Source organism: Mus musculus, chromosome 11 (genome assembly GCF_000001635.26).
Source record: "Mus musculus strain C57BL/6J chromosome 11, GRCm38.p6 C57BL/6J".
In the NCBI taxonomy this organism is placed as follows: domain Eukaryota; kingdom Metazoa; phylum Chordata; class Mammalia; order Rodentia; family Muridae; genus Mus; species Mus musculus.
The window spans coordinates 40,633,912-40,766,620 of NC_000077.6; the positions used below are offsets into that span (position 1 = coordinate 40,633,912).

A 132,709-nucleotide genomic window follows, 5' to 3' on the forward strand; every position below is an offset into this window, starting at 1 on the left:
TTGGTCCGGGACCCGCCGAACTTAGGAAATTAGTCTGAACAGGTGAGAGGGTGCGCCAGAGAACCTGACAGCTTCTGGAACAGGCAGAAGCACAGAGGCGCTGAGGCAGCACCCTGTGTGGGCCGGGGACAGCCGGCCACCTTCCGGACCAGAGGACAGGTGCCCACCCAGCTGGGGAGGCGGCCTAAGCCACAGCAGCAGCGGTCGCCATCTTGGTCCGGGACCCGCCGAACTTAGGAAATTAGTCTGAACAGGTGAGAGGGTGCGCCAGAGAACCTGACAGCCTCTGGAACAGGCAGAAGCACAGAGGGGCTGAGGCAGCACCCTGTGTGGGCCGGGGACAGCCAGCCACCTTCCGGACCGGAGGACAGGTGCCCGCCCGGCTGGGGAGGCGGCCTAAGCCACAGCAGCAGCGGTCGCCATCTTGGTCCCGGGACTCCAAGGAACTTAGGAATTTAGTCTGCTTAGGTGAGAGTCTGTACCACCTGGGAACTGCCAAAGCAACACAGTGTCTGAGAAAGGTCCTGTTTTGGGCCTTCTTCTTCGGCCAGGAGGAGGTCCAAATACAAGATATCTGCGCACCTTCCCTGTAAGAGAGCTTGCCAGCAGAGAGTGCTCTGAGCACTGAAACTCAGAGGAGAGAATCTGTCTCCCAGGTCTGCTGATAGACGGTAACAGAATCACCAGAAGAACAATCTCCAAACAGAGTCAACTATAACTACTAACTCCAGAGATTACCAGATGGCGAAAGGTAAACGGAGGAATCTTACTAACAGGAACCAAGACCACTCACCATCACCAGAACCCAGCACACCCACTTCGCCCAGTCCAGGGAACCCCAACACACCTGAGAACCTAGACCTAGATTTAAAAGCATATCTCATGATGATGGTAGAGGACATCAAGAAGGACTTTAATAAATCACTTAAAGAAATACAGGAGAACACTGCTAAAGAGTTACAAGTCCTTAAAGAAAAACAGGAAAACACAATCAAACAGGTAGAAGTCCTTACAGAAAAAGAGGAAAAAACATACAAACAGGTGATGGAAATGAACAAAACCATACTAGACCTAAAAAGGGAAGTAGACACAATAAAGAAAACTCAAAGCGAGGCAACACTAGAGATAGAAACCCTAGGAAAGAAATCTGGAACCATAGATTTGAGCATCAGCAACAGAATACAAGAGATGGAAGAGAGAATCTCAGGTGCAGAAGATTCCATAGAGAACATTGGCACAACAATCAAAGAAAATGGAAAATGCAAAAAGATCCTAACTCAAAATATCCAGGAAATCCAGGACACAATAAGAAGACCAAACGTACGGATAATAGGAGTGGATGAGAATGAAGATTTTCAACTCAAAGGTCCAGCAAACATCTTCAACAAAATTATTGAAGAAAACTTCCCAAATCTAAAGAATGAGATGCATATGAACATACAAGAAGCCTACAGAACTCCAAATAGACTGGACCAGAAAAGAAATTCCTCCCGACACATAATAATCAGAACATCAAATGCACTAAATAAAGATAGAATACTAAAAGCAGTAAGGGAAAAAGGTCAAGTAACATATAAAGGCAAGCCTATCAGAATTACACCAGATTTTTCACCAGAGACTATGAAAGCCAGAAGAGCCTGGACAGATGTTATACAGACACTAAGAGAACACAAACTGCAGCCCAGGCTACTATACCCAGCCAAACTCTCAATTATCATAGAGGGAGAAACCAAAGTATTCCACGACAAAACCAAATTCACGCATTATCTCTCCACGAATCCAGCCCTTCAAAGGATAATAACAGAAAAAAACCAATACAAGAACGGGAACAACGCCCTAGAAAAAACAAGAAGGTAATCCCTCAACAAACCTAAAAGAAGACAGCCACAAGAACAGAATGCCACCTTTAACAACTAAAATAACAGGAAGCAACAATTACTTTTCCTTAATATCTCTTAACATCAATGGTCTCAACTCGCCAATAAAAAGACATAGACTAACAAACTGGCTACACAAACAAGACCCAACATTTTGCTGCTTACAGGAAACTCATCTCAGAGAAAAAGATAGACACCACCTCAGAATGAAAGGCTGGAAAACAATTTTCCAAGCAAATGGTATGAAGAAACAAGCAGGAGTAGCCATCCTAATATCTGATAAGATTGACTTCCAACCCAAAGTCATCAAAAAAGACAAGGAGGGACACTTCATTCTCATCAAAGGTAAAATCCTCCAAGAGGAACTCTCAATTCTGAATATCTATGCTCCAAATACAAGAGCAGCCACATTCACTAAAGAAACTTTAGTAAAGCTCAAAGCACACATTGCACCTCACACAATAATAGTGGGAGACTTCAACACACCACTTTCACCAATGGACAGATCATGGAAACAGAAACTAAACAGGGACACACTGAAACTAACAGAAGTGATGAAACAAATGGATCTGACAGATATCTACAGAACATTTTATCCTAAAACAAAAGGATATACCTTCTTCTCAGCACCTCATGGTACCTTCTCCAAAATTGACCACATAATAGGTCACAAATCAGGCCTCAACAGATTCAAAAATATTGAAATTGTCCCATGTATCCTATCAGATCACCATGCACTAAGGCTGATCTTCAATAACAAAATAAATAACAGAAAGCCAACATTCACATGGAAACTGAACAACACTCTTCTCAATGATACCTTGGTCAAGGAAGGAATAAAGAAAGAAATTAAAGACTTTTTAGAGTTTAATGACAATGAAGCCACAACGTACCCAAACCTTTGGGACACAATGAAAGCATTTCTAAGAGGGAAACTCATAGCTATGAGTGCCTTCAAGAAAAAACGGGAGAGAGCACATACTAGCAGCTTGACAACACATCTAAAAGCTCTAGAAAAAAAGGAAGCAAATTCACCCAAGAGGAGTAGACGGCAGGAAATAATCAAACTCAGGGGTGAAATCAACCAAGTGGAAACAAGAAGAACTATTCAAAGAATTAACCAAACGAGGAGTTGGTTCTTTGAGAAAATCAACAAGATAGATAAACCCTTAGCTAGACTCACTAAAGGGCACAGGGACAAAATCCTAATTAACAAAATCAGAAATGAAAAGGGAGACATAACAACAGATCCTGAAGAAATCCAAAACACCATCAGATCCTTCTACAAAAGGCTATACTCAACAAAACTGGAAAACCTGGACGAAATGGACAAATTTCTGGACAGATACCAGGTACCAAAGTTGAATCAGGATCAAGTTGACCTTCTAAACAGTCCCATATCCCCTAAAGAAATAGAAGCAGTTATTAATAGTCTCCCAGCCAAAAAAAGCCCAGGACCAGACGGGTTTAGTGCAGAGTTCTATCAGACCTTCAAAGAAGATCTAACTCCAGTTCTGCACAAACTTTTTCACAAGATAGAAGTAGAAGGTATTCTACCCAACTCATTTTATGAAGCCACTATTACTCTGATACCTAAACCACAGAAAGATCCAACAAAGATAGAGAACTTCAGACCAATTTCTCTTATGAACATCGATGCAAAAATTCTTAATAAAATTCTCGCTAACCGAATCCAAGAACACATTAAAGCAATCATCCATCCTGACCAAGTAGGTTTTATTCCAGGGATGCAGGGATGGTTTAATATACGAAAATCCATCAATGTAATCCATTATATAAACAAACTCAAAGACAAAAACCACATGATCATCTCGTTAGATGCAGAAAAAGCATTTGACAAGATCCAACACCCATTCATGATAAAAGTTCTGGAAAGATCAGGAATTCAAGGCCAATACCTAAACATGATAAAAGCAATCTACAGCAAACCAGTAGCCAACATCAAAGTAAATGGAGAGAAGCTGGAAGCAATCCCACTAAAATCAGGGACTAGACAAGGCTGCCCACTTTCTCCCTACCTTTTCAACATAGTACTTGAAGTATTAGCTAGAGCAATTCGACAACAAAAGGAGATCAAGGGGATACAAATTGGAAAAGAGGAAGTCAAAATATCACTTTTTGCAGATGATATGATAGTATATATAAGTGACCCTAAAAATTCCAACAGAGAACTCCTAAACCTGATAAACAGCTTCGGTGAAGTAGCTGGATATAAAATTAACTCAAACAAGTCAATGGCCTTTCTCTACACAAAGAATAAACAGGCTGAGAAAGAAATTAGGGAAACAACACCCTTCTCAATAGCCACAAATAATATAAAATATCTCGGCGTGACTCTAACGAAGGAAGTGAAAGATCTGTATGATAAAAACTTCAAGTCCCTGAAGAAAGAAATTAAAGAAGATCTCAGAAGATGGAAAGATCTCCCATGCTCATGGATTGGCAGGACCAACATTGTAAAAATGGCTATCTTGCCAAAAGCAATCTACAGATTCAATGCAATCCCCATTAAAATTCCAACTCAATTCTTCAACGAATTAGAAGGAGCAATTTGCAAATTCATCTGGAATAACAAAAAACCGAGGATAGCAAAAACTCTTCTCAAGGATAAAAGAACCTCTGGTGGAATCACCATGCCTGACCTAAAGCTTTACTACAGAGCAATTGTGATAAAAACTGCATGGTACTGGTATAGAGACAGACAAGTGGACCAATGGAATAGAATTGAAGACCCAGAAATGAACCCACACACCTATGGTCACTTGATCTTCGACAAGGGAGCCAAAACCATCCAGTGGAAGAAAGACAGCATTTTCAACAATTGGTGCTGGCACAACTGGTTGTTATCATGTAGAAGAATGCGAATCGATCCATACTTATCTCCTTGTACTAAGGTCAAATCTAAGTGGATCAAGGAACTTCACATAAAACCAGAGACACTGAAACTTATAGAGGAGAAAGTGGGGAAAAGCCTTGAAGATATGGGCACAGGGGAAAAATTCCTGAACAGAACAGCAATGGCTTGTACTGTAAGATCGAGAATTGACAAATGGGACCTAATGAAACTCCAAAGTTTCTGCAAGGCAAAAGACACTGTCTATAAGACAAAAAGACCACCAACAGACTGGGAAAGGATCTTTACCTATCCTAAATCAGATAGGGGACTAATATCCAACATATATAAAGAACTCAAGAAGGTGGACCTCAGAAAATCAAATAACCCCCTTAAAAAATGGGGCTCAGAACTGAACAAAGAATTCTCACCTGAGGAATACCGAATGGCAGAGAAGCACCTGAAAAAATGTTCAACATCCTTAATCATCAGGGAAATGCAAATCAAAACAACCCTGAGATTCCACCTCACACCAGTCAGAATGGCTAAGATCAAAAATTCAGGTGACAGCAGATGCTGGCGTGGATGTGGAGAAAGAGGAACACTCCTCCATTGTTGGTGGGATTGCAGGCTTGTACAACCACTCTGGAAATCAGTCTGGCGGTTCCTCAGAAAATTGGACATAGTACTACCGGAGGATCCAGCAATACCTCTCCTGGGCATATATCCAGAAGAGGCCCCAACTGGTAAGAAGGACACATGCTCCACTATGTTCATAGCAGCCTTATTTATAATAGCCAGAAACTGGAAAGAACCCAGATGCCCCTCAACAGAGGAATGGATACAGAAAATGTGGTACATCTACACAATGGAGTACTACTCAGCTATTAAAAAGAATGAATTTATGAAATTCCTAGCCAAATGGATGGACCTGGAGAGCATCATCCTGAGTGAGGTAACACAATCACAAAGGAACTCACACAATATGTACTCACTGATAAGTGGATACTAGCCCAAAACCTAGGATACCCACGATATAAGATACAATTTCCTAAACACATGAAACTCAAGAAAAATGAAGACTGAAGTGTGGACACTATGCCCCTCCTTAGAAGTGGGAACAAAACACCCATGGAAGGAGTTACAGAAACAAAGTATGGAGCTGAGATGAAAGGATGGACCATGTAGAGACTGCCATATCCAGGGATCCACCCCATAATCATCTTCCAAATGCTGACACCATTGCATACACTAGCAAGATTTTACTGAAAGGACCCAGATGTAGCTGTCTCTTGTGAGACTATGCCGGGGCCTAGCAAACACAGAAGTGGATGCTCACAGTCAGCTAATGGATGGATCACAGGGCTCCCAATGGAGGAGCTAGAGAAAGTACCCAAGGAGCTAAAGGGATCTTCAACCCTATAGGTGGAACAACATTATGAACTAACCAGTACCCCTGAGCTCTTGACTCTAGCTGCATATGTATCAAAAGATGGCCTAGTCGGCCATCACTGGAAAGAGAGGCCCATTGGACACGCAGACTTTGTGTGCCCCGGTACAGGGGAACGCCAGGGCCAAAGGGGGGGAGTGGGTGGGTAGGGGAGTGGGGGTGGGTGGGTAAGGGGGACTTTTGGTATAGCATTGGAAATGTAAATGAGCTAAATACCTAATAAAAAATGGAAAAAAAAAAAACATTAAAAAAAAAAAAAAAAAAAAAAAAAAAAAAAAAAAAAAAAAGAAGGAACTTTTAGTGGAAGATGCTAAGCTTGTCTTGGATTCCTCATGGAACAGAAATGTATATTCTTGTTGAGAGTGCTACATAAACTATGCCTCTTTCTTTTTTTATTAAATAGAAATATTTATTTCATGTATATAATTACATTATAGCTGTATTCAGACACACCAGAAGAGGGCATCTGATCCCATTACAGATGGTTGTGAGCCACCATGTGGTTGCTGGGAATTGAACTCAGGACCTCTGGAAGAACAGTCAGTGTTCTGAACTGCTGAGCCACCTCTCCAGCCCCACTATGTCTCTTTCTTATCTCATCATTTCAAGAGGTGTGTGTCAGTATGTCTCATGACTGGTCACGCTAACTCTGATCTACTTAGAAAGATGCCACCGTAAGGCTTCTTCACTGCAGGGTTACTCTTTTTCCTGGTGTAAATATTGATTGTTTTTGATGAGTGACAACTACATATGATATAAATATGTGATTTCACCCACTACTTCTAGTATCCTCAGTGATGACTCCCTGCAGCAAGCGTTACTGTGGTTAGCACAAAAGCAAGCTTCTGTTCCCTCCTCTGCAATTGCTACTTCTGTGTTGGAATTCTGGAGGAAGTAGGATCTGTCCCATGATCTCAAGATTCACTTATAATTCTATGAGCTAAAAGTATCATTACTTTTTACTAAAATTGCCCTAAGGTTTGGCCCTTGGGGGATTTTTTTTTTTCAAATTAGTTCCTGAGTCCTCTTGATATTATGTTTTCCAAGCATACCTTTCTTGTATCAATTTAGTCTATGTTTATTTTTTATTTCTGTCCCTGAAATGAGCCATTTCCCTAAAAGAATTGGTGTCATTGGAAGTTCTGGATGACATTGCTGGCTTCAAAACACAACCAAGGCAAAGAGTTTAAGAGACATCACTAAATGTTCAAATCTTTCCCCCTTAATTCTGTTTTAATTTATTTAAAAATTTTTTATTATTTGATCATATTTCCTCTTCTCATTACTCCTCTCAGATCCGTCCTACCCACTGAGCCTTCTCTCTCTTCAAAAAAGATACAACAATAAATAAATAAATAAATAAATATCACAAAAACGGGGGGGGGGGCTGGGTATGGTAGTGTACACCTTTGATTCCAGTACTCTGAAGGCAGAAGCCTTCAGATGACTGAATTCCAGGCTAACCTGGTCTACAGAGTTAGTGCCAGAACAACAGGGGATACAGAGAAAAACACTGTCTCTAAAAACCTAAAAACAAAACAAAAATAAAAACAAATAAACAAAAAACAAGACACACACACCCCCAAAAAAACCCCACAAAACAAAAAGAAGACAAAATTAAACAAAAATCCACCCCACCCCACCCCCGACACACACAATTATGGAGCTCCTGTAGTGAGAGCACAGGCCTGCCTGGAATATGGTTGATGCATCCAGTGTCTCTCCACTGTGAAAACTAATTTTCCCTTTGCGATGAAGTGTCAGTTGCCAAACGTCTTGGTTAAGAGTGGAACGTTGTGTCTACTTCTGCCTATCAGTGCTGGGACCCAGGCTGGTTTGAACCTGTGCAGCTCTCCTATCTCTGCCTCCCATGTCCCTGAGGGAGTACCATGGTACAGTAGCATTAGCTACTGTGTCTAGCTTCTATGGGAGTTCTGGGAGATAGTGCCCTTGACCCACTGAGCCATCTCCCCAGCTCAAGAGTAGAGTTTTAAAAATTAATTATTTATTTACATCCCAAATATTGCCTCCTTCCAGGTTCCCCCTTGCAGAGTCCCCTATCTTGGGGCATCAAGTCTCTACAGTATTAGGTGCATCCTCTCCCACAAAGACCAAACACGGCAGCCCTCTGCTATGTATGGGAGTAGGAAGAGGGATCCAATTAGTCTCTACATGCTCTTTAGTTGTTGGCTTAGTCTCTGCAACTTCCCAGGAGACCACCTTAGTTGCCACTATTGGTCTTCCAATAGGATTGCCATCCCCTTCCTTTTTATTTTTTATTAGATATTTTCTTTATTTACATTTCAAATGTTATCCCCTTTCCTAGTTTCTATGCCGAAAATCCCTATCCCCTCCCTCCTCCCTCTGCCCACCAACCCACCCACTCCAGCTTCCTGTCCCTGGCATTTCCCTACACTGGGACATAGAACCTTCACAGGACCTCTTCTCCCATTGATGACCAACAAGGCCACCTCTGCTACATTTGCAGCTGGGGCCATGAGTCCCACCATATATACTCTTTGGTTGGTGGTTTAGTACCTATGAGCTCTAGGGGTCCTGGTTAGTTTATATTGTTGTTCCTCCTATGGGGCTGCAAACCCCTTCAGCTCCTTGGGTCCAGTACTGGCTAGTTTTGTGTCAACTTGACACAGCTGGAGTTATCACAGAGAAAGGAGCTTCAGTTGAGGAAATGCCTCCATGAGATCCAACTGTAAGGCATTTTCTCAATTAGTGATCAAGGGGGAAAGGCCCCTTGTGGGTGGGACCATCTCTGGGCTGGTAGTCTTGGGTTCTATAAGAGAGCAGGCTGAGCAAGCCAGGGGAGGCAAGCCAGTAAAGAACATCCCTCTACGGCCTCTGCATCAGCTCCTGCTCCCTGACCTGCTTGAGTTCCAGTCCTGACTTCCTTTGGTGATGAACAGCAGTATGGAAGTGTAAGCCAAATAAACCCTTTCCTCCCCAACTTGCTTCTTGGTCATGATGTTTGTGCAGGAATAGAAACCCTGACTAAGACAGGTCCTTTCTCTAGCTCTTCCTTTTTCTTGAATTTCATGTGGTCTGGAATTGTATCTTGGGTATTCCGAGCTTCTGGGCTAATAACCACATATCAGTGAGTGTATACCATGTGTTTTCTTTTGTGATTGGGTTACTTCACTCAGGATGATACGCTCCAGTTCCATCCATACATCCATCCTCCAGATCTGCATGATAAGAACTTTAAGCCTCTGAAAAAAGAAATCAAAGAAGAACTCAGAAGATGGAAAGATCTCCCATGCTCATAGATTGGCAGCATTAATATAGTAAAAATGGCCATCTTGCCAAAAGCAATCTACAGATTCAGTGTAATCCCCATCAAAATTCCACCTCAATTCTTCACTGAGTTAGAAAGAGCAATTTGCAAATTCATCTGGAATGACAAAAAAAACCTAGGATAGCGAAAACTATTCTCAACAATAAAAGAACTTCTGGTGGAATCCCTGGCCTCAAGCTGTACTACAGAGCAATTGTGCCATCCCCTTCATTTCCTTCAGTCCTTCCCCTAACTCTTCCATGCAGCTCCTCAACCTCCATCCAGTCTTGGCTGTGAGTATCTTATCTGTCTCAGTCAGTTGCTGGGTAAAGACTCTGAGGACTTGCAGACTCCTGCAAGTACAACGTAGCCTCAATAATAGTGTCAGACACCACCATGGAATGGATCCCAAGTTGGGCCAGTCACTTGTTGGCCATTCCTTCATTCTCTGATCTACTTTTGTCCCTGCATTTCTTTTAGATAAGAGCAATTTTGGGTCAAAAGTTTTGTAGGTGGTTGGTGTCCCCACTCCTCCACTGGGGGTTGGGGTGGGGATCCTGTCAGACTACTGGGGTAGTCTCTTCAGGTTCCACATTCCCGCTGTTGGGCTTTTTGACTAAGGTCACCAATGTTGAGTCCTTGGAGCCTCCTGCATCCCAGGTCTCTGGAACTTCCTAGAGGTTTCCCCCAACACCCACCCCAGCAGCTGCATATTTCTATTCATTTTCCTGGCCCTCTGGAACTCTCTCCCATCTCTACCCATATTTGATCTTTCCATCTTCTGAATTCTTTCTTCAAGGACTTGAAATTCTTGTCATACAGATCTTTCACTTGCTTGCTTAGACTTATACCAAGATATTTTGTATTATTTGTGGCAATTGTGAAAGGTGTTATTTCCCTAATTTCTTTCTGAGCCTATATAGCATTTGTATAAAATAGGGCTAATTATTTCCTTGAGTTAATTTTATATTCAGCCACTTTGTTGAAATTGTTTATCAGCTGTAAGATTTCTCTAGTAGAACTTGGGGGGTCACTTATGTGTACTATCATGTCATGAATAATGATATTTGACTTTTTTCTTTCCAATTTATATTCCCTTGATCTCCTTTTGTTGTTTTATTGCTCTAGCTAGGACTTGAAGTACTATATGGAATAGATAGGGAGAGAGTGGGCAGCCTCCTCTTGTTTGTGATTTTAGTGGGTTTGCTTTGTTTTTCTCTCCATTTAGTTTGATGCTGGCTATGAGTTTGTTGCATATTACTTTTGTTATGGTTATGTATGTGAGTTTCTGATCTTTCCAAGTCTTTTAACATGAAGGGGTGTTGTATTTTGTCAAAGGCTTTTCCAGCATATAATAAGATGATCATGTGAATTTTTTCTCTGAGTTTGTTTATACAGTGGATAATGCTCATGGATTATCATATAATGAATCATCCCTGCAACCCTGGGATGAAGCCTACTTGATCATGGTGAATGATGTTTTTGATGTGTTCTTGGATTTGGTTGGTTGAATTTTATTGAGCAATTTTTCATTGATGTTCATAAGCAAAATTGGTCTGAGGTTCTCTTTCTTTGATGGATCTTTGTGTGGTTTAAGTATCAGGGTAACTGTAGCTTCATAGAATGAATAAGTTAGGGTTCTTTCTGTTTCTAATTTGTAGAATAGTTTGAAGAGTATTGGTATTAGCCCTTCTTCTTTGATGGTCTGGTAGAATTCTGCACTAAAACAATTTGATCCTGGGGTTTTGGTTTTAGTTTTGGTTTTTTGTTTCTTTGTTTCTTTGTTTGTTTGTTTGTTTGTTGTTTTGGGGGTTTTATTTTTGGGGTTTTTGTTTGGTGTTTTATTTTTTGTTTGAGAGTTTTTTTTAATGAGTGCTTCTTTCTCCTTAGGGGTTATGGGACTGTTTAGATAAATTACCTGATCTTGATTTAACTTTGGTTTGTGGTTATCTGTCTATAAAATTATCCATTTCATTCAGATTTTCCAGGTGTCTAGTATAGACTTTTGTAGTAAGACCTGGTGATTTTTAAAATTTCTTCAGTTTCTGTTGCAATGTCTCCCTTTTCATTCCTGATTTTGTTAATTTGGATACTGTCTCTGGGCCTTTTAGTTAGTTTGGCAAAGGATTAATTTATCTTATTGCTTTTCTCAAAGAACCAGCTTTGGTGATTCTTTATATTGTTCTGTTTCTAACTGGTTGATTTCAGCCCTGAGTCTGACTATTTTCTGCCTTCTACTCTTCTTGAATATGTTTGCTTCTTTTTGTTCTAGAGCTTTCACGTGGGCTGTTAAGTTGCTAGTATGGGATCTCTCTAATTTCTTTATGAAGGCACTTAGCTCTATGAATTTTCCTCTTAACACTGCTTTCATTGTGTCCCATAAGTTTGGGTATGCTGTGTCTTCATTTTCATTAAATACTAGAAAGTCTCTAATTTCTTTATTTCTTTCCTGACCAAGTTATCATTGAGTAGAGAGTTTTTCAGTTTTCAGGAGTATGTGGGCTTTTTGTTGTTCATTTCCTTCACCTATCTGATTGTGTTTTCCTGTATTTTGTTAAGAGATTTGTTTCTTCTTTAAGGTTTCTCCTTGTTTATGCTTTCCTTTTTTTCTTTAAGGGAATTATTTATATCTTCTTTAAAGGCCTCTATCATCTTCATGAGATGAGATTTAAGGTCAGAATCTTGCTGTTCAGGTGTGTTAGGGGATCCAGGGCTTGCTGTGGTAGAAAAACTAGGTTCTGTTGGTGCCAAATTTCATTGCTTTCTGTTGATTATGTTCTTGTACTTGCCTTTCATCATCTAGTTGTCTCTGGTGTTAACTGGCCTGTGTGTGTCCCAGATTGGAGCAGGCCTCTTGGGGAGCAGGAAGTACTGTGTCTCTGATTAGAGCAGGTCTCCTGGGAGACAGGCAGGGCTATGGGGTGAGGGTTGGGCACTCTGGTCTGTCACTGATGCAGGTGAAGGTTCGGACTGGAAGATGAGGAGCAATTTTAATAAATTAAAAGTTATTTAAATTTTATGCTGATAAGTTAAATGAGTTTAATGTGCTAGGATAGAGTTGAAACAATAAGGCAAATCAAAAGAGGAGACTTATATCTGCAATCCTAACACTCAGGAGGTGGAGGGAGAGGAAAACAGTAAGTAGTTCATAGTCATCTTTGCCCACATATCAACTTCAAGGTTGAGTTACATGAGACCCTGTCTCAAAAAACAATATGGCAGTAAAAAAGAAACTAACTAGTTTCTATTTAATAAGATGCCAGAAACATACTAAAAAATACCAGAACAAAGTATATATGTAGCTAAGAAATGATAAAAATCATAGTGTCCAATGAAATAAGTCAAAGAACACAAACCATGCCCTACCCTTCCTACCCTTGCTTTAAAAGGATATATATCATTTAACGTCTACACAAACCATCTCTGGGTGTTTAGCTAAATAATTCATAGTTTATTGTTCAAAGATTTTATATATATATATGTATATATATATATCTGCTTATGATATATATATATATATATATATATATATATATAATGCGCACACATTTTCAATATTTACCTATTTGTACTAAAGTTAAGATACTGAGAACAAGAGAATTTTGTTTCTCTTGATAGTGTTATGCCCACAGAAAATTGCACACAGTAAATACTTATTAGATGTCTGTGAATTGACATCCCCAGATCAACAGATGTTGAAGTAATGGGGCTATAGAATATAATGTGAGTGTCCAACTTGACAAACCAAATCCTTCTTATCACACACAGAGAAGCTCAGCTGAGATCTGATGAGAGCCTGCCAGTGTAGTTGCTACTGTGCTTAGTGTAACTGAGATGATCAAACAGTCCTTTGCCCCTTAGAAAATATGTAACTCATCATGTCTACCCTACTACCCATCCCTTCACAATGTTATCTGCAGTTATATTTGACACTGTAAAATTAATAGACCAAGTGGCTCTCAGAAAAGATCCAGCCTGAAAAGGGAGCTTCCCACTATATGGTGCACAGTTAGAAACAGCTGGTCTGTAGGCAGGGAGGGATGCTGACTGCTTCCGAAGCATTTGCTGTGTCCTGTTGCCCATCCTGGAGCACTAGCCCAGCTCACCCACTCTTCCTGGAGTGACACATATGCATAGCATGTGCCTATGGCTGTACTTGGTTATTCAAAACATATCTGAAGCCCACAATAACGAGCTTGTGAATATGGAACAGAAAAGTTCCAGTCAAAAATGAATATGATGGAAAAAAGTGTGCCTTTGTGATGTGTCAAAAAAGATGGAGCCCTTGACTTGGTGACTTAGAGCACTGGGAAGTCCATCATTCCAAAAAGCCAAGATTCCTGAACTGAACACTGGCCAAGCAACATAATAAACTGCCTTTCTCACCAACATACAAACCCTCTGCTTTCATATAAAATTACAGTTAGGTGACAACACTGAAGGTGAGTTTTTGGTGGCTAATATCTTAACCTTCATCAAAAATCTACTATAGATCATGTTAGTTGGTTTTCTGTGACTATAACAAATGGCACCACTACATTACGGCGGGTCTTCCCTCCCAGGTAAGCTTCCTTGGACTCACCCTAACGGACATGCCCAAAGGTTGTTTCCTGAATAATTCTAAACCATGTCAAGTTCACAATCAAGACAGACAACACAACACCACCCAATGTTTTAATTTCCCTCTGAATGACTCAAATACCTCCCAATCATACTCCAGATTGGGAAGCAAACCTTTGATACACATGTTTAAAAGACATTGTATGTCTAGACAATTTAAATGACAGCAGTGTTTATGGCCTTATTCCATTCTTTTCTTCACAGATATACCACTTGTTCATAGCTGAGGAAATTAAATCACTGAGAAGTTACTCACCTTGCTTAAAATCAGATATTCATGCTGCTTATATGTCAGCACCTGCACTGAAAACCAAGTCCCTCGGACCCCAAAACTAGCATTATGGCCAGCAAGATGGCTCAGTAAGTAAAAGGCACTTGCTGATGACCCCTGAGACACGAGTTCGTAACCTAGTTTTCACACAGTGGAGGGAGAGAAGCAGCTCCCACAAGCTGTCTTCTGACCTACACATGAGCACCACAGTACCTTCACCACACCCATACACACACACAAATAAATAAATGTAATTAAATAAAAAAAAACTGAAGGTGTCACTACAGAGCTAGCACTAGCAACAGATGTCAGGTGGCTAGGTCACGTGGGATGAGCATTTACTCTACCATTTATCAGCTGTTGCTGAGACCGTAGGGTCTTTATTTTTTTAGATTCCCTCACCTATAAAATGGTCACAATCATAGTAACTACTCAGTAGGCTATATTAAGCAAAATGCAAACTATACACATACTATATACTTAGAACGGTACTTTGTAAGCAATAGTATTGTGTCAAGAAGAGACAGCTCAAAGATCAAAAAGAAATAAGGGGTGGGAGTGGCTCAGGGTTTCAGAGTACGGGCGCACCCAAGAAGAGAAGGTGAAGCTTGTCAGGAAAGAATATGGGCAAGGAAGGTGGAATAGAACCATAATGAAGGCAACCTTAGACATTGTTTGTTCTGTTAAAAATGACTATCCAGAACTTTGCTCTTCTTGGCTCTGTTGGTGGCTGTTTCCTAGTCTTTAAAGAAGAAAGGCATTCACTCTGTTGGATCGTTTCAAAGGGAATTGTGTAGATGATGAAGTCTACCCACTCTGCAGTCCTGAGTGGGATTTATTCCACTTGCTCAGCTCAGGCAGAGGTTTCAGGAAGCAAAACAGTGACTTTGATTCCAAACAGAGCATCATTCCCTGTGGCTCAACTTCTCAATGCTTCCTGCAGCGGGTCTAATAGTTTGAGCTGCACAGCTGGGCTCTGAGCCTGGGGCTCCCGATGACTTTTCAGAGAGCTTCATGATTGGTTTGTTTCCATGGGATTTGGATCAAGATGAAAAATGAACCCAAGGTTATTTGGAAGCCGTTCGCATTTAAGAGACCTTCAAACACCACAAATAAAAAGCGATCTAGAAGTACTGCGTAATAACCCTGTAGTACTCCCTACTTGTTAATGCTCATCAGGGGGGTGAAAATCAGTGACAGGGATACCCATGCTTCAAAAGTTAGAAAATCGACTTCAAATCCAAGTTATTTGGAAGAGTTGTAATTACCATTTTACTCCGAGGGGAAACAGCATCGCGTAAAGGAAGAAGTCACATTTGAATGTCCCAGCATTGTGATAAAGAGCACTCTTCAGAGATGACAGTGCTTCAGAAGCCACCCCAGTCTCCAATACCCTCTCCAGTTCCTGCCCCCACAGGCTCATTTTCCACAATCCATGCAGTTCTATAGCTACCAAAATGGGGTTATGCAGACAGAAAGAGCACATCTATCTTTAATGCATAAAGGAGAGAACCCAATACGGCCATCTCAGGGGCACCTAACTACTAAAATGCCTTTCCAATTGCCATTCATCACCATCTTTTTTTTTGGTGGCATTTGTGTTAACCCTGACCCTGCATTCTGGCCTGGAGCGGCCCTTCTGGACATGCTGTGCCGTCACCAGCCAAATCAGCCATTTTTCATTGTAGACCTGCTGACCGAACAATCACCATTTACAAGGCTGCTTGTGATGCCATGGAGCTTCCAGACAGAAATGTAATAAACAATGTTTGAATTACAGTTTGGACGTTTAAAAAATGCTCTGGGCTCCATTTCATAAGACATTTGCATTTGTAATGAAAGAGAGAAAGATCCATGACTGTTTCCAGGCACAGGTTAACAGGCCCTTTTATGTTGTAAGGGTTTTTTTTTTTTTTCAGGAGCAATTACAAATTGTACACAGATTCATTATTTCTTGAGCACTTTGTCAGGACATTTCCCCATACGTCTAATTTGTCCTGTCTGAAATGTAACTTGACATAAGTGATTTTCTTAATTGCTTTTGAAACACTTCCAAGATAATCACTGCTTTTTGGAGCATGGTAAAAGACAGTAGACAATATTGCCAGTCCGTCTCAGGATCATGCGCTAAAGTTCCAGGGTAAAAGATAGCAATACATAAATAAATAAATAAATAAATAAATAGAAAAATGTCGCGTCCGCTCTCGACCAGCAAGAACGACACGACCACCCGTCCTTCTAACAGCAGTTTATTCAGCAAACTTCTGTCTTCATCTCTCTCGCTTCAACTTTTTCTCTCTCAACTTTATCTCTCTCTCTAACCCGGGCCTCTCACTCTTATATATTCTCAGCCCTCATCCACTCACGGCAGGCCACATCACCTCACCAGGCACACAGCTTCAGATAATCAGGGCAGCAGGGGCATGTCTCCACCAAAATGGATTCGCCAGTATCCCGGTGTATCTGCGCAGCTCTCACAATGGTTGTGGCTTATTTTCAGGTGTATGAGGAAGTCAGGTGCAAGTCATAAGACTTAGCTGCAGTCCCTGGCGCCTTCTTGGGACTGCTGCCACACCCGCTCCTCACATCTCCCCCTTTTTTCTTTTTTGGCAGAGAGAATGTCTGTCTTAGATTGCCCCCTGCAGCAATGCCCCTTACCCGTCCTTGGGAGATAACAGCATTGGTTTGATCCCTGTCTTAGGTTGGTGACATGCCCAGGGAGTCTTATCCGTCACTGACTACTTCTCTATCATGCCAAGCCACACTTGGGGAGATTGTCCTGTTTGCATGCGGCAGGTGCATCAGAAGGCCAGGATGCTGATTAATCTATGGCCAGATCTTGATTGCTGCAAGCAAGCCTCATGGGTGAAGGTAGAGGTCTGATCCCCAGTGTGCAAGCATAGGGGCCCTACACAAAACCATCCCTTAGGCTCATCACCCAGAGAGGTCTTGGCCAGCTCCTGTGTCGTTTTTCCTGGGGGAAGGGAACTAGGACACTGAACCTTCATGCAATCAGATGTGCCTTCCACAGGATGCCAACAGAAAGCTATCCTCTGTGCAGTGCTTAGCCTCACAACCCATGGCATAACGCAGCATTATTTCTTTAGAGCAGCAAACCGAATCTGAGGAGATTGTCCCGCCTCCACTGCGGCAAAAGACTGCGCTACCATGGTGAAAATGCGGGCCTGCACACGCTGCACCTGACACATGCGCCAAACACACAACACACACACTATTACAAGCATACATCCCAGGGCCCCCATCCCCTCTCATCAGCCCTGAAGCAAGGGATAGATAGCCAGAAAGCCATGATTAAAACCAGGTTCATCAAACCAAGTTGCAGACCGATTATAAAGCTGAACACAATCACTACTTTCCTTATTCTGATTAACTATTAAAAAACAAAAAAACAAAATACCCTTTAACTTAATACTAACATTGCCTTCTATAGGGGCTATCTCTTTAAGGGGTATTCAGGGATCTAACAAAAAAGTGTGGGAAAACTTGAACATCATGTCGAACTGGCATCGGCTTCTGGAACACTGAAAGGATCTCCCTCCCATCTCGGCTCCATCGTTTGTGCTTGTGGGATCATCCACCACATTCTCAGGGGCAACTGGATCAGGAGCCTCATTCTTGCAGCGTCTCACCAACCTCTCCAGCACCCAAAGAGGTTCCGTCTGGTCCTGTGGAAACACACAAACAGACTCTCTCGCCCACGTCAACACCGGTGGGCAAGATTTCCACGCCCTTATGGCAATCTGATTCACCTGCTCAAACACCTGCACTGGATATCCTGTCTGTTGTTGTGCAAAGCAACCTTGACCAAGCAGCATATCTCTATCCCATGCTGGATTTCCTGCAGCAGAGTTAGCAGCTGCCTGTTCATTTGCAAATTCAATAAGGAAAGCTTTCCAATCTAAATACTGCCCAGGTGAAAGGCATGCCTTCACCAAGCCTGCCCAATCAGACGGTGTCATGCAGTGTCTATTCAAGGCCTCTACTTGAGCCACAGTATAGGAGGCACTTAGGCCGTATGTCCGCACGGACTCAGCCAAATTCCTGATTACTTTGAAATCTAGAGGCTCATGATATCTCTGCCCTGCTTGGTCGGTGAAAATAGGACATCCCAGCAAGGAGAGTCTAACCTCTCTCCAAACCTCCGGACAGAAGGTCCGCCCATAGGCGGCTGTTGAAGAGGCATAGGGAGGAGGCACAGAAGCTAATTCGCCTTCCTCCTCTGCCTCAACTCTTTTGTTTTGTCCTTTCTGTCCACCTGATGACACTGTGTCTCCTTTCTCATTCTGATTTCCCTCTTCCTTCGACTTCTCCCCTTTTTGCCTAGCCAAGTCAGGGTACAATTTGTTTTCTTCCACTCTCTTTGCCTGCCAATCGCTCTAATTCCTCTTCTGTTTCACTTTCTGAGCTGCTCGACGATGTCTCGGCCTTCTCAGATTGTAACAATCTCTCCTTTTTTAACTGCTCCAGAATTTGCTGACTACCTTCTAGTGCCCTGCAACAGTGTTCATCATCCAAACAGCTCCTTACTATCCTCCACACTGCCTTCATGCCTCCCTTCAAAATCCCCTGCTCCCAGGCAACATCTAAGTCCCTACCTAGCTTCTCCCAGCAAGCAACTGTGAGGTTGCCTGAGACGGCGAACCAAGGCGTGACGGTATCACACCCATCAAGAAACTTTTCTATGGTTTTTCTTTGAATTTTTAAACCTTTAGACTTAAGGAGCTCCTGAAGAGCTGAAGAAATCGGATGCGATGAGGACGCTCCCATGTTTTCACTTTTACTTTGTGCCTGCTTCCTGGCAACTTTATATTCGCCTCTATTTTATCCGAGGTCCTTCCCAAAACTCCTGGGTTACTTTGTGCCTGCTTCCTGGCAACTTTATATTCGCCTCTATTTTATCCGAGGTTCTTCCCAAACTCCTGGGGTCGCAAGTTTCACTCACCGTGAACTTACCCTGCCAGCAAACACTGACTGCTGAAAGTTCTGAACTCGTTGGTGGGGGAGTCGGTTTTCCGTACGGGCCATCAATTGTCATGTCCGCTCTCAACCAGCAAGAACGACACGACCACCCGTCCTTCTAACAGCAGTTTATTCAGCAAACTTCCATCTTCATCTCTCTCGCTTCAACTTTTTCTCTCTCAACTTTATCTCTCTCTCTAACCCGGGCCTCTCACTCTTATATATTCTCAGCCCTCATCCACTCACGGCAGGCCATGTCACCTCACCAGGCATGCAGCTTCAGCTAATCAGGGCAGCAGGGGCATGTCTCCACCAAAATGGATTCGCCAGTATCCTGGTGTACCTGCGCAGCTCTCACAATGGTTGTGGCTTATTTTCAGGTGTATGAGGAAGTCAGGTGCAAGTCATAGAATCCTGGCGCCTTCTTGGGACTGCTGCCACACCCGCTTCTCACAGAAATTAAATAAATTCCATGATGTTGGCCTTAGTGTCTGTGTTTTAATTTCCTTTCAATTTAAACACCATTGTCACATACAAAAATGTCAAAAAGAAGTTGCCCCATTTTTGTCTGCCCTGCTGAAATGACAATTTTCAGGATGTACATTGTTAATAATTACATATATATATACATATATATATATATATATATAATATTTTGTTTTGAGACAGGGTTTCTCTGTGTAGCCCTAACTGCCCCGGAACTCTCTATGTAGATGAAGCTGACCTGAAATCACAGAGAACCACTTGCCTCAACATCTCAAGTGCTGGAATTAAAGGAGTGTGCTCCCATGCATGGCCTTGCTTTGTTTGTTTGTTTGTTTGTTTTTAAGTATTTCCTGTTTTTTTTCTTTTCTTTTATTGGATATTTTCTTTATTTACATTTCAAGTGTTATCTTGTTTCAAACTTGTAAGGTAATAAATTAGGATTGTTCAAGACTACGCATCTCTGGTAATTCTTTGATGCCACATAGAAAGCTAAAACAGTTTGGTAACATCCTGTCATCATATCCTGATTATCCAGGTCACTAAAATCAAATTCAACCACATTTTATAAATGGAAAAGATAGCCTAGTCTCATATGAGAAAGTAGAAATTATTAAGAAACTAATTGGAACATTGGGTAAAAGGTGAAAGCTAATCATTCTCAGATCAAGAATGTTAATATGGATCCTGACCCTTAGTCATATTCCAGTTGCTCTTGGAAGGAATCAGAGCATCCGTCGTTTGCTAGTTTGAAGCTTAACCGTGATACTCTATAGTAAGAAGGCCACCAAAGTTAAAAAACAGTCATGTCTTTGTGACTATAGAAACCAGAAAATAATAGGAATCATGACTAATATTAGCATCCGTTTTGTAGGTGAAGGCAGTCAGTATTAATGGGCAGAAATAAAATGGTTAGCTTCGTGCTTCCTCTGAGTTAAATGATGACCTTACTAACGTTCAGAATGTTCCAGTTGTAGATAATTAACTTTCCCAAAGGCATAATGACAAAGACATACAATTCAAGTAAACCCAAGGTTCACAAACTATTCTGTAAGGTATTGAGCTAAAGAAAGCCGAGACTTTCATCCCATAAGGCAGGTCAGAGGCACACAGCATCCAAGCCCACCATAATCAATAATGGCATACAACTGCTCCATATTAAGAAGCTGAGTGGAAAAACAGATCAAACTTTATTTTAAAAAAAAAAAATCCTCCTTGGGCAAAAGAAATAAGACATAAAGTAATAAGGACAGAAAGAACAGGAAAGGAGAGAGCCATAACAAAAATTTACATACTAGAAAGCAGAGACTAAGTTCAGGGACTTAGCTCCCCATTGTCCATCTGCCCATTCTCCACCACTGAGAAAGCTGGCTTTGAGGCAGCAGTGTGACAGGTAAGGAAGAAATTAAATGAATCTGAAACCTCTTCAAAGCATAGATCTGAATCTTGGAAAAAGGAGGATGAAATAAAAAGGGAACAAATCAATGTCCTCCCCACTGCCTCCAGTTTATTAGACTTTCTTCTATGACACGACCTGGATGAGTTCTGGATTGATGAGATATAGATGGAGAGGCTGAGGATAGAGGGACCTGTAGGAAAATGATCTGAACATAGGAAGGTAGAATGTCAACTTCTGTCTCTTCAAACTCTGTGTGTGTGTGTGTGTGTGTGTGTGTGTGTGTGTGTGTGTGTAATGTCAACATGTTCTAGCAAGATCACAATTGTTTGTCCTACCTTATGAAGCTAGGCCTCCACTAGATTTACTGCAGATTCTTAAGAAATACAGACTATCATATAAAATGCAAATGGTTCAGGCACTGGCCCTCTACGTTACTAATTATGGACTCTCTGAGATGTGATCAGCAGAATAGGAAGGGGTTGGCTTGAGAGAAGACCCCAAGCTGTCTGTCTCCTGCTTCTCTAGGGAGCTTAAAGGCAAGATGGTGAAGCAGTGATGTGCTCAGCCCTGGCCTCTTCTAACTTCTCTGATAAACTTTATCTTTGTGCACTTTCACTGAAAAAGGCTTCCCAATGCAGCTCTGAGACTGTTTCTTACACGCCACAGCCAGAGAATGGACAGTCATACCTTCACTGTTCAGGACCAGTGATGGTGCCACCCACAATGGGTTGGCCTTTCTATCTCAAAAGGCAATCATGGAAATACAGACATGCCCACAGGTCAACTTAATGGATGCAAAATTTTAATTAAAGTTTCCTCTTGCCAAGGGACTCACGGTTATGCTAAGTTCACAGCTGGGGCTAACTATGAGAGTGACCTAGCAAAGCTGGGCTAGGACCTGACACCAGGCACTTAGTCAAGATTAACATTGTTCTCTTATGCATCATTTCTCAGAAAGCTACCGAAAGATGTGCGGTGAAATCTGGAAAGCATGGTACAATACAAGAAATGGACGATCAGGTGTGGGTGACCCAACATAGAGCAGAAGGGACATTTTAGGATGATGGTCAAGAGACTGAATGAAAAAAAGAAATAAAAAGGAAAGGACAAGATTATTCCCAAATATGGGCAGGGGCGGATTTTGTTGTATATAAAAGGAACAGCATAGCCAGAATCAGAGACATCTGGAAGAGTCCAGCATGGACATGACCCTGAGCCATGTGAGGAGAGGGTAGAGGGGAAGGAAGAGAGGAGAGAGGGGAACCAGGTGCAGCACCCAAGAGGGCAAAAGTACAAAAGGGGGGAGGTAATCAAAGTGGCTGGAATTTTTAGAGAAGAGCTTTTGCAGAAAGGCAGCCTGACCCCTGGGCTGGAGGGTTTGGGGTAGAGGGCCTGGTATGCCAGCCATACCCTGAAATGGATAGGGACTGAGGAATAATGGGAGAACCTGGCAAACAGGTCTGCTTTGATGTGTTAAATAGGCACCTCAGCCATTTGTCCTAGGTTTTGAGACTTAATAGAGAGAGATCAGAAATGAAAGGCTATATACATATATGAAGCCAAAGGGTTAGAGACCAAACTTGAGACTTTGGTAATTGGGCCACATTCTGTTGTTCTTGCTTGGCCAGTTTTTATTGATTATTTTTATACTTAATTATTTTATTTTATGTGTATGAGTGTGTTGCTCAAATAAAGGCTGGCACATCATGTATGTACCTCACACCTGTAGAGGTTATAATTGGGAACTGGATTCCCTGCAACTGGAGTTATGGGTGCTCTGCAAGAGCATCAAGTACTCTTAACCACTGAGCCATCTCACCAATTCTGGCTAATTTTTAATCCTAAGTATCTAAGAAAAGCTTAGACCAGCCTGGTATTGTTCACACTCCACTTTTCATGCAAGGATATATAGAATAACCAAGCAGCCTGATTTTACCCTTGAAGAATAGACTTAGAATGTAGAGGGGACAATGACTACCTTAAAACCATCCACTTTTGAGCAGACTAGTCCAACCCAGTCCCTCTTAACAATATTCATCCTGGCCACCTGGTCCCTTCACAAAGTACTGTCTTGAAGACGGTCCAATTTCCCCAAGGTTCATTTGCGTTCTTACCCACTTGACAATTACTAGCTTTGGCATCCATGTGGTGGGTAAACTGGGGCAGACTGGCAGTGGGAGCCAGTGCTTACAGCCCCTGACAGGGTTGAAAAGACATGTGATGAAGGATTCTTCCCTAATGACATGCATGTATTGGTCTGCCTTATATTTCATAGTTGAGCTCCATTTGCCTGGATTCCATAGAGAGAGCCACACTAAAAAAATCTTCTGATGATGTGCTGTGGCTTTTTCGCTGCTTCAGCAGACTTGGGCTGATTGGCAGAGTGATGTCAGCTGAGACATACACATGTGCTGAGGCAAGACCCATGGAGGACATGTGATGGTTGAAGAGTATAAATAGATGGAGGCTGAGCTAGGCTTGCTTATAGAGCTAGCTGTGCAATGCTTGTGGGTCTCATGTCTTCACTGATCTTTACTTTGCTGAGAGAGGCACAGCCAAGAACTCCAGGAGTTCCTCCTGGTCCCTCCTGCTATCAGAGCTGAGGCTGAGGCCTGGCTATCTCTGCTAGGTAGTGCCACCACTGCTGACTAGCTATCCCGACTCTATCCATGAAGTGTTTGTGAATGGATTGAACTGTAACTACTAAGTTAGAATTCTAAACAGCTCCGCTTCCCCCATATCCTTTTTCCCCCCAGTACTTCTGATGGTTGGTGGGCTAAAGGGAGGTTAAAGGGTTTAAGAGTCATCATTAAAAATAGGTTTTGACTGCCCAGTTGGAGACCCAGGGACCTTTTGGTTCCCACCTGAGCCCACCGGGAGCAGAGACCTGATCTGACACAGCACACACAGCGGTGGCAGCTCTACTCCCCAGGTATTCAGACACAGCCATCTTCACAGTTGTAGCTCGACTCCCCAGGATCACAGGAAGGACAGGCTCTGGTCGGAGACAGAGAGACCAGATAGCACCAGAGATAACCAGATGTCCAGAGGCAAGAGTAAGAATATAAGCAACAGAAACCAATTTGACTTGGCAATATCAGAACCCAGTTCTCCAACCATAGTAAGTCCTGGATATCCCAACACACCCTTAAAACAAGATTCAGATTCATGAAGATAATAGAGGACTTTAAGAAGGACATAAAGAACTCCCTAAAGAAATACAGGAGAAGCTGTGCGTGGTGGCGCACACCTTTAATCCCAGCACTCTGGAGGCAGAGGCAGGCGGATTTCTGAGTTCTACAAAGTGAGTTCCAGGACAGCCAGGGCTATACAGAGTAACCCTGTCTCAAAAAAACAAAACAAGCAAACAAAAACAATAAATAAATAAACAAACAAACAAATACAGGAGAACACAAGTAAACAAATGGAAGCCCTTAAAGAGGAAACACACAAATCTCTTTTTTTTAATTAATTTTTTTATTAGGTATTTTCCTCGTTTACATTTTCAATGCTATCGAAGAACGCAACCAAACAGGTGAAGAAATTGAACAAAACCATCCAGGATCTAAAAATGGAAGTAGAATCATTAAAGAAACCTCAAAGGGAAACAGCCCTGGAGATGGAAAACCTAGGAAAGAGAATAGGGGTCACAGATGCAAGCATCAGCAACAGACTACAAGAGATAGAAGAGAGAATCTCAGCAGCAGAAGATACAACACAAGACATAGACACAACAGTCAAGGAAAATACAAAAAGCAAAAAGCTCCTTTCTCAAAACATTCAAGAAATCCAGGACACAATGAAAAGACCCAACCAGCAAATAATAGATATAGAAGAGTGAAGATCCCCAACTCAAAGGGCCAGCAAAATCTTCAACAAAATTATAGAAGAAAACTTTCCTAACTGTGATGGTTTGTATATTCTTGGACCAGAGAGTGGCACCATTTGGAGGAGTGGCCTTGTTGGAAAAAGTGTGACCTGGTTGGAGTAGGTGTGTCACTGTGGGTGTGGGCTTAATACTCTCACCCTAGGTGCCTGGAAGTCAGTCTTCCACTAGCAGCCTTTGCATGAAGATGTAGAACTCTCAGTTCTGCCTGCGCCATGCCTGCCTGGATACTGCCATGCTCTCACCTTGATGATAATGAACTGAACCTCTGAGCCTGTAAGCCAGCCCCAATTAAATGTTTTTTTATAAGCCTTGTTCATGATCATAGGGTTCACAGCAATAAAACCCTAACTAAGACACTAACCTAAAGAAAGAAATGCCCATAAACATACAAGAAGCCTACAGAACACCAAACAGATGGGACCAGAAAAAAATTCCTCTCCTCATATAATAATTAAAACACCAAATGCACAAAACAAAGAAAGAATATTGAAAGCAATAAGCAAAAAATGTCAATTAACATATAAAGGTAGACCTATCAGAGTTACACCAGACTTCTCACCAGAGACTAGAAAAGCCAGAAGAACCTGGGAAGATGTCATACAGACCCTAGGAGAACACAAATGCCAGCCCAGGCTACTATGTCCAGCAAAACTTGCAATTACCACAGATGGAGAAACAAAAAATTTCCAAGACAAAACCAAGTTTAAACAGTATTTTTCTACTAATCCAGTCATACAAGGATAATAGAAGGAAAAGTCCAACACAAGAAAGAAAACTACAACCCCCAAAAAGCAAGAAATTAATCTGTTCACAACAAACCCAAAAGAAGAGAAACACACAAACATTAATCCCAACTTTAACAACAAAAATAACAGGAAGCAATGATCATTGGTCCCTAATATCTCTCAACCTCAATGGACTCAATTCCCAAATAGAAAGACATAGGCTAACAGACTAGAGACAGAATCCAGCATTTTGCTGCATACAGGAAACACACCTCAGAGTCAAAGTAAAAGGAAGGGGCATTTTTTCCAAGCAAATGGTCCCAAGAATCAAGCTGGAGTAGCCGTCCTAATATCCAACAAAATAGACTTTCAACCAAAAGTTATCAGGAAAGATGGGGAATGTCACTATATACTTATCAAAGGAAAAATCCACCGGGATGAACTCTCAATTCTGAATATCTATGCCCCAAATTCAAGGGCACCCACATTTGTGAAATAAATGCTACTAAATCTCAAAACACACATTGAGCCCCACACAATAATAGTAGGAGATTTCAACACCCCACTCTCACCAATGGACAGATCATAGAAACAGAAATTAAACAGAGACACAGTGAAACTAAAAGAAGTTATGAACCAAATGGATTTAATACATATTTAGAGAACATTTCACCCTAAAACCAAAGAATATACCTTCTTCTCAGCACCTCATAGTACCTTCTTAAAAATCGAATATACTTGGACACAAAACAAACCTCAACAGATACAAGAACACAGAAATAACCCCATGTGTTCTATCCTATCTGACCACCACTGACTAAGGCTAATCTTCAATAGCAACAAAAACCCACATACATGCCGGGCGTGGTGGCGCATGCCTTTAATCCCAGCACTTGGAAGGCAGAGGCAGGAGGATTTCTGAGTTCGAAGCCAGCCTGGTCTACAAAGTGAGTTCCAGGACAGCCGGGGCTATACAGAGAAACCCTGTCTCGAAAAAACAAACAAACAAACAAACAAGAAACCCCACATACATGTGGAAGCTAAGCAACTATCTACTCAATGATAACTTGGTCAGGGAAGAAATAAGAAAGAAATTAAAGACTTTTTAGAATTCAATGAAAATGAAGGCACAACATACCCAAACATATGGGACACAATGAGAGCAGTGCTAAGAGGAAAACTCATGGCTCTGAGTGCCTCCATAAAGAAATTGGAGGGGGTTGGAGAGATGGCTCAGTGGTTAAGAGTGGTTAAGTGGACCCCGCCGAATTTGGGAAATTAGGCTGAACAGGTGAGAGGGTGCGCCACAGAACCGGACAGCTTCTGGGACAGGCGGAGGCACAGAGCCACTGGGGCAGCACCCTTTCCAGGCCGCAGACAGCAGGCCACCGTCCGGACCAGAGGACAGGTGGCCACCTGGCTCGGAAGGCCTCAGCCTCGGGAGCAGCAGTCGCCATCTTGGTTCCCGGACTCCACCGAACTTAGGAACTTAGTCTGCACAGGTGAGAGTCTGCACCACAGAAGCTGATAGCTTCTGGGACCTGCCAAAGCAACACAGCTTCTGAGAAAGGTCCTGTTTTGGGCCTTCTTCTTTTGCCAGGAGGAGGTCCAAACACAAGATATCTGCGCACCTTCCCTGTAAGAGCTTGCCAGCAGAGAGTGATCTGAGCACTGAAACTCAGAGGAGAAAATCTGTCTCCCAGGTCTGCTGATAGACGGTAACAGAATCACCAGAAGAACAATGTCTAAACAGAGTCAACTATAACAACTAACTCCAGAGATTACCAGATGGCGAAAGGTAAACGTAGGAATCTTACTAACAGGAACCAAGACCACTCACCATCATCAGAACCCAGCACTCCCACTTCGCCCAGTCCAGGGCACCCCAATACACCCGAATACCTAGACCCAGATTTAAAAGCATATCTCATGATGATGGTAGAGGACATCAAGAAGGACTTTAATAACTCACTTAAAGAAATACAGGAGAACACTGCTAAAGAGTTACAAGTCCTTAAAGAAAAACAGGAAAACACAATCAAACAGGTAGAAGTCCTTACAGAAAAAGAAGAAAAAACAAACAGGAGATGGAAATGAACAAAACCATACTAGACCTAAAAAGGGAAGTAGACACAATAAAGAAAACTCAAAGTGAGGCAACACTGGAGATAGAAACCCTAGGAAAGAAATCTGGAACCATAGATTCGAGCATCAGCAACAGAATACAAGAGATGGAAGAGAGAATCTCAGGTGCAGAAGATTCCATAGAGAACATCGGCACAACAATCAAAGAAAATGGAAAATGCAAAAAGATCCTAACTCAAAATATCCAGGAAATCCAGGACACAATAAGAAGACCAAACCTACGGATAATAGGAGTGGATGAGAATGAAGATTTTCAACTCAAAGGACCAGCAAACATCTTCAACAAAATTATTGAAGAAAACTTCCCAAATCTAAAGAAAGAGATGCCTATGAACATACAAGAAGCCTACAGAACTCCAAATAGACTGGACCAGAAAAGAAATTCCTCCCGACACATAATAATCAGAACAACAAATGCACTAAATAAGGATAGAATACTAAAAGCAGTAAGGGAAAAAGGTCAAGTAACATATAAAGGCAAGCCTATCAAAATTACACCAGATTTTTCACCAGAGACTATGAAAGCCAGAAGAGCCTCGACAGATATTATACAGACACTAAGAGAACACAAATTCCAGCCCAGGCTACTATACCCAGCCAAACTCTCAATTACCATAGATGGAGAAACCAAAGTATTCCACGACAAAACCAAATTCACACATTATCTCTCCACGAATCCAGCCCTTCAAAGGATAATAACAGAAAAAAACCAATACAAGAACGGGAACAACGCCCTAGAAAAAACAAGAAGGTAATCCCTCAACAAACCTAAAAGAAGACAGCCACAAGAACAGAATGCCAACTTAACAACAAAAATAACAGGAAGCAACAATTACTTTTCCTTAATATCTCTTAACATCAATGGTCTCAACTCCCCAATAAAAAGACATAGACTAACAAACTGGCTACACAAACAAGACCCAACATTTTGCTGCTTACAGGAAACTCATCTCAGAGAAAAAGATAGACACTACCTCAGAATGAAAGGCTGGAAAACAATTTTCCAAGCAAATGGTATGAAGAAACAAGCTGGAGTAGCCATCCTAATATCTGATAAGATTGATTTCCAACCCAAAGTCATCAAAAAAGACAAGGAGGGGCACTTCATTCTCATCAAAGGTAAAATCCTCCAAGAGGAACTATCAATTCTGAATATCTATGCTCCAAATACAAGGGCAGCCACATTCATTAAAGGAACTTTAATAAATCTCAAAGCACACATTGCATCTCACACAATAATAGTGGGAGACTTCAACACACCACTTTCACCAATGGACAGATCATGGAAACAGAAACTAAACAGGGACACACTGAAACTAACAGAAGTGATGAAACAAATGGATCTGACAGATATCTACAGAACATTTTATCCTAAAACAAAAGGATATACCTTCTTCTCAGCACCTCATGGTACCTTCTCCAAAATTGACCACATAATAGGTCACAAAACAGGCCTCAACAGATTCAAAAATATTGAAATCGTCCCACGCATCCTATCAGACCACCATGGACTAAGGCTGATCTTCAATAACAACATAAATGTTGGAAAGCCAACATTCACGTGGAAACTGAACAACACTCTTCTCAATGATACCTTGGTCAAGGAAGGAATAAAGAAAGAAATTAAGGACTTCTTAGAGTTCAATGAAAATGAAGCCACTTCATACCCAAACTTATGGGACACAATGAAAGCATTTCTAAGAGGAAAACTCATAGCTCTGAGTGCCTCCAAAAAAAAAAAAAAAACTAGAGAGAGCATACATTAGCAGCTTGACAACACACCTAAAAGCTCTAGAACAAAAGGAAGCAAATTCACCCAAGAGGAGTAGACGGCAGGAAATAATCAAACTCAGGGGCGAAATCAACCAAGTGGAAACAAGAAGAACTATTCAGAGAATCAACCAATCGAGGAGCTGGTTCTTTGAGAAAATCAACAAGATAGACAAACCCTTAGCCAGACTCACTAGAGGGCACAGGGAAAGCATTCTAATTAACAAAATCAGAAATGAAAACGGAGACATAACAACAGATCCTGAAGAAATCCAAAACACCATCAGATCCTTCTACAAAAGGCTATACTCAACAAAACTGGAGAACCTGGATGAAATGGAGAAGTTTCTAGACAGATACCAGGTACCAAAGTTGAATCAAGATCAGGTTAATGATCTAAACAGCCCGATATCCCACAAAGAAATAGAAGCAGTCATTAATAGTCTCCCAACCAAAAAAAGCCCAGGACCAGATGGGTTTAGTGCAGAGTTCTATCAGACCTTCGAAGAAGATCTAATCCCAGTTCTTCACAAACTATTCCACAAAATAGAAACAGAAGGTACTCTACCCAACTCATTCTATGAAGCCACAATTACTCTGATACCTAAACCACAAAAAGACCCCACAAAGATAGAGAACTTTAGACCAATATCCCTTATGAATATTGATGCAAAAATCCTCAATAAAGTTCTTGCTAACCGAATCCAGAACACATCAAAACAATCATCCATCCTGACCAAGTAAGTTTCATCCCAGGGATGCAGGGATGGTTCAATATACGGAAATCCATCAACGTAACCCAGTATATAAACAAACTCAAAGACAAAAACCACATTATCATCTCGTTAGATGCCGAGAAAGCATTTGACAAAATCCAACACCCATTCATGATAAAAGTCTTGGAAAGATCAGGAATTCAAGGCCCATACCTAAACATGATAAAAGCAATCTACAGCAAACCAGTAGCCAGCGTCAAAGTAAATGGTGAGAAGCTTGAAGCAATCCCACTAAAATCAGGGACTAGACAAGGCTGTCCACTCTCTCCCTACCTATTCAACATTGTACTTGAAGTCCTAGCCAGAGCAATTAGACAACAAAAGGAGATCAAGGGGATATAAATTGGAAAGGAAGAAGTCAAAATATCACTTTTTGCAGATGATATGATAGTATATATACGTGACCCTAAAAATTCCACCAGAGAACTCCTAAGCCTGATAAACAGCTTCAGTGAAGTAGCTGGATATAAAATTAACTGAAACAAGTCAATGGCCTTTCTCTACACAAAGGATAAACAGACTGAGAAAGAAATTAGGGAAACAACACCCTTCTCAATAGCCACAAATAATATAAAATACCTAGGCATGACTCTAACTAAGGAAGTGAAAGATCTGTATGACAAGAACTTCAAGTCTCTGAAGAAAGAAATTAAAGAAGATCTCAGAAGATGGAAAGATCTTCCATGCTCATGGATCGGCAGGATCAATATAGTAAAAATGGCTATCTTGCCAAAAGCAATCTACAGATTCAATGCAATCCCCATCAAAATTCCAACTCAATTCTTCAACGAATTAGAAAGGGCAATCGGCAGATTCATCTGGAATAACAAAAAACCTAGGATAGCAAAAACTCTTCTCAAGGATAAAAGAACCTCTGGTCGAATCACCATGCCCGACCTAAAGATGTACTACAGAGCAATTGTGATAAAAACTGCATGGTACTGGTATAGCGACAGACAAGTAGACCAATGGAACAGAATTGAAGACCCAGTGATGAACCCACACACCTATGGTCACTTGATCTTTGACAAGGGAGCTAAAACCATCCAGTGGCAAAAAGACAGCATTTTCAACAAATGGTGCTGGCACAACTGGCTGTTATCATGTAGAAGATTTCGAATTGATCCAGTACTATCTCCTTGTACTAAGGTCAAATCTAAGTGGATTAAGGATCTCCACACAAAACCAGAGACACTGAAACTTATAGAGGAGAAAGTAGGGAAAAGCCTCGAAGATATGGGTACAGGGGAAAAATTCCTGAATAGAACAGCAATGGCTTGTGCTGTAAGATCAAGAATCGATAAACGCGACCTCATAAAATTGCAAAGCTTCTGCAAGGCAAAAGGCACCGTCAATAAGACAAAAAGACCACCAACAGATTGGGAAAGGATCTTTACCTATCCCAAATAGGACAGGGGACTAATATCCAATATATATAAAGAACTCAAGAAGGTAGACTCCATAAAATCAAATAACCCCATTAAAAAATGGGGCTCAGAGCTGAACAAAGATTTCTCACCCGAGGAATACCGAATGGCAGAGAAGCACCTGAAAAAATGTTCAACATCCTTAATCATCAGGGAAATGCAAATCAAAACAACCCTGAGATTCCACCTCACACCAGTCAGAATGGCTAAGATCAAAAATTCAGGTGACAGCAGATGCTGGCGAGGATGTGGAGAAAGAGGAACACTCCTCCATTGTTGGTGAGATTGCAAGCTTGTACAACCACTCTGGAAATCAGTCTGGCGGTTCCTCAGAAAATTGGACATAGTACTACCGGAGGATCCCGCAATACCTCTCCTGGGCATATATCCAGAAGATGTCCCAATGGGTAAGAAGGACACATGCTCCACTATGTTCATAGCAGCCTTATTTATAATAGCCAGAAGCTGGAAAGAACCCAGATGCCCCTCAACAGAGGAATGGATACAGAAAATGTGGTACATTTACACAATTGAGTACTACTCAGCTATTAAAAAGAATAAATTTATGAAATTCCTAGCCAAATGGATGGACCTGGAGGGCATCATCCTGAGTGAGGTAACCCAATCACAAAGGATCTCTCACAATATGTACTCACTGATAAGTGGATATTAGCCCAGAAACTTAGGATACCCAAGATATAAGATATAATTTGCTAAACACATTAAACTCAAGAGAACGAAGACCAAAGAGTGGACACTTTGCTCATTCTTAGAATAGGAAACAAAACACCCATGGAAGGAGTTACAGAGACAAAATTTGGAAGTGTGACGAAAGGATGGACCATCTTGTGATTGCCATATCCAGAGATCCATCCCATGATCTGCTTCCAAACGCTGACACCATTGCATACACTAGCAAGATTTTGCTGAAAGGACCCAGATATAGCTGTCTCTTGTGAGACTATGCCAGGGCCTAGCAAACACAGAAGTGGATGCTCACAGTCAGCTATTGAATGGACCACAGGGCCCCCAATGGAGGAACTAGAGAAAGCACCCAAGGAACTAAAGGGATCTGCAACCCTATAGGTGGAACAACAATATGAACTAAGCAGTACCCCGGAGCTCTTGTCTCTAGCTGCATATGTATCAAAAGATGGCCTAGTCGGCCATCACTGCAAAGAGAGGCCCATTTGGACTTGCAAACTTTATATGCCCCAGTACAGGGGAACGCCAGGGCCAAAAAGGGGGAGTGGGTGGGTAGGGGAGTGGGTGGGTGGGTATGGGGGACTTTTGGTATAGCATTGGAAATGTAAATGAGCTAAATACCTAATAAAAAATGGAAAAAAAAAAAAAAGAGTGGTTAAGTGTTCTTCCAGAGGTCCTGAGTTCAATTCCCAGAAACCACACGATGACTCACAACCATCTGTAACGGTATCTGATGCTCTCTTCTGGTTTGTCTGAAGAGAGTGATAGTAAACTCACATACATTAAATAAATAAATAAATAAATAAATAAATAAATAAATAAATACATCTTTAAAAAATTTGGAGAGATCATACACTAGCAGCTTAACAGCTCACCTGAAAGCTCTAGAACAAAAAGAAGCAATTATACTCACGAGAAAAAGAAGGCAGGAAATAATCAAACTCAGGGCTAAAATCAAGCAAGTAGAAACAAAAAGAACTATACAAAGAATCAACCAAACTAGGAGCTGGTTCTTTGAGAAAATCAACAAGATAGATAAACCCTTAGCCAGACTAACCAAAGGGCACAAAGACAGTATCCACATTAACAAAATTAGGAATAAAAAGGGAGACATAACAACAGAAACCAAAGAAATTAAAAAAATAATGAGATCCTATTACACAAGTCTATACTAAACAAAACAGGAAAATCTGGATGAAATGGATTATTTTCTAGACAGATACCAGATACCAAAGTTACATCAGAGCCAGGCAGTGGTGGCACACACTTTTAATCCCAGCACTTGGGAGGCAGAGGCAGGTGGATTTCTGAGTTCAAGGCCAGCCTGGTCTACGGAGTGAGTTCTAGGACAGCTATGGCTACACAGAGAAACCCTGTCTCGAAAACAAACAAAAAACAAAAAACAAACAACAACAACAACAAACACCAAAAAACAAACAAACAAACAAAAAACCCAAAAACAAAAACAAAGTTATATCAGGATCAGATAAATCATCTAAACAGCCCGATAGTCCCCAAGGAAATAGATGCATTCATTAAAAGTCTCCCAACCAAAAAAAGCTCAGAACCAGATGGTTTTAGTGCAGAATTCTATCAGCCCTTCAAAGAAGATCTAATTCCAATACTCCTCAAACTATTCCATAAAATAGGAACAGAAGGAACACTACCCAATTCTTTCTATGAAACCTCAGTTACACTGATATCTAAACCACAAAAAGACCCAACAATTAAATAAAACTACATACCAATTTCCCTTATGAATATTGATGCAAAAATATTCAATAAATTCTCCCAAACCAAATCCAAGAACACATCAAAAGGATCATTCACCATGATCAAGTAGGCTTCATGCCAGGGATGCAGGGATGGATCAACATACAGATATCCATCAATGTAATCCACTATATAAACAAACTGAAAGGAAAAAAAAAAACCCACATGATCATCTCATTAGATGATGAGAAAGCCTTTGACAAAATCCAACACCCCTTCATAACAAAAGTATTGGAAAGATCAGGAATTCAAGGTGCATGCCTAAACATAGTAAAAGCAATATACAACAAACCAGTAGCCAACATCAAACTAAATGGAGAGAAACACAAATCAATCCCACTAAAATCAGGGACTGGAGAAGGCTACCCACTCTCTCTCTACCTATTCAATATAGTACTTGAAGTTCTAGCCAGAGCAATTAGACAACAAAAAGAGATCAAAGGGATACAAATTGGGAAGGAGGAAGTCAATATATCACTATTAGCAGATGATATGATAATATATTTAAATGACCCCAAAAATTCCACCAGAGAACTCCTACAGCTGATAAACAACTTCACCAAAGTGGCTGGATATAAAATTAACTCAAACAAATCATTAGCCTTCCTCTATTCAAAGGATAAAAGGGATGAGAAAGAAATTAGGGGAACAACACCCTTCACAATAGTCACAAATTATATAAAATATCTTGGTGTGACCCTAACCAAGCAAGTAAAAGATCTGTATAACAAGAACTTCAAGTCCCTGAAGAAAGAAATTGAAGAAGACCTTAGAAGATGGAAAGATCTCCCATGCTCATGGATTTGGCAGGGTTAATATAGTCAAAATGGCCATCTTACCACAAGCATGGTGATCTTACCACAAGCAATCTACAGATTCAATGTAATCCACATTAAAATCCCAACTCAACTCTTCATAGACTTAGAAAGAGCAATTCTCAAATTCATTTGGAATGGCAAAACAAAACAAAACAAAACAAAAAAAAAAAACCTAGGATAGCAAAAACTATTCTCAACAATAAAATAACTTCTGGGGGGAAATCACCATCCCAGACCTCAAGCTGTACTACAGAGCAATAGTGATAAGAACTGTGTGGTACTGGTACAGAGACAGGCAGAAAGATCAATGAAATAGAATTATAGACCCAGAAATGAACCCACACACCTGGTCACTTGATCTTTGACAAAGGAGCTAAAACCACCCAGTGGAAAAAGACAGCATTTTCAACAAATGGTGCTGTTTCAACTGGTAGTTAGGATGTAGAAGAATGCAAATAGATCCATACCTATCTCCTTGCACAAAGCTCAAGTCCAATTGAATCAGGACCTCCACATAAAACCAGATACACTGAATCCAATAAAAGAGAAAGCAGAGAAGAGGCTCGAATACTTGGGCACAGGGAATAACTTCCTGAACAGAACACCAATGGCTTATGCTTTAAGAGCAACAATTGACAAATGGGACTTCATAAAATTGAAAATCTTCTGTAAAGCAAGAGACACTATCAATAGGACAAAACGGCAACCCACATATTGAGAAAAGATATTTACCAACCCTACATCCGATAGAAGGCTAATATGCAAAATGTACAAAGAACTCAAGAAGGCAGACTCCAGAGAACCAAATAACTCTATTAAAAAGTGGAGTACAGAGCTAAATAGAGAATTCTCAACTGAGGAGTCTCGAATGGCTGAGAAACACTTACAGAAATGTTCAACATCCTTAGTCATCAGGGAAATGCAAATCAAATGACCCTGAGATTCCACCTCACACCAGTCATAATGGCTAAGATAAAAAAACGCAGGTGACATCAGATATTGTCTAGAATGTGGAGAAAGAGGAACACTCCTCCATTGCTGGTGGGACTGCAGGCTAGTAAAACCACTGTGGAAATCAGTATGGTGGTTCCTGAGAAAACTGGATAAAGTTCTACCTGAAGATTCAGCTATACTGCTCATGGGCATATACCCAAAAGATGCCCCATCATATAACAAGGACACATGCCCCACTATGCTCATAGCAGCCTTATTTATAATAGCCAGAAGCTGGAAAGAACCCGGATGTCCTTCAAAAGAATAGATACAGAAAATGTGGTACATTACACAATGGAATACTTTGTAGTGATTAAAAAACAATGACTTCATAAAATTCACAGGCAAATGGATAGAACTAGAAAACATCATCCCGAGTGAGGTGACCCAGACACATAAGAACATGGTATGTACTCACTAATAAATGGATACTAATCCAAAACCTCACAATGCCTATGATACAACCTACAGACCATATGGAGAGCAGAGGGAAGGAAGACCAGGAGGTGGATGCTTCAGTCTTGCATTGAGTGGGGAACAAGATGACTGCGGGAGATGGAAGGAAAGGGAGACAAGGGAGGGAGAAAGGAGGAGGAGGAAATAAGGGTGGCAGTATCAGAATCTGGAGATATGAGAGAGGTACAGAGGGTCAGGAAATCAAAGAAAAGGAGGTAGCAGAGGGGATGAGGAACTGGGGATAGCCACTGGAGGATCCCAGACACCAGAGAAAGATGAGGCTCCCAGGACCCAATGGATTGACCTTAGCCATAATGGGCAGTGAAGGGGTAGATAGTACCTGTGGAGAACATCTCCAGCAGATAGATAGGTAAGGGCCCCTGGGCGAGGAAAGTTTTTTAACCCAGAAATGTTTCTGTCCAAAGGAAGAACAGGGACAAAAATTGGAACAGAGACTGAAGGAATGGCCAAATGGGAAACAGCCCCACCTGGGGATATATCCTGTCTATAAACACTAAACCCAACACTGTTGCTGTGGTCAAGAGGCACTTGCAGACAAGAACCAAGTGTGGCAGTTCCTGGGGAGGTCTGACCAGCAACTGCCCAATGCAGATGCAGATGCTTGGAGCCAACCATCAGACTGAACTCAGGGAACCTGGTGGGGGAGCTGGACTGGAGGAGCAGAGGGGGATTGCAACCCCATTGGAAAAATAACATAGGCTGGCCTGACCACCCAGTTCTCCCAACCAAGGAATGTACCTAGAGAGATGTATGGCTCCAGATATATATGTAGCAGAGGATGGCCTTGCCTGACAGCATTGGAAGGGGAAGCCCTTGGTCCTGGGTAAGTTTGATGTCCCAGAGTAGGGGATGCTGGAGCAGTAGGGTGGGGGAGTGTGGGTAGGTGGGGGAGCACTCTCATACAGGCAAAAGGGAGGGCAAATGTGGGATGGTGGGGTGGCAGAAGGGTAACCAGAAAGTGGGATATCATGAGATGGGGGGTTTGGTGGAGGGGGTAACAGGAAAGTGGGATATCATTTGAGAGGTAAACGAATAGAATGATTAATAATAATAAAAAAGGAAAAAATAGGTTTTGAAAAAGTAAAGTTACAGACAGACATATACATATTCACACATAGAATGGTTAAAGAAAAGCTCCAGCAAGCAGACTCCAAGCTTTTCACATACACATATATGTATATGTATATATATACACACACACACACACACACACACACACACACACACACAATTGATGGATGGAGCAAGCTCCAACATACACACACATATATGTACATATATATGTGTGTGTATATATATATGTGTGTGTGTGTGTGTATGTGTATATATATATATATGTACACATACATACATATATACATACACATATGTTCCAACCCCAAGTCATACAAACCTTACACATATACATACATACATACATACATACACACACACATAGTTGATGGATGGAAGGAACAATGTTCCGTCCCCCACCCCTTATTCTTTTTTCCATTGTTTATGTATCCCAGCAAAATCTTTCAAGCAGTATAAAATTACAATGTGATAAAGTTTAAGTTTTCCTCTAGTGAATGATTGTGAAAAACAGTGTGTTCCCCAAAACCTTTACAAGAAATAACATTACATAGTATGGGTAGAGAAAACAAATTAGTCCCAAAAACCCATGTACATTCGTAACTAAGCAACTTGTTATAGACTAACAAAGTGTAAGCAAGCAAGATAGCAAGTCAGTTTCTCTTACTGCAGGCAGCAATTTGTGGTTACAAAGAAAGGAATAATTGTCGTATTATTTACTTTTAAAGGTAATGTAAGCATCTTAAAAGAATGACAAATCTAAACTTTTATATATAAAATCAATTATATCTACCTTAAATCCTCAGAATGCATATCTACTCATCAGCATTTCTTTTTTTTTTTTCACAAAAGTTTTTATTTGAGGCAAGGAGAAGTCTGACCCAAAGGATTACAGTTCTAAGCACTCACATTTAAGTGTTAGTGGCACGGCTTGGACTCTAAAGCTTGCTTCTCTTTGGTTGGAAAGGGTACTTGTGTTAAAGTCCTCCAGGTGGGTAAGAAGAAAGACCAAGGAAGGCTGGAAGAAACACCTTGGCTACTGGTACTGCCCTCCAGACTCTATGTCAAACTAACTAACTCTCACCATCTGGTTTGCAAGGTGCCACCTAGTGCAGAGACACAGGACACTTGCAAGGGCAGATGAGGCAGAAAGAACAGGTGCAAGCCACTTGAGGAGGAGCAGGGATCCGCTCGCCACAGCTTCAGACTTCGGCGTGGAAGGGGTAATCCTTGTGTTTGGCACAGCTCATCAAGGCGCACACCCTCCAGTTCCTGTTGTAGCTGAGTAGAGTGGCCATGTCCTCGCTGCTCAGCTCAAAGTCAAAGACCTTCAAGTTCTCAGCAATGCGCACTGGTGTCACAGACTTGGGGATCACTACCAAGTTCCTCTGAATGGGGAACCGGATCAGCACCTGGGCTGTAGTTTTATTGTACTTGGCTGCAATTGCTTTGATCCTGGGATCCTCCAGGAGAGACGGATCTTCAGGCTTGGCCCAGGGCCTGTCAGGAGAACCAAGGGGACTGTATGCTGTCACCACGATGCCTTTGCTGTGGCAGTACTCAATCAGCTTCTCCTGAGTTAGGTACGGGTGGCACTCGATCTGGTTCACCGCAGGCTTATATTTTAAGCCAGGTTTGTTCAAGATCCTCTCAATCTGAAGAGGGTTGAAGTTGGAGACACCGATTGTTTTCACCAAACCTTCATCCACTAGTTGTTCCATAGCCGTCCAAGTGTCCACAAAATCGGTGTCACTAGGTATCACGTTCCCTGAGGCATCCAGTGGGAAATAGTCGGGCCCAGGCTTGAACCCCGTTGTCCAGTGAATAAGGTAGAGATCCAGGTAGTCCAGCTGCAGGTCGCTCAGTGTCTTCTGGAAGGCTCCTTTCACCATGCTCTTGTCATGGAACGTGCACCACAGCTTGCTGACGATGAAGAGATCCTGGCGCTTCACAACCTGCTCCTTGAGCTTCTCCTGGAGGGCCACTCCCACCTCCTTCTCATTCTGGTAGACCTGGGCGCAGTCAATGTGGCGGTACCCCAAGTCAATAGCAACCTTCACGGCCTCAGTCACCTGGCCAGGAGGGGACTTCCAGGTGCCCAGGCCCAGGGTGGGCATCTTGGTGCCGTTGTTGAGTTCCAGATGGCTGGCCATGATCGCTGCACGTTACAAACCCGGACCGGCAAATGTGCCTCATCAGCATTTCTTAACAAATCATATCAGGAAGCTGAGGGCAAAAATGGGTATATATAAAAAAAAAAGTCAACTACCACCAGTCCAGCATCAGTGAGAGTCATGTCAGCCAGCACTGTCATTGTTCTAGTTCCCTGACCATAAAAAGTCCTTAACTTAATTACTAAGAGTGTGCCTTTCTGGACTTCAAGTTGTTTCCTAAGATTTTGTAATTCAAAGGTAGTAGTAATAAAACCATGTCAACCTAGCTTCACTAACAACTTCATTTTTCCGAAGGTTTTCTAAGGGTGGGGGTGACTGCTGACGATTTGCATCTCTGAGTTCCTTCCTAGGATGGAAACTGAGTCATTAATCTGCTCCAGCAGCAGTGCCTGAAAGAGATCAAGCATTAGTATTGTGAGTGCCAGTGATTCTGTCCAGTGACGGCCTGGAAGCCCCCTTAAAGTTTTCATATAATTCTTTCATTAAGAGGGATGTGAGGGCAGCAAGCAGAGTAGAACTCCTCAGGACATGTGTTCCTTGGGGTAGTGCCACACCGAGACTCACCCAGGTGGCTGTGATAACCAGTGGACCACATTCTATGAGTGCTAATGCCCTCTAGTCTGTAGCACCCACTGCACCCAAGGAACTCCAAAAATTCTCAGGGAAGTTAAGAGTTAAGAGGTATCGATACAGTTAATCTGCTGAGAACTGCGACATAGTAGGAGTATCATGTTTTTCTTTGCTGGCTGTGTGCTCGAAATACACTTCAAAACGTTAACATATCAGAACAGACCTGGCCACCAGGTTGTCCTAGCATTCCTAAGTCCCTACCTGTTGCAGGGTCCTCCTGGCTTGCAAACCCCAGCTGCTACCCTGAACTCTCCAGCCCCAACAGCTGGGCTGCTCTTCTCTATAATCTAGTCATTTTAGTTATCTGCCTCTCTTGTACCTTTGTTTTCCTGGCTGCTACACCTGGTTCCTTCTTCTTTCCCCTCCTCCTCTCTGCCCAAGGCCCAGGGTCATAATCACATTGGACTCTCACAGATGTCTCTAACTCGATGCTCTACTGCATAAATCTATAATGGGATCTGATGCCCTATTCTGATGTTTCTGCAGACAGCAACAGTATACTCATGTACAATAAATAAATCTTTTTAAAAAGTATCTATAGTAAACTTTCTCCTCCACCATACCTGGGATCAACCATGTTCTTTCCTTTGTATTTCTTTTTTTCATTCACATAAAAGGGGCTGAGAGAAGAATTCATAATTAAGGGAGTGTATTGCTCTTGCAAATTTCAGTTCTCAGAGCCTACTTCTGGTGACTCACAACAGCCTGTTACTTCAGCTGTAGAGGATCCAAGAGCCTCTTCTGGATGCATACAACAGCACACAGACATATAATTTTTTTAAAAAAATCCATCTTTAAAATTAACTAAAAAGGTAGATAGTTGGAAATACACGGGTTATAAATATTTCTATAGATGCTAAATATACTGATAAGAAAATCAGAACATCATCATGTATGCACCGGGTTGTTCACTGTCAGGGACAGGGGGAAGGTAGCAAAATAACATTAAGGAAGTAGAGAAATTGGGACTCTGTGTTCTCCCAGGGAGAATGTAAAGTGTGCAGCTACTATAAAAAGCAATCCAATAGTCCTCCCAAGACTAAAATTAGAATTACCACACAGTCGATCCAGCAACTCAACTTCTGAATATTTATATAAGTGAATCGAAAGCAAGGTCTCAGAGGAATAGCTGACATGCAGGTTTGCTACAACACTATTCACAATAGCCAAGAGGTAGAAGCAACCCAAATGTCCATCAGCAGGGTAATAAAATGTGGTACATACAGAGACCAGGGCATGATTTAGCATTTGGAAAGAAAGTGTGGCAAATACTATGAGGATGACCCTTTGGGGACATTATGATGCTAATAAAACAAACCAAATTCAAGCACTGTATGATTTTCCTTATGTGTGAATTGAACTCAGAAATTGAAGAATGGCTATGGGTACGGACAGGAGTGACTGGGAGAGCTGTCATGAGTACAAAGGTTCAAGTTCTGGAAAGAAATGTGTGAATATACTTAACTGTACCATAATGTTCACCTTAAAGTGATAAAGGTTATATTAGATATTTTTCCCATAATTTTTTAAAGGTTGAACGTCTAGGGATGCTGGCACTATTTTGTTGTTTTGTTTGTTTTTTTGAGACAGGGTTTCTCTTTAGCACTGGCTGCACTGGGACTCACACTAGAATAGGCTGGCCTGAAACTCAGAAATCCACCTGCCTCTGCCTCCCAAGTGCTGGGATTAAAGGTGTGCAACACCACTGCCCAGCGGCACTATGATTCTTAATTACATTTTGTCTCACAACTTGGTTGGGGCCAAGGGGCATCCAGATATTTGGCCAAACATTACTCTGGGTGTTTTCATGTAGTGTTTTGCATTACAGTAGACTGAGAGTCAAGCATGTATCCCTGAATAATATGAGAGGGTTGAAGACTTGGGTAGAATGGGAAGAATGGATTTCTCCAGGCAATAGAAGTCTCTCTTTTATGAAAGCATATTGTAGTGGTTTGAATGAGAGTGGCCTTCATGGCACACCTGTGAATGCTTAGTTCCCAATTGGTACAACTGTTCCTGAAGGTCTAGGTGTGGCCTTGTTGTAGGTGACTAGAGGCGGGCTTGGAAGGTTCAAAAGTCCATAGCATTCCAACAATTTCTCCCCGTCTCATACTTGGGGATCAGCTCCAGCACCGTACCTGTCTGCCATGAAGCTTCTGCCATAACGTTAGGTCATGGACTCATCTTCTCAAAGTGTTAAAGAAGCCCCCAATTAAATATGTTTTCTTTGATGAGTTGCCTTGATCATTGTGTCTCCACAGCAACAGAGAAGGCACACACAAAGTACCAGGGTAACTTTAAGTACTGAACTATTATCCCCAGCCCTCCAACACTGCAGTGTCTATCACTCATCAAGCTTTAGCATCTCAAACCCAAACATTCTGAAACCCTGTTGTCAAATTCACATTTTAAAAATGGCAGCCTTAGCGATCTATAACACACTGAGGGAAAACTGAAATTGCTCAGTGACATGTAGTTATGTATGTATGCTATAAAATAGAATCAAGTAAGGGATAGCAGAAAACAGCTGTTTGGAGGACTAAGCAACTTCATGGACATCTTTTGATATAATCTGTTGTAAGTAAATACATAAACTTTAATGGCTCAGCTTCCAGGGATAACCATATGTTCCCCGGGACTTGTGAAAATAGGTGGTATTTCCTTAAATCCTATTATGTTGACATTTATGAGGCTAAAATACAGAAACAAGCTTTCAGAAGTCATTTGACAAAACAACAAAGTAATTTCCCTTTAAAATCTATTGAAATATATTTCCAGAGCAATATAAATATGCTCATGGCAGAAAATCAGGGAGATCATGTGCACATGTGTGTGGTTATGTGCATGAGCGCAGGTTCCTGTGGGGCCAGAAGAGGGCACCAAAGCCTGTGGAACAGGAGCTCCAAAGGGACACCTTCCCAAATATCCAGATGCTTCAAGTCTCTGTCCAGAGGGTGACATTTATTCTGTAATGGAATTTCTAGAAGTAGGGGGTTCTTGAGTCACTGGGACAATACTTTCTCAAGTGCCATGACAGCAGGTGAGACATGAAGCAGGAGGCATGAAGCCGAGACAGAGGATCTTAAGTTTGAAGCCAGCGAGGAAAACTCAAGAAATTTAAAAATACTTAACATTCAGCATAACTGATACAAAACTCGAAGTCAAAAAAATGTGTGCTGTGCCGTTGGTTAAACAGAGAACAAGAGTGTGAGCTTGTGCACGGTGGTGGTTTGAAGATGTTTGGTCCAGAGAGTGGCACTGTTAGGAGATGTGGTCTTCTTGGAGTAGGTGTGGCCTTGTTGGAGGAAGTATGTCATTCTGGGGGTGGGCATTGAGACCCTCCTCCTAGCTGCCTGGAAGACAGTCTCTTCTGGTTGCCTTTGGGTCAAGATGTTGAACTCTTTTTTTTTTTTTTTTTTTTTTTTTGGTTTTTCGAGACAGGGTTTCTCTGTATAGCCCTGGCTGTCCTGGAACTCACTTTGTAGACCAGGGTGGCCTCGAACTCAGAAATCCACTTGCCTCTGCCTCCCGGGATTAAAGGAGTGCGCCACCATGCCCGGCTAAGATGTTGAACTCTTAGCTCCTTATCCAGCACCACGTCTGGACATTGCCATATTTGCTGCCAAACTAATGAACTGAACCACCTCTGAACCTGTAAACCAGCCCCGATTAAATGTCCTTATAAGGGTTACCTTGGTCATGGGTGTCTCTTTGCAACAATGAAAACCCAAACTTAGACATGCATGTGATATTAACATACTCTCAATATACAAAGTCCTAGATACACAGTGGGGATTTGCTCCAAAAGAATGGCAGTCCACACAAACTTACATTTTGCACTGTGTGAAAAACAACAATTAGGGGGATGGAGAGAGATAGCTCAGCAGTGAAGAACACTGGTTGCTCTTGCAAAGGACCCAGGTTCTATTCCCAGCACCCATAGGGTGCCTCCCAAATCTTTTAACTCTAGGTTCCAGAGGACCTTATCTGGCAGCAGGCATCCATGCAGTATACTTACATTGCAGGTAAAACACTCTCTCACACACACATATTTTAAAAACTGGACAACTTGAAGAAAATTCCCAAATTCTCAATTCCACTTTTTAGCTTTTGCTATGTAATGGAGGCTGGCCTTAAACTCATGGTAATCCTGCCTCAATCTCCCGAGGCTGAGAACACAGGAAATATACCATCATGCCCAGCTAGCATGCCACAATTTATATATTCTATAACAGTGCATCAGTCCACGGTATCAGAAATTACATAGTTAATTTCAAAACATAATGCAGTCTGGGGACTGCTGCTGTAACCAAATGGTCTAAGTAGGATCTACTCTAGTTCCCAAACTCCAGGTAAACTTTTAAAAAATAGTTAAGACAGTGTTGAGGCCAAAGTCATCTGACAGTCCAGATGAGACACGTAAGACACTGTCATCCTCCTGACAGCACTTCCTACGTGGAAGATGTGACAAGATCATGGCGTTGTTTCTAATTCATCGGTGCAGAGATACTTCTAGATCCAGTGTTAAGTTCATCAGCGTCCACTTCTACCTCACCGGTGTTACAAGTATGTAATCTACAAACTAAACCTGGAGAGTGATTGGTTGACAGTTAGCCCTCACATTTACTTATTTTCTTGAAACAAGATCCCAGTAGGTAGCCCTGTCTGGCCTGATAGTTGATATTTAAACCAGGCTGGACTCAAAGGCAGAGGTCTACCTGCTTCTGGTGGGACTGAAGACACGTACTACCATATCCAGTAGTCCTTATGTTAAAAAGGAAGCAAATACAAAATAAAGCCAAAGTGTTACATGCTAGCAAGTATTTATTATTATTTAGAAGTGGTCAAAAGACTTACAAGGCTCATTATTATAACCACATGTATGAAACATCACTTAGTAAGATAGAAGGAAAGAGACATATATATGTATTTATATTAAAAAAATACACACACGTGCACTCTCTCAAGTGTTTGCCACACAGTGCTATGAAGTAGGCATCAGGCTATACAGGTTCTGATATACATAACACATTAAAGAATCAAGCGTTTAAAAACCATACTTACAGTTGCAAAAATAAAGTTTTCTTTTCTCCAAGCATTTTGATCTGGGCTCAAGCAAAGCAAGTAATGAACACCGATGATTATCATGAGATTCTACACACACTGAAGCTATCAATATACAAGAGCCAACAAACAAAACAACAGCAAGAAAGGAAGCTGTAGGAATGAACAATGCATTTCATCCAAAGTCTAACAGTCTGTTTCATCCCGCCCTCGGACATTACAGATCATAATTTACATTACTTGTATAGCGAGGTAAGCCAGACAAAACAAAACAATCCACAGAAAGTCATGACCGCTCTCAGCCGGTCCAACATTCCCCTAGTGCAACAGCATTGTTTACCTGAAGGATCATGTGTCACAATTAAGGAGTACTCATACAAAACTATTTCCTTTATTCTTGAAAAAGTGCCACATACTATACTTTTCATTTAAAAAAATACACAACACATGAGCTAATGAAAGACAGTCTGTCTCCATCTCTTGTCGATGAGGAAAGGCCAGAGAGATTCTTTGATTCCAGTTCGAAATGGTGTCCTCTGGCCAATGCCCAACGTCTCCAATTTGGAGCAATCGAGCTGAGCATTTTTGGGGCGCTGTGCTCCTATGACAGGACTGTCAGTAATCTTTAAAGAAAAACAAAACAGAGCATGAGTAAAGGAAGCAGCATCTTGAAAGCTTAATAACTTTATTTCAGTTTTCTTCTAGTGCCAGAAAACTGGTTATTATCAGAGCTATAAAAAAAAGAGGCATGCTGCCATTAAGGCAGCACACAGTGTGCACCTGCAGATTATCAGAAGCCAGCCAGTGGGCGTCACCTGCCACCATGTAGATGGCGTCAGTTGTCAGGCTTTGGAGCAGGTAACCCCCTCCACCTCCCAGCCACCTCACCAGCCCCACCTAGTCTCTAGACTTCATCACTATGCTCAGACTTCTCTAGGGATAACTTTCCACCAGATACTGACATGCTCCAAGCAAAGTTCATTGTGACTAGCTATCCAAAAAAGAAAAGCAATATCAACCAACACAACAGCCTTAAGAAGTCAGGAGGGGGCGGGCTGGCGGGCGGGCGGTTGTCGAGACTTACAGGTCTTAAGTGGCTGCTGGGGAGGTTGAAGGCATCTGCAATTGCACACGCCATTTCATACTTGGTCATCTGCTCATTGCCAGACCAGTGAAAGGTTCCCTTAATGGATGGATCCTGACAACAATTACAAGGAAAAAAAAAAAAAAATCAACACAGTTTCAATTTTCTGCTTCCATATAGTAAGGTTTGACAGAGAAAGTTATTTTGAAAGGTCCAAGAATGTAAACCTACTTTTATGAAATATTATCTTCGAAAGACCTAAAATCAATGTCCATAAATATTCTGACACTAAAAGTAATTTATAGAAATAAGAACGTTTTGAAAAATACAAATTGCTTCAATTTTAGACAGTGACTAATTTTAATGACCTTTTTAAATTATTCTAAGGTAGAATTAAAATTTAACATAGTTTTGAGACAGGATGGGCAAGCACTCTGCCATCTGAACCACATTCCCGGTGCCACGTTTTTCTGTTTTAGGCAGTTTTGCGATGTAACCTTGGCTGGTCTGAATTCAGTATACAGGGATAGCAGGCCTAGGATTCACAGGGTCCTCTTTCCTTTGCCTCAAATGCTGATATTACAAATTCGCACCACTAAGCTCAGTCAGAAAATAATTTTGAAACGAACCTGATAAACACAGTAACACACAGCAGTAACCCTAGCATTTGGGAAAGCTGAGGCAGAACAACAGCCTTGAATGGGAGGCCACCCTGAGCAATAAAAACCCTGTCTCAAGAAACCAGAAGAGATGAACTAACTAGTTAAGTACTACTATTCCATCTATTTTAAGAAAGGGCCAGTTTATGCTCTATATATACTCACATAATTTTCATACATCAAAAACTGTAGTCATGCTGCAGCCAGCATTATTAGTACTCTAAATTAAGCTGTGCCCAATCTTTTACTAATACTGTATTTAGTGCCAATTTCCCCAAATGCTTAAAATTCATTCCTACCCTGGGTTGGAAGATGGCTGAGTGCATATGAGTGCTTACTGGTCTTTGCAGAGGACCTGGCTTCTCTGGACACTTGCACACATGTGGTATACACAAATTCATGAAGATATACACATGCATAATACAACAAACAAACAAATAAAAACAAGAACTTGAACTGTGTGTAGTTAATCTGCTAGGTCTTTAATCTTAGCATTAGGAAGACAGAGACAAGATTTCTGTGTTTGAATTTATTTCCTGCATACAAACCTCACGAATACAGCCTCTACAATGTATAACTTGCTTTTGTTCCATTTTCCACTTTTAAGTAGCACATTCAGGGGCTGGAGAGATGGCTCAGCAATTAGAACACTGGCTGCTCTTCCAGAGGACTCAAGTTCAATTCCCCCCAACCACACGGCAGCTCACAATTGTCTATAACTCCATTTCCATGGGATCTGACACCCTCACAGACATACATTCAGGCAAAACACCAATGCACATAAAATAAAATTAAATAAAGTATTTAAAAAATAAAGCAAAACAAAACAAAGACAAAAACACATGTTCTGGGGCTGGAGAGATGGCTCAGTGGTTAGGAACACTGACTGTTCATCCAGAGGTCCTGAGTTCAATTCCCAGAAACCACATGGTGGCTCACAATCATCTGTAATGGGATCTGATGCCTTCTCTGCGATGTGTGAAGACAGCTACAGTGTACTCACATACATAAACTAAATAAATCTTTTAAAATAACAAAACCATGTTCAACTTTCAGTCTGTGATAATCCATGTACACACAAGTTGAAGCATGGAAGAAAAGCAGACCTTTTACTAAGACAGAAGTCAGGCCCCATCCTTCAGGACTCACCAGCATCCTCTTCTCTGCCAGCTGCCGGCACACACTGGCTACGTCTTTCACATGTGTGGGGAACCTCTGCTGCCAATGGTCCATGTTTGCTGACTTGTTGCTGAACTGCACCTTGTCGAACATAACAGTCACAGCACTTTCTTCAAGCTTTTCAACTTCCCCATACAGAACAGGAATTCTCAACACAGCAGCCCCTAGGGACAATACATGAATATTTTTTATGGCTGACTCATACATTTCCAAGTTTTGGCAGAAAGAGAAATTGTGTGGATGTAAACAGTAGAAAAGTAGAAACTTTGCCTTTTAATAAAAATACACTAGGATGGTAAGTAGTAGCTCATACTGGATGAACTTAAGGAAAATCAGGAATATTTTAAGTATCTACTGGCATATACAGAATTTCATCTAGTTTGTTATTATGGTCATGATAAATAAAGCCTATCTGGACAACCAAATGAAATGAATACTCATGACTGATGAACAAAACAGGATAATAGCACTGAAGTACAATTTAGGATCAAGAACAGGTGGGAAGCCATCTTTACAAGCTACATATTTGATAGAAGGAGTATAAAAGTTTTCCTAACTGTGTAAGCATGCTGTTGATTATGGTAATATCGTGGCTGTCCCTAGAAGATACACAACCAAGTGTTTGAGGACTGATACACCACTGAATATGGCCAAGTATACGCGCACAAAAAAGCATCAAACAGAAACTGATCAATCTGAGTGTAGGGTTGATTGCTCATACTCTTACAACCTTGGATGAAGAATTATTCAGAATTAGACTTTATACTGGTCCCAGGTGAGAGGTTTGATAGTCTTTGGATGACTAGCACTTTAAGTAGTATTTCCTTTTATAATTACTGAGCAAGTAAACAAAGGTCTTGTTATGGTCTGAATGTTGTACCAGAAACTATATACTGAAATTTAATTCCTAGTCCAACAGTGTCTGGGTGAGGGGGATGGCAGGAGGGGCATGTTGGTGTGTGGGAGTGGATGTTGCTGTGGGGAGGTGCACTGGGGTAATGGTTAGGTCATGAAGACAGCACTACAAAAGAGCTTAATGGGGAGCCATCTGGTTAGGGTCTTTGAGGCCAAGCATAAACGAGGCCTTTACCACCTGCGGGCTGTTGGATTTCACAGCCTCCACAATTGTGAGAAGTACATTCCAGTTCTCTATAAATAATCCGTTCTCCTCATTGTTAAGAAGCAAAGCAAGAGGAGACTTCTGCAGGATTGCTGGCTCATTTATAATGTACCTTGTCTGCCATACTGCAGATTTAACTCTGGGCCCCGTGCACGCCCAGCAAGTTCTCTACCACCGAGTCAGAATATTACAAAAGCAAAAGCCCTGACAAGTTAAATGCCTGTAACAAGGGCATCACAAGCTGGTGGTAGGCTGTCAGGGGTACTCTATGATATAAAGCATCAGTTTCCACAGGGGTCATGACGTTGAACATGATGCTGCCACAGACAGAAATTAAGTTGACCAGGGTACTTCCACAGACAGGAAGAAGCCATGGCAGAACTGGTACCACATATAATGAGAAGCAAGTCAGAGTATGGATCAAAACAGAAACACCTGAAAAAATATTATACAAAAATTCCTGTCTTAAGAACCTTCATTTTGTGCTTGTCTTCCTGAGGAATCAGCACATGAGAGAGATTTCATGCTCCCAGTTTTAAAGTCCTTATTGTTTTTAAATAAGTTATTTTTACATATACATGTGTAAACATAAACAAGGGGAAAAAAGAAAAAGATGGTATAGAATACCTTGAAAGATGTTATTATACTTATTTATGTGTATGTGTGTGTGTGTGTGTGGTGTGTGGTGTGTGTGTGTGGTATGTGTGTACATGTGTGAAGGTCAGAGGACAACTGCAGGGAGCTGGTTCTCTCTGCCCACCACATGGACCTTGACAATCACCTTTGCTTACTGACCTCTCACCTGCCCATACTGTCTAATTTCTATTAACCTATAGACCCTGGTTTCCCTTTTCTTTCTTTAATTAGAAGAGATGCCAGGAGCTCACTATATAGCCCAGTATATCCTGATCCTCCTGCCTCAGCTTCCAAGGGCTGGGGTTCAGGAATGTAAAACTTAACCTCCCAACATATACACCAATTCTGTATATTTTTAATAAATTAAGAACATGTCTACTCATGAACAACAGTCTTAAAAAAATGATCAGAGTCAAGGACCCTGGATCTTACCTAAATTATTCTCCAGGACTGCTTTTTCTCCATCTAATTTTGTTTTTCCATATAGATTCAGGGGACTTGGTATATCTTCTTCTGTGTAAGGGGGATTTGTGCCATCAAACACATAATCTGAGCTAATGTAGATGAGAAATGCTCCAATCGCAGCTACAGAAAGAGAAGATAAATCCACTGCATTACTTTTGTGGAATTTGGAGTGTTTTGTGTGTCTCATGTTTTGCTTTGTTTTCCTTGAGATAAACAAAAACATATGTAAGACAGCTATGAAAATTTCATCTTAAAAAAAAAAAAAAAAAAAAAAAAAAAAACCCAGTGAAGGAGGCTCTGGAGATGGCTCAGCACCTACAGGCACTGGCTGCGCTTCCAGAGGCCCTGCCTGGGTTTGGCTCCAAGGACCCACATGAATGTTCAGAACCACCTGCAACCCCAATCCCAGGGGATCTGAGGCCCTCTCTTCTGGGCCCCAAGGATACCAGGCATGCATATGGAGCACAGACACCACGTCTTGAAAGCACAGTCCAGTGGCAATGTAGCCTTACCTGCCTCCTTTGCCAAGTTCCCAGAGGCACCCACATTCAGCTGGGAAGCAGCATCTGGCTGACTCTCAACAACATCAGGTCTTCTCTCTGCAGCACAATGCACTATGACATGAGGCTGAAACAAACAGAGTTTTAACCCAAAATGGAGAGAACAGAGAACCATGGCTTCCTTAGGGTAACTTCAGGGGAAGAAAAGGCTCCTTAAGTCAACATGCCTTCAATTAAGAATAAATTGGTTTAACTTGTTTTCCTTTTATTTCACTTACCTTTTTTTTGTTTGTTTTTTGTTTTTCAAGACAGAGATTTTGTATAACCCTAGCTGTTCTGGAACTCAAATATTCACCTGCCTCTGTCTAAAGAACTGGGATTAAAGCTGCGTGCTACCACCATTTCTCTTACTTTTTTCTTAAAACAATAAAGAAACATAGAAAACACACACATATTCTGCAAAGGAAAGAACAATTTATTTTGTTGAATGTTTATTAGGCAGTGCTAGAGATCCCAGAACTTAACACTGTACCTTAGCCAGGTGCGTGAACCCCTGAGCTATATTCCTAGCCAAGGTAAAAACAACTTAGCAATCCTTAGACAAAAACGCAGAAAAAAGCTATTAGTAACTCCCTATAACTAAAATAAACCTCTGTCCCATGTAGTGGGAAAGTAACCTTGGACATGACAACTGTGACTGTACTCACCAAACCCCAGGCCCCACAGACAGCCAAGTGCTCTGCCAAGATGCGATGCCCCAACCCTAACAGTTACCAAACTCATGACAAACGGCAAGTAGTATCAGTTGCGAGTTAAATTCATAAATTCAAGCTTTTTTGACCACTCATTTAACAAGAATCAGCTATTTACAGAAATCACATGTCCACTTGACTATAAAAGCAGTAAGCCCCCATGTCTTAGCTATTTTTCTATTACTGTGGATCCAAAGCAACTTGAGGAAGAAATGGCTTATCACTTACAGCCCAAAGTCCATCACCAAAGAAAGTCAAAGAAGGGACTGGTAACTGGTAGCAAGGAAATGGATGAACTCTGCTCACAGGCTTGCTCCCCATAGCATGTTCAACCTATTTTCATAAGCAACTCAGGCTCAGCCACAGTCATATTAATCACAAAACCCCCACGGACCACACTGTTAGAGGCATTTCCCAATTGAAATTCCCTTTGCAGATGACAACTAACCACCACACACCAGTAAGGCCACAGACAAGGTCTTCACATCTGGGTGAAAGAGATACACATCAAAACAAGGATGCAGATCTTCTAAAGAAAAGGCTTTTTTAATGCAAGAACAGAGCAAGAACTAAGATTGGTGTTCAATGTCTGTGTGCTGGAGGCTGGAACGCACATGGCTAACAACCATTTATAGCTCCAGTTTCAGAGGCTGGAGAGAGATCTCAGTGGTTAAAAGCACAGGCTGCTCTTCCAGAGGATCCAGGTTCAGTTCCCAACACCCACAAGGCAGCTCAGAACTCACTGGAATTGCAGGGGATCTGACACTCACAGAGACATACGCACAGACAAACACCAATGCATACAAAACAAGAATAAATAGATCAGGAGATCAGGCACCCTTTTCTGACTTCCACAGGTACTACATGTATGTGTTATATAGACATACATGCAGGCAAAACACCCGTACACAGAAAACAAATAAAAATAAACGAGAGACAGACAGATAGACTGTCCACACACCCATTTTCTCAAAAATTGCTCAAGGATTGCTAAGAATTGTTTTCAAACTTGAATGTGGGGAATCTGGGATGTTTCAAATACAATATCCTAGGCCCGCCCCAGACTTAAAACATCACACTCTGGGCATGCAGTCTGCAATCAGGCTTCTGTGTGTTTCTAATACTCATGCTTCCAGAATCACACTTAGAGAGAACCAAAGCTGAAATCGGATGGCAAGGAGAACAAAGTCTTCATTTTCCTCTAACTTTTGTCAGGTTACAGCAAACAGGTTACTGAAGTTCCCCTGATCATACTTTCTTAACATTAAAGCAGAAATATTTCCACCCCCCCCCAACCCCCACCCCGTTCCCAGACAGCACCCTAACACTTCACGGCAAGCATCACAAGGAAAGTACTGCATCAACACAAGCCATGCCTCCCCACATGCTGTGGAGGACAGGGAAGAGGATCCAGCTCTGGGACAGAACACCTGCCAGCACGCTCGGGAACCTCTTGCCTCAACACCAAGCACCACTCCACAGCATGCCACACAAGGACACTCTGCATTGTGGTGGCTCAACGGGTCACAACTTTCAAGCACAACTTCCCGCAACCAAACCAAGCACACACTTTCTGTATAAGCCAGGCAAGTCCTAAGAGAACACATAACAACTGCAGACATACAAGCCCATACCTGGAAATCATGAATGAGGTGATGAACAGCTTCAGAATCCAACAGGTTCACTTGTTCGAATTTTGGTCTTGCTCTTCGAAAGCCACAGCCAACGGTGTGCCAGTTGCTCTGCTGAAACTCTTTGTAAACTGCTCTGCCAAGAAGCCCAGTGGCACCAGTAATGAGAACCCGCCGGCTAGGGATGTTCACTTCCTCCTAGAAGAATAAAGGGGTTAAAGCCATAATTCTCTTAAAGGCATTATTGTGTACCACATACCTGAAATGTTAACTATTTTTTTAAATTAATTCCACTACCTAAAAGTCAGTTTTAAAGTTAGATTAATCAATCCACCTGCATCAACAACTGCAAGACTTAATGAGTTTGTGTTTATTTTATTTGCTCTGTCTGAGTGTTTTTGCTCTGTATGCATATGTGTGTACTACCTGCATTGCCTGGGGAGATCAGAAGACGGTATAAAATCATCTGGAACTGGAGTTACAGTGAGCCTGGGTCCTCTGCAAATCCACACAGAACTCTTAACCACAGCCATCTTTCCAGTCCCCACTGACAATCAGCCTCCTCGAGACAAGGAAGACTTGTTTATGAGCACACCGTTTTTGTAGAAGACAAACATTGGATGGCTTACAATTATCCATTACTGCAGATCTGATTGCCCTCTTCTGGTCATACGTGTGTGTGTGTGTGTGTGTGTGTGTGTGTGTGTGAGAGAGAGAGGGGGGGGGAGGGAGGGAGGGAGAGGGAGAGAGGGAGAGAGGGAGAGAGAGAGAGAGAGAGAGAGAGAGAGAGAATGAATGGGTAGAAGAGATGGCAGACCTGGGTTTGATTCCCAGCATTCAAATGGCAGCTAACATCTGTCCTTAGCTCCCGTTTCAGAGGATCTGATGCCCTCTTCTGGCTTCTGTGGGTACCAGGCGTGCACATGGTTATGGTACACATACATACACTCATGTACATAAAGTAAGTTTACTTTTTTTAGATGAGTAAGAATAAAGTTTTAGTAATCAAGAAAAAGAACCTGAGATCACTAACAACTTCCCCATTTGATTTAGATTTCATATTAACAATGGAAGTTACTTTCTTTATGATGGATGAAGTGATCATATCACCCCATAATTAGTCAACAGGCGTTTCACATCTTCTAAGATATTCTGAAAATGCACAAGGCTCAGATGAGTCACATTTTGACAGGACTGAAAATCGGTCAGGGCTGGAGAAATGGCTCAGCTGCTAAGAGCACTGACTACTCTTCCAAAGGTCCTGAGTTCAATTCCCAGCAAACACATGGTGGCTCACAACCATCTGTAATGGGTTCTGACACCCTCTTCTGGTTTGTCTGAAGTCAGCTATAATTGTACTCATACATAAAATAAATAAATAAATCTTTAAAAAAAAGAAAATTGGTCGACATTTCATAGGAGTTTATTTGGAATAAAGTCAACTAATATGTCCCTCGGTCAGCACTAAATTTACTTACACAAAATACTTATGACTAACAGATACAGATAGAAAAAAAAACTGAAAAAACATTTGTGTTCACAGTAAAAATTTAAAATTACTGCTTAAAGAATATTTTGATTTTTGTATACTCAAGGCAAAGTTCCAAAAATTGAGTAACACTTTCCTGCCAAATTCTTAAGTAAAGCCAACTTTTCCTTTTTAAAAATAATGTTTTCAGCCAGCAGAGAGTCACACACCTGTAGCCAAAGCATGAGCTCTGGGGCTCAAACTTTCATTAGATTTTATCACAAGGTCCTATTTCTGTTAAAGTCACATAATTCTGAGTTGGAAAAAAAAAGTGTGCACACACACATATATACAGGCAATATCCAAAGACATTTTCGGGTAAATGATTTAGTAAACATACATACTTTAATTAAGGACCCCCAAATCAGCTGTTTCTAGCATTTAACAAAAGCTGAAATCCAAAGGGCAGGGATGGGGGAGGGCAGCATAGAAAAAAAAATCTATTAAGGATTTTAATTCAATGAATTTCAAAACATTTTTAAAAAAACATTAATGAGACTTCATGTGGTGTCCTTTATAACACTTGGCTCTAAGCCAGGCAATTTATGAAAATGAAGACTTGATCCGGCAAAATGTTTTCTTCGAACTTTGGCAAGAAAATAACTCTCCAAAGGCTTAACTCTAAACCAGGTGCAGTGATGACCTCAGTGAACAGGAGGGTGCCAGCAGCCTGAGCATAGCCTGCTCTACGGAGGGGATTCCAGGCCAGTGCGGCCCACTAGGCAAGACCCTGTCTCAAAAACTATACTTGTACACGTACACACACACACACACACACACACACCACACACACAGCTGAAATAAACGGGGTCAAAGCATGCTAAGTCTAGTATAGATTCACAACACTGTACATGTAACAAATACCATGAAGAGGTCTGGGAAAACACCATAAAGGAAAACAGATGGGGCTGGAGAGCGTGGTTTGAGTCCCAACACCTACACGGCAGGTATCAACAATATGTGTGACTCCAGTTCCTTGGGGAGCCAACATCCTCTGTGGACCTCAAAGGGTACTGCATGCATGTGGTGAACAAACATACAGGCCAAACACCCACACACATAACATTTAAAAACCTAAAAAAAAAAAAAAAAAAAAAAAAGTTGCTCTTGCAGAGGACTGGCATTGGGTCCTCAGAGTCCATCCTGGGCAGCTCACACCTCCCTGTAACTCCAGCTCTACTGGAATGGACACCTTCTATTGGCCCTAGTAGGTATCAGACACATGGTACACGGCTATACACTTAGCAATCATGCATAATTGAAAAAAAAAATCATCTGATGCAGGAGGGTCTCAATGAATTCAAGACCAGCCCTGATCTGTCTGGGAAAACAAATACAAAACAACCAGAAAGTTTCACATTCACTTTCAACACTTTCAAGTTTTCACATTCACTCTCTACCTCTCTAACATCCTTGGACACCCTTGGGATTTAAGAAACAAGATATCTAGATTGCTTAATAGGAATGGAATTCAGAGGGGAACAGCTCAACTCCCTGTACGTACACACAGGCAGTGTTCTTAACAGGAATTGGTATCAGGCTGCCTCACTAACATTAACTATGCCAAGTCTCAGCTGGCAACAAGAGTGAATGTCAGTTGCACAGGTTGAGAGAGCAACACCAGCATGCAGATTCCAGCTGTCTGCACCTTCTGCCTGTTATCTGCTTTTATGAAACAGGGTCTCACTATGTAACCTTGGCTTGCCTGATAATCATTCCTGCCTCAGCTTTTAGAGTGATGGGACTGAAGTATAAGCCGCCACGCTCAGCTACTGTACCATTTTTTTTTTTAATGAAAAAGGTTGCTGGGTGTGGTGGCATCATCAATCCCAGCCCACTGGAGGTGGAGCCACGCAGATCTCCGGGGATTTGAGGACAGCCATGAATACACAGTGAGACTGTTTAAAACAAACAAACAAATGCAACAACAGAAAGAAAAAACAAACAAACAAACAAAAAACCACCCTAAAAAGCAATCACATCTCCTCACCACTACAAACTTCCTGAGTACTGAGATTACAGACATGAGTTAGCACACTCAGTTTACCACTCTCTACTTTTCTTTTACTGAACTGGGGAAATGCATTAAGCCTACACGAATACATGCTCATACGCACACACCTTTGGTCACATGCCGTCACCAGTCTGGAACTGCAAATACATTCGAACTTTGGCTAAGGCCCAGCCATTTGGAGATAATATTGAATGTGCATCACGCAAATGTAAAAATTTCCCATTATCAACTGGTTGTGGTGGCTCAGATCTTCAATCCCAGCACTCCTCGAGGCAGAAGCATCTGAGTCCAAGGCCAGCCTGGACAACACATACTGAGTTCTAGTTTGGGTTTCTATTGCTGTGTGAAAACATCAAAGCATTGTTTGGCAGGAGGTACTTAGCTTACCATTTCCACATCACTGTTCGCCCCTGAAGGAAGTTAGGACAAGACCCTGGAGGCAGGAGCTCACACAGGCCTTGTGAAAACTGCTTAATTCCTCAGCCAGCTTTCCTAAACAACTCAGGACTATAACAGCCCAGGGGCTCCGTCCTCCCAAGTCAATCGCCAATTAAGAAAAGGCGCTACAGGTTCACCTAATAATAGCCTAATCTTATGGCGGTATACTCTTAACAAGAATCCCTCATCTCAATAGGGACTCCCTTATCTCTAGTAACTCTAGCAAGCACAGGACCCTCCCCCAAATTAAAAGTTTGCATTAAAAAAAAAAAAAAAACTGGCCACATCCTAGGCGTTTTTATATCAGCAAGACACATTAGTTCATCGACTGTGCTGGATACATTCTGTAGGTCAGTAAGTACTTAACGGGCTTGAAACACGGGACCGTGGACCAGACTTGGAAACATGCTGGGGGAAGTTTACCAGACATGCAATTTCTTTCAGCAGTCTTCCACCACGCAAAATACAGCGGTTCAGAAAACGTAGAAGCTAAAAGCCCAACACTGGAATTCCTGCTCAAACCTTCCTGAATAAACTCGAGGCGGTGCCCGTCTGCCTACCAGGGAGCCTGAGCGTTCACAGCACCGCACAGTCGGAAATCCTGACAGCCTTAAAAGTGCCTCAAGGAACCCGCCCCGTGCAAACTATGAATTCACCAAGTTGACCCCGCCGACACCGCCATTTATGGAAAGTCACTCTCCCCCTGTCCTTAAAGATCCAGGAACACAAAACAAAGATGATGACTACTGAAACGGGAGCCAGCCCGCGGGAGGCGGCGGGAGGCACCGGGAGTCTCCACCTCCGCGCTCCCCGGGCTGCAGCGGGCGTGAGCGCAGCCCTACAGGGAGAGAGGTAAACAAACTCAAAGGCGCCACCCCGGCTCCATGCCCCGAAGCTCACCTCCACCAGCTGGCAGCAGCCGGGGACGAAGTGGATGGAGAGCTCCTTCTCCCGGCCCACCATGCCCGCAGTCTTTGCGCCGCTTCAGTCGCGACCGCAAGCTCCACTAGCGCAGCACTGCCAGGGGCCGCAGCGCCCGCGCCCTTGGCCCTCCTCCCCTAGGCCCAGGCCGACCCCGGCTGCCGCTTCCGGCTTCCGCCGCCCTGGCCGCGCCTGTTGATTGGCCGCCTCTCGCCACGCGTTCAAAAAGGGGCGGAACCTCAAGGGACGCTGTCAGCCCATGTGCCAGTTCTTAAGGAGATAGAGCGTTAGAACGCAGGCACTGGTGCCAAGCGATGGATGCAGGCTTCCTTGGGTTTAAGAGTGTTGGCTTTTTTGTTTGTTTTTTTAAAATCTCTCCTACTTATTCCTTCTTAGTGAAGGGTAAGGAATCGATTCGCCTAGGTTTGCAGACTGCGAAATGCCTAGGAGTCAACCAAGCATGTATTATAGAAAATAGACTAAAACATCTGTAAAGTTAGGAGGCAAGAAGGTAAGGGTTGTCCCGTGAACACAGAGCTAAGGCTGGACTGAGTTGGTTTTAGGCAGTCCGAACCTCAGGCTGGCCTTGGGCTCAGAGAAAGACCTGCAATTTCTGATCCTCTCTAGTTTCCTTGTCCAAAGGCATCAAAGGGTTACAGGAGTGAACAACCAACCTAGGCAAGGTGCGGTTCGTCCTTTAAGGCAAGAAGAAAGAATAAAAATAGGACTGTGCTCAGAGTCATTAACATCCCTGAAAGCTATGTTTTTCTGGAATGCTAAAAAAAAAATGCTGTGAAGTTTGAAAACTGTTTATTTTTAGCTAATTAAAAATAAAAAGGTGTGGGAGAGAATGTTACTTTCTAAAAGGCAGGTTCTTCGTATTTCCCCCCCCGCAGAACCACAGGAGAAACTCAACTGTGCTAACAAGCCCAGTCAACTTTTAAGTAGATTTAACAGGCGTCCTGGCTGCCCTTTGGAGGCTTCACTTAGGGGACGACGACGCCCGGGGCTGCTGGAGCCAAGCCAAGGAGGAGCTGCTAAGACTTAAAATGAGGGAGCCAAGGAAGGGCGGAATGCCAGGCGCTCCTTCCAGCCCTGTGTGGTTGTTCAAAAGTTAATCAGAAACAACAGCTCGCAGGGTCTGACTCAGCTCTCAACTGTAACCTGCAGGTTACAAGCTCCGAAGCACAGCAACAGGCAAGCCAGTGAAATTTACCCTGAAAAAAAGCCCGGGCACACTTTTTCTCCGCCCACTCTCTACCCAACAATCTATTCCCATCCAGACACCCACGATAAGGGATTTCAAAACTCGCCCCAAAACGTGACCACTGCCTGAATTACCCCCAAAGGCCTCATTTTCAGAATCCTTTTGGTTTATTTTTAGACTAAGGATTAAGCTGCCCCTTGGGAAAAGTTTTCCTCAGTCAGGTGATAGTTTTTCTCCCACCCCCCCACCCCACCCCCCCCCACTAAAGAATTTATTCCCTCACTCTTTGGAAGAGCAAACAAAGGCAGCCTAAGGCTCCCTACTTTTCGAATTTTTTTTTTATAATCCGGGTCTTATGGTTATTAAAAGGGCTAGCTATCCCAACACTAAATTATAATAATAATTAGAAGTCCGAGGGAGGGACAAATCCAAGATCCCTCATCCTAATTAAAAGTGAGAATATTTCAAGTTTCTGGTTGATGTGTGTGTAGTTTGCTTCCTAGAGGGGATCATAAAATGTACTCAATAGGAAGACTCAAAATTTTCCACAATTAGTGTGATTCTCAGAGCAACCTTGTGAAGAGAGTGAGAAAATGTTTGCTTGCCTATATATAAGAGTACGGTTTGACACAAGTCAGGCAAAAGTTGGGTATAGCTTATTTAATAAGAAAAGGCTCTGTTTACAGCCAATGTCTGACTTCCGATGGGGGTTGGGGAGTCACGTCTCAAAGAGTGCAAACTGGAACTGAAAGTCCCATTAGCAGATTCAAGCTCCACAAGACAAAAGACAAAAGACAAAAAACCTGGGCATGCACCACGGGTTAAATCTTGCACTACACAGAGCCTTCACTACAGTTGCACTCAATGTGGAGAATGAAATTATCGTTCTGCTTCACGTCTTATTTATTAAACTGGGCTTGATTTCCTGGGTCAGAAACCCTAGATAGTTTATTCTGTGTACCAAGCTTACGTTTCTTAAGGAAATAAATGGTACCGGCTAGCATTTTATTTACACCCTTTCTGCTCGTAGCAGCGGTTTGGAATCGATTTTAGCGCATCGCCGAGCCGCCACCGAGTCTTGAATTGCTAGCTCTTACCTGTTCCATGGCCTCCGGCATTTCAGGCATGATTCCAGAACTATTTTGGGGAAACGCAGCGAGAGGGATCTGGGCGTCTGGCTCCTCTGGCCCGGTCTTTGTTCGCTCCGCCCGCACGGAGCACACGGACGCCAAAAACGTGAGGCGCAGCTCCGCTTGACCTTTTAAATTAGCATTTCCATTCCAACCCTGGAATCTCGTGCAGCTTTCCACAGTGCAGTAAGCTAGCAGCTGATTCCTCCTGCTAGTTTTGAAACTACCCAATGAGAAGTTTCATGCTTAACTGCAAGTCAAGGGAGGACCCATTACTGAAATCCATATGGCAGAACTAAAAACAAACAAGCAAGCAAACAAACAAACCCCTGCAATTCCCTGGTAGAACTTGTTGACTTTGTCTCTTGTAGAAAGACAAGAATGAGCCAACGGTTGGGAAGTACAAGCAATTGATTCCTGTTGTGAAATATTCCACACGTTTCACACATTACGGTAACGGAAACTTGAGTTAAAAACTCCCCCCCCCCATTCCTTTTTTTTAACTTAATGATTCCAAATGCCAATTTAAAAACTCTAGGGGTGGCCCAGCGTGGTGGCGCACGCCTTTAATCCCAGCACTCGGGAGGCAGAGGCAGGCAGATTTCTGAGTTCGAGGCCAGCCTGGTCTACAAAGTGAGCTCCAGGACAGCCAGGGCTATACAGAGAAACCCTGTCTTGAAAAACCAAAAAAAAAAAAAAAAAATCCAAAAAAACAAACAAACAAACAAATAAAGTACATATTTTAACAATTAGTCAAGCCGGGAGTGGTGGCGCACGCCTTTAATCCCAGCACTTGGGAGGCAGAGGCAGGCGGATTTCTGGGTTGGAGGCCAGCCTAGCCTGGTCTACAAAGTGAGTTCCAGGACAGCCAGGGCTATCCAGAAAAACCCTGTCTCAAAAAAAATAAAAATAAAAAAATAAAATAAATAAATAAATAAAATACAGACTGAAAAAATAATTTGAATACATATACCTAAAGAGAACATACTCAGAATATTTAAAGAACTGTAGGTCAGTAATTTGAATGGTAATAAGCTTTGCTTCTAGGGAAGAAAGTGCCTCTACAGCCACTTGCTCTCCTACCTTCAAGAAATGAAGCAAGCTCAGACTCACGTCTTTTGCACCTGGTTTTTAAGTGTCTTTAGGTCAAAACAGTGACTGTGTTACTGTGGCTCATTCATTCTTTTTTCGTTTGGTTGGGTTTTTTTGCTTTTTGTTTTTTTGGTTTTTTGAGACAGGGTTTCTCTATGTAGCCCTGGCTGTCCTGACACTCACTTTGTAGACCAGGCTGGCCTCGAACTCAGAAATCCACCTGCCTCTGCCTCCCGAGTGCTGAGATTAAAGGCGTGCGCTACCACACCCAGAGGCTCATTCATTCTTAATGCCTTTACTTGCAAACATTTTCAACAATCAGACCCCTTAATTTGAAATGGCCCAAAATTTAGATAAACCAAACAGCTGTCAACAGATGGATGGAGAAACAAATGAACATGGAACTCTACGACAGCGGGAGTATGGAAATAATGAAACCATTTGAGAAAACTTGTTGGATGTATTCATGAAGAATGAAAGCATAGACCCCATTCAAGAAGACTTCTACATGAGTATCCGTAGCTGCCTAAGTGCACTTTTTGACATGTATTCTTTCTGTGCCTGTTGCTGAGGGGAAATGGAGAATGAGTGACATAGTGTGTGTGCATACGTGCGCTTGTAGGAAGGAGCTGCTTTGCTCCTGTCTGGACCTAGGTGATTGAATGCATGTTCTCAGGCTTGACGGACAGCAGGAAACTTGAAACCAACCTATCAGTCATCAACAGATAAATGGATAAACAAATTCTGGTTCATCCGTACTGGGAATATTACTTAGGGATATAAAGAAAAGAAGCTACAGAAATGAATCTAAATCATTTCTCTGGGTGAATGAAGCTAGGCACAGAGAATGTGATTCCAAAGCTGGTGAAAATTCTATCTTTGTGAAAGGCATAATCTTGTCTTGGTAGAAGAGTAGGGACTGAAGCCTACGTGAACTTTCTGGGGAATGAGCCTTATCAGTATCTGTAGAGAGCGTATTGCAAGCATATAGCCACTTACCAGAACTCCTGTTAAAATATATAAGATGTTTATTTTACTCTGTTGCTATGTAGTTTGTATCCAAGTTATTATTTTATAAGACAGGGTCTCCCTACAAAGCCAGGCTGGCCTTGAATTTACATCTTCCTGCCTCAGACTCTCAAGTGCTGGAATTACAGGTGTGCACAACCACACATGGTGATATCTGCATTGAAAAATAATGGTATAATTATATTTTGGATGCTTTAAGTCACAACTTTAGACTCAGCCAACATTTTCTAGGATATGAGCCATTGCACTGATAATCAAGTAATAAAATAAATGGACAATCAATTTCTAAATTCATTTTGACCTAAAATCAATGTCAAAATATGCTTTCCTTTATAGAGTGTGTACATATTTTGCAAGTTTTAAAGGTATCTTTAAGTTATTATGAGAGTCTAAGGCTAAATTTTCCTTTTTTCTTTTCACAAGTTTTGCACCTCCACAAAAAAGTAGAAATGAAATGAGTGCAATCTAAGAATTTCTCTTTTGAATTTCCATGCAGCATTCCCCATTTAAAATCAAAACAAGGGCTAATCAGGTGGGCTCCGGTAGTAACGGTGCCACCAGTGTGATGTGAGTTTAACCCTGGAGAACCAACTCTTACAAATTATCCCCTGGTTTCCACAAGTGTGCCATGGCACAAGTGTAAGAACATCCACACATGTGCACACTCACACACACACAAACACACACACACACACACACACACACACACACACACACACACACACACATAATTAGTAAAGCTGCTGTAGTGATCTTGCTACCACTATGCTGAGTAGAAGCATTCACTCTATTCGAATATGAATCATGTTGAATGCTGCTACAGTGCTGACAATTTGAGGTGTGTGTCCAAGGAGGGGGCTAATAAACCTAGAAGCTTAACCAAAAACACAGGGTTCTAGGATTTCATTTTGAAGGCTTATCATTCTGTGTTTTAACCACCAGCAGCCCTGGTCCTTGGCACATTCTATAAATGGCTTCTGTCAGCAATGGGGCTTTGGCAGCAGAGAGCAACAGGCTATGGCACCTTCTGCTGTTACAAGCTTCATAGTTATGGATGTTGAGATTCTTAACCCTAGAGTGCAGTGTTACAGTTCTGGCATCAATTCCTTAACCCATAAGTCTTGGTAGCTTTCTGGGACTCTTTTGGCCATAACAGCTCACATGTCTGCTTGTTCTTTGTTTTAACTTTGTAGGTATGGGTATTTGGTCTGCATCTTTGTATGCCCCATGTGTACAGTGTCTGTGAAAGGCAGAAGGGTCTATAAGATCACTTAGAACTGGAGCTAGACAGTTGTTAGCTGCCATGTAGGTGATGGACTTGAACTCAGGTCCTCTGGGAGACCAGCTGGTGCTCTTAACCACAGAGGTACCTTTCTGGTTGTTCTCAGCTCTTTACAACCCCCTTCTTGTCACTTCTGATCTGTCCTTTCTATCTTGGCTGTTTGGATTCTTCTATCCTGACAATATTGCCAAAGAGGTCACCACTCTTGCCATTGCCTTTACCACCATCCTCTTTCTTTTTATTACTAGCACAGTCCACTCTAAGGTTTAGAAGTAGGCAAGGAAGTGCCATTCAAGAGAAGCCTAAGCTTCAAGACAGAGGCAACAACCACAAGTTTCTCCTCTGCATAAGGAACTGTGTCTTGCATGGTATAAATGTAACTTTCCAGACAAGTGTGGAAGCAAGCATTCAGATTTACTTTGTGGGCCAGTCAGGAGAACACTAGGATACTGGGGATAGCAAGGGCTTTTCTGTAGTGGGTTGGTTTGGTACTGGTATAGATTCAAGTGCTAAATATTGGCCCCCAAGATCTGGCTGCCCCTGACAAGATCCTAACATATACCAAATGCTGCTATGTAACTTTGCTCCTCAAGCTTATTGGTAATAAAAGGCTATAGCCTGTGATTGGACAATAGGTAGAGGTAGGTGAGTTTTTAGTTACCTGAATGGGAGTTGCAGGTAGAAAGTGGGAGGAAGATATGAATGGAGGTGGAGGAGGCTGCCATTGAGAGGAGAAGGACCATGAGCATGTAGCCAGTAGCAACAGCAAGTAACAAGACATTATGGCTGGGAAATAAGTTAGAATAGCACCAAACCTCCCATTCTAGGATTATGGTTTATAAATAAAATTGTATTGTTTGTCTTTTATATGGGCTTGCTGGAATGCAGAATTCTTTATGCACATTTGAATCCTCAAAGTCTAGTGATACAAATCCTTCCACAAAGCCTTCCCTCACAGTGGTGACCAAGCATTTAAATACATGTGTTTATGGGGGCCATTCTCATTCAAACCACCACAAATGGTATGCCCCCAGGGTCTTCATTTATTTCCAGTTATCCAACATCAAAGAATTCCATGGGAGTAACAACCACAAGATGGAAGGGCCCAAGGATTAAAAAAAAAAAAAAAGTGTCAAAGAACAATCAGAAAAGTATGAAAGCACCGTGAGACCCCGACTTAAAGCGTTTCTCTCTGAAAGGTAAAGCCCCTAAAACATTTTCCCAAGCTTGTTTTCCCTGATCTCTAAAAATACAGCCAGAAAGAAGCTCTTTGTTCTCTATAGCCAGCAAAAAGCCGTTTTGTTTCTGTGCTTTACAGCCAGAGATGTGATGATTGTGGGGAGACCTAGCCAGGCGCTTGCTTGGCTTCCTGTGCCAAGGACAGGGAGATCGATTTCACAGAGATGAGCTGTAGCCAAACTCCTCCCAATTCCTCAGCTAGCTGCTAAAAGCCCCCTACTGTTACCGCTTGGGGTCGAACTCCCCTAACTCCCCTGCCCTGCGTGGTGGAAGTTCATCCTAGCTGACAACAAAGCCTCTTGCAGTTTACATCAGGTGTGGTTTTCTCTCGAGTCATTGGGGTGCCGGCCAGCTCATCCCGGGACTTGAGCGGAGGCCCAGCTTCGGGGGTCTTACAGCATAAACCCACATATGCTTAGGATATTGGATACGATTTGCTCATGAGTCAAAGATAGGAGTCTTACTTAACCTAGTAAGGTCTACTAAGCCTAATAGTTTTATTGTCATGTGTGTCGAGTGTGCAATAGGAAGTGGCTCTCTATCCCTAGCCACTCGTTCCTCTGACATAGGATCTCTTCCTGAACCTGAAGCTTGCTGTCTTTGTGGCTAGGCTGTGAGTCCTAGTGATTCTATTACAGGTCTCAGACCTGGGTTTCAGGTGAGCACCAGATGCCTGGCTTGTTGACTGGGTGGATCCTAAGACTCAAACTCTGGTCCTCCTGATTGTGCTGTAAGCACTCAATCATTGAAGCGAATCTTCAGTTCCACAGATGCTACCTGGTAAGATAGTCATTACAAAACCAGTAGTCCACAAAAGAGCTGACTATCCTGTTTTTCCTGTGTATAGTTACTATGACTAAAGGCTATATGTTTCTACAAAATACTAAAAGAAGAATGACTAACATAAATTTTCAATGTAAAAATAAATATGTAGTCAGAAGTGGCAATTTCTTTCTTTGGAGACCATTTATTTTGTCATGTGATGTTTTTCTGGAAACATCGTATGAGAGGATGTTTTTGCTAAAGCAGACACGTGGGAGGGATGTTTTGCTGAAGCAGTCTGTTGTTTTTCTGGAAGCTGCTTGGAAAAAGGGCATGTGATGTCTTGGTGGAGCAGACACTCGGCAGAACATGTGATGTTGGGATAGGGTATAAGTGTAACCCAACAAACAGACAGTGAACTATGCTAGTTGGTATTGGTTCACCTTGCCACTCTTTGGTGGTCTTGTTTGACAATGCTGTGGCATTGGTTTGGCTTGCCTTCCTTGCTGATCACTGTTGTGACTTCTTTAAAGTATAGAATATAGTTTATTTAGGGGAGGGGTGTTAAGAGTAGTAGAGACAGAGAGAAGATAAGTGGAGACCGGCCATGACCATGTGGACAGAGGGAGGAAGGGAGTGAGGAGAGAGCGAGCACAAGGAGGCAAAAGAGCAAGAGTGTAAGAGCTGTTGTGACTTTGTAGAGAGAAATGCGCCATTTGTATAGATGTTTCAAGTGGATCAAACTACTGCTGCTGATTCTGTGAGCTGAACTGCTGATATCCTGACAAAGCAGATTGGATTCACCAAAGAATTGTTTCTGAACAGGGCCACATCCTCCTTTGACCTTTTATGATGAGTGGAAGGCTAGAAAGGAGTTTAAAGCATTTTAGTACACGTATTAACGTAGGTTTAGAAAAAAGGGCCTACAATAGTCTTGGCTGGCCTGGGACTTGCTATGTAGTCCGATCTTATCCGTCTGCCTCTACCTCCAGAATGCTAGGATAAAAGGTGTGTTACACTACCCCTGGCATATATTGGGAAAGGTATCATTTATTATTCTGGGGGAAAATTAGGAGGAAAGATAGACACAATTAAATCTTAACCAGAAGCAATATTGAAATTCATTAAATAAAAATTAATCACTGATTGGGTGTATGAGTTTTTATATTACTTTATTTTATATTACACACACATTCAGAGGATATGCAGATGATAAATTCTCTAAAAATCATACATGTAAAGTTTTTCAGATTTGCTTGAGAGCCTGGCCATGTGATGCTTGCCTTAAATCCTAGTAATTGGGAGACATAAGCAAGGAGATCTGAGTAAAAGGCCTGCCTAGTCATAGGAGGGAAGTGTTTTCTGAGAGCACAAAGAGGCTGTGTTCCAGAGATAGACAAGGTTCTACCTTAGCTGCAGCTGGACTTGGTTATGTTTAAGAGTCATACTGGTTTTGAAGACATAAAGAGCAGCTGAGGCTTGGCATGTGAGAGGCCATGGAAGGCCACTGGTAAAGGTGCAGCCTCAGTAGCAGTTGATGGCCCAGGACTGAAGGGGTCATGCAAAGGATTTGAGGCTTGGCACCATGAAGAGAGCCTATGAGAGGCTATTGGTGAAGCCTAGTTACAGCAAAGACAACAGTGTTTTGGAGATGCCAGTACCATAAATGACTACCAAGAACAGCAGCAGCAGTGGAGTACAGGCATCTGGAGCCTAGAAGACAAGTTGTGTGCTACAAAGGGCAGAGCTAGAGAAGTGACCCAAGCCCTTGGAGGGTCCCAGACGTTTGAGGTTGTAGTTTGATTTTGCTTTTAATTGTTTGTGACTGTGCCCTGATATTTTTCCCTCTTGAAGGAAGAAAGTATTTTAGTGGAGACCACAGTTAAGAGACTTTTTAATTGTAAAAAGACTTTGAATTTTAAAAGAGATTGGATATTTTAAAGGGATTGAAATTTTAAGAATTTTCAAAGACTGTGGGACTTTTAAAGTTATTTTGATCATGGGGATTAATAAGAAAGTAAGGGTTGAGGCTTAATAGTAATGTGTTTGTGTGTCAACTTGACACCACCTGGAGTTATCACAGAGAAAGGAGCTTCAGGTGAGAAAATGCCTTCATGAGATCCAACTGTAAGGCATTTTTCTCAATTATTGATCAAGGGTGGGAGGGCCCCTTGTGGTTGGTGCTGTCTCTAGGCTGGTAGACTTGGGTTCTGTAAGAAAGCAAGCTGAGCAAGCCAGGGGAAGCAAGCCAGTAAGGAATGTCCCTCCATGGCCTCTGCATCAGCTCCTACTTCCTGACCTGCTTGAGTTCCAGTCCTGACTTCCTTTGGTGATGAACAGCAGTATGGAAGTGTAAGCTGAATAAACCCTTTCCTCCCCAGCTTGTTTCTTGGTCTGATGTTTATGCAGGAACAGAAACCCTGACTAAGACAGAGAACAAATGCTGAATTACCGTTTCATATACCTAAGACTAGGCAGTAGAAATTAAATACATTATATAATATATACTATAAACATAATATCAAGAACAATGAAGAAAATAATCTTCAACAAGTATTTCAGACGTATACTTCCATGATTCTTGAAGTTGCATCTGAACTCAGCAGCAGTTTGGGTTGCCTGAAAAAGAGTATGACAAGGAGCTTTAAGTCTTTTATATTAAAACTACTAACAGATGAGCCAGGCTATCGATGTAGCTCAGGTACAACTTGCCTAGTATGTTCATGGGCCTGGAAATAAATCCTTGAAAATCAAACCAAACCAAATTCCTAAGCCATTATAAACTAAAACTAATCTAGTTTTAGATATGGTACTATAGAAGTACCATAATTATATGTATAATATATCATAGTATAATATACATATATATTACACACATATAGTACAGTACATATATACATATAATATATATTTGGTATTTCAAACAGTTAGGACTCAATATACAAAGTTTCTGTTAAGAAAAAAGCCTCTCGGGCTGGTGAGATGGCTCAGTGGGTAAGAGCACCTGACTGCTCTTCCGATGGTCCAGAGTTCAAATCCCAGCAACCACATGGTGGCTCACAACCATCCATAACAGGATCTGACTCCCTCTTCTGGAGTGTCTGAAGACAACTACAGTGTACTTACATATAATCAATAAATAAATCTTTAAAAAAAAAAAAAAAGAAAAAGAAAAAAGCCTCTCTAAGCTTGAAATGTAAAAGCCGATTATGGATCTAAGATATACTTAGGTTTCAATGTGGGCTCTATACAGAGGGATTAACCTTTGGCAAAGAGAAATGTAATTCAGAGGGAGACTGCTGGTAGGAGCAATGAAAGACAGACTAGGGAAGATGCAATGGAGCTTGAAGGTCAGCGGATCTGGATAGACAGAAGCAGAGTAGGGGAGGAGAAAATGGTATTGCACACGTCAACTTGGTAAGCATTCCTTCTACATTAGAAGATACCAACAGTTTCATAGGTTATAAAGTTATGTCACCAACTGCCGTGAAAACAAAGAGGAAAAAGGCGAATGACAGGAGCATAAGCACACTTTTTTTTACCTTCTTTTAATGGAGTAAAATTCTCCTTAGATGCATGACAAAAAGCCTTGGAAGGGTCAAAGTGTCTGATGCCCAGAGCTTTATCTAATTCTCCCTGAAGTCTGAGCTCATTTTGTTTCCTTTTAACAAGCTGAGATCGGAGTTTTGACACCTCCTGTGAAAGAAAAATATAAATAATCACTAAAGTGCACAGTGGTTATCATGGTTGTAGACATATTCCAGAAAGTTGCTTATGTATAAATGCAAATGGCAAAAATATCTATTACTTATTCACTAAGACCAAATTACAAAGTGATTTGGAACAGCTCTGGCAAAATAAAGAATTTTAAAATTTCTTGTCCTTCCACAGTTATGTGTGCACTTTTCTGATCAAATATGAAGTAAAAATAAATTGCCCAGGGCTGGAGAGATGGCTCAGCAGTTAAGAGCACTGACTGCTCTTCCCGAGGTTCTGAGTTCAAATCCCAGCAACCACATGGTAGCTCACAACCATGTGTAAGGAGCTCTGATGCCCTCTTCTGGTGTGTCTGAGGACAGCTACAGTGTACTTATATATAATAAATAAGTAAATCTTTAAAAAAAATTGCCCCCAATTCAACTTTTGGTTTGACAGCCTAACGGTTTGTGGCAGGCTTCCTAGTAAAACCAGACAACAGAAAGAGTTAAGCAATTGTGTTCTGCCTCTGGAGACTGTCCTAAAAGCAGACTAACAAAAGAAGAAAGAACTATTTATTCAGAAAAACCCACAAAAGTTTGCTTGCCTGGCATTTGAAACCAAGGAACTCCTTACTAGAAACTGCATCGTCAAGAATGCAAGCTTTTCTTTCCCCAACTCCCAAAGACTCCTAACCACATAGAGGCCATTTTGCCAGCAGCCCCTACTTGCTGAGGTGACCGATGTCTGTGGGAAAATTATTAAGGATAGATCTCTTTTGCTCACCCACACTTGTGGAGGTGTGGAATCACTGAGCCTGATCTCCCTGGCTCTAGCACATAACGGTTCTGAGGAGATGCAAAACTGGGAGAAACCGAGGCTATTCCTCACTCCCTTTCCTTGTAAGTCACTAAGACCCACAGTTCCAAGGGTAGAGGTGGCACTGAGAGAGAGGGTTATTTATTTCCCTGTCCCCAGTTTCTTGTGCTAAAATACTAGCTCCGAGTCTGCCCAAGGAGAATACTGCAGAGAAGACAGATGAGAGTAGCCTCCTGGGGTCACATCTTCAGAGTCCTTAGACCCTACAGAACTGCTCTGTAGAGCGGAAGCCCCAGTGAGCCACTGATCTTGGGCTCAGGGCTACCTTAGCTTATCGAGTCACTGCCTGGGCTAAACCACGTACTGCCTGAACTATGGCTTGTGGGCAACTGCTCAGGCTGTCTCCCACCTCAGGAGCCACATGTGGCAGGTTAACTTCAGGCTCCCTACTTGTGATTGTTTCCCAGTCGCAGGCCTCCGTGGTAGTTTCCTTTTAAACAATAGGTCCCTTCTCAAGATGGCTCCCGACCACTGTCCTCTCAGTTGTACAGTGACAAAATGGCTTTCTTTCTGCTGACCCATCCATAGGGAACTGCATTCTTATCAAATCTCAAAATTGGAGACGTGTAAGTGCCAAGGGCTTATGCTGATGGAGGACTGCCAGGCTCTTTTCACCAGGACCTATGCAAGTTAGTATCAAAGTTCTTCAGAAACGCAAATTAGCATTACTACATGATCCAGCTTACAGCTTCTGGGTATATACCAGAAAATATCAAAATCAACATAATACAAACACCCATATCTCAGGTAATATAACCCATTGTTTTGTATAATATATGCCAAAAATAAATATAAACAGACTTTCTAAAAGGAAAGAGAAATTCAATAATCATTCTTTCGAATACTACTTATCTTTATGGAATTTACAAAAAGGAATGGCTATATTGTAAGTAGAAATGAATATGTAAAATTTTATACAGTTTCCAAGTATAACAGCCGTTATAAAACTAAGTAAAACTGAATATCAACCTGGTCAACACTAAGTAAGTCATTAGTTCTCAGACAAATTTTCCTCTATAAATTGTTCAGTTTTTTGGTTTTTAATATATATATGACTATGATCATTATTTTACAAACCGATTTGAGTTGGCTATTTTCATCTTTCAATTTCACAACATGTTTGATTTTTTGCTTTAGGTTCTGGTGACCAAGTAGCTGTGCATAGGAGTCTCTGATTTTATTTAGCTGCTCCTGAGTTGCACCATGTTCATTCAACAATGCCTGTTTCTCGGCTTCAAAGGCATCCAGTTGTTGCTGGAAAAGATAGATTTGCACATATTAGTACTGAGACCAGGACTACACCTTGCTGAATATGTGCACACTTGCTCCTGCCTCACACCAGCATCACATTTGTGACCATGCTTGGACCAAACTTTTCCAACACCTGCTTCCAGTCCAATTAGACCTTCCTCTTGTTTGTTTGTAGGCTTGTTTGCTAGTTTGGGGATAAAGTCTCACTCTATAGTCCTGGCTGTCCAGGAACTTACAGTCAGGCAGTCCTCAAACTCAAAAGATCCTCTTGCATCTGCTTCCTGAGTTGCTGGGATTAAAGGTGTGTGCTACCACACCTGGCATTTTTTCTTATAAAAAGATCAGGGTATTTCCACGTATGATGGTCTATGACCATAAATTCAGCATTCAGGAGGCAGAAGCAAGAGGTCAGGAATTCAACGACAAATGGAGCTCCGCAGAGCACTCTAGGCCAGCCTAGAATCTCAAGGGAAAAGATAGTCAGGCATAGAGGCTGATATTCTTAATGCTAGAACTTGGGGGGGAGAAGGGGAGTAGATCCCAGGCTTGGCACAGTGAGCACCAGGCCAGCTTGGGTTATAGAGCAATACCTTATCTTAAAACCAAAGGACAAAACACAACACAAAAGATCGCTACAGTAACTTGAGAACTACTGGGATGGATCATATCATATGGAAAAACACATCACAGGGTAACATACTGCCTGATGTTCCTACCAGGAGAGCCTTCAAGGACTATTGATTAGAAAGCATTTCTTATATTTTAACAACTACATTAAAATTTAGTGTCTGCTAAATGTGTCAGTTGGCTGGAAAAATGATAGTAATACAAAATGCCATTTTTATCACTTTAGTTTGGTTTTGTGTAGTACTGGGAATTGAACCCTGGCCCTTGTACATGCCGAGCAGACTCTACCGCTGAGGTCATTACCAGATAAAACTTGAAGACTATTGTAACCATGAAGACATACTGCAGAAGCACCAAGCCATGGTCAAGGGAGGAAATACATTCTTAAAACAGATCAAAATAAGTTTATTTATCTATTTTTATTTTATTTAATTTTATTTTATGAGTATGGGTGTTGTACTACATGTATGTCTGTGCAACACGGTGCCCAGAAAGCCTGAAGAAGTTGTTGGATAGCCCGAAACTGGAGTTACAGCCAGTTTGGAACCACCATCTGAGTACTGGGAATTGAACGTGGGACCTCTGCAAGAGTAGGTACTATCTTAACCACAGAGTCATCTTCCAGCCTACAAGTAGGCTTAATAACAAGCAACAAACCTGAAAAGGTTTAGTTTTTTCATATAGTTCTTCATATAGGAGACGCCATTTATTAATTTCCATGGTTAATTCTGTCATTACATTTTCTTTCTCTGCTGTTCTGTATGGGAAAATTAAATTTAAAAAATTATTTATTTTCAATTTGTTAGAAAAAAACAAAAAAAACAAAAAACAAAAAACATGTTCCATGGCATTCAAGGTCTAGCCTGACTTACCTTTTTCCTTTCTCTTCCAGCTGCTTCCTAAAGTCTTCATCTTGTTGTCTGAGTTGATTTTTCAAATCAGTTATTTTCTCAAGAAATGAAGATGTGATTTCTTTAATTTCTTCTTCTTTTAAGGTTGATCTGTTCTGCAAATCTTGAACCATCCTTAGATTTGAGAAAGAAGAATGCACTAAACATCTGGTAGTGATTTCAATTTTTACCCCCTTCTTTTCGGAAAAACAAAACAAAGAACAAACAGAAACAGTTCTTAAAAGTTGCAATTCTAACTGGGTGTGGTGGGCCGGCTTCTGTCTTTAACTGCAGCACGGAGGAGGCAGGGTCAGGAGGCTCTCCATTCAGAGCAGCCTGCTCTACACAGCAGGTTCCAGCCAAGACTAAATTGTGAGACCGTCTCAAAACAAACACCTGTTGATATTGTTAAGGACTGAGTTTGTTACTCACCTTGCATATTCTTGATTTGTGCTCTCAGCTGTCAATATCTGCTGTTGAACATCTTCTACACTTTTTTCAGCCATAGCTACTTTTTCTTGTAGAGTCAAATTCTCCAGTTTAAGATCTTCTATTTCTTTAAGTGTTGATGACTTATAGCTTATAAAAAAGGAAAACATTAACACTTTTTTCTTTCTACTGTATCCACAAGGTTCAGATTTTACATACTTCTTGGCAGAAGAAAATGCTAATATCATGCGCTTTAAGAATTTAGTTCTCAGCCGGGCATGGTGGCGCACGCCTTTAATCCCACCACTCGGGAGGTAGAGGCCGAGGCAGGCGGATTTCTGAGTTCCAGGCCAGCCTGGTCTACAGAGTGAGTTCCAGGACAGCCAGGGCTATACAGAGAAACCCTGTCTCACCCCCCCACCCCAGACCCCCACAAAAAGAAAAAAAAAAAAAAAAGAAGAATTTAGTTCTGAGTAGTGAGTTTACATAACATTGTCTGTTTATGAGTGTCTTGCCTGGACGTTATGTCTGTGAACCACATGTGTGCGGTGCATGACGACTCGATATCCAGGAACTGAAGTTACAGATGGCTGAGCCCCCATGTGGATGCTAGAAACTGAACCTGAGTCCTTTGGAAGAGATTCAGTGCTCTTAAACACCAAGTCAACATTGCATCTCTCCAGCCCCAGGGACCTTTTTTTAAAAAAAGAAAATAGTGCCAGGTGTAGCAGCATATACCTTTACTCCCAGCACCTGGGAGGCAGAGGCAGCCAGAGCTCTGTGAAGTCAAGGCCAGCTTGGTTTACATAGAAAATTCCAGGACAGCCAGGGCTACAAAAAGAGACCCTATTTCCAAACAAGTAAGTAAGTAAGTAAGTAAGTAAATAAAAATAGGAGAAAGAAAAAAATATGGGAACCATAAAGTCGCTGCAGTAGGAGTAGAGGGAAATGTGTACAGCTGTGTACAGTATGGAGACAATTGTTTCCCAAGAGGATAGATGTGAGAGGAATAGAATTTGGTGCTGGTGCTGGGAATGATTGTTAATGAAGAAAGTTGAGTGTCCATAAAGTTGTTTTCTTTTTAAATTATGTATTTAAAAAATTACTGCACATAAAAACGTATTCATATTGACTGAAGACAGTACTAATTTTCTCTTTTGCATTCTGATAGGGTCACACTCTCTATGCCAGGTTGAACTAGAAACCACTATGTAGTTTGGTCTGGCCTCAAGCTTACTATAATTGTTTTACAGTTCGCAAGTGAAGGGAACACACCTGTGAGCCACCAAGCCTAGCCAAGAATAATTTCAAAAGACAAGGAACAATGATACAACTTAAGGACTCACTGAGCATTAAAAGGATAAAATGTTAGCTTCTACACACAAGAGAGCATTCCGGTAACATCAGCACTTCAAGGCTGAGGTAGGACTGCCATGTATTTCAGGCTGATCTGGGGCACACAGGTAACACCAGGCTAGCCAGTGATATCTACCAAGGCAAGAGTATCTAAGAAAGTGTGGGGAAGGGGGTGAGGGAGGCAGAGAGAAACAGAAACTAAGAAATTATCGAATAAGCAGGAAGATAGGATAAATGTCAGTGCTCCGATGTTAGATGAAGATCTAAAAGCTTTTGATTTCCCCCCCACCCCCCAATGGTGCTATGAGACAAGTAAGATGGTGGTGCTAAAGGTGCAGGAGGTTTGAACTGGATGGTAGGAAAGGGGACATCTACAGAAGTATAGGAGATTACTAGGTGGCACCAAGTGCCCATGGAGAGCCAGTCATGGTATTTACGGTAATGGCAGCCATCATCCACTGGAGTGCTTTGTTCATAGCTATCTGCAGGTAAACACTTCTCTCCACTCACATAGTCCCCAGTAGGTACAAAGGAAAATACCTTTCCAACTGAGCAGTGACGTCCCTCAGACTCTGTGCTGTGTCATTGTACTTCTCTTGCACACTTTCCAACTGAGCAGTGACGTCCCTCAGACTCTGTGCTGTGTCATTGTACTTCTCTTGCTCACTTTCCAACTGAGCAGTGACGTCCCTCAGACTCTGTGCTGTGTCATTGTACTTCTCTTGCTCACTTTCCAACTGAGCAGTGACGTCCCTCAGACTCTGTGCTGTGTCATTATACTTCTCTTGCACACTTTCCAACTGAGCAGTGACGTCCCTCAGACTCTGTGCTGTGTCATTATACTTCTCTTGTGCAATCAAGATGGCTTGGGCGTGAGCAGCAATATGTTTCTCCAGTTCAACTTCTTTCCTAAGAACAAGAAAATGTTAGTAATGACCAAGAACTATGCTCCGTATGTATGTCTCATATGACCCTGTGCAGTAACTGCTGTACAGTTTTAAGACATACACTTAGCATTTCATCTCCTTACATGATGGTTTTACTAACTTATTTACTTGCTTCATCTGTATCTATTTTCATCTGGATTGTTTTTCATGTCTCCTAAATTACGTAGGTAATACAGAGGAAAGACCAAGCAAAACCTTTACAGCAACCTGTAAAGCCAACTTTACAGAACAGTCAGGTCTAAGGACTGAATGCAATGCCAACTAGAAGCTTTGAGACTTAGTAAACCTTCATTCCTTGTATTGAGACAGTAGATACTACACATAGCTAAAGGCACTTCACATCAAAAGCTATTTTTAAAGGTAGTTATGATACTATGTTCAATGATGTTATTATCTCATTTTCTTTTTTGAGCTTAGATCTTGCTATTTAGCCCAAGCTGGCCTTGAACTCAGGACCCTCTTAGCTCAGCCTACAAGTGAAAGGATCCCAGATGTCCAACCGTAATGAAAATTTTAACAGTTTTGTTTAGTAACAAATAGGTTCTAAGTCATTTTTCTACATGTGTACTACAAGTCCCAAGTATCTTTATCAATACTGCATGTTAAACTCGACAGCGTGTTCGGATAGGGGTATGAGCTTATGAAGGATCTCAACGAGAATTTGGTGAATTAAAAATAAACACTGCACAATTCCAAGAGAACACTCACATAAGACAAAACGTCGATCAAAGCCACTGCACAGCGAGGAAGATGAAAGAAAAACAATCGCTACTCAGTGCTTTGCAATAAAAATATTTTCCTTGTCCCTTAGAAGAGTGACTTTCAGTTTTTTTAAAATTCTGAGCCTAAAATGTCCAGAGTCGGAAGGACCTGAGAAAGCATCTCACATACTCAGTGAGCAGCAAGTGAAGGCAGCAAGGCCATTTCTCTGGGAATCACACAGGTATCTAGTTAAGCCGCCAAATAAAGACCTGCTGTAAAAGATCTTGGTGTAATTAGAACTTGGTGTAATTAGGCAGAGTGAATGACGCCTAAGCCCCCTTTAGGAAATGGATTGTCTACTCAGTTTATTAGGGCTCCTGTTCCCTCACATCTGTTATAGTTAAGAATAATTTCCATAATAACACCTCTGTACTGCTCCCTAAAGTCAGGGAATACAAAGACCTGGGGTGCCTTTTTCGAAGAATCACAAAGACAGACAAACCAACCAAAAACCAAAGCAGAGGAGATTTAGAAAAGTCCTCAGTTGCTGGGCCGTCCTACTCTGGACATTTTAGGCTCAGATTAAAAAAAAAAAAAAAATTGAAAATTACTCTTCTAAGGGACAAGGAAAATATTTTTATTACAAACCACTGAGTAGTAAGTACACCTTTAATTCCAGCACTCGGGAGGCAGAGGCAGGCGAATTTCTGAGTTCCAGGCCAACCTGGTCTACAGAGTGAGTTCCAGGCCAGCCAGGACTACACAGAGAAACCCTGTCTCGAAAAACCAAAAACAAATAAACAAACAAAAAAAAAGAAAAGTCCTCCACAGGGCAGGCATGAGACACACTATAATGCCACAGGAGCTTATCCCATCCACAGTAGATTGTTTCCTTGATGGCATTTCAAGGACTTAGATGATAAACTTATTTGTAGTTTAAATTCTACAATCAAATTGCCAGGTCCAGATAAAAGAATTTGCTGTGTAGCCTTGATCACCTATGTCTGGCCATTGAAACCATGGCAGAGAGGAGTGACACCTAAACTCTGTCCTCTGATCTCTACCCACTCCTGTGCTCACACACACCTCATATACCTGCCCAACAACAAGAAGTGGATATATGTATTTAGTTTTGATTTTCCAAGTTAGAGTTCTGTGAAATCCTGGCTTTGTAGGCCTTGAACTCACAGACATCTGCCTGACTTGCCTCCCAAGTATGAGGATTAAAGGCATGTACCACCATGGTTGGCTAAAATATAATTTTAAAGTAAATAATAAAAATTAAAGATAAAAGAATAAAATTGTCTCTGGGGCAGTGGTGGAGCACACCTTCAATCTCAGCACTCAGGAGGCAGAGGCAGGCAGATTTCTGAGTTAGAGGCCAGCCTGGTCTACAGAGTGAGTTCCAGGACAGCCAGAGCTACACAAAGAAACCCTGTCTTGCAAAACAAAACAAAACAAAACAAAACAAAACAAAACAAAACAAAACAGAATAAAATTGTCACTTTTAAATTAAATGCAACTTCTAGAGAAGAAAGTGTTTTTGTTTTTTGTTTTTTGTTTTGGTAGGGGTTGGTTTTTCCTTTGATTGCTCTTAGTTTTTCTCAACACAGGATTTCTCTGTGCAGCCCTGGCTTTCTTGGAACTCACTCTGTAGACAAGGTTGGCCTTAAATTCAAGAGATCTGCCTGCTTCTGCCTCCCAAATGCTGGACCTAAAGGAGTATGCCACCACACTCAGCAAGAAGAAAGTTTTAACAGGCATTATTATTATTATTATTATTTTTTTTTACTTTTACTGAGAATGTTGTTGAATGTATATCAGCTATTTGTGATTGTTTTACTTCTGCATTTATTTTTATTTGAGATAGCACTCCATTCTACAACACAGGCTGGCCTCAAGCTCACTGTACTCTTCTGGCCTCAGCATCTGAAGTGCTGGTATTACATGTCTGAGCCACTGTAACTGGCTTTCTGACTGTTACATCTCCTCTCTCTCTCTCTCTCTCTCTCTCTCTCTCTCTCTCTCTCTCTCTCTCTCCCTCCCTCCCTCCCTCCCTCCCTCCCTCCCTCCCTCCCTCCCTCTCTCTTATATGTAAGTACACTGTAGCTGTCTTCAGATGCACCAGAGAGGGTGTCAGATCCCATTACAGATGGTTGTGAGCCACCATGTGGTTGCTGGGAATTGAACTCAGGAACTTTGGAAGAACAGCCAGTGCTCAACCGCTGAGCCATCTCTCCAGCCCCGCTTGTTATTTCTGAAGCAAGATTGGCTAAGGGGATAAAGGCACTCACTTGTTAACCTTGGGGATCTGAGTTATGCTCTGAGGAGCCCACAGAGTGGGAAGAGAAGCAACTTCTGAAAGTTGTCCTCTGACTTCCACGAGCCAGCAGCTTGTGGACGACATGGGTGTTTGTGCATGTACATGGGTGCACACACACAAACCAATGAGTGTTTGTATTCTCTCAAGAAAGCTATTTAAAACATTAAAAGGCCTAGATGTTTTCAAATATAAAACAAATTGCTTTAACTCTGATGTCTAACAACTTTTAGAAAATGTGGTAGGAAAGAATCACATAAATATGTTTTTCACTTTAGGAAAAGAAAAGGGCTCTGTTTGTTTTATGGAGCCAAAGTGTCACTATTATAGCCTAGGATGCCTTGAACTCAGTGTGCAATCAAGACCAACCTGCAACTCATTCTCCTCCTGTTTTAATCTCTGGGTCCTGGGATTAAAAATGTTAACAGGCCAGCTTTTACTTTGACTGCCATACTTGTTTACATACATGAGTGCATACGTATGAGTGTATGTATAGTCTTAAAATGTTTTTCTCTTTCTTACTTTGAAAGATAATTCCAACCTCCATGCGTGTACTTGGGTGACATAAGAATTCTAAAACAAGCTAGAAAATAGTTCCTGTCTCTAGGCCTGCATGAGCATGAGATCACATTAATACAAACTCTCTCAGCAGGTTGTCCAGCCGCGTCAGTTGTTCTGCAGTTGACTTCGTTTCCTCTTCCAGCTGTTTAACCAGCCTTTCACTCTGCTCCTCCTTCTGCTGGACCGCATCCAACTCAGCCAGGGCGAGCTTTAGCTCTTCTTTAAAGACGTTCTTCTCAGAAGTCATTTCCTCTTGGAAAGAGCAGAGCTGCTGCTGCAGACGAGCAGACAGTTCCTGCATTCAGACAGGTAAGCACAATTAGACATGGCACCAGGAACTTTCCTGGAGACAAGAAGGAAGTACAGATAATGAACTGGAAACCAAGCAAGGACGTTTAAAGGAAACACAGAAAATACAAACACCATATTCACTTTCCCTAGATTACATATTATAACTAAACACTGGAAAAACGTAATTGCTAGCTCTTTTTAGTGTAAAATCATCACACTGCCCTTTTTTTTTTTTTTTTTTGGTTTTTTGAGACAGGGTTTCTCTGTGTACCCCTGGCTGTCCTGGAAATCACTCTGTAGACCAGGTTGACCTTGAACTTACAGAGATCCACCTGCCTCTACCTCCTGAGTACCAGGATTAAAGATGTGAGCCATCATGCCCAGCCTAGACATTCTTTTTAAAATAATTACAAATATGTAGCTCATCTACTTAATACAAACATATGCCAATATCTGTGGCTAAACATTCAAAGGATATACTCCAGGTTTTTCCGACATACATAAACAAATGTAGGTAGCTACCTTCTCTTGCTGCAGAAGTGACTGGCTTTGCAATTCTTTTTGTTGCAGCTTTTCATATTCTTGCCTTTCCAGAGCCAGCCTCTCTGTCAGGATCTGCATCTCAGCACTGAGAGTTTCAGCCCTTTCTCTATCCTTGCTGACAAGGTTGTCTGTAAGAGAGAAGCAGGAAGCATCCATCACTCACTGTTGTTGAGGAACCCAGTTCCTGTGATATTTCAGTGCTTTGGCACACTATACAGATAAAGCATCTCCAAAGAGGGAAGACGATTATAGTCATTACCTTATTACATTCCCTACACAGATATTTAGTTTTGAGTTTGCACCAATTATAAATGTCACCCAGAGAAGAAGTCATCAAGTCCTTATTTCCAAAGAGTGCAATATGTCAAAATAAATAGAAAACACTACACTGTTATAAAACTTCTCAAGTACAGCACATGAATTTTCTTATTTACATAATTATGAAAATGTGCATTTTTTATAGACAGTCTAAGGCTTCACAGAGCAAAGCGATAGAAACAGCACAGTACCTCTTTCTGTTTCAAGTAGCTGGCATTTAACAGTCAGGTCTTCTATTTGCTTAGAAAATGTAATGTTTTCCTCAAGAGACTGCTTAAGACTTAAAATCTCACGATCCTTCTCTTTCAAATCTTCTTCTAACTGGGCAATATCTACTTTGCATTTTTCCACTTGATCAGATGCACAGCTGTATTAAAAGATATTTTGAAGAAAATTTCTCTTAAGGTACAGGAAAAACATGTTCAACAAAATAAGGTGCTTTTGTTTTCTCTGTGCAAAAAACCTGATACTGATTCCAGGGCTTCCCATATGCCAGGCATATGCTCTACCAACAAAGTCATATCGCAAACCAGTAAGGTTCATTCTCTTTACTAAATTTTCATTTCAATTATTTGTTTATTCAATGTGTATGCGTGTTTGCCCACATGTATGTTTGTGCACCACATGTATGCAGTGCCCACAGAGGCCAGAAGGTGGCACTGGATAAATTCTCTCGGGCACTGGAGTTACAGATGGTTGTGAGCCACCATGTGGGTGCTAAGAAATGCAATGGATCTTCTGGAAGAGCAGCCGGTGCTCTTAACTGCTGAGCCATCTCTCCAGCCCAGAAGTTAATTTTAAAGCTACTATTTATATTACCTAATTTCTTGGATGTATTCTAAGAGTTTTTCTGTTTCACATTTTTCATCGATCTTTTCTTTCTCTATTGAAACACTGAAAAAGAAAAAAGAAAGAGTAAATATAGATGGTTCACTTATTAATAACCATGTATAGTACTTAATAGATAGTATTATTATGTCATGTAAGGTAACACTAGAGGTCAAACTCTTACAACTTAATGTGAGTTCTTTCAGATGAACAACTCCTAGCGACCCAGGAGCTTGGATTTATTAACATAAGCTTCCCAACCCTGATCTGCACGACAAGAACCACTTTATAAATCAGAATCATCTTATTTTGCAGCTTTCCTAGTTCCTTCCCAGTCCAAGGCACATTTTGTGTGCCAAGAGGCTTTTGCTCCAGGCTATATGGTATTCAATTACTTCCATGGTTTAGGCTCTTCAGGATGATCTAGTTTGAGGAATGAGTAAGATTTAAATAGACATTTCAGAATAGAAGATATGTGACGCCTACAAATCCACATACAAGAAATTAAAGTAATAGATTATTGCCAGGTTGTATGGTTCAGGTCTGTAAATCCTAGCAATGTGGGAGGCTGAAGCAGGAGGATGGAGACTATGAAGACCTCCTGGGCTACTTGAGACCCAGGACCTTGTTTCAAACAGGAAGAACAAAGACAAATGACAAATCAGCATTTTATGCCATTAGAAAGGGGGAACAGACCAGCAATATCAAACAGTATGAATGCAGAACAACTCTAAAGAGCATTCCTTGCTGTAGTTATAAAGCAGCACAGCTCCGTGTGCATGTGATGTGTATGTGTAAGTGCTGTGTGTGATATGTTTATGTGTGCAGGTAGACACAAGCATGTGTGTGCTTATGGAGGCCAGAAGCCAAGATCAGGTGCCTCTTCTGTTGCACTTGACTTTATTTTCAGAGACAGGGCCTCTCTCAATGTAGAGCTCATTGTTTTGGTCTTCACTTGCTGTCCAGTAGACACCCAACATCTACCTGTCTCTGCTCACCAGAGTCGAAGACATAGACAGATCCCCAAGCCCAGTACTCTATGCGTGAACTGGGGATCTAAACTCAGGCCCCCTGGTTTTTTCAGCAGGTACTGTGTTCAGTGATTTATCTCCCAGCCCTTATGTCCAATTTGCATGATTCTGGTTTGAGACTCCCACTCCTATATGCTTACTAAAGAGGTATAAAAGATACATATTCACAAAGACATACAGCATGTTCATAGCTGTCATATTCAGTAGTCAAAAGACCAAAACCAACTCAAGTAATGCTCATATGGTTAATTTATAGAGAAATACTCATATAGTGAATTTAAGCTAAGCAATGAAAATGAAAAAAATTATAGTATATATGATATGAATTATGATGAACAAGTCTTGTACCCTGAGTAGTGATAACCTTTTCCTATAGCAAGTTTAAAAGACAGAGAACTGTGGGGATGGGGAGCATTACAAGGTTACAGAGGCAGCATTCCCAGGGGTGCAAATGTTTTCAGTTTTCACAAGTGTATATGGCTATGATGTCATTGAACTACAAACATATGATCACTACATGGTATTATGTTATATGGAACTTATAGCTCAGTAATTTTCTAACAAAGTAATAATTGGACATTAATCGTACCTTCCTGTCCCAAGGTTTCAGTTGAGATAGTTTTAGACAACTATCTCAATGTAATGATGTTAGAAGAGCGATCTTAAGACCTTCCCTGTTCTTAATTGCGGAGGCATGAAAGCGTGAAAGGTAACACACTCCTGCGTTTGAGAATGATTAGGTTTTAACTGGCACATAAGGGGTTAAGGGAAGGACTGACCAAAGTATTGAGGAAAGTCTTAGTAGCTCTAGCTTTCAGAGAAAAGCAAACACAAAAGGGTTAACAACTTGCTGCAGTCTTTTTTTTTTTGTTTGTTTTTGGTTTTCCGAGACAGGGTTTCTCTGTGTAGCCCTGGCTGTCCTGGAACTCACTCTGTAGACCAGGCTGGCCTCAAACTCAGAAATCCGCCTGCCTCTGCCTCCCAAGTGCTGGGATTAAAGACGTGCGCCACCACACCCGGCAAGTTTGCTGCAGTCTTAATAAAAGGAAGTGTAAAAGTCAGAGCAGAAATGAACAAAACAGAGCCTAGACAAAGCCAGCTTCCTTGGTAGCCAGAATCACGGTGACCCCCTGATGCTCCTGCCTTCACCTCACACATGGTGCAGCATTATATCTGGCTCTTTTCGTTGACCCCTTGCAATTTCTTGTTTTGTTTTAAAGTTTCCAAGGACCTATCCTCATAGGCCTACTTCCTCTAGCTGTGCCCCACAACCTCCTCAAGGTCCCACAGCCTGCCAACATGACCAACTAGGAACAGGTTCAAAACAGGAGCGTGTATGGGGCATGTGCCATTCAAACCACAACAGAGGGGATCCGTTTTCTACAATAAAAATGATAAAGTGTTGCAGGATATTTGATCACACTGTGAACCCTTTACTAGAAAAACTTGTTTTTAGTTTAGGCATGACTCAGCCCTAACACACACCTTTAACCTGAGGCTTTCTGTTTACTGTAAATAGGATTAAATAAAGTCAACCAGAGGTTAAGGGCAAGCAACAAGGTTGACAGGGAGTGAACACAGGAAAAACCATAGAGAAAGTAAGAGGAAGTCAGGAGGATGGAGAGGCACACACACAGGAAATAGAAGGGAGGGACATGCTGATTGAAGGGAGGTTTATGATGGTGTAGAGGAGAACTTCCTTTTTGGGACATTGGCTGAGGAAGAAGATAAGCTGGGTGATGGGTGCTTTCTCTGTCTCTCTGAACTATCAAATTTTCACCCTAGCTTCTGGCTCCTGAGTCTTTACTGGTAAAAATCAAATGATTGAGATTTTGTTAAAAAAAAAATATCGGATATACAAATTTTTAAGAGGATATAAGTAATTCTTCATATTTATAGATGGTAAAATTATCAAAGTAGCTTATAAATTCAATGAGACCTCTAACTAGACATCAAGGACATTCTTCACAAAGCAAGAAAGAAATCTATAATTTTTAAAAAAATATGAAATAATGAAAAACCATATAAGCAAAAGACATCTTGAGCAAAAAGCAATACAAGAGTGATTCCACTATATGATTTAATATACTACAAAGCTACTGAAGTGAGAGCACTGTGTTAGAGTGAAAAAAGACAACTGGATATATTAACAGTGTAGAGCCAAGGAAGCAACAAACACGCCATAGCACAAGCACCAGTGACAGGAGAATCCTCCCAGACTGTGCCATTAACACTGAATCCTCATGAGGAAAAATGACAGTAGGTCTCTTTCACCCATCAGCTTCCAAAGTCAACTCAAAATTAACTATGTATTTAACACTTAATCATACTGCTAGCACACACTCAGGGGTAATGCTTCAGGACCCTGGATTTGGCACGTGTGCTTGTGTATGTGTGTACAAATCCTCAAAGCAGACAGAAAAAGCAAAAACAGATGATTGCAACTACATCAACATTCTAGACAGCAAAAGAAGTGACTAGATAACGAGACCACTTATAGAACTGGAGAAAATATTTATAAAGCGTATCTTTAATAGTTTTGATACGGTGGAGGTTTGAATAGTAATGGCCCTCAGAGACTTGTGTGTTTGAATACTTGGCCCACAGGGAGTGGCATTATTAGGGGTGGCCTTGTTGGAAGAAGTGTGTCACTGTGGAGGTGGGATTTGAGGTTTTATAAGCTCAAGTTAGGCCTAGTGTGGCACAGTCTCCTTTTGCTGCCTGTGGATCAAGATGTAGAACTCTCAGCTCCTTCTCTAGCACCATGTCAGCCCGCACACTGCCATGCTTCCCGTCATGATGACAGACTAAACCTCTGAAGCTGTAAGCCAGCCCCAATTAAATGTTTTTCTTTATAAGAGTTGGGGTGGTCATGATGTCTCTTCACATCAAAGTAAGGAACTTTCAAAATTTAGCAGTAAAAAAAACCAAAACAACAACAACAAAAAAACTCAACCCAATTAAAAAATTGGCAACAGATATAAATGGACATATTCTCAGAAATTACAAAAAAGCTTAATATCATTAATTCCTAGGAAAATGCAAATAAAAATAAAATGAAGTATTAATTCACAAATGGTCATTAAATAACGTGTGCACCTCTCACTGTCTCTCTCACACATATACACAGCATGTGCATGGGTAACACTAATAATAAAAGGGCTGGAGAGATGGCTCAGTGGTTAAGAGCACTGACTGCTCTTCCGAAGGTCCTGAGTTCAAATCCCAGCAACCACATGGTGGCTCACAACCATCCGTAATGAGATCTGACGTCCTCTTCTGGTGTGTCTGAAGACAGCTACAGTGTACGCATTTATAATAATAAATAATTAAAAAATAATAAAAGAAAAGGACTATCAACTTCAAAGTGGGGGGTCCATAGGAAGGGTTAGAAGGAGGGTATCTGGGAGGGGCTAAAGAGAGGAAATAATATAATTCTCTTTCAGTTAAAAATGTACTTTGATTATAAAAGGACTAGGGTCGCAGGGATAGTTCAGCGGCCAGGAGCACATGCTGCTGTTCCTGATGATCCAGGTTCAGGTCTTAGCAGCACATGACGGTTAACAACAGCTGTAGTTCCAGCACAGAAGCTTGCTTTCTGGATTCTGTGGAAACTGTCTGCAAATGCTGCGCAGATACACTTGTAGGCCACCCCCTTCCCATCACTGTACCACAAAAGGTCTGTGTGTGTGTGTGTGATTTTGGAGTCTGGAGAGATTGCTTAGCAGCTAAGAGTTCTCATTGCTCTTACAGAGGATCTCAGTTCTTAGCGTCCCATGGGGATTACAACTATCTAGTCCTACAGTTCCAGGGGATCCAATGTTCTCTTCTGACCCCCACGGGCACCAGCACGCACACAGGCAAAATACTCACACAGAGACAGAGAAGTAAAAGGGCTGAAGTTAACAAGTGCTGATAAGCATGTGGAAGAAAAGGAACCTTTGTATACTGGTGATAGGAAAGCCATTTGGCATAGTTATGGAAAACAGAATGTAGATTTTTCTTTTATTAAAAATAAAGTACCATAAGATCAACAACTGCACTTGTGTGTGGGTACAGGCAAAGAAAACAAAATCACTATACAGAAGTGTGGCTAGTCTCATGCTTAATGTCAGCACTATACAGGAGAGCCATGTCATAGAAGCCATGGACATCGATTCAAGAGATGAGTAGATAAGGAAAATGTATCAATGGTACAGAATGGAATAGCATTTAAGCATATATAAAAAGAGTGCAATTTCTAACATCATGGATGGAACTAGAGTTCATTGTGTCAAATGAAATAAGGGAGGCACAGAAAGACAAATACCATACCATCGTACAAAACTGTGACAATAAAAAATTCATTATTGGAGAGAACTGTTACTGAAGCTGGGAAAGCAGGGGAAGGTCAGCATGGGGATGGCTGGGGATGGCTGGGGATGGCTGGGGATGGCTGGGGATGGCTGGTCCGGGGTGTGGTACGTCAATGAGTTCTAATACAGACAGGAGCAGGAAGTCGGTGGGCTACAGTAAGGTGAGGACAGACTGTGTAACTCAGAAAGCTGGGCTGTTTTCAGTATAACGAAACGAGGAGATTCATATATTTGATTTCTTCATTAAAAATATGTATGTACATTGAAACATGAGAAAGAACCCTGTTAATCTGTACAGTTTGAGAGAACAGTTAAATGCAGGAAAAAGATTAAGCCATTGTCACAGTCAGAAATCCTTTCCTTTGTGCCACTTACAGCTTTCCCTCCAGCTGGACTATTTTTCCCTTAGACTCCGTGAGGTCCTTCTGAGTGGCCTGCAGCTTCAGCTCCATGCCTTCCTGTTTGACCATCATACTCTGCACAACACAGAGAACTATTTTAGGAAATGAGACATTCTTAGGGCCCCAGAGTCAACAGACAGGATACACACTAAAGCAAGCACTCACCCTCATCTTTGTCTCTCTCTTATTTCTGAGTTTCATCAATTCCAGGCTTAGAGCTCTCATATTCTTTTGGTGACCATCTTCAGAAAACTACAATAAACATAAGAACTCAGATATCTATTCTGCCACATCATAAATATAATTATTTAAGGCTAGGTGTGGTATCAGATACTTGTAATCTCAGTGCTTGAGAGAGAGAGGCAAGGCTGGTCAAGAGCTCAAGGTCAGCTTGGACTTCATAGGACATTGTCTCAAAAAACAAAAACAAAAAAACCAAAAAAAACCAAAAAACAACAACCGGAAGAAAAAGAATTACTTAAATACCGACTAAGGGAGCTGGGCAGTGCTTGTGTTCCCCTTTAGTCCCAGTTTGCAGGAGACAGAGTCAGGTGGCTCTCTGAGGTCGAGGCCAGTTTGGTTAACAGAGTAAGTTCTAGGACAGCCAGAGCTACAGAGAAACCATGTCTCGAACAAACGAGCAGACACATGACTGAGTACTGTGCCTGTCACCGGAACTACTCACAGTGTGGCAGAGAAGAACCCGGAGCACAGCAAGCACGGACTGTCCGCTCCTGTCTTTTTTCTGGTTTATTTTTAAACAGTCTAAGCGGCCACTTACGGCTATATGCTAGAAAGGCCTTTGTAAGGTCTAAGCAAAGCTCACAAAGACTTGTGGAACTAGGTTTTGCTAGACTGGTCTCAGCTACTTGGGGCATCTACAGTATGCAGATGTGGTGCCTAGTCAGGGCCTTCTAGGTCAGAATGCACCTTGGGCTCTAATACACCTTTTACTGTCTGCATAATGAGCAAGTACTCCCGACATCAAGCCTATCACAGGCCCTGCATAAATGACGAATTCAACCAAACCCTGACTTGTCTCTTCCTTCTCTTTCTACCATTGCGTACATATAAACACAATTTCTGTATTGAGCACACTCACTCCATTAATTATTTCCAACTGCATTCCCCCAAAACCTTTAGAAGAGTAAGCTTAGTTTTTTTTTTTTTTTGAGACATGTTGTCTTGTAGTGTAGGCTGGCCTAAAACCCTCCTGCCTCAGCTCCCGAGTGCAGTATTACTCCTATTTGACACTATGTCTTTTCAGGGGAGGATTTTTTAAAAAGAGACTTCAAAATGTAAATTGTGTAATAGCCTGATGGTCATATTTACTGGGGTGTGGCAGGGGTGAAAAAATATCGGGCATGGGAACAAATAGCTGCCTTTTGTTTAACCCATGCCAAATCCCCTTTAATTAAAAAGGTAAGACTCGCCTACAGAAGTAGTTAATTTAACAGTCACAGCCAGACTAATGGTTTGCCATTATCTACTGCATTCTGTTCAGAACCGTTACAGCTTCCTTGAAATAGACCAGTACTCAGCCTTGCGAACTGTGTCTCTGGTTTGTGTGATCAGGCACAGTGTAAGCAAGAGCTCCTCTACTTACAGTGTAAGTGAATGAACAGCCTCAGCTGCACTGGTAAGCGTCACAGCTTAAGCTGCCAAACAACCTGAACGTGAAGGTGCGTGCGTATCAGCCATTCACTTCTGACGCTGTCACGAAGCTCAAGTACCTTAGCCTTTAGTAGCTCGTTGGCTCTGGTTAATTCAGTAAGCCGTTTTTCCAGTGAAGCATTACTCGCAGAGAGAGATGTTTTCTCTCTGACTGCTGCATTGAGCTTTGCTTCTGTCTTCTCCAATTCAGATTCCATGTCCTGGATCCGTTTGTCCTGAGTCCCTCGCTCTTGCAAAAGAGCGCGAATCTGGGAGAAAATGAGAAAAAACAAAAAACACTGGATTGATCCCAGTGGTACCAGAAGTCTCAAAACTAGCAAACCTACATTTTGATATGGTGTTTAGATATTCTTATTTTACTTGCTACTTGATTTATTTCCCTTATGACACATCTTAAAGATATGCCTTATAAATGCAGATTAGCATTTGAGAGGCAGAAGCAGGTGGATGTCTGTGATTTTTCAGGCCAGGCTGGTCCACCTGGCCATTTGGAGCTACATACTGAGAACCTGTCTCAAACATACACACAGACACAGTCATAGTCACATACACAGAGATACATACACACTGTCACACACAGACACAGTCATAGTCACAGACACAGAGATACATACACACTGTCACACACAGACACAGTCATAGTCACAGACACAGAGATACATACACACTGTCACACACAAATACCACCAACAAAATACAATGACTTTTAATTGCCATAAACATACAAGTGTAAGCTAGCTCTATTTAGTCACTTAAAACTTATAACAGTTCTCATTTTCGCCAGTCCTAATGACACAAACTATAGTTTGAAGTACTAAATATTTTGAGAAAGCAGGCCTCAGTAGAATCTAATAGGTAGCCGTGAGGCATCAGTTTCATTGTTCCTACTAGTTAAACAGCAGCAAAACAAAGAAGCTAACATTTGTCAATAGTAAACAAGGGCTTGCTGCTGAAACCTGACAGTGGGAGTTTAGAGCTCCAGGGCCCACGTAAATGCCACTAAGGTGCTGTGGCACACTTCTAATCCCACACTGCTTTGGATGGAAACATCTCTGGAGCCAGCTGGCTGGGCAGGCGAGCTGAAATGACGAGCTAAGATTCTGAAAAATTCTACCTCAATATTTGAAGGTGAAGAGCAACCTATGAAGACACTGGCTCCCACATCCACGCACGTGTGAATACATGTACATACAGGTATGCATACCCCACATTCATGGAAAAAAAAAAAAAAAGGTCTGGGTAGAAGCTTGCCAACTTAAACTCTGATGCAAATAATCAGTCGTAGTCTCCGCAGTGCGACCAGCAATGTCACTAAGCCATCACTGCATGTGTGAGCATCAAACATCAGCCTCACTGCCATGGAGCCTCAGAAAAGACCAGTGATACTGAAGTAAAGAGAGACCGGTGCCTATGCCAAGGAACCATTTCCTAAAGGTTCTGATAGAAAATTGACAGAATCTTAGCCTCCGAGGCTATATAATTTGCTTCTCGTTATATAGCAATTATTTTTCTGTAAGTTGAAAGTATGGCTTACCTCTTTTTCTAATCTCTTCACATCTTTATCATTCTTCTGAGAGTCCTTCTGTTTAAAAGTCAAAGAACAACTATGAATTTACATGCCAAAAACATCAAAGCTCAATCTGATATTTAATCATTTATTTTTGGTCCTCTTCCAAATTAAAAAAGAATTCCCATGTATGTGTGTTTTGTGAGCTTATATGACTATGGAGCAGTCTGGTGTGTGCCTGGTGCCTGCAAAGGCCAGAAAGGGACACTGAATCCTCTGGACTGCACTTCTAACTGTGGTGAAATGCCAAGGGAATGCTGGGAACTGAACCTAGGTCCCCTGAGAGAGCAGCTGCGCAGCCATTTCTCTAGCCTCTAATTTTTAGTCTTTTGAGATATCTTACTATGTACTACACACTAACCATGAACTCTCAATCCAACTTTCATGGGATGGGATTAAAACTGCACATAACACACCCATCTTTGTGTCTATTTAAAACACTGCAGAAGGTCGTGAAATATCTTATAAACAATTTTTTGAGACATACAATGTATTTTTGTTTTGTTTTGTTTTGAGACTGGGTTTCTCTGAGTAGCCTGGCTGTCCTAGCATTCCGTAGACCAGTCCAGCTTTTAATTGAATTTACAGAGATCCGCCTGCCTCTGCCTCTCAAGTGCTGGATCGAAGGTGTGTGTCATTACTTCCCAGCTAAAATGTTCCGAAAAACTAGAAATATTTTAGTTTTCAAAATTTCAGCCCATTAGAAAAATAGCTTTTCCTTTACAATATACGTAGAGTTCTGTGACTAAAACTTCATTTTCCCTTTCAACACTAGACAGCAGCATATTTTGAATAATTATACTACCTAACAAAAAAATCTTTTAAGGAAAAATCATTTTAAAGTTTACTATCCCCCCCAGCCTGATTAGATTCAAAGAAAAATTATAACCCTACAACCTATGATTTTTCATGGCATTTATTTACATAAGACATTCAATCTTGTGTGTAAAACCTTTCTGACACAATGAAAGAAAATGTAGTTTATACAGTATTAAGAACAGGTTTGCTGCCAGGCAGTGGTGGCGCACGCCTTTAATCCCAGCACTCGGGAGGCAGAGGCAGGCGGATTTCTAAGTTCAAGGCCAGCCTAGTCTACAGAGTGAGTTCCAGGGCTATACAGAGAAACCCTGTCTCAAAAAAACAAAACAAAAACAAAAAACAAAACAAGAACAGGTTTGTTCTAGGTGTTTCTAAGTTGAGAGAAAGGCCCAACTTTATTCACTTAAAAATTGATAGCATTTTCTACTAGAAAAGGTCTATCATTTGGTAAATATAGTCATAGTAATTATATATACTACATATATTATATATATTGTCAGAGAGTCTGAGTTTGTGAATTCTATAATTTAAAAATTTAAAATTGTTTCACCAAAAATGTCAAGTCATGTCATTCATATCCATTCCCACAAAAATACTTTACATATCTGCTAACAAATAAAAATATAACATAAGCCAAATACATACTTCATTTTTTCTAATGATATTAGTATAAACTTAGGAGAGTTGTCTTATCAAATTAAATGTATATTTTTTGGGAGGTGGGGATTCAAGCCAGATTTACTCTGTGTAGATCCAGCTGTTCTAGAACTCACTCTGTAGACCAGGTTGGCCTCGAACTCAGGGATCCACCTGCCTTGACCTCCCAAGTGCTGGGATTAAAGGCAGGCACCACCACTTCCTGGTTTAAATCCAAAAATTCTGTCAGACGTATTTATGTTCATTTTATAAAAAAATGCAGTTTACCTGTTTTTCTAAAAAAAAATTAGAAATTTTCTAAATTCAGGATTGCTTCTAGTGGTGAATCAGTTGCCTACCATGTTTAAGCTTTGTGCTTGATTCCCAGTACCACATACAAAAAAGGTGGGAGAACCAAAAACTTGCGTTCCTAGGACAGGAGAGATGGCTCAGCAGTTAAAAATATGTAGTGCTTTTTTAGAGGACCCCAGTTTGGTTCTTAGCATCTATGTTGGCTGGCTCATGACTACCTGTCACTCCAGCTCCATGGTACCGGCCACTGTCTTCTGGCCTTCATGGGCACTGCATGCATGCACGTACACATGCTCACACACTCTTAGGGTTACTTTTGGTGTGAGGAAATGCCATGACCAGAAGCAATCTGGGGAGGAATGGGTTTATTTTCCCTGCTATCAGTCCATCATTGAAGAAAATCAGGGCAGGTACTCAAACAAGGTAGGAACTTGGAGGCAGGACCTGATGGAAGGGTGCTTCTTACTGGCTTGTTCCTCATGGCTTACTTAGCCTGCTTTCTTACAGCACCCAGGCACAGTAGCCCTGGGGTGGCCCACAATGGACTAAGCCCCCTCACAATAAATCACCAATTAAGAGAATGCCCTCTAGCTTCCTAAGGTCAATTGTGTGGAGGCTGCCTCCTCTCAGATGACTCCAGATTTCATCAAGTCGCATAACAATCAGCCAGCACCAGCCACAGTACTCTGTAGCCTTCCATGGTAGACACTTCCACAATGGAGGGCATAACTCTATGATACAGAATAAGAGACCGTAGCAACTGCCCAATACATCAACAGTAGATTGGTTGCAAGATAATATCTGTTAATCTCTACAACTCCTAACAAAGTGACATTCTTAGGAACTAATGAAAAACAGTAGGGAGTCTTGGATAAACAACATTGTACAGCCCATAGGAGTTGTTTTGTTCTTTTCCTTTTCAAACTTTCTGAGAAAGGGTCTCACATAACCCAGGCTAGTCTTGAGGTCTCTATGTAGTCAAGTGTGGGCTTGAAGTCTGCAAAGCCAAGCCCTCCTGACTCTGCTACTCAAGTGCTCCATCAAAGGCTCACGTGACCACCATGAGCTCTGTTATGAAGAACTTAATCTACTGCTCAACAGTTTGAGTCACTGATATTTCAATTTTTCTCTCACTCACACTTATCCTTCCCTACCAAAAAAATCAGACAAGCTAACAATAAAACAAACACACACAACTACGATGGTGATGACAATGCAGAGCAGGACATGTTTGCAGATTCTTACAAGGTGACCTTCTCTATAAAGAAATGCCTTTGTGGTTATAAACCAGGAGCACCTTCAAATAGATCCCCTAGTAACCGAGGCAGGATGAAAAACCTGCCAGAGTCCTAATGATACTTATTTCATTAACTATATTTTATTCATTTTATTAATGATAGATTTTTAACTACAGTTCCAGATCCTGGGACCTGAAGCAGGCCTTTTGAGGAGTAACGAGTGCTCCTATTGAGTGAGCTAACTCTCAAGCCCCAACTTACTTACACATTTGATTTACACACTTAGCTCTTTTTTTTTTTTAATTTGTTTTTTTTTCGAGACAGGGTTTCTCTGTGTAGCCCTGGCTGTCCTCAAACTCAGAAATCCGCCTGCCTCTGCCTCCCAAGTGCTGGGATTAAAGGCGTGCGCCACCACGCCCGGCTCCACACTTAGCTATTTTAATCAGACACCGAATCTTGTAGGTATAGAGTCAGTGACATAAAGAATATATTAATTTTCTTACAGATGTTTCTCACCTTTGACACAGACTTCTTTGCTTTTTTAGCCGAAGCAAGCAAGGTTGTATCTTTGTCAATGTTAAGATTTTGTTGAGACTCTGAAAAACGAAAAACGTTAATATGGCCACCGTTGATGTTTACATGTTTTAAGCAAATATAATAAAATTTCCAAACTTCTCACTGCAGACAGCAATTGAAGTATATGTACACTTTCCATTGGATTGTATGATTCAAATAATTACTTGCACAATTATTTGTTATAGACCTAAAACCTTCCCCATATTCTTTACTTTCAAAAGAACAACTTATTTTTTAAAACAAATACACTTGTTTGCGTGTGGGGTGGGGTTATGTGTACTTGAGCACCTTTAACCTAACTCAGGTCTTCTGCGAGAGCAGTATGGGTTCTTAAAACTGCTGGGCTTGCTCTCCGACCCCTTCTTGACAGTCCCTACATTCTGATAGAAAGGATAAACAAAGTATTAAAAGGAAAACTACATGGAAACATCTTGCTCGACGTCTCTCGTTACCTACAGTCTAACTAAAAATAGCACTACGTACTCTGCTCTTTCATAAACATCCCTAATAAGGATATTAAGATACACTTCTGACCAGGAAACTCTACAAGTGCAAAAGCATTTTAAAGTTTCAACAGTATTGCTCATGTCAGCTTCTAAGGCCTGTTAACCATTGTTTGTTTAAGGACACATTACCTCTTTGGTTTTTAAATCTTTGTGATTTCTGAAAAGACACTGGTCCTTTAGTTGCTTCTGAAGTTTTAACATCATAAGCACCCGGAGATGGAGCACAACCTACAGGAAAAACAAAACAGCAATGTTTCACTTAATACTACTTATTTTTTTTTAGATTTATTTATTATTGTAATAAGTGTAAGTACACTGTAGCTGTCTTCAGACACTCCAGAAGAGGACACCAGATCTTGTTATGGATGGTTGTGAGCCACCATGTGGTTGCTGTTGATGATTCAATATAAACTGCTCCAGAAAACTTTTATTTCCCAAGATCTACTGATATGATGCTTTACTTAATATTCTTTCTTCCTTGGTCTTGAAAAAGGGTTCCACATTGCTGTTCATTACCAAAGGAAGTCAGGACTGGAACTCAAGCAGGTCAGGAAGCAGGAGCTGATGCAGAGGCCATGGAAGGATGTTCTTTACTGGCTTGCTTCCCCTGGCTTGCTCAGCGTGCTCTCTTATAGAACCCAAGACTACCAGCCCAGGAATGGCACCAACCACAAGGGCCCCTTCCCACTTGATCACTAGTTGAGAAAATGCCTTACAGTTGGATCTCATGGAGGCATTTCCTCACCGGAAGCTCCTTTCTCTGTGATAACTCCAGCCTGTGTCAATTTGACACACAAAACCAGCCAGTACAACTGACCCCTTGTCAACTTGACACACAAACACATGACTATTAAACCTCAACCCTTACTTTCTTATTAATCCCCAAAATCTAAATAACTTGAAAAGTCGCAGTCTTTACATATCAAAGGTTCAATCCGTTTAAAATGTCCAATATCTTTTAAAATTCAAAGTCTGTTAACTGTGGGCTCCACTAAAATACTTTCTTCTTTCAGGAGGGAAAAATATCAGGACTCAGTCACAATCAAAAGCAAAACCAAACTACAACCGTCAAATGTCTGGGATCCAACTCATGATCTTCTGGGCTCCTCCAAGGGCTTGGGTCACTTCTCTAGCTCTGCCCTTTGTAGCACATACCTAGTCTTCTAGGCTCCAGATGCCTGTACTCCACTGCTGCTACTGTTCTTGGTGGTCATCTCATGGTACTGTCATCTCCAAAACAGTGCTGTCTTGCTGTAATTAGGCTTCACCAATAGCCTCTCTTCATGGTGCCAAGCCTCAACTACTTTGCATGACCACTTCAGTCCTGGGCCATCAATTGCAACTGAGACTGCACCTTCACCAATGACCTTCCATGGCCTCTCACAGTGACCCCTCAGCATGACCCCTTCATGCCTTCAAAACCAGTACCACGTAAGTGACTCTTACACATTACTAAGTCCAGCCACAACACAAGGTAAAGCCTTGGCTATCTCTGGAACACAGTCTCTGTCCTCTTAGAAAACACTTTCTAGAAGATTTTACCTCAATTGATGCTGGTTCCTTTTTAATCACTGCTAATTTCTTAGCTCCAGCTAACCAGCATCAATAGTCCCAGTAATGCAAAAGTTTCGATTTAGTAGTTCTGGTATCTTGTTAATCACAGCTGATTCTTCAGCCCCAGCTAACCAAAACCACAGAACCTTCACAATCAATACAGCAACAGCCCTGATAAGAGTCTTCCCTCTGAAATTTCACAAGCCAGGCCTCCATCTTCTGTGCTGTTCTCAACATTATCTTCCAAGCTCCTACACAACATCCCACAGAGCTCTTAACATCCCAATGGTTCTTCTAGCCCAAAGTTCCAAATTCCTTCCATAGTCCTCCAGAAAACATGGTCAGGCTGTCACAGGAATTCCTCACTATGTTGGTACCAATTTGGTTTAGTCAGGGTTTCTATTCCTGCATAAACATCATGACCAAGGAACAAGTTGGAGAGGAAAGGGTTTATTCATCTTACTCTTCCACATTGCTGTTCATCACCAAAGGAAATCAGGACTGGAACTCAAGCAGGTCAGGAAGCAGGAGCTGATGCAGAGGCCATGGAAGGATAGTCTTCACTGGCTTGCTTTCCCTGGCTTGCTCAGCCTGGTCTTTATTATTATTATTATTAATTAATTAATTTATTTATTGGTTTTTTTGAAACAGGGTTTCTCTGTGTAGCCCTGGCTGTCCTTGAACTCAGAAATCCGCCTGCCTCTGCCTCCCTAGTGCTGGGATTAAAGGCGTGCACCACCATGCCCGGCTTCAGCCTGCTCTCTTATAGAATTTAAAATCTACTTTCAATTTTGTTCAGCCCATTCTCATTCACCTTCCAGATCTCCATGTGGCCATCTAGCTTTTGCAGAATCCCCCCCCCCCCCTCAAAAAAAATCAGGCTAGAAAATTCTCATAGCACTGTCTATAATTCCTAACAGCTTATTATGCTTTCATAAGGACTTATTTACTTTATCTCTACATTAGACTTAAGTGCTTGCAATTTGGGAGTAGCTTCTATTCTTCTAGTATTTAGCTCATAGTTATGTTGAGCAGTATAGAAAAAAAATATCTTGTTTGGGATGTGAGAATGGACTAGGCTTTTGTAATTAGCCACAGGAGTACTCAAAATCACCTGTGTCTGACAAGCTACAGAAAATACCATGCCAGACACTTTGTAGACATAGGGAGAACACACCAAATTTTAAAAAAAAAAAAAGTTAGATTCCCTCCTTTATCCCAGGATGCTTTAAGTTTCCTTGAGGTAGAAAAAGCTGCCATGGACTTACAAATATTAAATATCTGACATATTATCTTTGACACTGTAAGCCTTAACTACTGCTCCTTAAAACCAAACAGCAGCTGAGCCATGTGTGTTGTGCAGGTCTCTTAAGTTTCAGTACTTGGGAGGTGGCAGCAGGAGTACAAGGCTAGCCTGTGCTACAAGAGACCTTGTCTCAAAACAAAAACATCTACCCTGTTCTGTAGAACCTAAGTTGTCTGAGTTCCCTGGAAATGGTGTGGCCATGGAGATGGCTGTGTCTGATCACTCACTTGACCTTGTGAATGGAGGAACGTTGATAGAAACCAGATAGAGACTACTAACCAGTACATGCTACAGAGGATATAAACCGGCCTTTCATCTTCCGCTCCATCACTTACTTGCTGGCTGCATAATATAGTCAGAAACTCTCTCAATGTTCTCATTTGTAAAGAGTACAACTTTGGTACTTTTCTCGTCTAGCTGTTCAAAGGAATAACATATAGACCTTACGACAGTACAGCTGCACAGTTAGCATCTATCACCTCACACCCAAGGCTCTAGTTACTTGTGCATAAACCACAGCCCTTAAGAGCATAGCATATATCCTTGGAAGTCTGGGTTCCCACTCCATTTCTGCCAATTTAGTTTCATAAAATTGAGTGGATTTCAGTCTCATTTTTCATTTACTTCCAACATGCTATTAATTTGTTGTAGGTGTGAGTTACTGACAGTCTATGTAGCTCAGGCCACTAGGTCTGGAAGTGTCTATTTCTTACAGGTGAAAACATTAAAAATTACTTTATTCTAACTGTTTAAATGCTATCACCATCTACACTCAATTTACTCTGTCATCTACACACCAAGTTCCACTATTCTATTGTTAAAATGCTGAACATTACTTAAGAATTGTTTCATGAGATGGCTCAGTGGGTAAGAGCACTGACTGCTCTTTCAAAGGTCATGAGTTCAAATCCCAGCAACCACATGGTGGCTCACAACCATCTGTTATGGGATCTGAGGCCCTCTTCTGGTGTGTGAGGACAGCTACAGTATACTCATGTTAATAAATCAACCTTAAAAAAATAAAATATTAAAAAAGAAATTCCAAAGAACTGTTTCACGAGTGGAAAAGAATCCGTGGGCAGCTGTCTTTACTGAACAGATTTCTCAGTCTTTATGCTTTTATATCTGAATGCAATGTCAATGCAGAAAATTCTAAAGAGAGTAACTTCTTTTTAAAAAGAAAAGTAGCGCCTGCCAACTCCTAATCCCCTTCAACCAGCTGTGGTTTCTCCATGGTGTTGATGGCATATTTTGGAATCTCACGCTTGAAGACTCGCTGTGTGCAGGGATGACCTCATTTCACGTAGGGCCGCGTCTCTACCATCCCACACTGCGCTAACCAGGTGTTTACTGCGTGAATTTGGAGAAAAACAAACACCGCCCCAGCCCTAACCTGGCTTTCGAATGACTGGGAAACGAGGGCACATCCCCTTCCCACCCTGTTCCCCCACCCGTACGTACCCGAAGGGTCATTGAATCTCTTCAGGGGCGCCTTAGGAAAGGACATTCTGACGCCTGGGTCCAGATGAGACAGCAATCAAACGCCCCAGCAAACTGTCAGCTCGCCTGAATTCAAATTTACCTCAACTTTCCCCCTCAGCCAATCAGAAAACCTAAACCTATCTGGCCAATCCTGCATGGTCCAAAGAGCATGCGCACTAGATTCCTACCGCCGCCCAATCGGAAGGTTTGTAAGTTTAAGCTAGTAGCCAATAAGAGGCTGCTCCTGATCGTCGCCGCAAACAGCTCTATCCAATCACTTCTGGTTTTACTCAGTTTTACTGGGTAGCCCAGTTCGCGCAAGCGCACTTCACAGGCCGGTGGACGCGTCGGAATTTTGGCGTCACACAGGTTTAAAGATCGCAGGCACTTTTCTCCTTTGTTCCGGCGTCAGTGTTCTTTGGATGTCAACATCTCTAGGCTTCGGTCGATTTCACCAGGGCTCACGAGTGTCTTAAATGGGCTCTGAAAGGGAGAATTTTGCACACTCGGACACGCCAGTTTGGACTCTTGCGCATGTGCAGTGACCCCAAGGCGCCGAGGGCAAGCCCAGAGCCTAGTCCCGCCGGTGTAGTGCTCTCCCGGAGCCGTGTGCCTGCGTGGCGTCTTCAGAATGTCCGCCCCGTTTGAGGAGCGCAGCGGGGTGGTTCCTTGCGGGACTCCGTGGGGACAGTGGTACCAGACCCTGGAGGAGGTGTTCATTGAAGTCCAGGTGCCCCCCGGCACTCGCGCGCAGGACATCCAGTGCGGCCTGCAGAGTCGGCACGTGGCTCTGGCCGTGGGTGGCCGCGAGATCCTCAAGGTAGCAAGCCAGGGCTTGTCCCGAGTTCCTTCTTCTGGCTTTCCCGCACCCCGAGCCCTAAAATTCACGGTGTCAGAGGGATGACTGCTGGGTGTGGCAAGGTTAGTTCCTGGCTGGTAGAAAGAAGTGGTAAATTGTTCTGGCGAGGGGTCTCCACGGAGCACTGCACCCACAGAGCAGATTTTGCGCGGGTAGAACTCAAAGATTTTGTTCTCCACTTTATTTCTAAAATAGGTTTGGGGTGCTTTTATTTCCTCCGGAGTTCCTGCTGACAGAAGGCTAAGTAGGTCAAAAGAACGAATATGCGTCTTCTGGGCACCGATGGGAGTCCCAGAGACTAGACAAAAGGATTCTGAACTCTGTTCATGACGTGTAGGCTAATACAGGCACTTACAAGCAAGGCTAGGGTAATGGGATGAGGATTCCAAGATGTCAGATTGGTTTTCTAAATAACAAGTTTCTTGCATGTTGATCTTCATCGTAGTGAAAAGGTGTGTGAAGTTACCTAATTTCACCAAATTTTTAATCTGGTCACATTTCCCCGTTTTTGGTTAAGAATTTATTAAGACTCACATAACAATCAGGCTATACTTTACACCTAGATTAGATGCATAGCCTGTTGGAGGATGACTGTATAATGTAGTGGTGAACGGAGACATGATACTGTGTTTTGTAACCTTGGGCAGGAGAAGGAAAATTAGTCAACAGCTAATTGGATATCAATTTCTGCAACATGTGATTTGAACCTTTTTAAGAAACTGGCCTTTTCTAGTGCCAGCTTCTCAAAAGAGATTGAACTAGCTTTAATAACATTGAGTTTAAAAGAGAGAGCACTTTTAAGGCAGGTGTTGTGGTGCACGCTTTTAATCCCAGCATTTGGGAACCTTAGGCAGGTAGATCTCAGCTCAGCGAATTAGGCCAGCAAGCCAGATGTACTAAGCCAGCTCCATGACTCCATAGAGCAGTGGTTTTCAGCCTTTCCTAATGCTTCGCTCCATTAATAAAGTTCCTCATGGCCGGGTGTGGTGGGCACACGCCTTTAATCCTAGCACTCAGGAGGCAGAGGCAGGGGGATTTCTGAGTTTGAGGCCAGCCTGGTCTACAAAATGAGTTCCAGGACAGCCAGGGCTTTACAGAGAAACCCTGTCTTCAAAAACAAACAAAAAAGTTCCTCATGCTGTGGTGGCCCCCAACAATAAAAACAGTGTCCTTGATACTTCATAAGTGTAATTTTGCATTTACGAATCTGTCATTAAATATCTGGTATGTAGGATATCTGATATGTGACCTTGAAAGAGGTTGAGATGAACAGGCTGAGGACTGACAGACTCTGCTTCAAGAAAACAAAACATAGTCACCAGGTGGTGGCTGTACACACCTTTAATACTAGCATTCAGGAGGCAGAGACAGGATTTCTGTGAGTTTGAGGCTCTTGGTCTATAGAGCAAGTTCCTGGGCAGCCAGGGCTACACAGGGAACACCCACCCCCTTAAAAAATGCAAAACAAAAGAAGGAAAACAAAAAATAGGACATTTTTTCTAGTTTTAGTAGGAGTCCCTGTCTTGTTCATATTAATTAATTGGTAAAGCGTTTTATATGTTAATGTTGCGTTCTATCATAAAGAGTAGTATGTCTTCTCCTGTTTTGTGTAGTGGTGGTGGTCCCTGTGTGTTTCTTCCATGGTAAAGTTGTCAGATTTGTAAACTGGACTCTGATTAGGCGAAAGTTCAAGGTTGAGCACCTACAGGTAGGGGAACTTGGCCTAAGATGTGCCTTAGCTTGGAATGAGCCAAATCTTAATGATGAGAATTTATAAAGCTTAATGAAATACTGTAATTCTATTACCTTATATTGATTTTCCAGGGGAAACTGTTTGATTCTACAATTGCTGATGAAGGAACATGGACTTTGGGTAAGAGAAATCTGTTATGATTCATACACTTAAAAATTGGATCATGGTATCATTTCTCCTTTATATTGTCTTGTCTTTGTAGCTGTGAAAGATGGAGAAAAACGTGTTGAGAGCAATTGTCTATCAAAACTACCTAATAGGGGGCTGGTGAGATGGCTCAGCGGTTAAGAGCACTGACTACTCTTCCGAAGGTCCTGAGTTCAGATCCCAGCAACCACATGGTGGCTCACAACCACCCGTAATGAGATCTGATGCCCTCTTCTGGTGTGTCTGAAGACAGTTACAGTGTACTTATATATAATAATAAATAAACTTTAAGCAAACAGACAAAAACAAAAAAAAAAAATAGTACCTAATAGCCTTTGGAAAGTACAATGTTTAATGATGCACTGTAATTTCTCTGTAACTACTTTCTTTTTATCTTAGAGGACAGAAAAATGGTCCGCATTGTCCTGACAAAAACCAAGAGAGATGCAGCAAACTGTTGGACTTCTCTTTTAGAGTCTGAATATGCAGCTGACCCCTGGGTGCAAGACCAAATGCAGAGAAAACTTACATTAGAGCGATTCCAGAAAGAAGTAAGTCAGATGTGGGAGTGAGTGTGTACAGATACTCCATTCAAACGCACAGGGGGTCATAAGCTATACAAAGGTGTAAAAAGCCTTTTAGGTGAATTTTAAAGTGAATGGTTAGAAAATTGCTTATTATGTAGGTTTCAAATTTCACAAATGTATGCATTTCTGTAAGACCGATGCTGAATGCACACCAGTAATTCATGAATAATTAACCTAAAGAACTGGACCGCTGTAGGTATATAGTATGAAAGGGAGCTGTCCCTTCATTGGATTCTCCACCTCTTGCTTCTGCCTCTTGATCGGCCTTTTTTAGTGGTAGTTTCCACCGGCATCATGCTGACTTCCAGGTATATGTCTGACCTAGACTTCTCGGTTCCTTGTTGCGTATACTCATTTTTCTGTCTGCCAGACGTTTTGTGTCCAAGGTGAGCAATCTAAGCAATCTAATTTCGCTCCCACATTTATTCTACTTTTTATTGTAGTTAGTGGAGACTGGTTGTTCATGATTTAGGGTTGGGAGGAGGGGGTCAGAGAAAGCCCAGTGGCTATGGCACTTACCATGCAAGCATGAGGACCAAAGGCCTACTAGACGATCCCCAGAAACCATGCAGAAGCTGCACAGATATGGTGGCCGCCTGAGCCCAGTGCTCCGGCGGCAGAGAAAAAGGATCTCCCAGGCGAGCTAGCTGGCTGCAGTACCTAGAATGTGGGAGTTTGAGGTTTCTTGAGAGACACTCCCTCAGTAACGGAAGCAGGGAGAACAAATGTAGGAGACACCTGATGTCTACCTTAGTTCTTACCATTGTCTTCCACTCCCATTCACTATGCTACCACTTCACACTGCCCCATCTGCTTGCATTCTGGTCTGGATTACTTGAATAAAGTGCTAACTCACCTCCTGGACTCTTACAAGCAGTCCTCGGACTTTAGCAATGGCAGAAGTCTTGATAGGGCAAGTCAGATCATGCATTGTTCTTCTCCAATGTATTGTTCTTAGACTTCTCCAGGTTCTTTCTTCCCTTAATGGGGTCATTGATACACTTTCTTGCCGTACCCTTCCTTTGTTTTTCCCTTTTTGTTTTTCTGAGACTGTCTCAATGTGTATGTAGCAGGCTGACCTTCAACCTAAAGAGTTCTGCCTCCTAAGTACTGGAATTAAAGGTATGTACCAGCATGCCTGGCTCTCCGCTGATTCTGACTGGAGTGTTCTGTAGCTTTCAGCTCATTGCTCAGTGAAACACATTTTGACACTGGGCAGTGGTGGTGCACACCTTTAATCCCAGCACTTGGGAGACAGGCAGATTTTCTGAGTTTGAGGCCAGCCTGGTCTACAGAATGAGTTCTAGGACAGCCAGGGCTATACAGAGAATCTTCATCTCTAAAAACAAAAACAAAACCAAACAAATAAAAATCCACATTTTGACTATCCCATTAAAGTCTATAATTTTCTCTCCTAGTTATTTCTCCAATCATACTTCCTGTTTATCTTTTTTATAGCACTTACAAGCTTTAACACTGAGTCAGGTTGACAAAATGTGGTTTGAGGAAAATCGGCCTCCTAACCCTAACCCTAACCCTAACCCTAACCCTAACCCTAACCATGTCTCCACGGGTTTTACTGAGACATACCTGTGCTTACTCATCAGGATGTTACCTTACACGTTGCAGTTTTTTGTAATTGAGTAAGACAGTTCATGTACTCTGCAGAGCCTAAAGTGATTATTACCTGACTCTTGGACAAATCACATTTCCCAAGTTCTGTGCTCTGTATTTATGGTTTCTTATTTGTATTTCCCTGCTACAATATAAGCTCCTCTAGAACAACTTATTTGCTAATTTTTGAAGTTCACATTTGTTTAAATGGTATTTTCCAAATAGTAGTTCAAAAAAGGTCCATTAAACAAATGAAATTTCCCCTGAAAAGTCTAAAGCTTGAATGAGTACTTCATACTATACAATATGTATCAATATGCTAGTGTAAATATCACTCTTAGAACTCTGCATGCCACACAGGAAGCTTCAGAACACCGCTGACTATTAGTTGAGCTTGGTGATACAGCCCTTCGTTCTAGCCACTTGGGAGGGTGAGAGAAGAGAACCTCAAGTTCAAGGCCAGCCTGGGTGATACAGCTAGACCATGGCTCAGGAGTAAAAATTAAATTTAAAATGAAAAAGCTCAGCATAAGTACTTGCTTAGTTTCAAGGGCTGTGTTAAGTCCATAATGTGCCCTCCAGGAAGGAAAAAAGCTTTTAATATGTGTTTATACAAATAAACAGATTTTATTTGTTTGTGAAATGGAAAGGAATGTTTCATTATCCAGTTTTATGGTGCTCACACAGGTGCAGGTATCACTCTAATAAGTGTTTATAGTCTGAAAGCTGGAGTGGCCTCTTAGTTTTACCTTAGGTGATTTCAAGTTTGACATTGTTTCTTATTTTTTGACTTTTTTGTTTTTGTTTTTTGTCAATTATGAATTCAACTTATCCTTGTAAGTTTTAATATTTTATGTCTTTCAGAATCCTGGTTTTGACTTTAGTGGAGCAGAAATCTCAGGGAACTACACGAAGGGCGGACCAGATTTCTCAAACCTTGAGAAATGACTGCTATTGCTTAGTGTTTCTCTGTCTCGTGGATCCCGGCAGGTGCTGGCAACTTAATGCAGTTGATGAGGAGAAGGATGGAGCAGCCAGTGTCTACAGTTAAAGATTGCCAAGTGTATTTCAATATGGTTGTAAAGATCACATTCAGATATGGTTTGCACAGGAGGCAGAGCAGCTCTAATGTGGATAGATGATAACTTTTACTGCTCTGCAGTAAGTTTTATAGGCTACATTTTCCTAATTTCATATTTAATTGTATTTTTACTACAAAAAACATTGGAGTACAAATCATATGAAATGAAAAAGGTGCCTTCATGGAAAAATATTTTTTTTGTATGTGTGTGATATAAAAATAATGTTGAGTAAATTTCTGAGTAAGAGTTGTATACCCTTTGTCTAAATATGCTTGTCTGTTCACGGAAAGGACAGAACTGGAAATTTTAAGAAAGGAAAAAAAGTACACTGAAGTACTTTGGATAACTTGAGTTAATGAAAAGTTCTAACTGGTTTGGTGCTGCCTAAGTGATTATGTCAAGAAATTGAAAAATGATAAACCCCTAACAACGGAAGAGTTAATTGCCTCTTAATGTCAGACAACAGTTGAGGCCCCTGAGTATAAGTCAGTGGCTTCATTTCATTTTAAACATTCAGACAAGGTGGTCTAGAAAAAAAGTCTTGCATCCTCTGTGTTTTTTAATTCTTAAAAAAAAAAAAATTGAAATGTGTGAAAAGCTTATGAGTAAAATATTAACAGATTGAAAATCTTACACTTTTTTCTAATAAATTGACATGTTGTCACCTCAATATTTTACTTTTTCTTTTCTTCAAAAAAGTATTTTCTCTCAACAATGTAACCATTAAAGTTAGAAAATCAACATGGACATGGTACTACTGTTTAGGCCTCAGACCTATGCCATCTGTGTTGGCCTAATACCTACAGTGTACTTAAAATAAGAAAGTCCTGTATTCAGGGTGTGCTGCTCCAGCAGAGGTCCGGAGTTCACGTCAGCCTGGAACAAGTTCCCTCGTTTTCCTTGGCTTTACTGCTTACATCTGTTCTCATGATAGTACCTTGCTGGCATGTGGCATCTAACTCACGGTGACATTCTGGCCTTAGTTCCCAGACCCTATGATTGATAGTAGTCTCCTGTGCTTGGCTTAGCTTTTGGACTTGAAAATGATGGAAGTTTTGTCTGTTGACTGTTCAGGATGAGGTCTGTTGTCTACAATATTCCTGCATCCGGTACCCTGTCATGAATTAAGAATGTCACCCTATTGCTGATGCTGACAGCGTTGCCTTGGTCAGGGAGTAAGATAGTATGTGCTGGGTTTTTTCACTGTGATAACAAGTTTTGGGTGCTTCCTTTGTGGGAAACTAGTTTTAAAGCACCTCTTGTTTCTAACCAAACTTTGAACTTACTGTTTTACTCAGGCGGTAAACATTACTATTCTCATTACTTTTATGCTTACAATTATATAATTTGGGTAGTGTAAAACCAGTCTAGGTGGCTTCTGTGCCCTTTCACGTGTTTACATCATTGTTTGAGCAATTTCTTACTCTCCAGACTTTGGCCTTCCCTGCCACCGTTCAATAATCGAACATTTTGCGCTAAAGAACCCGGTTCTCTTTGGTGGATATATGTTTTCTTTAACAGCAAGGTGTGCACGCTGCTGTATGAACACTGTTGCTGTGTGCTGACCGTGCACACATTGAACCTCTACATGCACTGCAAATCATGAATCCCCATTAGACACCCAGTTCTAATCTGACGGGGTTTATTTTAGTTTTTCTCTCTTGAGTAGACTGGTTTCCAACACTCTTACTGTATTTGACATCCCGGTGTAGGTCATCTCCTTACAAGTGCCTTTCACGTGTGAAGCTCACTGCCTGAGCCCAGCATTGAACACTGGCAGCTGGGCTACTCTATGATGCCTTCCTTTTTTGATGACTTCCCTTAATGAATTTAGGAATGAATTCTTGGGAGGAAAAGGCCTTTTCTTTGGTTGGTTTTGACATTGTTTTCAATAATATTTTGAACCGACTTACAGGTAAAATTAATGTTTTCTAATGTACAATTTGGTGAATTTTAGCACATATAGATTCCTGTAAGTGCCTCCCATTTACCCTAAAACTGCAGTCAACTGAGAAACATTGAAGTTCTTTCTTTGTAATCACACTATTAGCTTTTGACTCTGGAAGCCAGTGTCTCTTGTTTATAGCTCTTCTGAATAGTTTTGTCTCTTAGAATATATAATGTAAACAAAATCACGCAGTCTTTTCAAAGTGTTTGTTGAGACAATTTGCGTACCATAGATTCACCCATTCTAAGTATGTAACTGAGCCCGTCAAGAGTACACAGCCATCATCTTGGTAAATTGTCAAGCATTTCATCATCACAAATAGCCTTGTGTTAGTCAGCTGACATGCCTTTCTGCCCCAGCCAGCTTTGGATATTCTGTTTCGTAGATCTCATTAAAAGACAATGCACATGCATGGCACCATAGACTGTGTGGTCTTTGGGAAGTTCACCCATGCTTGTTTTATGTCTGAATAGTGTCTCATGATATGGCCTTATCACACATCCATTCTCAAGATGTCTGTGTAGATATCGTGGTTGGGTTCCGCTCAATAGCGCTGCTGTAAATGTGTGGGACCAGCAAGCCGTGAGAAGCGAGCCAGTAAGCAGCACCGGCCATGGCCGCTGCATCAGCTCTGTCTGCTTCCTTCTGGGTTTGAGTTCCTGTCTTGGCCTCCCTCCGTGGATTGTGACTCAGGTTCTGTAAACTGGAGACACCTTTCCTCGCCAGGTTGGGGTTGGTCATTGTGTGTCATCACAGAAATATTAACCCCTAGCTACGACACTTTCATAGTGGAACGTTTTGGTTATGTGCTAAGCCTTCAGTGTAACCATTTGAAGAACTGCCAAGCTGTTTTCCAAAGCAGCAGCTGCCTATTTACCTGTCTGTGGTGGTCAGGGTGTTGGTTGCTCCACATAGCTCCCTACACTTATTATTAGCTGGCTTTTCCAATCGAGTCATTCTAGTGATAGCAACTAGTTTAGTGTCTTTATGAATATAAACACATATATGTTATATGCTTATTGTTTTTTTTTTATTAAATATTTTCTTTATTTGTGTTTCAAATGTTTTCCCCTTTCCTAGTTACATTTATTCATTGTTATGTTGAGGAGCGGGGGGGTGGGGGGGGTGGGGGGTGATGCATATTCCACAGTGTGCAGAGAGATTGCTTTTCTGTTTTGAACCATGTAGGTCTCAGGTCTTGGTGACAAGGTCTTTTACCCACTGAGGCTCACAGGCCTCTGTGGTTTTGATTTACATTTCTGTGAAGGCAAGCTAAAGCTACTATTCTCGTGTTTATTGAACATTTGTGTATCTTCCTTAAAGAATGTTTATTCAAATCTTTTGCCCATTTTTAGATTGGGTTGTCTTTTTGTTGTTAAGTAGTTAATCTGGGTACAGGTTATCAGCTATATGGTTTTTAAGTAATTTCCTGTGGACTTTGTTTGGTTTTTGTTGTTTTGTTTTTAGATAGACTTGCTTTGTAATACTGACAGGCCGTGAACTGGAATGCCTCCTGTATTAGCTGCTGATGATGAGGGATTGCAGGCACTCCACCCTCCAGCCATTATTTTTACTATCTATTTAATAGTGGTTTTGGAAGATTTTTCATTTTGGCAAAGTCTAGTTTATCGTATTGTGAATGCACTATGCTTTTGGTATCTTGTCTTCCCATGAGAACTCTTATGGAAACTTCTAGTCATAAAAGTTTTTTCTTTGTCTTTATCTTAAGATTTTATTGGTTTTTTTTTTTAAACCAAAATTGAGGTTTTATTAAATAAAGCTGTTTTAATACAGACAATGCACAAAGGTTAAGAGAAGTGTTCAGAAAGATATTCCAAAGCATAGATAGGCTTCTCAAAGAAGGGTCATGGATTGTTGACAAACCTAACTAAGAGAAATATGCACAGAGAAGCCATGAGACTACCCAGTGTGGAAATGGGGCAGTTACTGACTGGATGTTTTATATTTACCTTTAACCTGTTTTTAACATATTTCACATAAACTGGAAAGTGTAGATGGAAATTCAGTATTTCTTTCAGTTAGATACCTACCCACTAGTCTCAGAATCATTTTATTGAAAAAACTAAGCAGGCTCGAGCCTGGGCTACAGACTCACACCCTGTGTCAAAACAAACACCCGTTCCATATTTAAGTGAGTCTGGTTTTGGACTCTTTCCTTCTGAACCATGTGTCAATCTGTCTATTTGCCAGCAGCACACTACCTTGATTATCATTGGCTTACAGTCCAAGACTCAAAATTGAATAGCATGATTACAACTTTATTCTTTTTCAAAACTGCATTGACCTTTTAGTTCCTGTGTCTTTCTGAGTTCAGATCCATCCAGTCTTTATGAGAGATCTCACTGAGAATAGTAATGTGTTTTCTAGAGTAACAACTTAGAGAGCGAATCTCTTTATATATAGAAGGGATTTATTTGAATGGTGTACAGTCTGTGGTCTATTTAGTCCAGTATTTAGTGCCTATGAATGGAAGGCCCATGAATCCAGTAGTTGTTCAGTCTACAAGGCAGGATGTCTCAGCTGGTCTTAAGTATACCCTGGAATCCCGAAAACGTAGGCTGTAATGTCTGTGAAAGAATGGACTTGCTAGAACCAGAGCAGGCAGACAAGAAGAAAGCAGGCTGCCTTCTGTGTCTTTTATGTAGGTTGTCAGCAGAAGCTCTGGTCCAGATTAAAGGTGGATCTTCCTGCCTCAAAGATCCAGATTAGAAGTATGTCTTGTTACTTCAAATGATGTAATTAAAAAAATCCCTCAGAGATGTGCCATCAGGTGGGTTTTAGTTAATTCTTTCATAGGTACAGATTAGACAGATCTGAATTCAGAAAGACAATCACAGGGTGGAATTTCATAAATCTTTCCAGTCTACAAGTAGAGTCTCTACATTGAGTCCCTCTTTGATTTCAGTTATTGGCGTTACAGTTTACAGATCCTGTGTCTTCATTCCCCCAATACTCATTTTTAGGTGGAACAATTTAAAGTGTCATTGATTTTATAATTTAGTATTATCATTTATACAGATAGGCAGTATTATTATTTATACAGATAGGTGTGATTTGAGTTTGTTGACTTTGTACTTTATAGTCTTGTTAAATTCAGTTTGTTTCACCTTGGTTTATTTTTGTGGGTTCTTTTTGATTTCTTGAGTTTCCTGTGTAAGTCAGTTTCATTTTACCCTTTTTAGTTCGTAGGCTCCCCCCTCCCCTTTTTGGTCTGTTTGTTTTGGAGATGGAGTCTTCACGAAGTCTATGCTGATCTTGAAATGACTTTGTGACTGAGATGTCCTTGGGTGCCTGATCTCCTGCCTCCCAGGTGCTGAGATGAAGCCTATTAACCACATCATCTTTCTTGGTTATACTGCCTAGACAATAGAGAAGTCGATCAGCCTGGTATTAGCTATGCTTTAGGACGGTGAACACATTGCTCTTCATCAGTACGTGGAATGCTACCTGTTATCCATTCTTCCTTTTTTAAATCAGGCTGAAATTTCCCAAAATTTCTAGCTAGCTAAACTTCAGGAAAGGGTGTAAAAGTCCCGTGTGATGGTGCGCCAGCTTTAATCCCAGCGTGGCAGGCAGGTGGGTCTCTGAACTCAAGGCTAGCCTGGTCCACAGAGCCAGATAGCTACACAGAGGAAAACCTGTTTTGAAAAACAACAAAAGCAGAATAACAGAAAACAAGATGAGAAAAGTTGTTTAATACTTCCAGATCATGTCTCTGTGGTACCTGGTTTGACCATTTTCTTGTCTGGACTGTTAATGTGGTGAGCTGTACTTACTTTCAGATTGTGAAATAGCTTGTCACAATCCCTCACCCAAACCTAGCCATGAGTATCACTCAGTTTACATATTTACATTCATCTCAGATTTGTGTTCATTTGGAATACTGATAATTTTTCTGCTGTCTTCCTCTTGTCTTCATGCATTAATTCTGATCCTGTAAGATGAACTGTGAAATAGCTCTGTCTAGAAGAGAGTTATTAGAACCTTGTGACCCTTTTACATTTAAAAAAATATTTATTATTCTATGTGCATTCGTGTTTTGCCTACATATATGTCTGTGTGAGAGTGTTAGATTCCCTAGAGGTGGAGATAGAGGCACTTGCGAGCTGCCACATGGGTGTTGGGAATTGAACCTGGGCCCTCTGGAAGAACAGCCAGTGCTCTTAACTGCCGAGTCATCTGTACAGTTCACTCCTTTAAACATCTTTTAGAACTATAAGAAATTATTCAAATTATATAGTTCATTTTAGTTAAATTTTGGCAGTTCTTTTTAAAGTTTTTTCCCCACTTTATGTGTATGAGTATTTTTTCCTGCATGAATGAGCACCACACGTGTAGTGCTCACAGAGACCATACCAGGGCATTGGATCCCCTGAAATTAGAGTTGTAGACAGCTGTGAGCTGCCAAGAGGGTGCTGGGAAGTGAACCCAGGTCTTCTGCAGGAGCAGCCAGTGCTCTTCACCCCTCAGGTCTCCAGCCCCATACATTGTGGCAGTTTTGTATTTCAAGAACTGACTTAAATTATTTGAACTCTGTATAGGTAGACTTGCTTATCATATCTTCTTTTTAAAAAAAAAAACAAAAACATTTATTTATGCATATGAGTACACCACCTTTACTCTCTTCAGACACACCAGAAGAGGGCACCAGATCCCATTACAGATGGTTGTGAGCCACCATGTGTTTGCTGGGAATTGAATTCAGGACCTCTGAAGAGGAGTCTGTGCTCTTAACCCCTGAGCCATCTCTCTAGCCCTTATCTTCTTCATGGCCCATTTTTCTGTTTAAAATTACTTATTTTGTATGTGCATGCAGACATATTTGGCAGCACTTGGAGATGTCTGAGAACAGCTTCGGAAAGTCTGTTCTTCCTTTCCATCCACGTGTTTTCCGGAGACCCCACTCAGCTCACCATGCCAGCCCGCGCGCCTTTACTCTGAGCCTCCTCTCCAGCCCCCATGAATGTCTTCCAGTGTCTGTAGTAGTATATCTTTTTTTTTTTTTTTTCTAATACCAGAGTTAATCTCTTAGTTTTTCTATCGTTTATCACTCTTTCCAAAGAGCCAGTTTTCGGTTTTGATTTTTCTCTTGCTAATTTGTTAGAATTTTATCACCCCATCTTTTTCATTGCTTCCTTCCGCTTGCTCGCTCGCCTGGGTTTCACTTGGCCTCCCACCCCCGTTTCATAAGTAGAATCTTTATTGGCTTTTAAGACCGTCGTCGTAGTCAGTACAGGCAGTGACTGTAGTTTGCACTGATACAGTGCGCTCCACATATGGTGTTCCTTCGTTTCCACTCAGTCTAGAGTGCGTTGTATTTTGATGCTTATCCTTAGAACCACAAATTGTTTGGAAGTCTCAGGTTTCACTTTTAAGTTCTTAGAATTTTGCCTGTTACTCATTTCTACTTTATTACGCAAACACGCTTTGCATGATTTCAGCTTTTTGCTTTTTGGGACCCAAGACCCAGTCTGTCTTGATGACTGTTCCACACGGAGCTGCAAATAGTTACAGGCTGGTTAAGGATGCAATGCCTAGTCAATTCGTTCTGTACGTTTCCAAGAGGAATGTCCTGTTTCCCAACTAATACCTGACCATTTCTCCTTTCATTGCTAGGCATTTGCTTCACAGTTTGTATGTAGTGATAGATTTAGTGATTTTTCGGTTATGTTCTGTCCTCTTCTAGCTGTTTATATTGCTCCAGTGTCTTATTTGTTGAACTAATGTAAAAAAACAAAACAAACAAACAAACAAACCAAAACGATCTGGTTTTGGATTGGGATATAAGCTTCCCAGTGAACACTAAAATGTAGCACATTTTGTTAGGTTGTTTTGTGACGACATGTTTGATAAAGACTACTCTGCTCTTATAAGAGAGGGAAAGTCATCATATTATCCTCTCATGGTAGCACAGAATATGGTTTGCATCATGGGGATTATGCAATTTCATATGTATTAATTCTCCATTTTGGGACAGAATATGCAGAATCATAAGAGCGAAAGGTCCTGGAGTCCAAAGCATGTGAATTTTAATGTTACTTCTAGTACCATGAGTATTCCAGGTATTACTCACTTCTTGTGTCTGTTGTATTTGCTGATTATCTTCATTCAGTTTAGAACTTATGTGAGGTGGGTTATAGTTATACCAACAAATCACTGCTGGCCACAGTCGTTAGATCAGAAATAGCAATTATTTATATACGTATATCTTGTATTTGTTCAAGTGCTTGGAAAGGAAACTTCTGACTAACATGAATCAAGTACAACAGGTTAGGGTCACTTCCTCACAGTGCCTGCTTTATCCCTCATTTAAAGGCCCTAAGAAACATTAACATATCTTGGGAAGGGTTCCTGTGGCCCCACCTATCCCCGAGGGACTGTTGACAAAGGTGACTAAGGGAAGGGATGTGTCTAATTTAGGATTTCTAGTGCTGTGAGAAAATCCCAGGATTCAAAGCAAGTCAGGAAGGAAAGGGTTTGTTGTGCTTACACTTGCACACCACAGACTATCCTAGAAGGGAGTCAGGGCAGGATCAGGCAGATGGTGAGGGGTGCTGCTTCATGGCCTGTTCCTCACAGCTGGCCCAGACGCCAGTCCAGTGGAGGCATTCTCTCAGTTGAAGTTAGCCCTTCCTGTGTGAAGCTGACATGAAACTAGAGAGCACAGTTGTTTTCTGCAAGGTTGCATCCATTGAGAAGCCTCCCATGTTCCAATAAATAACTTTCTACCCATGCTCAAGTGAATAACCTTAATTAAGCTCCCTAAGAAGTGCACGCATACATTTTTATTATGAATACTATCCATAGCACTGGTGGGTCTAAATGAAAAACCTGATTCACAATAATGCATACAAAATACATTGTTTGAGGTCCATTCAACCAATACACTTAACCTATGGGTTTTTGTTTGTTTGTTTGTTTTGTTTTTTAAATTAAAGTAACTGGTGCTGGTTACTATATTTTTTGAGATAGGGTCTCACCATGTAGGCTTGGCTGGCCTGGAGCTTCCTATGAGGACCGGGCTGGTTCCCAGTTGGAATTAAAACTGTGTAGCACCATTCCCAGCTTGATAACTGCACTACTAAGAGATTTTGTTTCTGCTTCTGTGTATCTGACTTTAGTAAGATTAATATACAATATAAAGAAAGCTTATTTTATAATACTGCTAAAATACTTAAACCACAAAAGAAACCAAAACAAGGAAGGTTGCATTTCAATCATTTTATTGAAAGGTGTATTCAAAACATAATGGTAGTTGGTTAGTTAACTTCTGTCCACTCCAAATCAATATTGTTTTCAGACTGAAGCCTATCAACCTTTAGGAAGAACTGAAGTGTTCTCAGTGTAACGTGGTTTACAGAGGTTAAGGATAAAATACACCCGTTCTTTGGTTTATTGTTCAGCTTCTCAATGGATAATTTTCTTATCCATTACATGTCAAAATGGTTCCAGCTACTCTAGGTTGACTCAGGCTGTCCAGGGCCCTGAGCTGCTGCCTATGTTTTAACAGTGTGGATCATACATTCAAGCCAGCATGGAGACTCTGAGCACAACGGCTCTTATAATTATGGAGGTGTCTCCTTACGTCCCATAAGACTTAGAGAAAGGTTTTGCAGATAAACTCAGCAATTTTATTTCTTTTAAAATAAAATTCTCCATTAGAAGCAATGGCAGTTTTATAGAAACAGTCTGTAGTAAAAATGTCTGGAGTGTTTTATCAAGCCTAAACTAACTTTAGTGCAATAAATACATTTTCAGAGTGATAATTCATCCAGTTATTAAGACAGTAAAGACAATTCTCTCAAATGGGATTAGATTGAAGCAGCAGTTCTGACAAATTTTTCTTTTATTATGGATACAAACACCTATTCTCTAGAAGAAATATTAAAGGTAACAAATTTTCAAAACTTGTGATATCTGCTTTATATAAAACACCCACAATTTTAAATGTAATTCTCATAGCAATAAAAAAAAATCCCACCTGTAAATTAACTATTACTTGGTTATGGGTGCCAAGAAACCATTTACCGCTTAAGTACCCCTTTTAATACCTTAAAAGTGCATTCATGAAATGTTGGTTTTTATGTAAACCTCATAATTTAAATTTTGAGATTTAAATTAAGCAGTTTACCATTTTTAATACCACCTAAGAATATATTGATCAAATCTGGGAAGTCAGATGAACTTTAGAATGAAGGTTCACAGTTTTATTTCACATTTATGTCTTTAGCCTTGATTTGAATGCTTCCTGGGTGAATTCAAATCTAAGCGTAGCTCTCCCAAGCTTAGAATCAGGAGTTTCCCTAACCGTGAGGCCATTCTGCCAAGGCTACTGTGGCAAGGTGCTGAGGTTTCTCAGAGTAAATCCTGTACCGTAGGAAACTCAGGTCAGAGTGGCAGAAAGACTTGAGGGACCGTTTTTGCTGCTGCTGTAATCCTGCTACATAGGCAAACAACACAGACCCAACTTAACAGAAATCTGCCTACAAACTGCGAGCTGCTAAAGGTGAACTGGTGATATCTCAGACGCATGATCATGTATTTCCTGCGGGGGGTGGTGAGGTATGTGCATATGTGAGAGAACTTGGGAGTTCTTCGTTCTCTCCTTCCATCATGTGGGTCCTGAAGAATGAAGTCAGGTTGTCAGGCTTCCCTTCTAAACCATCTTCCCTGACTTCCCAGCAACATTTACCCCTGGTGTTTGGTTGTTTTGAGTGTTTTTGAGACAAGGTCTCTAGCTGTCTTGGAACTCACTGTGTAGACCAGCCTGGCTTTGAACTCAGAGATCTACCTGTCTCTGCCTCTCTAGTGCTGGGATTAAAGGCATGTGCTGCCATGCATTAAGGAAAAAATTGTTTTTAATCATAAAAAGATAAATCTTTGCTATGATTAAGAAATTTAGATGTCAAAAATGTGTATGTATCAGAGACCAATTTTATATTTTCATGCATATAATTACTTTGTATTAGTCCAAATGCTATAGAGGTAAAATACTAGCTATAGAATTAAGACACTCTGGCAGTTTCCAGAAACCTAACATGGGCATGCCCTATATTACTTTGTAAGTCCATCACCCAGGTTTGTACTTCATTTTCATAGTCGATGGGCAGATTAAAATTTGTTCATATATGGGTCACATTGCTTGTTGTTCTGCATGGGCTTATGCAACTTTAAATAAGCTACAGTGGGGTGGTACGTAATTTAAAGAAGTGCTATTTCAGTAACTACTTTTAAAATTCGAGTTTAAAGTATTCTCTTTGCTACTACGCTAATCTTTTGATGAAAAGTATTAGCGTATATCTAGGGGTTTGATATGTCTTTTCTCTTAAAACTGCTACGCACTGTACACAGTGAATGCCTTCCAGTATTCTCTATCTAGACCAGTCAACAATTCACTTTTCCTTTATGTTTTCATCCCATATTCTTTATATTGAAGATAGTATTTCAATTCTTCAGTTGTAGCAGAAAATGATCATACTGGAAAATTTTCTGTATACAGAGAATAACAACCAGATTTATCAACTAACAAATGGTCTCAGGAATCGTTGGGAGGTGAGTTATTCTATAATAACTGTGCTTCAGTTGCCGTGCAGTGCGTCCAGACACAATCCATTTCAACTTCTGACCGTTAGGTTTGGAGCACTTGTTTGATGAATATTCAGTTAAACACTTGGAAACAAGCTCTTGCCAGAAGGTCAAATCTCGGCCACTTATCTGTACATAAATTAAAAAAAAAAGCCCCACTGTATTTATAGTAATATATTCTCATTAATATCCACATCATCCAAAGGGAACTAAGGGAGAACCATGTAAGCTTCAGATCAATACACAGCGTCTTGTTCTACTTTAGCACGTACAGTGGATACATTTCTCTTGTAGCTTGCTAATAGGACCAGTGCTATAACCTTGGCATACCTTGGAATGTTTCTGAATACATTCTACTCCTTCTGTTAACTCTACGTATTTCAGTGCTTGGATCTCCAACGCAAGGATAGATAGCGCCAGCACAGAAGGCTGAAAAGGATAAATATAAAGTAAATGTCAATGACAAAAATAGGTTTCTGTAATTAGGATTAATCATATAAAATATGTACCTTTGCCTTAGAAAATATGATCCTGCAGTGGCAGGCCTTAAGTTGGGCTTCTAGTCTTTCAAAATTCAGATCGTTTCTCCTTTAAAAAGAAAATGGGATTGATTTTATGTGGACATATCTAGTTGGCAGTTTTAAAAATGTATTGAAGGTAGTTTTTAAAATAAAACTCATACACACTATATAAAAATTATTTTAAGAAAAGGAAATTCTCTCCTATCAGTGTCAGGAACGTCTTAAACGAGTTTTAAATGATTCTGGTCAAAAACCATTTAGTGAACAGTAGTATACCACAAATACCATGATTTTATTTCAATAAAAATTCTGCATCTTTTGAATGTATTTCGATAATTTATGTTAAATGTTTATTTCCTAGGTTCTGTAGAGTAGAAACGTGCCACTTATCTGTACATAAATTAAAAAACAAAAGCCCCACTGCATTTATAGTAATATATTCTCATTAATATGTTTCTTAAGAAGGAACTTTCACTAAATGACTGGCAGGCATCTTTTCACTTCTGTTAGGCAGCAAAGTACAAGGGACCATAGGTCCTTATTTTGATCCGAATTCTATGATGAAAATCCCGATTTTATGAAACCTTCAGACAGTATCCCTTTGATTTCCAAGCTTTTTTTTTTTTTTTTGTTCGAAACAAATTTCACATACCTCTCAAATGGCAAGGTGTCGTGAACGAGTGAATAATAGAGCTGCAGAAATTGAAAGGCAGTAGTAGCTTTGACTTTCCAACACACTTTCTCCAACACAATCTTCTCCATTCTCATCAGGTCTGAAACCGTGAACCTATACTGACTTATTCGGATCAAATCAGTCGCCAGTGGGACATTCCTTTCCTCTTCAGTCGCTTTCACAGCCAAATAAAAGCAGCTCAGTCCAACACACCCAAGATGCTTCGCCTGTACCTACAAACACACCAGTGTCTTTACAGTGCTTCAGTAGGACACAGAGGGAACCTAGGACGACTCAGACCGTCATTATGAAAAGTATATCAAGACAAATCGCTACAACAGATTTGACAGGAGCCTGACAGTCTTCTGTACCCTACTTGAAACCAGTGGCTTTGGGTGGATAGGGAAGATAGTTGCTGTCTTAAGAGTTAAGCTTTGAAAGCCATATGAATATTTTGTCAGTTACTGGGAAATAACTCCGTAAACCCTTCCTTTTCTATTGCATGCAACCTGGAGCTGGAAATGCCAGATGGCTAAGGGAATTAGAATTTTTATATATGGGTAGTAATTAAGAAATACACCCTAATTCCTAATCCACAACCTAACATTCAGACTTTAACGGAGATTTAACTTTAAATCTATGATGTGAATAGATGAGTGGAAATATCCAGTCTATCAAGAAAGGTTTTGATTGGGGCTAGTGTGGTGGCTCAGTGGGAAAGGCGGCTGATGACCTGGGTTCAATCCCCAGGATCCGTATTCCTGCAGTGGTCCTCATCTCTACATAATATTGCAGCATGGGTGTGTCCATATGCACACAAACACACACAAACATACAAATATATGTAAGACAGTTTTTAAGAAATTTCTATGTTTTTGTTTTTTGTTTTTTGTTTTAATTTTTATCTTTTGAAATGGTCTCACTGTGTATCCTTGACTGTCCTGGAAGTCACTATGTCTACCTGGCTGGCCTCGAACTCACAGAAACCTGCCTGTCTTTGCCATCCGAGTGCTAGGATTAAAGGCATTTCACCAGGCCCTTAATTTTATTTTGATTATTCCTCTGTGTAAGGGAGAGTTAGCTAGGAGGGCGTGTGTCTGCCCTAGTGTATGTGTGAAGGTCAGAGGACAGATTTGGGGACTTGGTTCATTCTCTTCACTTAAGTGTTCCAGGGACAGCACTCAGACTTGACTCTCTGAGGCCTGTGTAACAAGTACTCTCTGTGTTCAGCTACTTTGCTGGCTCAAGACAGTTTGTTACATAGAGCCAGCTTTCCCGCTACTGGAGTACTACAATTAATGGCTTGATGTTAAATTACTTTCTACTTCAGTATACAACTAATAAGTGATGTTTTACAAGTCTTCATTATGGAAAGGAAGCATTGCCACATTTGAAAGTGGTTTTTGTATACCAGCCCTAATCCAGAAATTTGATGGCTTTTTTTCCTTTTTATTAATTTGATGTGTGTGTGAGTGTGTTTGGTACATTTGTGCATGTGCCAGAGGAGGCTAGAAGAGGGCCTCAGATTTCAACTGCCCACCTAGCTGTTGGAACTTAATTTAGATTTTCTGGAAGACCAACATGCACTCCTAGCTACTGAGCCATTTCTCCAGCCCTCTGCAATTTGATCTCTTAAACACATGGAGCGAAATTAAGAGCTGAGATATTGTAACATAAACATACCTTCATTTTAGACAAGAATCTGTCCAGTAAATTCACAGCTAGGGAAAATGTCTCCGTGTCAAAGCCAAAGAACTGAGTTAGACTAAGTAGATCTTTTACTTCAAAGTCCCGTAATCTTGCAGTCATTCTGAGGCCATTATCATGGGCCGACTCAATTAGTTTCAAGCCGCAGACCTTTGGCTGACATCTAGACTCCTGTTCCAACAGGGTGTTCAGCTGGTGTAGCAGTTTCTGAGAGTCAGTTGTCAGTACTTCTATCATCTATAAATAGAACAAACCCAGAAAAGAGCATAAGAACCCTGCCTGGCTATCTCTGCATTGTGGCAAAAAGTGCTTTATAGTGCATGCCCCCTCCACCCCCCACCCCATTTCCATTACGTCTAAGACGAAGACACTGCAAAGCCAAGGTCTGTAAGTATTTTTACCTTCTCCCAGTAGGTCACATTCCTAAATTGTGAGTTTGTATAGGACATAAACTATGGCTTAAAAATTTTTTTTCTCTACTTAAGCAAAGACTTCTTCATTGTCAGTACATGCCACAAATAGATACTGCCCCACATGATACACCCAAACTAAAAGTCAAATGATAGTACATACTCTGCCATATATGTTAACAACGTGAACCTTAGTTCCTTACCTATGAAGTAGAAATACGATTATTACCTACAATCTCATAGCTCATAGATTGGGTAGCTTAAAAGGAGTCACACAAACCGCTTAGCACACAGGTGCCCATTTATTTCCAGGTAATGAGCTTATTTTTACACCTGTGAAATGAGGGTGACAACATCTGTTTCTTGGAGTGGCTGTGAATAACACACGATATGACTCAGTGTGGCACGGTGCTTAGCACTCAGTGCTCCGAATAGTCTAACGCCATTTAAAAACCAAAAGAAAAAGTTAGGTGAAGCTGGGGAGTTGCATTGGTGGAAGTATGCATTACACTTCCTCTGAGTCCTGGGCACAACCTAAGCCCTGGATACAGAGGACGATTCTTCCCTGGGCAGTTTAAAGATGTGACAGGAAGGTCGTCTTGGTGAGGAACCACTAACTCAGTTCAGGGGTGCAGGTTGGGACTGGGAGGCATGACATAGGAATACCGCTCCCGCTGCGCCTCTCTCTAGGCGCAGACTAGCCCGGGCTTGCGTTCCGGAGTGCAGGGTTCTGAGATCCACCCCATAGTCCCCTCTCACCTTGACAGCCACGTCTTCACCACGGTGACCACCCACCCCGGGCCTGCTCTCAGCTCGCCCCACGTCCCCGATCCGACAGGCCTACTAAGGGGACGGACTAGGGAGTGGGGGTCAAGTGAGCAGAGGCCCGGGGAGGGGCCGGCGTCCCGGTGGAGGGTCCCTCAGCGCCCTGACCAAGTACTGCCTTCCTCGGGGTCAGCGCGCAGCGAAGGACTGCGCCGGGCAGTGGGGGAACAAGCTGGAGACCTGGCTCTCTAGCTGGGACGCATCTACGTCGCTGATTGGTGTGGTTCTTTTGATGGATGGTCTCTGAGGAAGCTCGGCCAATCAGCGCACACTTCCCGTTGTCCAGACTTCAATTCTCCTCCCCTTTCGAGCCACGCCCGACTCTCGCAGCCTCTCTCATTGGAGCATTTCCGAACTGTCCTTCCTTAAGCTGCGGAACTGAGTGTTCAGTGCCAAGGCTTGCCCGGGCAGGTCTGGCCTCTATTAGCCAGATTGGTCTGGGTAGCGGACCAGAATGTACTGTGAGGGTTTTTGTTTTGCATTGTTTTGGTTTTTGCTTTTTTCCTTTTGTTGTTGTTCACTGCAGCTCAGTCCCCTCTTTCTAAAAACACAATGGCAAGTTAAAAAAAAAAAATGCTTTCGTTCTCTTTACAGATAATGAGATGGTAGGCTTCTCTATAGTGTTCTCTATAGGCTTCTCTAGAGTGTTCTCTCTGAGTTTTAGGAATCAGTTCATCGTTATCTTATTTTGTTTCTTGCAAAACTTCTCAGATGTTACAATGATGTCAGAGTATGTAGTTTCTTGGTCCTCTGCTAATTTTCTGAATTTGTTCTTGTAGCACCCTCATACTATCATCAGTGACTTAAAATGCCATATGTCTGGCAGAAAACAGCAAAGAACAGTGCCTGGAAAACCCCATCTGCAGTGAGCCGAATCTCAGGCTTCAGAATAGGGTGTGAAGGAACATTATTCTTACAAAATTAATCTCTATAAGCCTCTTCTCTACCAGGTTAACGGAAAAATAATTATCCTGAACTCTTGCTGGACTCCTTTCGGGGGTAGCGGGGAAGGGCATGTCCTCAGGAGCAATGCACAGAGAGTAGGTTCTCAGCTCGCATGGCTGCAGTGGGGGTGAGGGTGAGGAGTTGGGGTGGTGACGGTGGTGTTCAGGATTTTGTCCATTCCAGTACATCTCATGAAAATAAGAAAGAGCCAAGCCGGCTGGCCGTCCATAACGGTCATTAACTAGATACAAGTGATGTTTTATTTGAGACAGGGTCTTTATGTAGTCCAAGCTGTCCTGGAACTCCTTAGCTATGTAAACTAGGCTGGTCTTGAACTTAGAGATCCACCTGCCTCTGACTCTCCTAGTGCTGGGATTAAAAACATGCACCATCATGCCTGGCCTTTTCTCTTTAATTAAAAAAAAAGTTTTAGATTTTAAAATTATATCTGGGGGTGTTGGTGAAGTGGGGAATGTATGGCACAGGAATGTGGCTACCCTCAGAGACCAGAGATGTTGGATCTGGCATTTCAGGCAGTTAGCTGTGAGTTGACCAAGGAACAGTATTCATTTGGATCCCTGGTTCTGTAAATCTACAAAACCAGTAATTTATAAGTGCTCTGTGGTGGTGTGAATAAAAATAGCCCCCATAAGTTCATAGAGAGTGGCACTATTAGAAGGTGTGGCTTTGTCGGAGAAAGTGCTTCAGTAGCAATTGGCTTTGAGATCTCTGAAGCTCAAAATCAGACCTACTGGCTCATTTGCTCTTCCTGCTGCCTGTGAATCCAGAGGCAGAGCTCTCAGCTCCTTCTCCAGAACCATGTCTGCCTGCCACGCTTCCTGCCATGACAATAATGGACTAAACCTCTGAAACTGTAAGCCAGCCCCAGTGAAATGTTTTCCTTTATAACAGCTGCTGTGATGATTGTGTCTGTTCACAGCAATAAAATCCCAACTTAAGACATGCTCTAGTGAGCCATCTCTCTCCTCCCATTTTTTTTTTTTTTTCAATTTGGGTTTCTATCTTGGCTGCTCAAAAATAGGCAGGAGAAATGTCTTAATCCTATATAAGTGGGAAGATTAAGTGCTGGGAAGCATGTGGTAAATGGTAGCCTTTTATGATTAACTGTGTTCTTAAGTGCTTTATGTAAATAGTTGGTTCTGTTTATTCTTTTATCGGTTTTCTTAACTTTGAAGGAAGCTTAAAGAGTGTTAATGCTAATAAGAATTTTCAAATGACTTTTGTTACCTTCTACGTCTTATGTTTAAAATTCCTGTTGAGAATTTGTTGGCAGTACATTATGTGTTAAAAAATATTTTCTCTTAGGATCCTGTGTTTTCTTTTTTAATTCTCAATTCTTTATATGAAAATTATTTTACTGACACGTTTAAGAAACAAATATAATAGGCAGTCTTTGCTTATTTCTCCTTTTCTATTTCAATTAAAATACACTTTACTTTCATTTTTAATTATTTATATATTTGTGTGTATGTATGGGTGTTTGTGCAATGCCCTAGGAAATGGGGAGGAGAATGTTAGAGCTCTGCAGTTGCAACCCGGGTGCTCTAAACTTTGGAGCTGTCTTTCTGGCCTCTGCTGTCGCGTGTGTGTGTGTGTGTGTGTGTGTGTTCTGGTCTTATGAACACAGTCACAAATACTGTAACTTTCTGACTGCAATGGACATGTCATGTCCAGAAGATAGCGTTTGATGGCACCATGCCCCTTCAGCTCTGAAAGCCTTTCCATCCTCTCCTAGTATTCCTAGGCCTTGGAGGGGTTGTTACAGAAGTCCTGCTCAGAGCTGAGCACTCTATACTTGCTTACTCTCAATACCTTGATCAGTTATAAATTTCTGCTTTAAATAGCGACTATCCTGGTAAGAGACTTTTCTGACCAAGGCTGAGAGAAGTTCTAGTCTATGACACAGTACTGTAACTTTGATTCTATAATATTGGAATAGAGAGCATCTTTTGAGTAATTTAAAAGAGGTGCAGAATTTAAAACAAGCAAATATCTATTCTTGTAAAAGTATGAAAGCAAGTATTTCATTATAACCCAGACCCAGAAAGACAAGTATGGCATGTATTCACTTATAAGTGGATAGTAGCTGCTAAGTAAATGATAATCAAACTATAATCTACAGACCCAGAGAGGTTTGGTAAAGAGGAGGGATCTAGTGGGGATGCATGGACCTCCCTGGGAAGGGGAAATAGATTCTAAAGGTGGACTTCGGGGGGAGGGGGGGACAGGTTGGGATGGGAGTGGGAACAATCAGGTAGGGGATGGTGGGAGAGTGTGGTGAGACAGCTGGAATTGGGGGCATTTGGGGTGGGGTGTGTGGAAACCTAGTGTAGTAAAAACTTGCTGGAATCTATGAAGGTGACCCTAGTGTGGACTCCTAGTAACGGGAGATACTGAGTCTGACCTGGTCATCTTTTGTAGCTAGGTGAGACTTAGGTTCTGTAACCACTGGTGAAGCTAGGTTGAATTTGGTTGAGTTGTTGGCTGAGGGCTTCCCATGGAGATCCTAAACAACACAGGCTCATGCTGGGACAGAAGGTCACTGTCTGAAAACTGACATTGGGGTTCCATTGCTAAGGACAACATCCTCCATCAGCCCCCCCTATCCTAAAATATTGGGAACCCTGTGGAGGAGGGGGAGGAAAGATTGTAGAAGTCCTAAGGGATGGAGGACACTAGGAAAACATGGGCACTGGATCACCTAAGCAGGACATTCATATAGGCTCCCAGAGACTGAAGTGGCAGGCACTGGCCTGCCTGGGTCTGTATCAGGCTCTCTCTGTGTATGTTACACCTGTTAGCTGGGTGTTTTTGTGGGACTCTCAACAGATGTGTCTCTGACTGTTTTTTTCCTGCTCTTGGGACTCATTTCTTCCTAGTGAGTTGCCTTGTCCAGCCTTGATATAAGGGCTCTTTGCATTGTCTTGTTTTGTCATGATTGTTTTTTGTCTCTTGGAGGCCTGCTTAGAGGTCATTTCTCACAGAAACGAATAAGGAATGGATCTGGGGCAGAGGGGAGGTAGGGAAGCTGGGAGAAGTGGAGGGGTAGGGGAAACTGGTTGGAGAGTATTGTATAAGAGAAGAATCTATTTTTAATAATGATTTAAAAAGCCTGTATTTGATCATGAGTTCCTATCAGGAAGTTTTCAAATGACTGAGTTCTATATTGTTACCTTGACTCAATGATAAATATTATATATATAATATAATTATATAATATATATATAAATAATTCAACCCTGGTTTAAAATACTCTGTATATAATGATGAAATTTCAAGGTTACAAGATTAACAAAAGTTAATTTAAGATGTATATGGCCAGTGCATATTTGTTTCTGACTGGTCTTGAATGTGTGAATAAATGCTGTTTCTTTTTTGTGACACATCTGCCTTGGACTCAGACTTCACCTCTGGGCTTTTGGCCAAAGGGATTTAATATAATAGAAATTCAAATATTATTTAATTATGGATAATATTGAAATTGTTTCATACTGTTCTTTTTTGATGATTCTGAAGTGGGTTACTCTCTATATATAAATGTATATGTATATACATATATAGGAGACAGGCCCTTTCTATTATGTATCTCTGTCTGTCCTAGAAATTGCTAGAGCTTGCTCTATAGAACAGGCTGGCCTCAAACTTAAAGACATCTACTTGCCCCTGCCTCCTAAGAGCTGGGATTAAAGGTGGAGGCACCACGCCCAGCTTAACAGCACATTTAGTTACCATTTTCCTACTTCCTAATCAACAGTTAAATACAAGCCACAATAATGACTCTGGAGCAGTTAAGAATGCAGCAGTAACAGGGAGACTTGATCATGTTCTCTGGAATAGTCTAAAGGAATGCTCTTGAACAACAGGAATTATAGCAGGTAAGTCCAAAGGCGATGGGTAGTGTTGTCATCTTCACAAAAATCTAGAGTTGCTCCGGAGACGGATCTCCGGTCCTGCCTGCAGGGTATTATCTTGATTGAGTTAACCGTAGTATGAAAACCCACTTACTACGGGTGGCACCGCTCCCTGGCTTGCAGCCTGGAAATGGAGAGGGATCAGAGCCTCAGCAGGCACTCAAGGCTCTCTGCTTCTTGACTGTAGCTGCCAGGTGACCAGCTGCTTCAAGCTCCTATTGCCTAGTCCTCCCTACCCAGGTGGTGTGCCTTGACTGTGAGCCCAAACTAACCCTTTTCCCATTAATTTGCCTTTGTCGGAGTACTTTTGTAACAGCAACAAGAATAATAATAACAACAACAACAACAAAAAGAAAAGAGCAAAGAAAAGCGAGAAAAGAAAAGAAGCCAAGACTTAATGCCAGGTACTTCCCTGACTCATGGGGAAATCTCTAGTTGGTTCTGTCTGCTTCCATCCTAGAAGGGGCTCTTCCTTCCTCCTGCCCACACAATACGCAAGTACCTTATTCTCTAGCCAGTCCCCCTTATAAGCCCATAAAACTTCTGGGCATTAGCCTGTCCATGTCTGGTAAAGGCCTAGGAAGTTGGGGTCCAGAAGAGCTCAGCTGAGTCCCTTCTCTCTGCTTTCTGGCTCATTGCTGTCTCCTCTACAGCCCTTGTTTTCCTTTAGTGAATCTGTTCTGTTTTATTAATTGGCAGATAGCTGGCCTTAAATTTTTTGCTTTAATCTAACGTTCTTCTCTGTTTGCATTGTACTCAAGAAAGGGACCTGGTGGGTCAGAACCCTCATTCCCTAGGTTGATAGTAAACTGACAAGGACCTTTTGGAGTGAGACCACCGCTTGGCTCATTACCATACTGCTGTCTTTTCCTCCTCTTTCTCATCTCTGGTTTATTTGTTTTGTTTTGTTTCATTTTATTTTGTTTGCCTCTGCTGCTTTTCTCTCCCCACACTCCAATTTCCCAATTCTCAGGGAATCCCAAGATTGTTTCCCTTCCCTGGAGTTACACAGTTGTGAGCTGGCATGCAGGTGCCAGGGACTGAATAGGGGTCTTCTGGCAGAACGGCCAGTGTTCTTAAGCAGGGAGCCTTCTCTCTGACCCTCCAGGTTTCACATATGCTGGAGTGTTCCCCTGAGTCCCTCGCTTCCACTGTAGTTTGTGGGTTTGACTGAAGCTTCTGGCATAGGACCGCTTGCAACAAGATCAATAGATTTGCATCCATTAATCAATTGCCTTGTATTAGATGAAGCTTATGATTGATTTGGCAGTTACATGCTTCACCCTCCTCCCCACCCTCATGGCTTTCTTGACATTATTATTATTATTTTTATATATTTTTATTAGGTATTTTCCTCATTTACATTTCCAATGCTATCCCAAAAGTCCCCCATACCCTCCCCCCCCCACTTCTCTACCCACCCATTCCCATTTTTTTGGCCCTGGCGTTCCCCTGTATTGGAGCATATAAAGTTTGCTTGTCCATTGAGCCTCTCTTTCCAGTGATGGCCAACTAGGCCATCTTTTGATACATATGCAGCTAGAGTCAAGAGCTCCGGGGTACTGTTTAGTTCATAATGTTGTTGCACCTACAGGGTTGCAGGTCCCTTTAGCTCCTTGGGTACTTTCTCTAGGTCCTCCATTGGGGGCCCTGTGATCCATTCTATAGCTGACTGTGAGCATCCACTTTTGTGTTTGCTTGGCCCCGGCCTAGAGACAAGAGACACAAGAGACAGCTATATTTGGGTCCTTTCAGCAAAATCTTGCTAGTGTATGCAATGGTGTCAGCATTTGGAGGCTGATTATGGGATGGATCCCCAGATATGGCAGTCTCTAGATGGTCCATCCTTTTGTCTCAGCTCCAAACCTTGTCTCTGTAACTACTTCCATGGGTGTTTTGCTCCCAATTCTAAGAAGGGGCAAAGTGTCCAAACTTTGGTCTTCATTCTTCTTGAGTTTCATGTGTTTTACAAATTGTCTCTTATATCTTGGGTATTGACATTATTTAAACAATTCTTCTTATCTTTGAAAAGTAAGTTATCTCTCACTTCACATCTACTTTCTGGCTTTTGCCTTATCCCTTAACCCTGCAGAATGATTCAAATTTTCATTGGTATGTTTTACTGTCTTGCTCTTGTTGGCCAGGGTCCTCTTTCCCCTTCAGGATATCCATGCAGCCTTGCACACCAGGCTGGACTGGAAGGAATGAAGGTTTGCTGGGTAGGTGAGTTAGATAGGATCTTGGTCAGAGTGAGTGCAGGAAAAAACAGCATTCTCCAGAGATGGTTTTCAGTGAAACAGCTCAGTTTATTGGGGGTAATATGGGTAATATAAATCTTGGGGAGTCGGTAGGGGGCTTGGGGGTGAGTGTATGTTTTTGGCTGGGGCTAAGGTCTTGGGAATGCTTCATTTGCATGAAGAGGAATTCCAGGTGCTTGACGGGACATGTCCATATAAGGAGAGAGGAAGTTTATCCTGAAACCTGGCCAGGAGGCTATCTGATTACCACGAGGGTGGCAGGGAAGGCTACAGCAGGCCCAGAGCAAGGAGGAAGCAGGCCTATTCCTGATAGTCTTAGGACAAGATTGTTGGTGTTTGGACATGCCTTGACCTCATTCTTGCTCAGGACTGGCTCCTTGGGTCACACAGCTTTCCAGATCACACATGATCTTACATTTTATTTTCATGGCAAAATCAGATATTGTGTTCATTTTCCCCTTGAAATATTTTTCCCTGATCCCAAAAGCTGATTCCTTTCAGAGATTCCCTCCTCTTGATTTATATCATCTCATATTTCCTTTTAGTACAAAGTATATAATTTTGCCTGGCATTCATCACTGGTCTCTTCCCTTGATGTTAAAAAATATGTATTTGTTTATTCTTTGAGAATTTCAGACATGTATGTATTCTCATCATTACATGTTGCTGCTTTCATTTCTCTCTTAAAAACTGAACTCCCTATGTAACCCAGGCTGGCCTCAAATTCACAGTAATCCTCCTGCCTTGGTTTCTCCAGTGCTAGGATTGTTGGCATAATCACTGTGCAGCTGACTGGTTTTATCTTAAAGACACACAGCGATGTGGGATGTTGCCCGACTTCAGACTTTTCTCCTCTGCTCTCACTCACCAACCACCGGGGTTCTGAGGGAGAGTGTACTCCATTGATTCCAGCCAGCAGCAGAAACTGACAGCCACAGGAAGACGGGGCCTCGAAACCACAGCTTGGAGCAGTGAAAGGCAATGGTTTTAGGACTTGCTGAGTACCATGAATGCACGTAGTACACTAACATACATGCAGGCAAAGCTTCCGTCACATAAAATAACAATCAAACTAATTTTACTTGGATAGACACTAAAAAAATGGCACTAATTGTTTTACAAATGTTTCTTGTAACTATTTTATATTTATTGTTTTAATTTTCAAATTATTCAAAGTACTTTATTTATTTATTTATTAAAACATTCCAAATGTTGTCCCCCTTACCTCCCTTGTCCTGGATTTTAAAATATTTTTTACTTGGGGCTGAAGAGATGTATCATCAGTTAAGAATATGTACTCTCCTTGCAGAGGATCTAAGTTTGAAATCTAGCACCTAAGTCAGGTAGTTCACAACTGCCTATAATGCTACTGTGGTGTCAGGGTGTCCAGTGCCCTCTTCTGGACACTATTAGCACCTGCACTCACTTGTTCTCATATTTCCCCCACCCCTCTCCCTTCACCCGCCCCTCCTATCAACGCATGTACACATAATTAAATGTAAAACAATATAAGTCCTAAAGCCCCATTTGAAGAAGGAACCCTTACATATTTTTAGTAGGAGATAAGAACCAGCATATGACTTATGGAGAGCAGTATTGAGAGGCCTCAAAAAATTTAAACTATGGCATGGTATTATAGCCAAAATAAGCGAAAGGTGTATGTTGAAGATACATTTGTGTGTCCATGTTCATTGCAGTGTTATAACGGAATCTCTCTCTAATCGAGTGTCCACGAGTGATGAGTAGATAAGAAACACAGCTTGTGCACGCGCGCACACACACACACACACACACACACACACACACACACACACACACAGAGTCTCTGTAGCTAACACATGTCTTCATGTGGTCTCTGTGCACCCTCCTCCTTTTCCTTCTTTTAAAGATTTATTGATTGATTGTATATTGATGTACATCTGTGTACCATGACCCTGCAGTGCCTGCAAAGGCCAGAAGAGAGTGTCAGATCCCCTGGAACTAGAGTTACATTAGAGTTATATTAACCCCCTTCTTAGTGCTGGAAATCAAACTCAGGTCCTTTGGAAGAGCAGATTGTAATCTTAACTACTGAGTCATCTCTCCATTACATGATTAACAATCCTTCTGGAATTGCTTCCTCCATGACTTGTGTTCATGAGATAATTTCAACTTCATAGACAAAGGAGTGTCACTTCCACATAGGAAATCTATGTTCAAAATCATGACTTGGTGAATTTTGTTTTTAATCAAACTAAACCCACTCTCAGAGTTGTCACTATTTTTAGATAGCTATTTCACAGCAAGGATATCAAGGACTAGTTGATGCAAACACTTCCTAGCACAGAGCTTTTTAACAGGAAGCATTCAAAGAAGGAATAACTCTTGTTATGTAATTCCTGGCGATGAGTGTGATAAGAACCTCTTTGGGGTCAGATGATTGCTGCTCTTTTAAACTTCATTTTTAAACAGGGAAATTCATAAGAATGTCTTGTGTGCATCAAAACAAATACAGCAATTCACTTAGGAGCAAAGAGTTTCGGCTCTGCCTTTCACAACCTTGTGGTTCATCAGGAGCAGGCTGCTTTGATTCCTGCTTCACCTAAGGCACAAAAATGTCCTATTTTTCATGGGCTAACTGAAAGTTTGGATTCTGTGATCTCCCAATTTTCCACACACTCTAACTCGTGGCAACCACATTCTACTATTCTGGGAATCTAACATGCGGCATTGTGACTATAGTAAGTTATGTAAAGAAAGCGAAGTTTATGTAAGCCTACATGAGCACACACAAATTTGTCTGCTCCCAATTCAAACTTTTATTCTTGAATCAAGTGAAAATACATGGTAATATTTGAACTCAAAACTTTTCTCTGATCAGATATTGGTTACACTCTTATTTTTCTTGCACTCTTAATCTTGATTCATTGAATAAATGAAAAAATGTTTCATATAAGCTCTCCGAGTCACTGTAAATTTGTAGTCTTCTTAAAAAATTTCCATATGTGTGTATGTGTGTGTAGGTATGAGCATGTGTGTGCCCGAAGAGGCTGTCAGATAGATTCCTTGGAACTAGAGGTACAGGCAGTTGTGAGTCACCTGATGTGGGTGCTGGGGACTGCACTCAAGTATTCTGTAAGGCCAGCAAGTGTTCTTAACCACTGAGCTATCTCTGAAGCCTGATTCCCTGCGTATCTTTAAAAGATGAAGACATTTACGTAGTCAGTATTATTTGAGTCACCTGTCTTCCAAGAAGGGGTAATCTATAGAAAAGTATGTACATATGTGTCCAGAGGAGGGGTACCAAGCCTGTAATTCCAGTGGAAAGGCGTAGGCAGGAGGATTGCAAGAATGAGTCTAACCTGGACTTACATAGGCAGTCTGGGTACCATTTTATCTTCAAACCCCACCCTAATACCAAATCAAATATCAAAATAAACAACAAAAGGAAGAAAAAAAAAGAAAATAGAAAAACGTTGGAGGAAAGTCCCATACCCAGTACAGAGCTACTTGTTGTCTTCTCTTTTAAGACTGAGTTCAAAACGGAAAAGAATTTAATGTGTCTATGGACACTTGAGTCTTTCTGGCTTGGCTTTCTGCCACCTGACTGTGCTTTCCATACATGACCGTATATATCTCTCCTCGCAATGATCATACTGATCTTTAGATTTTCACATCATCTTCTAAAAAGAGGTCAGTTGACATAGTATAAAATTCACTTATCCAACTGTTCAATTCGGCGAATTTGACTATATTCTCTGAACTGTGAAACTCCTGCCATAGACTCAGTTGGAGCCTCTCTCACCACTCAGAAACCCATCTACGGGCTGCTCTATTATTTACCCCAGACCCATAGACGGAGGCTACCATCGATCTACCTTGGATTCTGTATGTTTGTCTGTTCTGCACGGTAGTATAAATGGGGTCATATAATATGAAGTCCTTTCTTACTGGATGGCTTCACTTAAAATAATGTTTGCAGGGCTCCTTCCTGTAGTACTGTGGACCACTATATCATTCTCTTAAAATCCTGTTGCACACAGCACCACATCCTGTATTCACATTATACTTTTCTACTTTTCATTCCTAGTAACACCACATTGACACACACCTTTTGTAGGCATATATATTTAAAAATATTTGTGTATTTTGTATTTGTGTGATGTGTGTGCCCACACATTACATGAATGCAGTGCCCAGGGATGCCAAAACCAAGCATTGAATCCCACGGAGCTAGAATCATAGGCCACTATGGGCCATTTGACATGGGTGCTGGCGAAAAAACTTCCTCTGCAAGAGCGGCGTGTACTCTTAACCACTGGGATATCTCTCCAGCTCTCATTCTATCCACTCTGATACTATTATAAATATAATTCATTTCTTAATTCCCTTTTGGTTTGTTTGTTGTATCTTGGTATGCAATTGATCTTTGTGTTTTTC

General features: G+C 41.4%; 4 protein-coding genes and 1 pseudogene across 11 annotated transcripts; 1 reads left to right on the forward strand and 4 right to left on the reverse strand.

Annotated features, from left to right (window-relative positions):
- Positions 38,635 to 39,983, reverse strand: Gm12138 (predicted gene 12138; annotated as a pseudogene).
- Mat2b (methionine adenosyltransferase II, beta) lies at positions 45,403 to 61,292 on the reverse strand. Of its 2 annotated transcripts, none has more exons than NM_001199274.1 (7): positions 60,892 to 61,292; positions 53,690 to 53,884; positions 51,316 to 51,430; positions 50,771 to 50,923; positions 48,553 to 48,746; positions 46,745 to 46,858; positions 45,403 to 46,283 (listed from the first exon to the last, which is right to left on the reverse strand). In NM_001199274.1, exons 1-7 carry the CDS (start codon positions 60,919 to 60,921, stop codon positions 46,113 to 46,115), a joined length of 972 nt encoding a protein of 323 aa, NP_001186203.1. In that variant the 5' UTR covers positions 60,922 to 61,292; the 3' UTR covers positions 45,403 to 46,112. The 2 variants fall into 2 exon arrangements, with proteins under 2 accessions (NP_001186203.1, NP_598778.1); NM_134017.2 differs by lacking the exon at positions 60,892 to 61,292 and adding an exon at positions 58,567 to 58,771.
- A 6,184-nt stretch (positions 61,293 to 67,476) lies between these two features.
- Hmmr (hyaluronan mediated motility receptor (RHAMM)) lies at positions 67,477 to 99,553 on the reverse strand. Of its 4 annotated transcripts, none has more exons than NM_013552.2 (18): positions 99,403 to 99,526; positions 95,211 to 95,309; positions 94,516 to 94,595; positions 90,962 to 91,009; positions 89,487 to 89,675; positions 87,919 to 88,005; positions 87,728 to 87,828; positions 81,958 to 82,032; positions 81,330 to 81,505; positions 80,800 to 80,948; positions 80,067 to 80,281; positions 75,997 to 76,365; positions 74,104 to 74,250; positions 73,654 to 73,806; positions 73,439 to 73,538; positions 71,981 to 72,157; positions 69,871 to 70,024; positions 67,477 to 68,947 (listed from the first exon to the last, which is right to left on the reverse strand). In NM_013552.2, exons 1-18 carry the CDS (start codon positions 99,446 to 99,448, stop codon positions 68,928 to 68,930), a joined length of 2,385 nt encoding a protein of 794 aa, NP_038580.2. In that variant the 5' UTR covers positions 99,449 to 99,526; the 3' UTR covers positions 67,477 to 68,927. The 4 variants fall into 4 exon arrangements, with proteins under 4 accessions (NP_038580.2, XP_006532339.1, XP_006532342.1 ...); XM_006532276.4 differs by having other exon boundaries at positions 67,504 to 68,947; positions 74,104 to 74,251; positions 76,061 to 76,365; positions 99,403 to 99,553; XM_006532279.3 differs by having other exon boundaries at positions 67,504 to 68,947; positions 74,104 to 74,251; positions 76,061 to 76,365; positions 87,728 to 87,845; positions 99,403 to 99,484.
- Positions 99,554 to 99,733: 180 nt separating this feature from the next.
- Nudcd2 (NudC domain containing 2) lies at positions 99,734 to 106,135 on the forward strand. 3 transcript variants are annotated; one of them, XM_030246122.1, is made up of 4 exons: positions 99,734 to 100,344; positions 102,107 to 102,155; positions 102,582 to 102,733; positions 105,248 to 106,135. In XM_030246122.1, exons 1-4 carry the CDS (start codon positions 100,324 to 100,326, stop codon positions 105,329 to 105,331), a joined length of 306 nt encoding a protein of 101 aa, XP_030101982.1. In that variant the 5' UTR covers positions 99,734 to 100,323; the 3' UTR covers positions 105,332 to 106,135. The 3 variants fall into 3 exon arrangements, with proteins under 3 accessions (XP_030101982.1, NP_080299.4, NP_001277626.1); NM_026023.5 differs by having other exon boundaries at positions 99,750 to 100,243; NM_001290697.1 differs by having other exon boundaries at positions 99,750 to 100,243; positions 102,657 to 102,733.
- Positions 106,136 to 114,640: 8,505 nt separating this feature from the next.
- Positions 114,641 to 121,398, reverse strand: Ccng1 (cyclin G1). Of its 2 annotated transcripts, NM_009831.2 has the most exons (6): positions 121,090 to 121,375; positions 119,897 to 120,157; positions 118,193 to 118,446; positions 117,529 to 117,607; positions 117,350 to 117,448; positions 114,641 to 117,148 (listed from the first exon to the last, which is right to left on the reverse strand). In NM_009831.2, exons 2-6 carry the CDS (start codon positions 120,155 to 120,157, stop codon positions 116,957 to 116,959), a joined length of 885 nt encoding a protein of 294 aa, NP_033961.1. In that variant the 5' UTR covers positions 121,090 to 121,375; the 3' UTR covers positions 114,641 to 116,956. The 2 variants fall into 2 exon arrangements, 1 of the variants encoding a protein (NP_033961.1); XR_003949271.1 differs by lacking the exon at positions 117,529 to 117,607 and having other exon boundaries at positions 121,090 to 121,398.
- Between the last annotated feature and the right edge of the window lie 11,311 nt (positions 121,399 to 132,709).

Excerpts from the sequence above, each read along its gene's own strand:
- Nudcd2 (NM_026023.5), top strand. The coding sequence starts at position 100,055 with ATGTCCGCCCCGTTTGAGGAGCGCAGCGGGGTGGTTCCTTGCGGGACT. Across the intron at positions 100,244-102,106 it reads GTGGCCGCGAGATCCTCAAG|GGGAAACTGTTTGATTCTAC; the intron begins GTAGCAAGCCAG and ends TTGATTTTCCAG. Across the intron at positions 102,734-105,247 it reads TAGAGCGATTCCAGAAAGAA|AATCCTGGTTTTGACTTTAG; the intron begins GTAAGTCAGATG and ends TATGTCTTTCAG.
- Hmmr (NM_013552.2), bottom strand. The coding sequence starts at position 99,448 with ATGTCCTTTCCTAAGGCGCCCCTGAAGAGATTCAATGACCCTTCGG. Across the intron at positions 80,282-80,799 it reads CACTTCTGCAGCAAGAGAAG|GAACTGTCTGCTCGTCTGCA; the intron begins GTAGCTACCTAC and ends GTCTGAATGCAG. Across the intron at positions 68,948-69,870 it reads TTTTACTCCATTAAAAGAAG|GCAACCCAAACTGCTGCTGA; the intron begins GTAAAAAAAAGT and ends ACTCTTTTTCAG.
- Ccng1 (NM_009831.2), bottom strand. The coding sequence starts at position 120,157 with ATGATAGAAGTACTGACAACTGACTCTCAGAAACTGCTACACCAGCTG. Across the intron at positions 117,449-117,528 it reads TCATATTTTCTAAGGCAAAG|CCTTCTGTGCTGGCGCTATC; the intron begins GTACATATTTTA and ends TATCCTTTTCAG. Across the intron at positions 117,149-117,349 it reads GTATTCAGAAACATTCCAAG|ATAAGTGGCCGAGATTTGAC; the intron begins GTATGCCAAGGT and ends ATTTATGTACAG.
- Mat2b (NM_134017.2), bottom strand. The coding sequence starts at position 58,629 with ATGGTGGGCCGGGAGAAGGAGCTCTCCATCCACTTCGTCCCCGGCTGC. Across the intron at positions 51,431-53,689 it reads ACCTCATTCATGATTTCCAG|CCTCATGTCATAGTGCATTG; the intron begins GTATGGGCTTGT and ends TGTTTGTTTCAG. Across the intron at positions 48,747-50,770 it reads AGTCCTGGAGAATAATTTAG|GGGCTGCTGTGTTGAGAATT; the intron begins GTAAGATCCAGG and ends TATTGTCCCTAG.